Genomic DNA, 144,179 nt, shown 5'->3' with positions numbered 1-144,179 from the left:
CTAGCCCTGTACAAAATTGAGGCCTAAAAGTGGTAAACGTTGTAAGTGTCAAAAGCGAAACTGTTGGGAAATCGCAACGTTCCGCACATCAGCCCGTAAGAACGTGCACACTAGTAACCTCTTTACACGCCCTTTCAACTACTTAGAGGGCTACCAGCCACATTTCACGTTTAGCACATTATCAAGCATGGCACATTTCACAGTTTAACGTGGAAAACGGTGTTTGAATTATGTGGCACTTACAGCGTTTACCAATTTTAGTCTTCATATTTGCCATTTTTTGGCTGAAAAGAAACATACAATACTGCTGTAAACATTCTATTAAGATTACTTTGTGACGGGCCTCCACGATGGCCCGATCAAGATTACTGTGTGTAATGATGCTAATAAATGCACCTACTTGAACTCTTTGATTTCTTAATAGATGGATTAGTCTTTATCATCAGAACGTGGTTAGGTTCCAAGGGCAGCATCCATTGCGGATGGTATGTTTCCTGTGGCTTCCTTCCGAAAAAGAACTCTTCTAGCTTTCTCCTTGTCTGTGCCTCGCTGTGCAAGAAAAGAAAGATTTGGATCTTCAGTTTTGAGATTTTATGATTACTTTTTGACTTTGACTAAAATAATTTGTACAAGGGCTACGAATTTAGTAGTGCTCAGCTGAGGAAGCTTTATCTGTCATGGAATTTGCAAGAACAGAGTTCGTAAAGAAAGGTTGCAGTCTCATTGTTGCATTGACCGGGACAGTCTCGTTTCAGAGGCGTGTCCCGGTCGCGTATTTCACATGTGCACATTGAAATAGAGATTGTGGGCGTGGTTTGTGTATGAATGCTCCCTATTGGCTAGCAGACTGCTTCGTCCCTTGATGAATTAAATACACATTTCTCTCTCTCTAATTCAATGAATAACGATGCTAAAAATGTTACTATTAGAGCTATAGCAAACCATAAAACAGAAACGATAGAGTTCAATTTTAACCCAGTCTATGAGTTCCAAGTTGCAACTGCTATCGGTCGGATCAAATCTGGTTCTGAAGGAGCCGACAACCTCCCATTGCGACTAATAAAGATGATTTTACCTCATGTATTGCCATACATCACTGACATTTTTAATCTTTCTCTGCGCTCTGGTATTTTTCCAGATAAGTGGAAAATAGCACACGTTCTTCCTCTCGCCAAGACTGACCCCGCCACTTCCGTTGACAATTTCCGACCTATCAGTATTCTTCCCGCTCTATCGAAAGCATTAGAATACATTGCTCACGACCAAATCAGCCGACATGCAAATGAAGTTCTGGCTCCGTTTCAGTCGGGATTTAGACCTAATCACAGCACTAGCACCGCCATGACTCACATAACCGACGACGTCAGACAAGCTATGGACTGCAGACAGGCGACAGTTTTAGTTTTATTGGACTACACAAAAGCTTTCCAGTTACTCGACCATGATATTCTCGTTTCCAAGCTAAAATCATTTTTTAATTTCACCACCTCTGCAACCGACTGGGTCAAATCCTACTTAACTGGACGTAAACAAAGGGTGGTTTATGATGGCAAGTGCTCGGCACTATCTGATATCACTTGTGGCGTTCCGCAAGGAAGTGTACTCGGCCCTTTATTATTTTCTTTATACATTAATGACCTGCCAAATATCGTGAAACACTGCCGTTATCACCTGTATGCCGATGACCTCCAGTTGTACTATTCTGCACCCCCAGTAATGTTAAGAGATTGTATTTCCAAGGTTAATGAAGATATAGAGAGGATTGTTAACTGGTCGCTAGACAATGGCATGTATATTAACCCTAATAAAACACAAGCAATTTTGATTGCTTCCGATAAACTGAAACGTTACGTAGATCTTAACATTCTGCCTTCCATTCTTGTAGATTCGACTCACATTCTATTTAACCAAACTGTTAAAGATCTGGGAATTGTATTAGACGGAAATTTATCATGGTCACATCACACAAGTTCGGCGTGTAGAAAAGCCTTTGCATCTCTGTATTCTATAAGACGCATGGGCAAGTTCCTCCCCACCTCTATCAAGGCCAAACTATGTCAGTCCCTAGTTTTATGCCATTTAGATTATTGTGACGTAGCGTATTCCGGCTTAACAGGTGAGTCAGCTAGACGTCTGCAGAGTGTTCAAAATGCCTGCGTACGATACATTTTTAATTTAAAATATTGGGACCACCTATCACCTTATTTTCTCAAATTGGGGTGGCTGCGTATGCAAGAAAGACGAACGCTGCACACTCTGATTTTACTTTACAAAGTTCTGAACCTCAAGTCACCTTCCTATCTCCTCTCTCGCTTCCAATTTCTTCACGAATTTCACGATCGCGACACCAGATCACGCAGCTCCTCAGTTCTCTCTATCCCCGTCCACAGATCAAACTTCTTCTCCAACTCTTTCTCCGTATCGGCTGTAAGACTATGGAATCAGTTGCCAGAAAGCACTAGAACAGTAAGCTCCGTCGGTTCCTTTAGCAGACGTGTTCGCCACTCTCTTCAGAGTAGTCGTTAGATCTTCCCCTGTCAAGCAGACTAAAAAGCATGTGCAAGTGAACGAATTCTTAAAATACCTTGCAGTTACTTAAATACAATTTTAAATTTTGCATTCTTTCATTCCATATTTAGTTTTTTGTGTATTATATATTTTGTATTTTGTGTGTTATATTCAGGGCTTTAAGACTTGTGTGTATGAGTATAATGTGTGTGTGTGGACCTATGTGAAAAGACTTAGTGTACTTTGTGCATAATATAATAATGTATAATTTTAAATGTATGGTTGAGTGGAAGAAAAGGCTTTGTACGGCCTTAACTCCGCCATTTAAAACAAGGCATTAATAATAATAATAATAATAATAATAATAATAATGATAGAGGATAGAACACTGGCATTTATTTCATTGACTTGTGTGAACACTTTCTGTAAACCACAGACTACAAGCAGAACCATCTAGTGGGAAAAATACAACGCAATCGGATAGTAATAATACTCGAAAAGCGAATAGACTTTCTTATTGGAAATAAAAGACGCAATAATTTTTAAAATGTTGCGTTCGATGAAAATTCTTATACAATTATTTAATATATTGGGTCATTTTCCGCTTTTCGTCAGATGCAAACAAGGAGCATTTTTAATTCCTACTTTAAAAAACTGTCAAAACCTTGAGTAGCGCCAAAACCTTAATTTCGACTATATAAGCGCGCTGCTATTTGTTTTGTAAAAAGTTGTTACAAACCAGATATTACATACTGGAAACAACACAAGATGAAAAGAGAGGAGTTTCAAAAACGAAAAGTAGATGGCAGCACAAGGTGAAAGAATATAAATAAATCGCTGGGGAGGATAAGTATGGATTTAGTGAAAGTGAACTACAATAGAAGATGTAGAAAGGATCAAAGCAATGTATAAAAAGTAGAAAATAGATGGAAAAGGAAAATATAAGTGGTTTACATCATTGAACAAGTTCAAGCCTGTAGTTAATTGTTAGGCACGCCATAGAAGTGCTCAATAAAGAAAAAATAGACCAACCAACCAGAAACTTCTCCATTACAAGCCACGCCTCCAATCTCTATTTCAATGTGCATATGTGAAATACGCGTCCCGGTCGTCCCGTCGAAATTATTAAAAAAAAACACTATTTGTCCCGTTTTATAAACTGTAGGAGTTATCTTGAAAACCAAGTCTAAATTTGAGAGACATTTCATGCTAAAAAGGTATATTGTTTTGTGCGTCTTCCGTTATTTGTAGAGCATACAGTTTCATTACGGAATTGCAAAATAAATAAATAAATGAATAAATTTCCTGCGTCTTGACACAAACTCAGAAACAAGAATCTAAGTTGAGTGTCTGATATGTGGGATAAGGTTTTCGGGGAGATTTATAAACGATTAATGAAGAATATAGCTGCTCTCAAAAAGATAGTTCTTCTACTAAATACTCCTGGCATTTTTCAACTTCCCCATAATGGTTGATCAGAATGAACGAGAGACGATATGTAGGTCATACCGAGATTATAATAATTAACACCTTTTGACATGGGAGATGATATTTCATTTATTGTTTATGATGCATCATGTATGTGATCAATCCTTTTAAATAATAAGAATAGGTTAATAATGACAATAATTTTATAATTAGGCGTAACCGATTTTTCAGGAAAGGGAGGGGGCAAACTTTTCCTTGGGATGCTCCGTTTTAGGGTCAAAATATTATGGTCACTCTAATTATACTTATATATTGAACCGAGGCAGGAAATAAATCATCCTCGCTGTGAATTACTCTCTGCAAGAAGTTTCAGTGTCGTCCGTTGATAGGCGCCACCTGCACTTTTGCTTTCACTTCTTGACGAACATTCAACAAGAGATGGCGCTGCTAAATTTCAACCCTGTGGAGGAAATGAACTGGCTAAGCGTGACATCACCAGAGTCAGTTTCCCGGATGTATGTATCCAAACAAACTTTCACGCGTGAAGCTTCTGGACTTTGGCAATGGCAAGTGATCGCGAAGTTAGAAAACAATGTAAAGGGTGGATTGTTGGAGAATATCTGTTTATTTTACTCATTCGTCACAGATAAGAGGTAAATGAAGAAATAACTGAAATAATAATATGTTTTTCTGTGTCATCGACTGAAGATTCAACGAGACCTGAATTAGTAAAGGGAAGAACAGTGGAAGGCCATCAACGTTAGAAGAATGTTAGGAACGGATTCGAAAATCATTGCCCCAAGAAATCAACATAATGAAGCAGAGCCCAACTTGAAATTCCACAACCCAAGGTATTTGAGGATATTGACGAGACGTCTACATGTAACATTTAAAGATCTCAGCTATTGCGGAATCTGTTCTTGCACCTTCCATGACACAGAGAGCTTTCTCAATCTGAGATGCAGCCGTTTGCGACCACTGGCCTGCTGATGTTACGACAGTGAACAAGCTGAAAAGAAAAATAAATAATAATAATAAAAAGCTTTAAGAGTTGCTCTATCAGTATACCTGCAACTAACGCTCACGGTCTCTCGGTGGCTGAGTGGTATATCATCGTCTCCTTCTAATGAAGGGCTTCGATACTCGATAGAAAAAACTGGATTTTGATGAGAAACTTCTCATCGTATGCCTTTGTCGCCTTGGATCCATTCAAAATCTGTATGAGGATCTCGACGTAGAAACCTCATTCGATTGATTGATTTGCTATGTTTTACTTCGCTTCTTGTGCCACATTTGGCTAATTTGCGAAGATGGGGATGAGTGATGATATGATGAAATTGATGAATGGACACTCTCAAACATCCATGCCCAGGCCGGGATTCAAACCCAGGACCCCTGACGTCGTAGCGCGATGTGCTAACCATTCCATCACGGGGGCCGGCAATAAAACTTATTCGAATGCATGCAACGGCAGAGGATCAAGTTTTGGAGTTTCCAATCACACATCCCAACCCAACAGTCAACCTCATCGGACAAGAAGAGCCACACAGACGAATTTTATAAACTACTTAGGCTACAATAAAGGAAAGAACAAATTATATAAAATTACCACTCCGCAAAGTCTAGATCAACAGAAACAAAATATTTCCCTCAGAAATGAGACACAACTCTTAATCTTGTGACAGTGACAAGAAGATGGAACAACACGCCAGATAAAAATGACATGACTAAGGCTCAAACCAAAAAAAAATATTCTGAGGCAAAGTCAAAAGACTGAAACTGAACATCGACTAAACTGGCAGGGTTTGCCTATGTGTCCACACACCAAAGCCTCGTTAGAAGGCAAGAGTTCAGTTTCCAGGGTGGAGTACGAAGAAGGGAGGTTCAAATTTCAGCGCTTAATGACCGCATTAGACGAAAGCATTTTCCTTAGCATTTTTCTTAACATTTACGCCATGACCAAAATGCTACGGTGTAAAGTCAGAAATCTTATGGCATTTCAGATAACCAATCAGAAGCGACCTCTAGGTCACGAGTGAAGTTGTAATGGCGGCCGCGTGAGATGTAAACAATGCATCACTTCCCATTTTTAAAAGCCGATAATTATTCAATGAAGAGGAATAACGTTTCGTATAAGACGTTATTAGGTACAAAGCAATGGCGCTGTTTAAATACTTACTTTACAAAGTTTACTGTACACATATGGAAGAATATTTTAGTTGTTTCAAATGTAAACACAGTGCACTCAGCATAGATGGTGTAACTCAACGTGCCTTTCATGCTGTATATGTTATACATTGTAATCGCAAAAGCTAGCCGAATAGTTACACGAAATGCTTGCGTGCAAAGTACAATGTGCTATAAGATTTTTGGAATCATTTACATAGCATTTATGCTAGCAAAAATGTTGGTTTCGTCTAAAGCCAGCCTTACACTCCAAGGAAATATATACCAACAATAAAATGAGTATATCGTTCTCTTAATAGTGAATATAACTACATAAAATTGTACATTCCGTAATCGAGATTTACGAAATTATCACTATTTCCATTTCTTGCTAAGAGATTTTCTTAATCTTTGATGTACCTCATATTTCTCGTTTAGTAGTCTTTGTCCCGACGGAAAGTAAAGATGAGCAGTTGGAACTATTGTAGTTTCTATAGTTACGTTAGAGCACATTCATAGCTTCACTACAACAGCTAACAATCAATTGGTACGTTAACTTACAAGTATATATCGGGTCCAGACGATATGTGTGCATGAAAGCTTGTTGCATGTGTATATAGTATCATAGTTTGGGTTGTCCAGTGTGAATATAAATTCTTAATAAATAATTTGATTTGTTAACGGCCAAAACTTATTTCTGTAGGAAAATTTTATCTGATTTTTGCATGGCATGCGTTATCTGGTGAAGAAATGTAACTAAAATTCAATAGATTGGCTCGCATAGCGTATTTATGCACTAAATGTCATTGTTTTGGAAAGTAAATATGGGGCAACTAAATTCTGTATCCCCGGCATCCCCGCATCCCTGTATGTTGGTATGTGTGTTACCTAATTCCCTCATTATAATAATAATAGTAATAATATTAATAAGGTTTCCCCGATGACGTAGTGGTCGTCGCCTTATAATCAAGGGGTCTCGGGTTCCATACCCAGTGGAGGCAAATAGTGGTTCGGATCTCACTTTAAACTGTAGGCCCAGTCCCGATTAGCTTATCTGTGCATAAAGTGGAATTAAAACAAAACTAAAATAATAATTGATTGATTGAGTTGGTGTTTTAAATTTACTTTATGAACAGTAAGGCTAATCTGGACAGGACCTACAGTTTAAAGTGGGATCCGAACCACCAGGTATCCAGTGTTTCTTTCAGCACCCCCGGAGGAAATCTACGCCCCCCGGACAAAATTGTACATCAAAACCAAAGTATAAAATTTTCTGCTTCCGTTGTTTCCCTCGCATCGGGCCGCATTACTTTGTGTGGCGAATATTATTGGCTTTATATTTCCCTCCGAAAATAACAATGCCCACACTTGTCCAATCTTACAGAAGAAGCAGAATAAACTGGCAACCTTACTAGGTTCGACAGGACTTGTAAGTCAGCTACGGCTAGTGGAAGGCGTGGTCTCTTGTACGCTGCCACTATGATGAGTGATTTCCCTGGTGGCAAGATTTTGAGAGCTATGGCTTCTATTGATTGGAGTGGTGGCATCTGTACTTGCTGTGTAGGAGAATCTTTCTTCAGTACGATGCTGACTCCTCCTTTTCATTCGTGCACTCTGTCTAGACGGTGAACAGAATAATTAGGAATATTCCAATTGTTGAATGGTTTGAGATGGGTTTCACATTGGAGGGCTACATCTATCTGATTCTGTTGTATTAAATGTTTAAATAGTGGCCGTTGATCCTTGATGCCGTCGGCATTCCTGGATAACATCTTCAGTTGCCTCTTGATTGCAGTCTTAGAAACATCCATCTTCGTACATGGCGAAGATTGTCTCAATGCAAATCGTAAACTTGCTTGTCATGTTTGTGGCAGTTGTCAACTTTTGTAAACCTGCTTTGAGGTGTTGAAGGAGCTTGGTAATGTTCAGGCCTTGGAGAAGCTGCATTATATTTTCTCATTAGCTTCCTGGAGATGAGGCCTTGCTCGAGAAAAGATTTATTATCCAGCATTTTGCCTTTCTTTGGTCTAGGATATCTACATCTAATCAATGATCGGTTAGTTCGTATGCTGCGGCTTTTCCTTTATAACAGTGTTTTTCACAAAATTAACATCATCTCACGTAACTCAAGTTACTTTTTCCTTTTCACACACTGTTGTCCCGGCAACGGAATCAATAAAAGATTAGACAGTTCTACAAATGTTTATAAACCGGAAATGATTTCCGCTTCCGATATTGCGTGTAACAAATATACAGCAAAAATTATAAATTTAAATCAACACAAACAACAGTATTGAAACTAACAAATAAATCAAACAGATTTCTGTGAAATTAACAGAAAACAAATAAAATATTACATACGGCCAAAATAAACAAGGCGTATCAGAGTTGAGTCGGATAGATACGGCCATTGTATATTTTATGTTTGAATATTTGAATATTTTCTACATTGAACGAAGTCGGCGGCTAACTGCTGTCTAGATCTCACGGGACTGGACGCTGTAAGACCCCGCTTTTAATCCAATATTTCTAAATTACATAACAAAAATGAACTTTTCATCGAGTTTCAAGTGTTAAGCGAGGGACATATAATTGTAAAGTGAACATTGTCTTGAACTACCAAATTAAAACATTGAGGGAATGAACTTTCCAGTGACGTTTTGATAAATTGTCAAGAACATTGAAATTGAAATAAATATTAATGCTGAACTGTCATTTTACATATATATTATCTTCAACATGTTAATTTTATGTACTTCAAATTAAACCTTTTATTTATTATTAAATCCTTGTTCAAAACTTAACCAACGCATCGTCAATTACAAGATAAATTAAGCATTTCCTTTCTTTCATACAATTTGTTCTACCGACAACTGAGCCCCGCGGTCGAACCCACGCTATGCATGCCCGCACCAAAATAAGTGCTGAATCCAGGAAGGAGGCACTACAAATATTAAAATTTGTTTAAAACAGCTCTTCTATTAAGGAAATCAATGTAAAATAAATTAAATATGTTCACAACAACAAAAATGTTGGTCTGGCTGATGAAAAGTGAAGTATCTGATTAATATTTTTTAATGCATGTTATTGTCAGTCGGAAAAAGCATTCACGGGCCTCCACGATGGCGTAGTGGTAACGTCGTCACGTTATAATCAAGGTGACTCGGGTTCGATACCTGGATGAGACACGTAGTGGTTCGGATACCACTTTAAACTGCAGGCCCAGTCCCGATTAGCCTTACTGTGCATAAAGTGGACTTAAAACAACAAATCAACCAACCAACCAACCAGACCTTTCAAAACTTGTTGAGATGACATCCAGCCAAAAGGTCGTAAAATCAACACGAGGCCGAGACTTAATGTTTTACCACGTTCAGCGCATTTCCACGTCCAGGAAAACGAAAATGCCTTATTTCCTATTATTGCATTTTGCTGGCTAATGAGGCTCTGGCGCCTGTACAATCCTTTGTGAAACTTTTTTTGTGACCTGTTCATATGTGTTTGTGATTGTTCTTTCATCAGTTACATCTCATCAACTGATTCGTGATTAGCCAAAATGGAAGAAAAACGAAGTAAATCAAATAAGAAATTAAAATATTTCTGTATTTTCGCGTCGTAAAGCTATGGATTGATTGATTTGGTGTTTTAAGTCCACTTTATGCACAGTAAGGATAATCGGGACTGGACCTACAGTTTAAAGTGGAATCCGAACCACTATGTGCCACCACCGGGTATCGAACCCGGGACCCCTTGATTACAAGGCGACGACGCTACCATTTTTTTTAATGAAATACCCCCTACACGGAGGTTTCCCCCACCATTCACTCTTTTTATCACTTTTACACTTTTCAATTCTTACATTTTTCTTTGTTTCTTATCAACTGGACGAACACAAATACCCATGCCTTACCCGGGACTCGAACCCAGAACCTCTGGCGTTGTAGCGCGCTCTGCTAACCACTTCGCAACGGAGGTCGACACCATTGGGCCATCGATGAGGCCGTAAAGCTATCGAACACTCGCAAAACTTCCCATGTTAGTAATTGCAAGACACACAGGATAGAGTATTGGGCAGTAAACAGCACAGCTTTAAAAATAAAACCAGACTGTTTCAATTCAAACGGCTACTTTTTCGTCTGAACCACAACTTACTACGGAGCACAACATTTGTAATTTTGCAGTTACAAGTTAGCGTAAAATTTACAGTATTTTACCCGTGCCTACAACAGCTGCTCTGTTTGTGCGCCTATTAAGCACTTTGTATTATAACTTACCAGGTCCGCAAAGCATTAGAACACACAAGTGTAAATTTTCCGTTAATCTTGACATGTATAATGCAGACATGAAGGTGAAACATAATTTTTTAAGATGGTTCTAACTCGGTAAATAAATCTGAAAAGTTTATCAAGTAAATGATGAATATAGATAAATTTATAATAAATGAGAGTTCATGTACATATTAATAGGACATAGACGGTCACATAAGCATTCTTTCGTACCCTCCTCTGTTTCAACTGAAGGAAGAGCATTGTATGAAAAAGATGCACACCTAATTTTACAACCACACACTAACAAATATTTATTCTTTCCTTTGGGCGGCGCTTACCATATTTGTAAACATTGCTCTGTAAATACAATTACTTACCACGTTGTAAACTAACAGCATATTCTTATCTGCGAAGAGGTAGCTAAAATAAATACAGTATATGGCTATGTGGTTTACTATCAAGGAAAATTCCACTGCTGCAGTCGTATTGCTTCTCTCTGAGATAGGTGGCACCAAAGGGCAATAAATTCTCTGACGGAAGAGGCGTTGCCAAGGACAAATTTAGGTGGGGTGAAGAGTGACGAAATATTTACAGGTGGGTTTTGTTTCGGTGGGCTTGGATTCTATAATTATATTTTTTTCCTCTAATCCCTCTTTTGCTCTCTTTCTCTTTCTTTCCACCTTTCTAATTTTCTAATTCTTTCCAACTTTCTAATTTTTACTCTTATACTTTCCACGTTTCCATCTTTCTCTCCAAGTTTATTTCATTCTTACTGCCTCCTTTCATGTTTCTATTGTTCTTGTTCTCTCTTTTTCTACGTTTCTGTCTTTCTTACTCTTCCTCTCCTCTTCTCTCTTTCTTTCTATTTTTCCATCGTTTTTCGTCTCTAAGTTTCTATCTTTTTTACCCTCCCTTTGTTTCCACGTTTCTGTCTTTCTTACTATTCCTTTCCTGTTCTCTCTTTCTTTCTATTTTTCCATCGTTTTTCGTCTCTAAGTTTCTATCTTTTTTACCCTCCCTTTGTTTCCACGTTTCTGTCTTTCTTACTATTCCTTACCTGTTCTCTCTTTCTTTCTATTTTTCCATCGTTTTTCGTCTCTAAGTTTCTATCTTTTTTACCCTCCCTTCGTTTCCACGTTTCTGTCTTTCTTACTCTCGTTCCTCTTTTTTACTCTATCTCTTCCTGTTTATATTTTCTCCCTTTGTTCCTCTCTCATTCTATTTTAACCCTATTTTACGCCCTTTTTGCCTTTGCTTCTTTGCTTCTTTCCTTCTCGGTTTTTTGGTCATTCCTTTTCTTCCTTACTCACTTTTTCGTTCATAAGCTACTTCTTCAATTTTCCATTTCTCTATTGCTTATTTCATACTTTCCTTTTTTCTGCTTCCATCTTAATATATACTCCTCCTTTTCTTCGCTTTTAATTTTAGTTTTGTCATAGGGGTTTATATTTGAATGAGACGTTGTCAATATTTTTTTTTAAATTTAAAGGCTTGTGATTTAACAGAATATAATTAATTTGTAAATGCGGGCTAAGAAACAGTGAATCGAACTAAGATAAGCTACGAAATGTGATCTTAAAAACTTTTAATTTATTAATTAATACAATATTGGATTGAAAGGTATTAAGTCTTGGGCCGAGGGGGCCTTTCTAAAGAAACCTCAACTGCTTACACCTATGTAATACTTTCTAATATAGAAATGGCCGAATCTACCATATCGCTGAAGATTTTAAAATTCGACTAGCAATAGTGTAAACAATTAAATACGAGGTGAGGCTGATAAGTATTGAGCCTTAAAAATTAGCTAGGAAGCTGTAACTGCCACACTATTCTACATAGTCCCCCAGGAAGTCAATGCACTTGCGACATCTGTCCTGCAGCCTCTTAAGTCCCTGCAAATAATCTTCCGACTACTGGTGTAACCACTAATTTGCAGCATTAGTTGCTTTCTGAACACTCCCAAATCGTTATATTTTAGGTGTTTATTCAGATGGGGAACTGATGATAGTCAGATTGAGCTAGGTCAGGCGAATAGGGTTGATGGGGCAACACTTGAAAGCCTAAGGAGGTCAGTGTCACCATTGTTTCACCTGCAGTGTGTGTCGAGGCATTGTCATGCAACAGTCATGCAACTTTTCTGGAGGTGCTGCCATTTTCACTTTGAACCTGAAAATCAAAGGGAAGTTAAAATCATATAAAGTCGATTTTTGAACCATTACATATAGAAGAATTGACCAGTACACCCTGCAAATTTCAGCCTCCTAGCTGAATTTTGTTTTGGGTAAAGCTCAGTACTTATCAGCCTGTCCTCGTATAATGGCATGTTTATTTGTGATAATGTCAAACACACAAACATTAAAAAAGTACATGCTGTACTCGTTATTTTAAAAAAATGTAATGGAAATTTCCGTAATCAAACTCGAAATATGAAAAAAAAAAAGAAAAGAAAATGGAACTGGATTTACAAAAATGTAATCGCCAGTTGAAAATTTTCAGGCGCTCTGTATTTTTCTACCCCTGATACAGAAGATGTATTGTATAGATATAATACAACTAATTTCTAGACAAAAAAAAGAGCAGCACGAGTGTTATAGTAAGTTTGAAAATATTCTAGTACCACTGGTGTAGCGAATGGTACGTTCATACTTGCAGCATTACACTTATCTTTAGTGACGTTGAACTGTGTTTTAACAGCCGGTGATTCTCCTCCAGCCTGACAATCATTTCTCTGTTCATTTGTTTTTCCACCTGCTTTTGACGGACATGTCCTTGCCGACCTTCCCTTCCCAGTGTGTTCTCAATTCAGTGCAAGGAAAGAAAAATTAGCACATTTTTCCATGAGCGAAAGAAAACAGGCTCCAGGAACGTGCATGACATGATGAATGATGGTAAATACTGAAATGCAGTCCTGGTCTACACTAATGACAATAATTTAATAATTTTGCAGCGATAAAAGCAATTCTGCAGCAAAATAGCACAAATCTTACACAATAAGAACAATCATGTTCAAGTAGAAGGGGCGTACAAATTTGAATTATATTTTCAGCAGTATTAAAATGGGTAAATAATATGTTAATATTGGATCCATGCATACCGAAGAGAGCATGAATGCGACATTCACAAACAAATGTAAGATAAATATAATTATATTTATTTCAAAATTCCACTGGTGTATGTAACTGAACTCGCTGGTGCAACAGCCCTTTCCGAGTGTCAATGTCTTGCTCTCTTTTTCTGTCCAAGTCTTTCATTTTTACTTTCTATTTTTCATTCAATGTTTCTGTCTTTCTTACTATATCTTTCTTTCCACGTTTCTTTATTACTCTCTCTTTCTTTCCACGATTCTTTCTTATTCTCTACTTCTTTCCACTACTACCTTTCTCTTTCTTTTTTATTCTGTACTTCATTCCATTTCTAACTTTCTTGTTCATTCTCTACTTCTTTCCATTACTACCTTTCTTATTTTCTCTTTTCTTTCCATGTTTCTGTCTTTCTTAGATTCTTTTTTTATTATCTACTTCTTTCCGTTTCTACCTTTCTTATTTTATCGTTCTTTCCATGTTTGTCTTTCGTATCCTCTCTTTTTTATTCCCTAGTTCTTTCCATTTCTACCTCTCTTATTTTTTATTTTTTCCATGTTTCTGTCTTCTTATTCTCTTTATTTTTTATTCTGTACCTTTTTCTAATTCTACCCTTCTTAATTTCTCTCCCTTTCCATGTTTCTTCTGTCTTCTTATTCTTTCTTTTGTATTCTCTACTTCTTTCCATTTCTACATTACTTATTTTCACTCTCTTTCCATGTTTCTGCCTTTCTTATTCTCTTTCTTTCCACATTTATATCTTTCTTACTATTTCCTTCTCTTCACGTTATTATCCCTTTCTTTCCAAGTTTATCTCTTTCTTAGTCTCATTCCATGTTTAAATCTTCCTTATTCTTTCTTTCATTCCGAGTTTTTAGTTTTCTTACTCTTCCTTTGTCCAAGTTTATATTTTTCTTACTGTCTCTTTCTTTCCATTTTTCTATATTTCGTACTCTCTCTTTGTTTCCAAGTTTCATCCTCTGTTACTCTCTCCCTGTCTTCCGCTGTTTCTTTTGTCTCTCTTTGTTCCTCTCTCATTTCGTTTTATCCGCATTTAGCCCCCCTTTTAACCCTTTCCCTCACTGCATCGTGCTTTCGCTGTTTCTTGGTCTTTCATTTTCTCTTCCTTACTCTCTTGTTCGAAGCAATAGCCTTTGGGTGTCAATATCTTCCAAGCAGTTTTCATTGGGTGACGCCTGGTCAGAGCATTGACACGGATCGACACAGATCTCTGACTTCGTTTCAAATAATTCTACAATCGTCCACATGATGATGGTTTAACATCGAGATTTTTGGGTTCACCTGTGAGATCGAATCTGGATAGCTCTAAAATTACTCTACTGGGCAATAATAATAATAATAATAATAATAATAATAATAATAATAATAATAATAATAATGTCCAGAGAGATTACCAAGTAGCAAAAATTATACACCAGGAATTTGCTATATCGTAGAGTTATAGACGAGCACGTAGCTCGCCGTCATAAGGGGAGGGGGGAGGTGTGTAATGGTAAATGTAGCACCAAAATTGCCATAATTCCTTCTTTACTTGGTGTCTCAAAATTTTGAGGGGATGTTAGGGGATTGTCGAGCACGTGTAGATAAATCATAGTGGAAAAAACTTATATACGAGTACAAGTAGAGGAGAAGGTCTAAATATGGGCGAAGGTTTAAATATAGGTTTTGGAGTTACCAGTGCTCACGAGTGCTGCAGCGTGGCAGAGGCTATTGGAACTGGTTATCTGTCAAGGGCAAAGGTTGCGGCGCCAATTCGCAAGAGAAATGGTGGTTAGTTTCGGCCTTGGACGCTGTTATAGAATTACGACCTCTGAAAACGTTTTGCAGGTATGTTTTATCTCAGCGCTTTCTGAATTCTCATCTGCTTTGTATAGGTTATGACATTAGCGGAACATAAAACAAATGTGGGCTTTTTTAATGCCATGATTTGTTTGTGAAATATGTACCACAGAGAGCGAAAATAAATTGAAGAAGAAAAATAGCGTGATGGTCTAAATATGGGCTATGACATGAGGTCTAATGCTGAGATCACATTTTCAAGAAATATTTTGATGTTTTTCTTAATTTCGATTTTTCCCATTCCGCGTGATTTTCAAAACAACAGATTATTCATAAATATGAATTTTATAATGTTCTAGCGATAAATGACTTTTTTTAAAATTTTAATTGCTTTTTGTGATATTGCCACTGGTAGCTCATATTTAGACCACAATTTTGAAATACATAATTTTACCATTTTTTGGAAATTGCTCTTTTTTAAAAATAAAATGGAGACCTTCTATACTTTAGTATGCTATTAGATTTAAGTATATATTTCATATATATGCATTTTAAAGACAGGTGCTTGATATATTAATTTTTTTCATCCGAAAATGACATAGAAAGGGGGGGGGCCATATTTAGACCTTTTCTTCTAACAATTTTAGTTCTCCATACTTCATGAGCCTGTTTTATCAAGTTTAGTCATCTTGTTAAACCACATATCTTTATAAACCTGGAGCACATTAAGAAACACCATAGTGAAATGTCGATATTTTCAGCAATCGTAGTTCATTGCATGACTTGAAATATTCTTCGAGGCAGTCATATTTGCTAATGTATGAATGAAGAAACAAATCGATGACGTTAGAAAAATTAAGAATCATGTTTGCCCCTGCGCAACAAGAGATTATGAATATTCGTAGTAAACACTGAATCTCTGTCTTACATTTCGTCACTGAAACTGATTCATTAAATAATCGCTATATGCAGCAGCACGTCTTATTTCTTGAGAAGCATGCACTACATTTCCATTCCATATTTTATCTCCAGTTTCATTCATTTGCGACACCTGGTTGTGAAATAAGACGGCCATAGTGTGAGATCTTGCTTTAATGCTGGTATACAGGTGGGAAATACAATTACATAATGTTGTAAATCTTTAATTAATTACAATACTTTATACAACGTTAGAAATAAATAAGTGTAGCGAGGAAAACATGTTTACAGCCAGCGGCATCTCGTGTTAACACGTGCCAGATGTTTGTTTATTGGTAAAAACTCTTGGGTTTGTGGAAATGTAAATAAACTGAAATTCTTGAAAGTAAATTTAACAAGAATGAATGGGTATGGCATATTTACTGATAACGCTTAGATTATTGATGTAGAAATGTATACAATTTCAAAATGTAATATCGCATTAGTGAAAAAGATGAATGATATATTCATTAATGTTTTTTTTTATGCCAAAGGCTAAAAGAAATTATGTTTAAAATTCGTAAGAGTCTGATTATGTCCTTAAAGTTTGTGATGAGTGTGAACTAGGCTGCCAGCGAACCTTTTAAGGGAGAACTCACACCGAAGCTACAAGCGACACGAAACACATGCCGCTCAGGAACGAACCAATCCGCAGTAACGTTTCACACCGTAGCAGCATGACAGGCCGCACAAGGCTACGTTGGATTGGTGAAATTTTGAAAATGTCGCCTGTGGCTTCGGTGTGGATTCTCCCTAACACTCAAAGATTTGGAAAGAAGGAGAAATGAGCTGGGCTGAAGTGACGTAAGCAAGGCATTGGGAAACACGCTTAGAGGAGAAAGGCTCGCTTTCAAGCTATTAACGAACAATATCCAAAGACTTTACAGGAGTAGTCATACTCTACTTACTGGTGTGTGTGTGTGATAGAGACAGAGAGAGGGGGGGAGGGGGCCGGAGAGTTGTCTCAGCCACACAACTAAAGCTTCATAAATCGAGAATGAGCCTAAGGAGGAACTTCAGGACATGATAAATTAAAATGAATCAGAAATATATTTTATGTTATACCCTTGTTTACGCTATCTTGCCGAAGAAACTCGTTTTAGGCTGAATAGTTAAATATTCACCGAATATGTGCGTGTCTACTTAACTGCTACAACACAGATAATTACTAGGTATTACTAAGTGAATTGAAAGAAAATGGTTTTTTTTCTTCTGCAAAGGGTAATATAAAATATGTTTCGTAAACGTTTGCTTGTATTTATTACTATTCTATAATGAATTTCTTTCACACCAATACCGAATAGCTTATTTTGGCGACATAATAGTTAAAATTCTGCATCGTGTCATTTGTCTCGTCACAGGGAAGACTGAAATTTTATCTCCCTTGGAAGAACCTTAGTGGCATTTTAATTTCAGAAAAATTATGTATGTTTAGAATTATTTCTGCAGCATCCACATTTTAGCAACCGGAAGTTCTATGTTTAAACAATTGATTTCGTTTATTTTACTTCGCTTTTATTCCACTTTTGAGGAATTCCGAATGTAAGGATGAGAGATATTATAATGACATTGATGAAGGGAGACTCACAAAGAACACCCATGCCCAGATCGGGGATTCGAACCCGGGATGCAGATGTGAGTCACGACTTGGGCATCGCTATTCTCTCGTGAATCTTTCTTCACCAATGCCATCTACTGTCTGGTAATGTCGTCGGCTTTTAATCAAGTGGTCCCGAGTGCAATACCCGGTAGTGGCACATTGTATAGTGGTTCGGATGTCACTTAAAACTGTAGGTCCAGTCCCGATTAACCTAACTGTACATAAAGTGGACTTGAAAACAAAATTTTACATTCAAATTAGTATAATTCTCATTCGTCCCCATCGTTATGATTAGAATGAAAGACAGAAGAGTGACGAAAATTAAAGAAAATAACATTATTTTCGGAACATCTCCACGTGGCTGCTTCAGGCTAGTTAGCGAGCCTACCAACAGCCTAGACCGTGAGCAAGAGGGTTAGCGATAGGTGCTGGGTTGAGATGACGTCAGCGGCTCGCATGCTGATTGGATGATACGAGAGTTGTAACTCGCTTCCAAGCTAAAATGCATAAAAGCCAGACATGTTAGGGAAAGAAATCTCAGTATATTACCTGCGTAGACCTAAAAGACATGTATACTATGTCCCGGGTATCTTTGGAGCGAGCAAGAGAAAACAAGTCTCTGCGCAAATAGTGACCCGAGAAGGCTCGGCCAAGGAACACGTGAGAGGGAACGGGATTGCGTCGAGGGGAGAAATCGACTTCAGCTGCCAGCTATTTGCAGCATCGTGTACTGTTTCGCTCCACCCACTCGATTTCTCCCCTTCTCAACCTTTCTGTACGGTCTTGCTCCATAGATTCCCGGGATAGTTAAACTGTGGTTTCAATCTAGTCTCCGTCCAATTCCAAGGGATCTTGATAGATTACTTTACATTGCTCATAATCTAACGCGTGTTTTTGTCCCACTTATCACGAGATGGCGCGCATGTGTTGTCAATTCCGAATCAGTCATTCAGAAGAGATTTAACATTTGGGTCGCAGGATGAAGTAAACTTTAATATTGAAACAGAATTGTCCTCATTTTGTGATGAAATCCAAGGTATATAACTACATTAGTCTGATTATGTGTGGAACTTTACCAAAAAGCACATGCCAGAAGTGGAATGCATCGTGCACATGCGGGTGGCTGTAATAACAGCATAGAATGCGAGGTAGCATGTGCTGCTGACCTTCCACTGTCGAGGAATTCGATTTTAAAAGTCTTCTGTGCTGCTGGTACCGTTATAAAGGAGGCATTGTTATCAGGAACCTTGCAAGGAAACCATGAACCTGTATGTTATCACAAACCGCCAATCTCTCAATAGCACTACAAACAGAAAGACTCTGAACACTCTTTATTAGTTTGTATGCACCTGAATGTAAACAGAGGTGGATTATTTTCATATCCCTGCGCATATACGAAGCGAATCTACGTATATTGTGACGTTTTACGGAACGCTCCGTGCATTGTAAAGAGCATGCGCAGGAGACTTCCGAACGTCCTCAGTATGTAGGTCTGCTGACTAGCTTCACAATTACATTCACTGATGTTTGATACAGTCAACGGCAAATATAATAGTAAGCCAATTGTCTATCAGTATTTTCATTCTCTTATTGTAAATCCTATGTTGTTTTAAGGTATAGAATTCTGTTGATGCGAAGCAGATATTGGTACTACTTTACTATACCGGAGACACCTATCAATGATTTATTTCGCAATTTTTTACATTGATAACGTACTATTCTGCGTTGCAGAACATTTCTTTAGGTGAAATAATGGATTTCTAACGAAAATAATGTATATTTCTTACATACGATAGCCCCACGAACCATCACGGGGACGAGGTATGCCTACTAGGTTAGGTTAGGCCTGTTAGGTTAGGTTCCATTAGCACTCCTTTCGTTCAATTTAGCATATACGGACAACATCGGAATTACAAATTCCACGGCATCTTCCACACCCGGCAACAACTTCACGACGCATCCTCGACACATCATGTTGTAGCAGCAGCAATAGCGCGTATTGTGCTCTCGTGCAGAAAGCAAATGGCGGCAGCAGCAATAGCGCGTCGGAAATAGATTTTCGTAGAAAACCACATGCATTCGCATTAAAATGGATCAAAACTACATTCCCGAACATCAACAACGCTACAGAAAATGATTTACGTAAGTACTTTCTAATGTAAATTTGAAGAAATCCGTCTCCGGTATTGTAAAGTGTTACCCAGATATTATCCCATGCTTATCGATTTCAATTCATGAATACTACATTAAAGAAAAATGACTGAATGAAAATGGTGATGGGAAATTCGCCTACTATTTCTTTTGCCGTTGGTGTACTTGAGCAAGCATACCCACAGTGTTTCATCCACGGTTAAAAACTGAAGGACATTTGATGGCAGAATTTGATATTCACACAAATATCTTGTTAATTACGGTGAATTTTAATTTTGTATGGGTAGATTCATATACATGGCCAGTTTCTTCCTTGGTGGAGGGGCTTCACGTGGAAATATATTTGGAGCACTATCTTTTGTAAGTTTTCTTTGGCTTTGAAATTAAACATTTAATTGACATCTAACATTCCCTTAAACTAAAACATCATTCATATTATGGATGAAAGGAAGATTCTCAGAAGCCACGTGTATTTCTATTTACTTCGGTCTTACAGCTGACAGAGAATCGTTGCAGTTGCGTTACAACTACAAATCGTTGTTTCCAAATATTGTTTTGTATGATGTAAAATCTTTATTTTTATACAACTACCGCACGTACGTACATACACATACACATGTAAAAAAAAAAAATATTGTTTACGGGAACTATTTAAAATATAGTAAACACTCCTCTTCTGGACTCAGATTCTTTTGGGGGGGGGGATGTCTGACATAAAAGTATTGGTACTTTAGTATTATACGGACTACCTCATTTGTCTACGTTAAATTACTTTCCCCTCGCAAACATGCATCACTTACCGTACCGCGCAAAAACCCCTTGCTCAAGCAGTTAGGTTAGGTTAGAAATTGTATGTTATATTGTAAACTTTCAAAAACAGTGTTCCTATTATGTCCATAAGTGTTTATTTTGCTTTCCCAGAAAACAGACGGTCGGAAATCAGGTAGTGCGTATAATACTAAACTACCAAAGTATTCGCATCTTGTCTGTGCCCAGGGATTAATTAGTTTATTCTGTACACTGGAGCTTGTGTCACAGTCGACGGATAGGGAAAGATACACGAATTAATGAAAATCAAATAATAATATGTTTTGTTTACTCTGTACAGGCCATTGTTGTTATTTTACGTGACTTGTGTCCAATATTATAAGAAATTGCAAGAAATAAGTAACTAAAACCGCTACATTTCTCGTAATATTTTATTTGTGACAAATCGCGTAATTTCGTAATTTTTTATTATGTATAATAATCAAATGCTTTTTTAAACGTGAAGTTCTTGCTTGAAAAAAACAATTATTTTACCACAAGCAAGAAAAACATTATTTTACCATAAACATGAAAAAATAACAATCATTTTACCACTTTTAACTCTAAAAGTGCTCACATAGTGGTTCGGATCCCACTTTAAACTGTAGGTCCAGTCCCGATTAGCCTTCCTGTGCATAAAGTGGACTTAAAACACCAAATCAATCAATCAATCAAACTAAACGTGCTGAAATCCCACGTTAAGGTTAGTCAACAAACAATAGTTTTATATTTTGTAACCCAATACGAGTACATGTCGTTCTGATAGACTTCAATTCTGCGAAGTGGGAGACAACAGGAATTAACCAAGTACGTCACTACTTATATGATCAGGTCTCAAGATGTGAAGCATGACCTTAGCAGCGAGAGTATGTTTAACATCTGCGATACACTTGCGCAAATAACCAACTCGCGCTCGCTGTTTCGAAGTGCGATCTTGCTGAGCATACAATGGAAATCATTATTGCGGTAATTCAACAATATGTAAATGTAAAACAAAAGATGCTGTGAGGTAGAGAAGATTGTTGCGCTTGATCCTCCGACAAATAAAGCTATTTTCAAAACGACGAGTCGTGAAGTCATTATCTCAGGTGTTGCTCCACCTCTCGTCACCTCCCCCTGCTTGCCTTTGGCAATACTGATATGCCACACGACATGTGTTTACGTCACACCTTAGTGAGGAGAACGCGCCAACTAATAAATGTGCAGGTCGTACGATTGGCGATTGCTAATTTAGACACGGTACCGCAACGCAGTCTTTCCAGGCCAACGTTCATCACGCTGAATCGGCCATGGAAGATATGGCAAAGTCCCTCATCTGCCTAATTCACCTTTTGGTCGCCTGCCTGTGCGCTATCTCGGGACCTTCTGACGATAATGTTTTCGGTAAGGAACCGTCGCAGACCCAGAGGAAGAAACCTACCAGAGTGACTCCTGGATGTGACTTCTACCAGAATGCGGAACTCAACGTGCTCTACCACATCTATTCGCCGAACTACCCGAACACGTACCAAGGAGGTGTGGAGTGTAGATGGTTCGCGGACTCACCCCCGGGCACCCATCTGGAGTTCGAATGCACAGAGTTCCTCACAGACGCCACCAATAACTGCGCGTCCGATAGGTTGATGGTGTCTCCCAGCGGTGACCTGGAGCTTGGAGATGCCCATGTCTTCTGCGGCGTGGCGACGGAACCCTTCTCCGTCAACTCGACCACCAACAAGATGAACATTGTGTTCCGATCTGGCTACTATCCGAGGTATGGCAACCGGTTCGAGTGCACCATTAAAGCAGTGGTCACCCCGCGCCCACCTTGCGATTGCGGCAGAAAGAAAGAGGTAAGCAATTTGGATGTTTATTGTTGACTTTCATGTGTTTTTCAGTGCAGAGGGCGATTTTTGTAATGTCACTGAAACTACAGTCAATATTTCTCGTAAAGCACACTGCGAAATGCATTTATGCAAGGTAAGGAGGCTATGGCAAGTTCTGTAACAGTCTTATTTGTGGTAAGTGTTCGTCTATTGCCCCGATTTCTTATCATACCACGCTGCTTATCGTTTTCTGCTATACCAGTGTTTGTTTTTTAATATTTTGATTTGATTTATTTTATTTCGCTTTTCCTGCCACTTTTGGGTAATTTGCGAAGATGAGTAATGATATGAAGAAATTAATGAATGGACACTCACAAACATCCATGCCCAGGCCAGGATTCGAACCGGGACCCCTGGCGTCGTAGCGCGATGTGCTAACCACTCCGCCACGGGGCCGGCACCAGTGTTTCTCAACCGCCGACTTCCGTGGCGGAGTGGCTATCACAGCACGCTACGACCTCAAGGGTCCCGGTTCGAATCAGGGTTGTTAGAGGTCCAGGAATTTTAAATAAATTCAATTCCGGTCCACGAGAGAAAATCAGCAAATGTAAATGGGTTCTGGACCGTAAAGAACCTTTTTATCCCTCAAGTATTTCAATTCGGTCCTGTAACCTTTTTTCCGGCTCAATTTAAATACGGTCCAGGGACCTTTTTTCCGGCTCACTTTGAATACCGTCCAGGAACCTTTTTCCGGCTCAATTTGAATTCGGTCCAGGAACCTTTCTTCCGCTTCAATTCAAATACGGTCCAGGAACCTTTTTTCAATGATACAATACGCAACTTGGACCGAATTTAAATTGTGCGAGAAAGAAAGGTTCCGGTCCTGCAGCGGAACCCAATAGAACCCATTAGAATTTAATCGTTCCTGGATATTTAACAACCCTGGTTCGAATCCCCGCCATGGGTGTTCGTTGTGAATGTCCCTTCATCAATTTCATCATATCATCACTCATCCTCATCGTCGTGATTAGCCACAAGTGGCAGAAAAGCGGCGCTAAATAACAAAAATCAATGAAAAAATCAAATCGATCAGCCACTGTACCTCAACAGTTAACGCTACCTGGCACGACTTATACCGGGACGCAGCAGGTTTATTAGATACAGTAGTTGCCTACTAATTTATACCTAATTTTATATTTGTCAACAAGCCTATACATAATCGACTATTGTCCTGTATGGTTATGCAGTAGTTTATTTAGTAAAATGTAATTTCAAAATTACACTGAATTGACTTTATAGCTGGGCGAGGTTCAGCTGTTGCTTGTCTACCACCTAACCCCCAGAAGTACAGATTAAAATAAAGATTTTAAGAGAATTCAAGATTACACAGAAATTGAACAAGAAAGTATAATATAATACAAAATGAATAAAATCCCATACAATAGAACAGATTAAAATGAAAATAAAATAAAATTCAAGATTACAAAGAAATTAAGAGAGTACAATAAAATACAATAGCAATAAAATCATATACACTGGAACAATTTTAGCAGTGAATTAGATAATAAAGTAATTGAAGTCGAGGAGGTTGAAAGTAAGATAAACATTTCTGGCAACTCACAGTATTTTTCATTCTTCATATGTTGATTTGCCTTGCTTCTAATGATTGATCAGTGATTCACATAGTAATTAATGTACAGAGTCTCCGAAAAGTCACGCAACCCGGTGTTTACGACAGTATAACGGAATAGCAAATCGGAATGAGAAGAAACGCTTTCTGCCAAGAGAATGCCCTGTATATTGGGAAAATTTAGAGAGACAAACATATGTAAGAACATGCATGTTTTAATAACAAATAAGCAAAGTGTTGCCAAAGGCGGAATTTTTTTTTTTGCAAATCGTGTGTATTGATGCACAGAACTCACTGAGGTAAATTTTTGCATCATTTCACAATACTAACGAACAATTTGGATGGCCATCTATTGAATTTGACAGAAAAAGAACTTTGACGAAGTTTCAAAAAACATTGCACAAGGGAAAAAATGGGCTGTTCCAAAAATCGATGTTTTCACAATATCACGAGGGACACTGGCAACACTGTTGCTGTCACGTGTCACTAACAGACGTGTTTCACCTCAGGCTATCACACTAAGGCACTTAGTAAAAAAATTAGAAAGGTATTTGCGAGGTTATTCTGTAGCAAAGTAAAATAAATAATTCATATTTTGGGAAATCAATCAACTACTTTCATTCCACTATTATTCAAAAAGTTTATCTCTTAACAACAAAAGTGAGAACAGAAGATCACTACTACTGCTAAGCATCTCCCGCAAGTGAATGAGATTAGAATGTAAGTGGTTTATCTCATACTCTGATGGCGTTTGATGCTGTTAGAAGAAATTGTCGCAAGGTTTCAGCTGAGTTTGAATTCTCGTGGCTGCTTCTAAATTCTGTGCATGGACCAAAAATACTTTCAATACATCAATATTTGTTGCATACGATAGCAGAGATGAAACAATTACATCCGAAATAGACCATATCCAAAATATCTCTATTTGTTAACAATTTGGAGATAGAACATTTACACTATCACTGCAAAGGTTAGTTGAATGCAGCAGCGGAAATTGACGGTGTCTACCTGATGGCGCAGTGGTAACACCGTAGCCTTGTAATCAAGGGGTTCCGAGTTCGATACCACGAGGATCGCATTTTAAACTCTACTTCCGATAAGTCTACCTATGCATATAGTGGACTCAAACAGGGAAATTGACGGTCTTAGAACATATTTTATCAAGTCAATGTTTTACAGGCTATGGAACATGCATGAGCGCTGGTGGACAAGTAAATTATCACTGGAGGACATGGTTTGAGTGAAAGTAAGATAACTGAAACCTTCAGCAATTACAGCAGGCCGCGTTCTGAAATTTATCGCTAAGTTATGCCAGCGTAACGTGTTACGAATCCTCGGTTGAGCATTGATGTTTCCTTGAGTTCTTTGATCCATTTGGTCTATGTTAACCTATGGAGTAAGAAAACCAGGGTATAAGGAATGACCTCCTGGGAAGACAGGCACAATACAGCAGTTGTTCTCAACCTTTTTTAGTCCGGGATCCACCTTCAAGTATATTACACTTCATGGGACCCATAAGCCAGCAGAATTACTTGCAGGGGTGTGCACCCAGTTCAGAATCATATCTTTTCCTAACATCGTGTACTTTAACAAGCCCTCTTTTAGGCTTGCTTAAATATATTACACATACTTCATTCTAGAAAAGTAAATATGTAATTTAACAGACTAATTTATTTTGGTCTAACATCTAACTAAACACACATGTTGAAATTTAAATCATTTAATTCTTTTTTACTCGCCGAACTAATGTGAAGGTACGGGCTGCATTTTCCGCATAATCTGCTGTATGTTGGGTTCAATGGTGGTTAACTTAAGTCGTAAATTTGAGTGAGCGTCAAGTCTATTTCTGTACTTGCTTTTTACTTGAATCAGAGATGAAAATCCCTTTTCACACAAATATGATATGGAGAACGGCATGAGCAACTTTAATGCCTCATCCGAAAGTTCAGGGTACTCACCTCTTAAAAAAATTGTTAAGTCTTAATCTAAATATCCGAATCTTAGTAATTTAAATGTAATAGGTTTTTAAGACACAGTAAATACATTTTCGAACCCGACTTCGCGACCCACCAAACGCCCTCTCGGGACCCAGCAGTGGGTCCCGGCCCGCAGGTTGCGAAACAATGCAATACAACCTCTTTTCCACGTAGTACGTAGGGTAACGTCGCCGCTGGTGAAGTGGAGTTCGATTCCTGGATGTGACACGAAGCGCAATAGTTCAGATCACACTTTAAACTGTAGGTCCAGCCTACCTGAGTATAAGTACTGTAAACTTAAGACAAGCTTTTGACGCAATAAGGTAAGGTAATCCCGTGCTCATTTATTGATTGACTGATTTTTTAATTCCTTTTCTTCCACTTTTGGCTAGTTGCAAAGATGAGGACGAATGATTATATGATTGGTTTATGGTTTCTTTAAATTTTGGTTTTTCCTTCTCTCGGTTAATCGAAATGATGAGAATGAATGTTCAGCAGATGAAATGGATTATGGGACAATGATGATACATCTATGCCTTGACCAAGGTTGAAACCTAAGTCCCGCTTAGACGAAAGCATTTCCTTTACCAATTTTGCTAGCATCAATGCTACGCAAATGCTTCCAAAATCTTATAGCATTTACACGAAAGCATTTCATGGAACATTTCGGTTAGCTTTTGCGATTACAATGTATAATACATACAGCAACAAAGGCGCATGGAGTTCCACTATCTACGGTGAGTGCACGGTGTTTACAATTGAAATAACTAAAATATTCTTCCATACGTGTACATTAAACGTTGTAAAGTATGTATTTAAGCAGTGCCATTGATTTGTGCCTAACACCTTTTTATAGGAAACGCTATTCCTATCGGTTGAATAGTTATCGTCGTTTAAAAATGTGAAGTGATGCATTGTTTACATCTCACGCGGCCGCCATTACAGCTGAACTCGTGACCTAGAGGTCGCTTCTGATTGGTTACGCTACGAAAAATGATTCGGACCGAGCCTATCCTTGAGAAATGCCATGAAATATGCCATGGCATCTAAAATGCCATAACATTTCTCACTTTACACGGCTGCTTTTTGATCATGGCATAAATGTTAAGAAAAATGCTAAGGAAAATGCTTTCGTCCAAAGCGGGCCTATGACGTTTGACTCACCGCCAAGGAAGCCGGTTGAATGCTTGTTCTGCCTGAAAACTAAATGCCAGTGGTAACCATTAATATGTACGGTCACCGGCAATACAAACAAGACACCTAGATTCTGAAATGCTCGCTTCCCTGCAAGACATCATGTGTGTTACCTAATTATACTGCGATAAGTGGATTTTAGTAACAAATTTTCAATGGCAACTTTCACCACCGCCGTAGAGTTATGCAACACACATAACGCTTTGCACGCAAGCGAGTATTTCATGATCTAGGTGTCCCATTTTTATTGCCGCTGACTGTACAGTTTCTTTCAGGATTTTAAAAAGTTTATCGTGAGCTTCAAACATTGTTGGAAAAAAGTTGTTGGTTTTGATGTCCTCCATGCGTGGTAAAAGTTTGTCGGAGCTGTACGGAGACATAAATGTAGGATCTTCTAGAAGCTGCTATTGCACATTTTGTAGACAAAGATATGCATCAGGAGCGTATATTCTAGGCTAACTATTCTATCTGAGAAGCCTGAAGCGTAGAGAGTAAAATACGGAAGAAAGATCGATTAGAAACTTTGAACAAATTTACCCATTTCAGTAAGAAAATAATGGCGATGCTGAAGTTGGAAACAGGAATTCTTAGAAGTTGGCAACCTGAATTCTTAGAAGTTGGCAACTTGAATTCTTAGAAGTTGGCAACTTGAATTCTTAGAAGTTGGCAACCTTAATTCTTAGAAGTTGGCAACCTGAATCATTGGAGGTTGCCAACCTGAATTATTAGAAGTTGGCAACCTGAATTATTAGAAGTTGGCAACCCGAATTCTTAGAAGTTGGCAACCCGAATTATTAGAAGTTGGCAACCTGAATTCTTAGAAGTTCGCAACCTGAATGATTGCAAGTTGGCAATCTGAATTCTTAGAAGTTGGCAACCTGAATTATTGGAAGTTGGCAACCTGAATTATTAGAAGTTTACAACCTGACTGCCGTTGGGATGGCAACGTGGATTCATTGAAAAAAGTAAACAGCGAGCAAAATTGGCGAGTCTAACCACGTTTAACAACTTCGGGAGTTCATGCGAGCCTAGTCTTCTCTCTTCCTCCATAGCTTACGACCACGCACCATAGTGATATAGTCCAGGTTTTGGACTACGCATACGCCACTGATGTGCATAGTGCAAGTGTGTGCAGGGAGTACTATGATAACTAGTCAGAAGAGAAAATAAACATTATTAATTTCTAAGAACATGCTCATGCAATCAACACCTACTAAGCTGTTCTAAGGTGGATGACTTCTTATCATTAATGGGTTTTACCAGGTGACACAATAATAATCAATATGGTTATCACTTTCGTAAGTTAATCCGAAATCTGAACTTGCTAAAAGTGCTCATTACTGTCCATTAGTCTTATCTTAGGACTTTCATCACTTTCGCCGACAATGTTGTCACAAAGCTTGACATGTTCAATGACTAACATTATTTTTTTCTAATACAGGGTGCGGCATATCAGTTAGAGCTGTATTATTATTATCACATTTGTTGCAGATATGAAGTCGTAGGTTGTAATCCTGTAACGTGTCATCTCGACTCTGTTTTTCCTCTGTTCTTCTAGACGAATGCTGGGATAGCACCTTCAGTGAAAGCCGCGGACAACTTCATCTACGTCCTTGTCACTTTCCTTCCAACTTCCTTGTAGGTGTCGAGAAATTACTAATAAACTCACAGACAGTCGATCAACCGATATAATTTTGACTCCCATAAGATAGTAGGTGGATATTAGATCGACCAGATTTCATCTTTCTAGTGTTAATAATGTTTTTAGATATAGGTAGCTTACATTGGATGACAAAGAAAACCACCCAATTAGTCAAAATTTACCCAATATAATGAAGAACGACGTAAAGTTACCGGAACAGAAAGGAGGGAGGGGGGACCATCCCACAACAGTTTTCCTTTCAATGTCAAGAGAAGTTCAATAATATTACACAATATAGATTCCTTCCCTCTATCGCTATGGAGTATCGTAAACATCAAATATTTTCTTACACAGAAACTTGGAGTTTTCAACATCGAAGTTTCATGCAAGGATAGTTTATCTCTACCTTATGCTCATGTAGGCTAATTGGGACTGGACCTACAGTTTGAATTAGGATCCGATGCAGTCATGCACCTCCACGTGGGATCGAACCCTGGAAGGCATCAGAGTACAGCAAATTTCATATAAACACACCAAAATAGGTAAAGAGACAGAACTAGAAGGAGATGAATGATAGAGAGGAACAAAGGACGGCAGGAAGAGAGAGAGAGAGAGAGAGAGAGAGAGAGAGAGAGAGAGAGAGAGAGAGAGAGAGAGAGAGAGAGAGAGAGAGAGAGAGAGAGAGAGAGAGAGAACAGGAGAAATCAGAGAAAGATAACGGGGGAAGAAGCAGAGAAAGTAAGATATACGGACACAGCGGGATATAAATATTGAAAAAGATATGAAGAGAGGGAGAGAAAAGGGAACATAAGAAGAGAAAGATAGAGTTGTGGAAGCCGAGTAAGATAAAGATTGAAAAAAGAGGTAGAAAGAGTGGATTAAAGAAAAATATAAGGTAAAAAATAAACAAAGAAGGGGATGGAAAATAGATCAAAAGAGAAGGGAAAACATAGAAACAAGGAGATAGAGAAAGAGTTGGGAAAACAGATAAGAGACTGCGAGTGGAAAAGAAAGATAGAAATAAAAAAATATGGAAGAAACCCAAACAAAGAAAGAGAGAAACAGGGGAAGAAGCGTACAAAGAGAGAGAAGTAGGACAGCGCCGCTACTAGTCGGGTTGGAATCGGCCTGGCAACTGGCCTGTCAACGTACCCACTTGCTTTTACGCGCGGCCTTGCCAACTGGCATAGTGGGGACACGCCTTAAGGTTGAAATTGGAAAAGAGATAAACAAGAAGAGGTGAAAGAAGGAATGCAATCGTTAAAAGAGAAGTCCAAAAGATCTAAAGTAAATTTCCGAACATAATAATTGACAGGCAAGCCAAAATGTGTGATATGCAGGCTTGATTACGAAGACATTACCTCATGGTTAGGGCGAAACAATTAAACATGCCCTTGACAGACATGAAGCAATGGTATCATGCAACGGAATGGAATTCTCAGATAAAACCCACAGCATTAGCGCAATCTTTACAAAGCGACGAATTTAATTTAACCTTGTTGGGTTACCCAGGTTTTACATAATTGGAGTTGTTCTTGTGCCAGTCCTATGCAGATCATAATCTTTCACGTATATTGGTAAATAGTTAATTTGTTCCAGCACCATTTGTTAATTTTAGTGATGATCAAGTAAAGGCAAGAGCATGGGCGTTCGGAAGGGGGGCCACGACCCCCGGAAAAGTAACGTCCACCTAAAAAGTATATATTTCACACATAATTTCATTTCAGTAGCATAATTTATGTTAATCATTACAAGTGCGTTGACGGAACATGATAATTTCAGACTGAAACAGTGTTTTTTGAGAGGGCATCACTATTGTGGGTAAAAAATATGCCTCTTTCGCCCCCCCCCCCTGGAAAATTAGCTAAAAGTGGCAAGAAGGCGACGTATTGTAAACCAAATCAATTAATCGATTGATATACAGGGTGTCTCATAAGTAATAGCGCAAAATGATAGAGGTGAAAGTACACGATAATAGAAGCAAAAAAGTCTCAGTAAACATGGGTCTGCAAACGAGGCGTTTTCGAGATAATCGTGAACGTGTGATTACAAGCCGCCACTGACTTCATTGTTTGTAAACGAAGTCCTAGTTGGTAAAATGATAATGTGTGCGAATGTGTGGTTACAAGCCGTCATTGATTGCATTTTGTAAACTCCGAGTGCTTTACTCCTTGCGAGGTTCCAGGTTTGCTCTTTGTTTACAAAACAGAATATTTCCAAGAGGTGGCGTTGGAATCAAACAGCATATAAGTAGAATGTACAGTCACGGACACTGCCGGCTTGTAATGAAAACATTGACTTTCAATGGAATCGTTACAAGCCGGCAGTGTCCGTGACTGTACAATAAAAGCAATGAGATCTCCAATGACTTTTCTTACTGTATTATTAGCATTTTACCAACTAGAACGACGTTTACAAACAATGAAGTCAGTGACGGCTTGTAACCACACATTCGCAATTATCTCGAAAACGGCTCGTTTGCAGACCCATGTTTACTGAGACTTTTTTGCTTCTATTATCGTGTACTTTCACCTGTGTCAGTTTCCGCTATTACTTTTGAGACACCCTGTATTTACCTCTTTCTGTTAATGATTGAGAAGGCCAAAGGGCGTTGAACTTATAGAACGTGCGTAGCTTTTCATTCAACGCAGAATGCTTCTCCAATTTGCGTGAGACGAATACGCAACTACAAGGGTTGATCAAATGAAAAGGTACGAAACGTCGTAACAACGGAATCGTTTATATAATACCGATGCCGCGATGGGAGAACGTAGCGTGATATGCAGGGGTTCGATTGGAGTCGCCACGCGGCATCGGAGCATGCAGGGGAACGCGCATGCGCAGGAGAGAGTAGAGGCTCCGATACAGAGCGCCGTCCAAGTGACGCGGCAGTGCGTGTTCGGACAGGATGGCGTTAACATTGGCAAATTCGACTGTTGAGGAGCTGCGAGGCGTTATCGATGTGCAAGGTCCGCTACTTGTGGAATTCCTTGAACACAGACGAACCATTAACTCTGATGTGTACTGTGAGACACTCCGCAGCCTACGCAGGTCCATCAAGAACAAACGACCGGGGCTGTTCACGGAGGGTGTGGTTCTGCTCCATGATAACGCACGCCCACACGTCTCCAGGGTCACACACGCGGAACTGGCCAGGTTCAAGTGGGAGCAGCTAGACCATCCGCCCTACAGTCCGGACTTATCCACCTGTGACTTCCTTGTGTTTGGTCCCCTGAAAAATATCTCAAAGGAAAGCGCTTCTCCTCGGACGATGAACTCAAGGACGCTGTGAAGGACTGGGTCGCGTCACGGCCAAAGGAATTCTGGGAAAAAGGAATCATTCGGCTCGTTCATCAATGGGATCAATGTGCTCAGGCCTATGGAGGATACTTTGAATAAAGTATTCATTTACACCGACAGTGTCGTTTTGTACTTTTTCATTTGATCAACCCTTGTGGATAATGTAGACCACCACAAGGCCAATGCGTTGACATGTTCACGGATAATATTGTGTGCGTAGAAACGAGTAGCGTCACACCTACACATTGGTATGAATGGTGAGATGCAGCTATAGTCTGTCCCTCCATTTCTTCTCTTTAGGAAGTGTGAGGTTCTTATCTCCTGTATTCGTTATTAAGCAATACTGCCGACTTCCGTGGCGGAGTGTTTATAACATCGTGCTACGGCGCCAGGGGTCCCGGGTTCGAATCCCGGCCTGAGCATGTGTGTTCCTTGTGAATGTCAGTTCATCAATTTCTTCATATCATCACTCATCCCCGTCATCGCGATTAGCCAAAGTGGCAAAAAAGCGAAATAAAATAAAGCAAATGAACCGAACAATCAACTATGGCTCTTTTCAGTTCTTACGGCGTGCGCTCTAGAAGCTGGCAGGGGAAGTGGGGAGCGGGGAAGAGACCAATCCAGCACGATAAGAAACGTAGCGGCCAGTAGAACGAGTTTCACGTAGTACTTTTCCGGCCGCGTCGTGTCTCTCGGCGCCACTGCTGTTGTCTGGTTGGTCTGTTGCGTAATCCCCGCTTTCCAGTTCCCCTGCCAGCTTCTAGAGCGCCCGCCGTAAGAACTGAAAAGAGCTATATTACTATGGTACATGCCCAATCGTACCATCCATTTGACCGTTGGGAACTCAGAAGCAGCCCTTCTTTGTCGGTATGTCCGGGGCATGCCAATATTTATTCCTGTGGTTTCTGTGGCACAGGAATATAAAGGGCGTCAAAAAGGGTTGTTAAAGGTCCAGGAATTTTAAATAAATTCAATTCCGGTCCAGGAGAGAAAATCAACAAGCATAAATGGGTTCTGGACCGTAAATAACCTTTATATCTGCAAAGTAATTCAATTCGGTCCAGGAACCTTTTTGCCAGATCAATTTACATTCGGTCCAGGAACCTTTTTTCCAGGATGAATTTAAATACGGTCCAGGAACCTTTTCCCCTGATCAATTTAAATTCTGTCCAGAAACCTCTTTGCAACGAAACAATACGCAACTTGGACCGAATTTAAATTGTCAGAAAAAAGATTCCGGTCCTGCAGCGGAACCCATTAGAACCCATTAGAATTAATGGGTTCCTGGACCTTTAACAACCCTGGCGTCAATGATTGTTCCAGAGATTTTCTTTATTGTGTCCTGAGTAAAGTTTCCAATACAGGGCCCACACAAATTAGCTTCGTGATTATAAGATTATATAACTTGTTAATGCATTTGTTCACGGAAATATAGCTTGCAATAGCTGTTTCATTAAAAGAAAAACAGGGGCAACACGACACCCCCCCCCCCACACCTGTAATACATTTCAGCCCAGGTCTTAACTAACATGTTCCTGTTGACCTGCATCTGCAATCCTGGTTTTCAGTTCCTCTATGCTCTGTGAAAGGAAAGGAACGTAGATGGTATATTAAACAAATTCTTAAGTGAAGAAAGTCACATGGTGTAAGGTCCGGAGACCTTGCTGGCCATGCAATCGGTCCGCCACGGCCAATCCATCGCTGCAGTATTCTGCCACCGACGCTGCTGTCACCTGGCGGTAAACCAATGATTCACAAAATTTGATTATGGCGTGATGTTTTAGTGGAGATTCTGTAATTAAGTCCAGACTATGACCCTAGATTTTTCGGTGTTGATTTTTTTTAAACAGAAGTAATGTTATTTTTTGTACTCTTCGGTGTTATTTTCCGCAAAATTCATGATTTTATTTTAGCACAATTTTGTACCGAATAGACCTTAACAAATGTCTCCATTGTGCTTTTAAACTACTAAGTAAATATTTCAAATTGTAAGTAACATGTTGCTAAAAGTTTCATACGTTTTTTCAGGAAGTTATTTTGCACGGTTTCTCGCGCGACAAATACTGATGTTGTGGCTTCAGTGTGACAGTAGATGAACACTCGATCTATGCCAAAATCACGCCACTTTGCTCGGTAACGGAAAACGTTCTCATATGAGGTGAAAAATTTTGGGAAACATCCATTTACACGTCGTTTGATTTTTCTGACGGAATTATATTTAATGATTAATACACACCATGCTTTTCTGGTGGATAAAAATATGGAAAACATTACATGATTTATATGTGCCTAAATATGGTACATTTTATTGTTTAAACCTAAACATGACACGTCATTTATCCTTGTACAAATATTTATTGTTAGTTTTTAATTTCTTAAACTTGATGTATGTGCTTATTGAATATTTAGACCTATCACTGATGATGTCACAAGATAGTGGCTGGCCTGTATGTACATATCTTGTAAGAGCTGTTGCCCTGGGAATTACGACTGTGGTTTGCCTCTAGTTTTTAGTTTGGGCTTTGGAGTTTTAAAAAGATGTGGTTATGCTGAATTGTAAAATGATGTTATTTCTTTGATTCCACTGGATTTATGCACACAAGTATTTATTTTGCTAAGAGGTAAAATATACTTCTTATTCGTAGTGAAAACTTGACTTTGATTTTATTTAAACAATAAGAAATATTTACCCATACCCTGATAGGCATTAAGTGAATGCTGTAAGTTCTCATGTGAACTTATTCATTTAAATATTTTTTTTTGCTAAAAGAACATGTCAAATTTAAGAATAATGAATTTTCGCTGTATTTTTTGCTTTTTAGGCACAAAATGTGTTTAGTTTCACGAAAATGGCCACATTTCGCATTTTATGCCAAATTCGAGTTTTGCAGAAGTTAAAAATTTTGGGTGTTATCACATTTACGAAAAATCAAGGTCTCTAAAAGCCTTTTCTACTGTTACGGCGGCAGATCCTAATGCTGGCAAGGGGAGTGGGGAGCGGGGAAGCGACCAATCCAGCACGATAAGAAACGCAGCAGCCAGTAGAACGAGGTTCACGTAGTACTTCTTTCTGCCGCGTCGTAATTCTCGGCGCCACTGCTGTTGTCTGGTTCGTCTGCGGCGTAATCCCCGCTCCCCACTTTCCTTGCCATAACTAGGACTGGCCGCCGTAAGATTAGAAAAGACATATAGTCATAAGAACCTCCTTAGTTATCCTAATTCAAAATCAGGGAGCTAATTTATAACAATCCTGTATCTTCCAGATGCGCATAGTTGGGGGAACGGAGACTGGCGTGAACGAGTGGCCCTTCATGAGCGCCCTGGTGGACCCCACCGGGCTCTTCTGTGGCGCATCCATCATCAGCCAGAACTATGTGATGACGGCGGCCCACTGCCTGCTGAGGCGGCTCCCGAACGAAACGGCGGTCCTCGTCGGCGACCACGACATCAGCACCGGCTCGGACACCAACACTGCCAAGGTGTACAGGGCCGCAAGGTTCATCGCCAATCCGGAGTACGATACCGTCTTCAACTTCAACGACATTGCATTGGTTCGTCTGTTGCAGCCGATTCAGTTCAATGACAATGTGAAGCCAGTCTGTTTGCCCTTCCTGTTTCAAGGGGACTCATTCACCGGAGCCATGACGACGATATTGGGTAAGGTTTTCTGATGTTATTTGTCTGCATTCAATTATAAAGGCCGAATCGCACGGTACTGGATTTCCAGTAAGAATGCCCTAGTTGGCGCTGGACTGGGTCTGGAAATCATGGCTGCCAGGCTGGCTGCTGGACTGGTTTTGACGAGTAGACCGTGTTCTAACTGGCATTCTCTGCTACATAGCCGCGGTAGCTCAGTCGTTTGTCGGCCACCATGGCGGAGTGGTTAGCACAGCGCGCTGCAATGTCAGGGGTCCCGGGTACGAATCCCGATTCGGACATGGATGTTTGTGTTTGTCCAAATGCGAATACTGAGAATGTAGAGAAAATGGACACGTGAAAATTTGAGAAAACCGATGATGCTACCGATTGTGGGTATTCATTTTTACAAAAAAGAAGGTGTTAGGGCATCTTGACTACCACGCGAGAGACCCTGGTTCGATCCCCGACGGGATTGTTTCCACCTGTACAGTCACGGACACTTCTGGGTTGTAACGACCTTATTGAAGAAACACTGAAGCAAGCCATACATGTCTGACCACCAAGCGCCTTGTGACTAGACAACCCAACCAGCATTGCTATTCTGCGGCTTGTATACCAGTCACGCGTATACATCTCTGTAAATTGAGTAGTGATGCCAAAGAGAAATACGAGATGAAGATTGTCGGTCGTAATGTCTCGTATTCTCGACATTAAATAATACTCGGTCCACGTTACGTTCCATTATTTAATGTTGTTTAGGAACGAACCTGACGGACTGGGTTTATATTTTCACTCCTTGCATTACAGTAAATTCCATATTTTACAATTATATTAATGCTTTGAACGAAAATAATGCCCAGAAAAAACAACGAACACACGTTCACACCACTCTTCTCACACACATGCACGTGAAAACAAACACACAAAGCTAAGTTTTAACTTCCAAGTGAATGTCCAAATAACAGTAAATGGAGAAACACGATATGCGAAACATGGGATTTTTCACAGAAAGAATGCGTCTATTTGTGACATACGTGGTTTCTATTAATAGACAATGAAACAATTATGAGACAAATTAACATGCATTTTCGTCTTCAGGTGTTGAGGAAGGAAACAGACTGACTCGAAAAATTAAACATGGTGTTATTGATAGAGTGTTGGTTAGCGTACAGAGCCTTCATCAGTGAGGTCTAGGTTCGATCCCCACCAAGGACAATTTTTTTCTTTTTTTTATTAGTGAAGAAGTATATAATATTGTTTCCTAGGTTTTTGGACGAAGGGATACACATCAAATTTGTTCGTTTAATCTGTATTTTCATTATTCTAATAAGTTCTCTATCACAAGGGGATATAGAGATTCTCTAACTAGGCGATGGATATCTTCTCAATGGTTCCGTAGCTACGATTCTCCAGTCCCTTCCACCCACTTGTCTTATTTATTTACTTCATTCATATCAACTCACGAAATACCATGAATCTAACGAAAACAGTTAGAACAAGAAACACACCTCGCGTCGAAGGTTCCAGACTCGAGTTCTGGCTTTTTTTTTTGCGAGGGTGATTATTCTTGTGTGTCTGTTTATCATCTTTGTCAAAAAAAAATCCTGATTATTGCCGTGATTAACCTAGGGAGAGACCAAAGCGACTGAAATAACAAAAGTACAGAAAATGCAAGAAACATCTGCCTAGGCATGTTATACCTTGGGAATTAGCAATCTGAAAATTAACTTGCGTTTCAGTCGACTACTTGCGAAAGAGTTTCGTGTTGTCACGTTTAGAGTGTTGGTTATCGTGTCGGACTAGCATGCGGGCAACCCGAGTTCGAGCCCAGCGGAAGGAAAGTTGTTTTTTTTTTGTCTAATTTCATCCAACCTTATTTATAAAACTGAGGTTTCTGCAAAACCTTTTGGAATTGCATGCCACTTCGTATGTTGGTAATCTGAAAGCAGCAAAGATGAAAATTTGATGTTCCGAAGCGACGATGTATTTGTGTATGTGTTGAAAAAACGCAGTTAATTATTAGCGAAAAACATGCAGCCACGTGATCATTGAGAACGCTTTCTAGTTGTCAGTGCTAATATGGCAGTAGCTACAGTCTGTCAACACACACCAACTTTCACGTTTCCCGTAAAATGATTACCTTTCCACGTTTCAAAATCATGAGTGCTGTCTAAAGCAATACATTGATACTTGCGTTTGCATGTTCGAATCTAAAGTAATACGAAACTTTGTTCCCCAGCAAATGACATTGAAACCATTAATAACTGTTTGCAATGTGATATTAATATCATATATGGAAAGAATGAAAATGGAGAATTTCGCTTAAAACAACTTATAAATAGGGAGCGGAAGTTGATGAAATATCATCTTTTTTCTGACATCTCGGACACGATGCCCATTAAATATACACAATATTACACTTCATCTAGAACCCAAAAAAGGTAATTTTGAAGTGCATGTTTTTGCATTTGTCAGGTTTTAGGTAATTTTCCCCGATTTTCGGCATTTTATCGTCATTTTTCGCAATAATCGGTATATTGTTTCATCATATTTTGTCACTTCTTTAATTTTGGTAATATTCTTGAATCATTTCACCAAGGTGAATATATGCCTATATATATCTGGCAGGATTGCAATTTACGAGCAAAAGAAAACTGAACTGGTGACAGTCTTTTTTGTGCAGGGAGAAACCACTAGGTGTCCGTCTGGGGTAAACTCAGATTTAAGATGAGATAAGGAGAGGCTGGAAATACCATATCTAGACCCTGTTTCCATTGGAAATCCTCATTGCATATTTTAATTGAATGTGCTTGTGCTATCATTTGGTGCCCTTTTTTTAAGCAAGATTGCATTTTGTTTAATTTCATTTTCATTTCAATTTTTAACCTGAAACTAACAAATTTAATGGTCATTTTTTCAATTTTTTAGTATATTCTATATGTCATATACCTATATTTTTTAGGTCATCAACTTCCGTTCCCTACTTATAAATATATTAAATTATGTGAATACCTGATGTGATACGTACGATGCACGATCAGAGAGCCTGAATGTTGCATTGAAAACTGCAGAGAACAATGACTGACTTATGAACAGTGAAAGGTTTTTCCATGCTCCAATGGGATTTTATTTATAACTATAAATAAACAAGGGAGAAGGACACAGGTTGGTATGATGAACTAAATTGTAATCTAAAAGTTGTAATTGAAGAAACAAAACACGTTCACGGTCAAAAATAGGGCATTCAATTTCAGGCACATTACACTAACTGAAAGAGTATTTTCAAAATTAATAGTATCCCCGTTCTTCACATTTTTGTCAGTTGTCACACATGTCAATTTCCTCTATCTGTATTCTCATTGGGACAAACACCCACATCCATGCCCGAACCGAGTATTGGTAATATCGCACGTTAGCCAACAATTCCCGAGGAAAAGTTTGATACGCGGTTTAGGCACAAGTGGTTGGAATCCCACTTTAAACTATAGATCCAGTTTTCTTACTGTGCATAAAGTGGACTTAAAAATAAGAAAAATCGAGGAAAAGCGCTTGAAGGTTTCGATAAGTTCCAAGTGCCTTGATGAGGCGAAGTTATTACATGATTTTCAAGTGGTCAAGTGGCCCCGTGGTAGCGGATAAGTTTCACGTAAAGAAGGCTTTGAGTTCGATTCCCATTCTATTGCCCTATTTTTTTTAAATAACTCGAGCAACTAATTATTGCATTTTATTTAATAATTTATTGGAGTAAAAGTTAAATACATTTTTACTTTATTTTGGGGTGGAAATCTTTACTTTACCATTTTAAATTTTATTTGTGAAAATTATTTTTCACGATAGTTTTTTTTCACATTTCTCATCATTTTACAAACATACTCAATAAAATGTTATGCCTGGCGAAAAGTATACATTTCTTTCGAGAAAATGATCCAGAAATACATATAATACTATTCACAAGAAATAATCGTAATCGTTTGGAAAACAAAATTCAATTCAAAATTCAACAATTCGCACAGCAAATAAAATAAGGATGTTCGCAATAAATAAATTAAAATATATAGTCGCTCGAGTAAAGAAAAAAATTGGAGGCAATAAAACGGGAATCGAACCCAGTATCTCCTGCGTGTCAAACTAACACGCTACCACCCCAACACCTGGTCTTCTGTTAGTCGGACAATCTAATCGTCTTATGACTGAGTAACGCTTGCTAAGTTTCTAATCTTTGAAGCGCTTGTAATAGTTGTTGTGTGTCACGGAGTTATGTTTACTGCAACATTTGAGCACACAATCCAAACGTACGTAAATTTGATACACAGAAAACATGGGTTTTCTGCACATAATTACGGAGCATGCGCTCTGTCAAGGACTAGAAAGAACCTCGCAAAAGTTACTGAAGCTTCTCTGCGGTGCTGACAGTTGGCCCCGGAGTCACGTGGTAATTTGCTTATCAGTCGACATGACCTTGTGACTGCAGAACCAGCACACTGAAGTGAAGGAAGGTATTTTACGTGATTTGTAAGCTGGAAGAAAACATGCCACGCGTTACAACAGACAGAGGTTTGTCTTCAGCTTTGGGACAGACAAACCACACTAGGTATACAGACAGAGTATAACGTAAGATAAAAGGAAATTATTTCTCCGTCTCATCACGCTGACAATTTTATTGCCATTCTTTGGAGTTATTTGACCACAGAAACGGAATTATATTATTGAAGTCGTATCTCGTGTGCTGGCTTGGTTCAGTATGCTGATCAGGTTTTCTGACAAAAGCAGGACGAGCTACCCAAGAACAGTAATTGTCTATCTTTTATATCTGCTTCCTTCATCATCCGGTATAAGGCAGACAAGAACATACCACAAATGTGTAAGAGAACTATTGCTAATTTGGTAACTTGTCTTGCAATTGAATTTCTGTCATGAACAGCTGCAAAGAAACAAAGGATTTCCTGTTTAAAGATTACACTGAATAATTGTTATTTGAATAGGAAACTAAAATGACTTCAGTATTCCCATGCAGTACACAAGAGATTCTAAACACACTCTAAAACATACTACTGCTCGTTTCAACGTATTATTTCAACAATCAAGGCACAAAATAAAGGGCATGCTCAAGAAAAATTATGTTTCTTTGATTATCAAGTGCATTACGTGGTTAACATCAAGTTTGGATTTGCCGGTTATCCAAATATTATTAATTTTGAAAATAGTCTTTCAGTTAGTGTAATGTGCCTGAAATTGAATGTCCTATTTTTAACCGTGAACGTGTTTTGTTTCTTCAATTACAACTTTTAGTTTACAATTTAGTTCATCATACCAACCTGTGTCCTTCTCCCTTGTGTATTTATAGTTATAAATAAAATCCCATTGGAGCATGGAAAAACCTTTCACTGTTCATAAGTCAGTCATTGTTCTCTGCAGTTTTCAATGCAACATTCAGGCTCTCTGATCGTGCATCAAGTATCCACATAATTTAATATATTTATAAGTTGTTTTAAGCGAAATTCTCCATTTTTATTCTTTCCACATATGATTTCAATATCACATTGCAAACAGTTATTAATGGTTTCAATGTCATTTGCTGGGGAAAAAAGTTTCGTATTACTTTAGATTCGAACATGCAAACGCAAATATCAAAGTATTGCTTTAGACAGCACTCATGATTTTGAAACGTGGAAAGGTAATCATTTTACGGGAAACGTGAAAGTTGGTGTGTGTTGACAGAATGTAGCTACTGCCATATTAGCACTGACAACTAGGAAGCGTTCTTAATGATCACGTGGCTGCATGTTTTTCGCTAATAAATAACTGATTCTTTTCAACACATACACAAATACATCGTCGCTTCGGAACATCAAATTTTCATCTTTGCTGCTTTCAGATTACCAACATACGAAGTGGCATGCAATTCAAAAGGTTTTGCAGAAACCTCAGTTTTATAAATAAGGTTGGATGAAATTAGACAAAAAAAAAAAAAAAACAACTTTCCTTCCGCTGGGCTCGAACTCGGGTTGTCCGCATGCTAGTCCGACACGATAACCAACACTCCAAACGTGACAACACGAAACTCTTTCGCAAGTAGTCGACTGAAACGCAAGTTAATTTTCAGATTGCTAATTCCCAAGGTATAACATGCCTAGGCAGATGTGTCTTGCATTTTCTGTACTTTTGTTATTTCAGTCGCTTTGGTCTCTCCCTAGGTTAATCACGGCAATAATGAGGAATTTTTTTTTGACAAAGATGATAAACAGACACACAAGAATAATTACGCTCGCAAAAAAAAAAAAAGCCAGAACTCGAGTCTGGAACCTTCGACGCGAGGTGTGTTTCTTGTTCTAACTGTTTTCGTTAGATTCATGGTATTTCGTGAGTTGATATGAATGAAGTAAATAAATAAGACAAGTGGGTGGAAGGGACTGGAGAATCGTAGCTACGGAACCATTGAGAAGATATCCATCGCCTAGATAGAGAATCTCTATATCCCCTTGTGATAGAGAACTTATTAGAATAATGAAAATACAGATTAAACGAACAAATTTAATGTGTATCCTTACGTCAAAAAACCTAGGAAACAATATTATATACTTCTTCACTAATAAAAAAAAAGAAAAAAATTGTCCTTGGTGGGGATCGAACCTAGACCTTACTGATGAAGGCTCTGTACGCTAACCAACACTCTATCAATAACACCATGTTTTCATTTTTCGAGTCAGTCTGTTTCCTTCCTCAACACCTGAAGACGAAAATGCTTGTTAATTTGTCTCATAATTGTTTCATTGTCTATTAATAGAAACCACGTATGTCACAAATAGACGCATTCTTTCTGTGAAAAATCCCATGTTTCGCACATCGTGTTTCTCCATTTACTGTTATTTGGACATTCACTTGGAAGTTAAAACTTAGCTTTGTGTGTTTGTTTTCACGTGCATGTGTGTGAGAAGAATGGTGTGAACGTGTGTTCGATGTTTTTTCTGGGCATTATTTTCGTTCAAAGCATTAATAACCATAACCCCACAGCGCTACAGCCCTTGACGGGCCTTGGCTTACCTACCGAGTGCTGGTCTCCCTCCCACACTGTTCCGCCGTCACCTGTTATAGCGTGGAGGTCTCAGACCAGTGTTGGGGTGACGGTGATCAGCCCGACGTTATTGTAGGTCTTCTTGACCAGGTTACGCTCACTCACTCGGAGCTTCCCAATTTCCTCACGATGCATGGTGGGTCGCCACCGGCCCTATACGTAGGCCGCAGCGAACGATCTCAAGACGAGTGAACGCCTTAACCCGCTCGACTACGGAGGAGGACTCAAAGCATTAATATAATTGTAAAATATGGAATTTACTGTAATGCAAGGAGTGAAAATATAAACCCAGTCCGTCAGGTTCGTTCCCAAACAACATTAAATAATGGAACGTAACGTGGACCGAGTATTATTTAATGTCGAGAATACGAGACATTACGATCGACAATCTTCATCTCGTATTTCTCTTTGGCATCACTACTCAATTTACAGAGATGTATACCCGTGACTGGTATACAAGCCGCAGAATAGCAATGCTGGTTGGGTTGTCTAGTCACAAGGCGCTTGGTGGTCAGACATGGATGGCTTGCTTCAGAGCTTCTTCAATAAGGTCGTTACAACCCAGAAGTGTCCGTGACTGTACAAGTGGCTCCGGCGCCCACCCTGCGTCATATAAAGTGGGTGCCTGGAGGAAATTCTGGGGCGTAAAGGCGGCGAGAGCAGTGGTGCTGATCACATCATCTCTACCTTTGGCCGTGATCAAGAAAGCGTGGGTCCCTAACTCCATACCCCAGACACGCCTTCATGGCGTGGTGCAAAGCACAGGGGAGCACTTTACCTGACTTTTTCTCTGCTAGATTCTTTGGAACAGTCAATCAGAGCCAAAGTTTAGGCATGTGAAGATAATCTGTGAGTTGGCAAGGGAAAGTTCTTTGTCTGCGGTTTCTGAGCTTGGTTGTTTTTGTTCGCAGCTCGATAAAATAGAAAGTATCAGATCTTGTTCATTAATATTTAAGATTTTTTTCAAAGTGATGTGATTTGTAGACGGCAAATGTTATTCTCCGATTACTAAAATCTAGTGTAATAAATCTTTGGCATATTTGGTTGAAGAATTTTAATAATGAATAATTACTGCGAATCTCATGTATTTCATATACATACCCGAGTTCATTAAAAAGTTTTTTCAGTACACATTGATTACCGTATTTTCTTTCGAGCCAATTTCTAGCACATACTTTTCTTATCTGAAAATCGCTCGTCCATCCTTGTCTGCTCTGCGCAACGCCTTGTGGGAACAAAAGTATACCGGCAAGTACAGTAACAAGTATCGTGTGAGGTCATAGCTAGCAGATGAGCCAGTGCCACACAACTAGTCCAAGTCCAACTGGATAATACAGCAGGAGATCTAGCTTCGTGTGATTCAGGGGGTGGGGGGTTCTAGGCTATTGCCTAGGGGCCGCAAGTCCAGGAAGGGGCGCACACAAATGCAGGCGTGTTAAGGTCCAGGAGCCTATAAATTGTAATGGGTTCTATTGGGTTCCGCTGCAGGACCGAAACATTTTTTTTTTGCAGAATTTAAATTCGGTACAAGTTGCGTATTGTTTCATTGAGAAAAAATTTTAATTGATCCGGAACAATGATTCCTGGACCGAATTGAAGTACTTTACAAATGAAAAGGTTCTTTACGGTCCAGAACCCATTTACGCTTGCTGATTTTCTCTCGTGGACCGGAATTGAATTTATTTAAAATTCCTGGACCCTGAACAAATGAAACGCTGAAAGAGCAGAAGCAACAAATACTACCATCGGCCATCAAAATTCATTAATATTGTGAAAAATAAGAAAAACTTGTCAAGCCCTTTTAATTATTTATTTCATGAAAGAAATTTAGAAAAGAAAAGCATTTAGCGTTTAAATAACTTCTTACATAAAACATTTAACAATGCTTTCCCAAATCTTGACATACCTCTGAGAAATTTTGTGAGTATTGTACTATTAAATGCCAGTGGAGAGCGGTTGTTCGATGTTCTAGAAAGAATTATAAGTGCCCTCAATTTCAGCGTCGGATACCACACTTTCTAGTTCAGCATCCTTCACAGCAAATATTGATGTCCTAAGAAAAATGCTTTGCGTCTCTCATTCAACAGTTTGCTGCCATGAAAGTCGGAAGGAAAGAGTTTTAGCTGAGCGTTCTCTTGTTATATCTGTTTTATCGAAGTTGAATCAATAATTTATAATCAGATGTGTAAGTTTTTAAGTGTTATTATTATAGGGAACGGAACTTTAGATAAATAAATGTTCTTTTTCTGCGATAAGATAGAGACCCTCGTTTTTGCCAAAATTCTGATCATAGCCTTATATGTCAACACAGCAAATTTTATTTGACATAAAAACACATATTTTCCAGTTTTCCGTATGTAAATACATATTTTGCGAATTTTCATTTTAAATAAATAAAATCGCTCATTTACTTCAGCTACCTCGAAACCCTCGAAGGAAAAATGTTTATTCTCCGCAACCTCTTTCATTCGAGAGTGTTAGGTTTGTTTTGTCTGGCAGACTTCTGGCACCTCGCCTACGATCCTATTGGTGGAAAAAATTACCCCCACTGGATCTAACGCACAAGTGCTAATATCTAAATGTACAGAAAGTTTTGGGAAAAATCAAGGTATTCAAACTTTGTACCAAATTGCACGTGTTTTGGAAGGTCAAGTAGAGGAAGAGGAAGCTTTGGAAAACTTCAGCGTTAGTGGCATTTCGTGCTTCAAATATGCAAGAATTGTTTCTTGTGACGTGGAGCGTTTTTCTCACAATATAAGATGCTTTTTAGAGATAATCGTCACAGATTTACAATGGAGAATTTGGAAAAACTATGGTGATTCACTGCAACTCTTCCAAAAAATAGCTCGCTAAGAGGTAAGCATTTAGAAACTGATTTCAGGTGTTTAAAATGCATCTAATATTTTGTTTTTGTTACCAAATGTTTTTTATTTTTGTCACATATTTTTCTGTTTTTATCACATATTTTCGACATTTATGACACATAAAAAAAAAATATTTCTGAGTTTTTTAGCACATAAAGTTCCGTTCCCTATATTAATACACAGCATGCAATTAATGGATGTGAACTACCATGATGATAAAACTATTATTATTAATAATATAATAATAATATAATGTCGGTAGGGCACAAGACAGAGGATAGCCTAAGGGCCGAAATTTTATAAATTTGCACCTGGCATAGGCGTGCATGGCGGGGGACCTGATTAGGCTAAAACCCCTCCCGAAATTTTGAGACACTCAAAATGTTTAAATGAAACCAGTAAAGAACTCGGGAAAAGCCAAAGTGGCAAATTTAAAAAAGTTTAAATAACTTTTAAAACGAATGTTAAGAATCGTTATTACCCGTACTTTATATTTTTTATTGTGTACTCTGCCCGTCCTGGAACGCCGCTATGTAATAGCAACCTTTTCAATTCCAGCCCCCTCGGGAACACACACACACACACACACCCACACACGCACACACACACAAACACACACACACACACACACACACGTGTGCGGTTTTATGGAGTGGGACATGGAACAAATCACTGAATTCTTCAAGTGGAATTTGAAATTACGAATTGCAATAAGACGTGATGTTCTAAATTTAGCAACAAAGTAAAGTTTCCTTGTCTTAGGCGATTCCACGAAAATTCTTTCATCTTAGCATCCAGAGCAGATACATAGCTAGAAACAGGGTTGCCAAATTTAGCTCTTCCTCCCCATATTACAAATTTTCCAGGTAATAATTTAGGTGTCGTAAAGTAACTGTTGATAACGTTGCTACTAATGCAGAAAAGTAACCAGTTACTTACTTAGCTAGTTACAATTAGAATTCCCCAGAAGAAGTAACTGTTACTTTCAAACACTACCCTATACATACATTTTTCTTTTCGAAGGGCAGTTTGCAAATGGTGTTTCTTTTCGCAGGATGGGGCACGACCTCCTTTGGTGGACCGACCTCGGATAAGTTGCTGGAAGTGAACATTCCGGTGATAAGCAATAATAAGTGCAATCAAACGTACGGTTCACGGGTGAACGAGAAACAAATATGTGCTTACGCTGACGATAAGGATGCATGCCAGGTAAGAATTTACGAATAGGTTTGTGCCTACTATCGGATTAAAAATTAAAGGTACACTTTTCTTTTCCTCTCTATAGTTACCCTCTGTATCAGAAAAACTATCCATATAAAATTTTCGCATCAGAACACAGTGAAAGTGCATTTTTTATTTACTGACGTGTTGTCTGTGCTTGGTGGTGGGTAGTTATTAATTTTTCGTAGAATATGTGTTCGTTGCAAACGGTGGCACACGCTGTATCAAGAGGAAGAACGTCACAGACGTAATCAGATGCTATGTTGGGTTGCTAGCATATAGGCGGCAAATCGTTTTCATAGCGTCAAAACGACACATCAAAATGTTACTGAGGCAAGTTGCTTGTTTTGATGCATCTATACGTTTCTGTGGTTCGCCGTTACCATCTTATTGACACGCTGTATGTCCACTCTGGCAGCTTTGTGATTAGGGAGAGTTGAAATACATAAAATCTGATATTAAAAATTACCTTTACCACACTTGTACATTACTTTTGTTCTTATTAGTTTTGGGGAAGAATTAAATTTTAATTTTAAGATTAAATTTTAAATTTATGTAATTTTAAGCAGTTTCATCGAATTCAGCGCCCTCGAAAATGATGGAAATGACACGCTATATAACCATAACGACCGTTATGAAATTTATTAAAAGATAACATCTTTTATTTTGAAATATATTCGCCAACTTTAATCTCAAAAGCTATTTTATGGGGTCTTGCTCTGAAAAGTCTTATATTATTGCGGTATTTTCAAAGAAAATGCATATCTGATTTTCACATTGTATTTTCGTTAGAGAATACTCGTAAATTTCAACTCTAACACGAAGTAAGAAAAGCAAAGAACTTGCAATACAACATTCTATACTAATCGACTTAAAAGATTAACAAATTTTTCGTTTTCAACAAATATTACTTACATTAAAACACCCCTTTATTGTAATTGTTCCTTCTTGTAAGTTGTACTGAAACTTAAAAAAGTTTAATATACTGGCTTTTAAATAAGGGTACCATCTAGTGGGAGAATTTGGAAATTAAGGTGCGGCTAGGGACAGCCTTAGCAACTTTGAAATACATGCTAACAGAACCAAACCTAACCTGCCTAGCCTATCCATGCAGGCATATAATAGCTGAAATAGACAAAATTTAAACTGCCTAACACATTTATATGCTTATTTCAGCTATTATATGCCTGCGTGGATAGGTTAGGTTTGGTGATATTAGCATGTATTTCCCAAGGAGCTATTGGCAACTAGTAGCACTAATAAAAGGCGTATAAAATAATAGAATAACAATCTTCTTTCCGTTCTTAATTCTTGCAGACCGACTCAGGAGGTCCAATGGTTTGGATGGACCAGAGCACAAATAGAGTTCAACAGATAGGCATTGTCAGCTACGGAATCGGATGTGCGGAAGAAAATACTCCTGCAGTATATACGAGAGTGACAGAGTACTTAGACTGGATAGTCCAAACGACTGGTACGTACGAAGAAAGAGCGTGTGGTCTAATACTAATACAGTAAAACCTCGTTAATCCGGACTGAGGGGGGGATAAGTTGACCGGTTTAACGAAAGTCCGGATTAACTGAAATAGCCTAAAAGAACAGTAGAAAGTGCATTAAAACTCCGTTTATAGCAACAAAAGCACGTTTATTATGGTGTATTAAAAGGGAATAGGCCTAAATACACTATACAGTACAGTACAAAGTCTGCGAGAAACAGAATTTGATCAGTGGTTGACTGCCTTTTCTTTGGGAAGTTCTATTGTTGACTTCTAGCCACATTTAGAACCTTGCATTCTGCTTTTTTCCCCTTTTGCCTGTCCGGATTAAGCGAAGTCCGGCTTATCGGAGTCCGGATTAACCAGGTTTTACTGTACAAGTCAACTTGCAGTTCTTCTAGATTTATACTACGTTCTAGGTGTCTGTTACGCAGTACCGCGCATAACGGTAGAGAAGGGGAGAAAGTGAGTGGGTGAAGCATAGCGGTGCGCGCTGCTGCAAACGACTGGAAGTAGAAGTCGCGTTGCCCCCTCCATGCAATCCATTTTCCTCCTACTCGTTGATCTGTCCAGCCCTCTAAAGTCACTACTTACGCAAAGGAATTGTTTTAGTTTGTTTGTTTCACAGACTTCCGGGGACAGGGTATAGATACAGCTTAGGCCAGGGCTTCCCAAACCTTTTCGTTTCACGGCGCCCTTAGTCTTCAGGATTTACCCGCGGCGCCCAAGTCAGAATCTAGGCCTATGTAACACTTACAACGCTAAGTTAGTGTGGTTACGTTGATTGCCTTAAGTTAAAAAGTAAACACTGTTACAAACAGTATTTGTTTTTTGTTTCTTTTTTTGTGCTTTGTGTATAACTCTGCATGCTTGGGGTTCTTTCATGGTTCAATGTAGTTTAATTGACTCCCAAGGCCATTTTCACATGTAACCTCCTTGTTACCGAACCGATTTTGAGCAAAATGCAGAGTTTCAATTAAATGAGTGTAGATCGGAGGCTAATTGCCCTAGAGAGATGAGTGATATACCGTTGTACGCGGAATGAACCAGAGATTCAGACTATATGAAATTTATGCAAATTCGGCGTATATGTGGCAGGGGGGGGGGGGGAGCTAACTCTCAAAATTCCAAAATTTCGGAAAAAAAAGATGTGGTCCCCCCTCCCCTCCAAAGAAAAAAGTACATGACAGTGTCGACATTCACATGAAATGATCGCTGACATGTAAGGAACACAAAAATATTTGCATTATTATCATATGACCAATGTAGCGTGAGTTGTACCCCCAAAAGGAATGGTCGGCACTCCACTGATTCAAGCTTCAAAATGCAGCTGTACTTTGAAATGACTTTACCTCAGAGACTTTTTGCCCTGGAGATATGAACGATATACCGTTGTACGCAGAATGAATCACAGATTGAGACGATATATAATTTATGCACATTCGGCGTACATGTGGAGGGAGAAAGGGGGGAAATCCCCTGAAAAATATTTTTTTTTAAAAAATGGGGTTTCTCCCCCCCCCCCGAAAAAAGGATATGAAAAGTTCAAAATGCACATATAAATTATCGCTGGCATGTAAGAAACAGAAAATTATTTACACCATTGTCATATGACCAATGAAACGCGAGTTGTACCACTGAAACGAAAGGCTTGTACGCCACGGTCTCAAGCTTCAGAATTGAGGGAAATGCAGAGTTACATTGAAATGACTATAGCTCAGAAACTAAATGCCCTAGAGATATGAAAGATATACCATTGTACGCAGAATGAATCACAGATTCAGACGATATATAATTTATGCACATTCGGCGTACATATGGAGGGGGAAAGGTGGAAATCCCCTGAAAAATACTTTTTTTAAAAATGGGGTTTCTCCCCCACCTCCGTCCCCGAAAAAAATGATATGAAAAGTTAAAAAAATGCACATAGAAATTATCACTTTTCACACCACAAGAAAAACACGTAGATGACAAAAAAGTCCTTGGAAGTCTGTCACTTAACTCAAAAAGTGTCCTCGCACTTGGGCACAAAACAACACACAGCTACGCACAACTTTCACAAACGAAAAGCTAGAACGCAGTGAAAAATGAGCGCCCATTCTTGCAGCTGCTTAAAATTCTATTTTTAGACAATGCAGGGTAACCTGCGTTGCAACTTCTGGAACACTTGTGCTCAAAAACAAAGGTTTCCTTCAGCGCGCCTTGAAATTCCATTCTGACAACGCAGATTCAACAACCAGTCTTCCCCCTCCCCCCACCCCCACCTTCTGCTTGCGCCCGCACGGACAACTTTCATTTTGACATCCGATACTGATAAACAAGCTTCCTTCGAATGCAGTTACTAGGCGGGAGTGAAAAGCATTGCTTTAGAACAAAAAAGCCAGTCTTCCTTTGTCGGCAAAAATTTTCCCTTGAAAAGAGATGCAAAAGAGAAGTCCCTTTTCCCGCCTTTTCCCCTCCATTTTCATGAAGAAAAAATCGAAATTCTAGCCAAAAATAGAAAAGTTATAACGTAAAACGTATAACGTAAAAACTATGACGCTTGGGACCGCGAGGGTTACATTTGGGTATCTCGATCGAGACGCTTGGGACCCAAAAGGTTAAAAGAGCTAATAAGATTTGAACTTTCAGCCGTCCCCGTTGCGACGAGGGAGGAAGTATGAATATGGCCTCTGACAGAGGACAGGAAGAGAGTGTGCGTGAAACGGATAGCAGAAGTGAGAGTGATCTTCGGTCTCCAGTGGCCTCCAATGAGAAAGAGCATCCCGAGACGGTTCCGCCGATTCTAGCTTCCACTTGGCAGTTCTGCCGTGGGGCTCAAGTTAGAGGAATGTAAATAAATGTATAAAGCTCATTTCTGCGAGTTTTCAGCCATCACCCTGGAACATTAAGTCAGTAAGTTCTTGCCTGTGATTGATTCTTTGGTTTCGAGCGCTCTGGTGATGAACGGAATGGGAACCCAGGACTAACGAGCCTATTTAGTTGTTTATTTGTTTTTTTTTCTGCCAGAAGCGGCCCGGTAAGGCGGAACAACACATATTTCAAATTCAGAAACATTTTATGTGTAAAAGGTACTAAATAAGCACATATTTAGAATATGTGTAATTTCAGTGAAAATATTGGAACACCTGTCAGGGCCCCAGGGTACACTTTGGGAACCTCTGGCTTAGGCGAAAGGTTACTGTGCTAAGGTAAAGCAAATATATTTGCTGTGCATTTCACTACGCCCTGAAGACACGCGATATGGGTGCCCACGTATTCTCTACCTAGGCCATAATGGAGGTGGTGTGATCAGCACCATGCCTTCTAACCTTTACCCCCAGAGAGATCGCCATAAATTTGAATCAACTCGTTGATATGAAGTTCAGTTGTAGATAATCAATAATAATAATCAAATAACAACTACATTATGTCCTCTCACACAAAAATTTCCTTTTTGAAATTTTTAAAACTCGTGGAACCATTTATTGTTTGGATTAAGTGGGTACAATACGGAAACATTGATTGATTATAAAATGTTAGTCCTTCGGCACGTATCGCCATTTTCCACCCTTATAATGAAGAACTGGCTGCATTTGACACCCAATATTTCATGTTAACCCGTTCATTGTTTCTGTAATTCTGCTAGAATATTTAGTACTAATGAACTGGGGTTAATTTATATTATCGACCACGGGCGTCGTTAGCGGGGGAACAGTGGGGTGGCTCCCACCAGCAATTTGAATAAATGTATTATGTAAGATATTGGCGTATTACATGCCATGCTTCACCCTCCCAATATTTCAAAGGTAACTATGATCTTGTTATGGACTATCAAAGTTGTTATTTTTTAAAAAATAATTTTTAATGGACGATGCCAGTTTCCAGAAGGTGTCGATTGACCGATTCGAGTTTATTTATTTATTTATTTATTACATCTTGTTTATCGTAGCCTTTTCTACCACTTAACCATGTTTACCTCGAAATTTTAGCATATGAAAATTAGAAAACAACCATTACATAAAAAGGTAAATATTGAACAGAAAGGAAGAAAAATTACAAAAAAAAAAAGAAAGGGAAAAAAAAACATACTGGAATGAAAGTCTAACCTATACTCACGAGCATACAACAAAACACACACATTCGCATATTCACGACAGTAGTCAGGGATTTGTAATATTACGTTGAATAAGGGTTTTCAGTGTTTTTCTGCGCTTAACTGTATTGTGAAACTGGAAGATTGAGGAAGGGTTGGCACGCCACTGGGCAAGTGGGATTAGGGACGATTTGTACAGAATGGGTCTGGGGAAACTGTGGGAAGAAGTGAGTAGCAGGAGATGCGAAACTAGGATTTTGCAAATTATAAGGGATAGATTGTGGACAGTAGCCGGCAAGACATCATGGCAGAATGTAGGAAGAAGGTAACGCTCGCCGCCGCACAACCGCCAGGGGAATGGGGGAGAAAACGATACATTAATACGTATACGTACCAGCAAGGAAGTGGATTCGCCTGGTTCCTGCTAGGGGGTGGAGGCAACACAAACTCAAGGGGCCGACGGTCGTGCTATCTACACGTGATGCGGCAGGGAGGAGACGAGGACCCACATCCTACCTGAGTGTGTTTGGTCGGCGCCCCTCAGACAACGCAAATGGGGGGACAGTGCAAGGGACAGCATCGAGCAGACTATCCAGGCTGTATCTAGGGAGGAGAGGGGTAATATAACGAATGCAAACATCAAAGCCCTAGGCTCCTATTTACATGCAGTTTGGAGGGAGCGCAGAAGAATGCTGCAAGGGGTGAAGAGCACGGAACAGCAGTGGCTCAGGCATAGGTGGAGCGTGTAGTGCAGTGTTGTGAAGTTAGTGATAATGAACAATCTCAAATGTTAGAAGGGGGCCATATTGCCATTTATACATGTGCATATGTAATTCTTTTCCAAATGTTTCTGTTTCCAAATGTATGATCAATGGGGTGTATGTTTAAGGCGGGGTGTTTATATAACAATAGTGTAGGATACGCACAGCCCAAGGGTTCGTATCAGTATCAATAAATATCTTATCATATCAATTGTTTTAATTGTGTCTTAAAGACATATGCTGAAGATGAGTTCCGGATTTCGAGGGGCAGTGAGTTCCAAAGACGAGAAGCGGAAACGGTGAAAGATTTTAAATAAAAATTTGAGTTATGAAGGGGGATGAGTAGTTGAGTTCTCCCGCGCGATCTGGTGTCAAGGCTGTGCGATTCAGAGAGCACCGAGAATCTACTCGAGAAATAAGCCGGTTCTTTTGAACTGATTGCCCTATAGAGAAGGATGAATTTATGCAGGAACACTTCTCATGTCGTCTCTTTGCTGACAGTATTTATCCCGCGGCTTAATTTTCGAGAGACAAATTTGGTTGTATATATTGAGTTGAGTTAAAGAGAAAGGGAGATATACTGTATATTTCTCACTCATTTTTAGTTTCAGGTTGTGTGTGAGTGTGAGAGAGAGAGAGAGAGAGAGAGTAGAGTTATCAAATGAAACGAAAACGAGAGATAAACGCTTGACTGAGAGATTGATAATATTGTTTAGGATTATATTGTCACGATCGTATGTACAGGGTGTCTCAAAAGTAATAGCTCAAACTGACACAGATGAAAGAACACGGTAATAGAAGAAAAAAAGTCTCAGTAAACATAGGTCTGCAAACGAGTCGTTTTCGAGATAATCGCGAATGTGTGATTACAAGCCAAGTCATTGGAGATCTCATTGCTAGAGTTTGTACTGATTGCATAAATCCTGTTAGATTCCAACGCCATCTCTCGGAAATGTTATGTTTTGTAAACAAAGAGCAAACCTCGGAACCCGCAAGGAGTTTTACACTCGGTGTTTACAAAATGCAATCAGTGACGGCTTGTAACCACACATTCGCACACATTATTATCATTTTACCAACTAGGACGACGTTTACAAACAATGAAGTCAGTGGCGGCTTGCAACCACACATTCGCGATTATCTCGAAAACAGCTCGTTTGCAGACCCATGTTTACTGAGACTTTTTTGCTTATATTATCGTGTACTTTCACCTGTGTCAGTTTCCGCTATTACTTTTGAGACATTCTGCATAGTAGTTTCATTACAAGATGTATTTTTTAATTCCTTCCGATACATTGTTACAGATTAAGTGCATATGTAATTTACAGTTCTCTCTTTCCAGGTGAAGACTATTGCGTGGTGTGAATACGCTCAGGGAGCAACGAAGATGTTGCTGCGTAGACAAGCGTATCTTTTGTTTCACTATGCTTCTGCATTATCTTTTTAATGTAAGAATTATTTTCACAAATAAAGTTTTTACGAAAACAAGGAAATGTGACCATCTTACAACTCCACCTCAGTTAAGAAGCTCCTAGTGTTCATTGTGCCCCTAAATGTTTGGGAAGAGACACAGTCATCCCATTTAATACCTTGAACCCACATTGCACCCCTTCTAATGATTTCACAGAAACAAGGGTCCGCCGTTGAAATAATAATACACTCTAAGAAAAAATAATATGAGCATGAAGATTATTTTTAGAAATTTCTTTAGCAAGAAATCTCCATGTAACAACAAAATATTTACCTATCTGCACATAATGTAATTTTTATTCAAGTACAAGAATATTTTTTTGTGATCTGTATAATAACATCATATTACTCCACATTATATTTTCTTACAAAAGAATTTTGATCAAAATACAGAAAAATAAACTTTAATTTCTCAGGTAAAAATATAGAAAGAACGCATGGTATCACTTGGTAGTACGTACTTATAATTGAAGCATTCCACCGACTAACTGTATGGCACATTTCAGTGAATGCGAGAACAAGGGATAAAACCTGTTGTATGTTACTGGACTACAGTAGAAACAACATAAAACCTTATGCAAACACGGTATCAATCTTTGAGCAACATCCGACCTTATGACTCGCCAGCTGTAGCCTGTAGAAGCAGGGCCGCAGGGTGATTTCAATGGTAATTCAGCACATTCCAAAAAGTGCCATACAGCGTTATTCGGTGGAATGCTTCAATTATTGACAAAAAATAATGTTATAACTACATCTCCATCACTAAAGTCAAAGGGCCTCCCCGATGGCGCAGTGGTAGCGTCGTCGCCTTGTAATCAAGGGGTTCCGGGTTCGATACCAAGTCGAGGCACATGGCACAGTGGTTCGGATCCCAGTCCCGATTAGCCTTACTGTGCATAAAGTGGACTTAAAACACCAACTCAAACCAAACCAAACTAAAGTCGGTGCTCAAAGTGGAAATTCTTAGCTGGGGGTATGGCATGGTCGAATTTCGGTTCATGTGGAGGATTCTTGTAAGGATTAACATGGAGACAATACAGTATGTGCGGGAATGCTTATGAAAATTATTCTACCTGAAGCCTGCCTCCGTGGCAGAGTGGTTAGCACAGCGTACTACGGTTCTAGGGGTGCCGGGTTCGAATCCTGGCATGGATGTACAATGTGAGTGTCCCTTCAACAATTTCATCATATCATCACTAATCCTCACTTCCGCGATTAGCCAAAGTGGCAGGAAAGTGAAGTCAAATAAACCAAAGCAATCAATCAATCCTATCTGGGGGAATTCATTATGATTCTTTTGATGATGGTATCCGCCAAGTTCCCCCAGCCCCCCCCCCCCAATTTCGAGCACTGATTCTAGTGGTTCAAAGACAATACATGCAATCATCTGAGAATTAATGTTTTCTAGCTATTCTGCATGAATTCGATGTAAACACACACACACACACACATACACATACACACACACACACACACACACACACACACACACACACACACACACACACACACTGAGTGATGTTAGTATATGACGTTATCTATTACACTTAGTATTCCGACTTCTGACAGGTACATACTGAAATAAGTTCATCTACTTACAAGGGAGGTTATCTAAGTGTCCCCCTCCGATTTCCATGAAACTTGGAAGGTGTATAGAGGGCCCAAAGGAAGAAATACGTGTTTTTTTGTTTCGGCTAAAAAAACTGGCAGATATACAAGTGGAGCATTGGAGATATGGAGTGCATATCACTGGCAAACACAGCTATCACCGAGGAGACGAAGAGAGGCAAATATGCCACGCGAGAGCATACAATGTGACAAAATGCGTTACATAACACACGATACATGCTTGACACAAATCATGTGCAACGCACCTACTACGACGTAACACCGATGGGCAGTCTGTCAGGAGATACCTCACAAGCAGAAGAGATAAGATTAAGGAAACGTGAAATGGTGCCAGGAGGCCAGTTAAACAAAATGATCAGGTGTGCTGTAGTAGGATGGTATGTACGATAAGACATCATGAATCCAAATTCCGTACGTGTGACCCCGTATATAAAAACTCACAGAAGAAAATAAGGACAACCGTTCTGCATGGAGGTACCGTGTTGAATGTAGTGAATGTGGTCAAACTTTTAATACAGGCATTTAATGCCAGTAGCCCATCTCCTATAACAGCAGAGGGGGCATATGTCGCAGACATTGTGAAGGACGTCATTGAAAGATGTACCGAAGATCCTGCGTACATCGTTGAATTTGCTACTTCCTTGGACTTCGACCAGGAAGACGATAAGTATGCATACACTTTGAAAGTTACAGATGACGACACGGAAGAAGACTATACCGACCATTGTTCACCACATACTGTATCCATTGGATATAAACGAAGAGCAGTTGACTTTTGGAGGAGTGGACAGAAGCGACGTTTGTCTCTGACCACCGTGCTAAATCAGTATAAGAAGGTTTCCTCAACACGGCAACTACGAAGATGGGAAGAGCAGATACGTGAAGGAGGAACACGGAAAGAAGAGCTGTGTCAGGTTTCCAAATACGTTTTAGACAACTTTAGTGATGCCGTGCAAGCACAGGTTCCAATTCATGATACTGATATTAGGAGATGGGTTCTGCAAGCTAAAGCTGAATTGGACTGGACGTTCCTCGGTTTACAGCGCCACGGTTTTTGCTTTGGAAATTCAAGAAAACACATCACATCGTGTCCCGGAAGGTCACCAAATTCGTTACACGCAACGCTGCTGGCAAGAGGGAACATGATCTGAACGAACGTGACGGCTTTGTGGATACCGTTAAATTATGTATTGCACAGTACTCTGTGGCAAATGTATTTAAAGTGGTTTTAATTTAGAAATACACAGTGGTCGCACCCTAGCTCTTAAGGGAACGAAGAAAGTTGTAACTATTGTGCAATCGGTTGCATCCACAACACACAGCTACACCATTCAACCAATTATTTCGGCCGCGGGAGAGGTGTTGTCTCCTCTCTTTCTTGTTCTGAAGGTCAACCGAACACTGTTGCGTCCAGCAAATGTGTTCATTGAAGCCTCTACATCGGGAAACTGACAACAAATCACCTGGCTCAAGGAGGTGTACTTCCCAAACACAGGTTGTTTCGGTGCTCCGCTATTGGATTCGTGGAGTGGACATAGTGATATTGTTATGCGAGAGGTGACACTACGGGATAAAAACATTACTCTGTTCACAATACCTAAAGGATTGACTGGCACTCTCCAACCATTAGTTGCGTATGGATTTAGGATTTGGAAAAATTTCGTGCGACGGTTTTCCGATCATGTCCTGTTACTACACAGTCACATTAATCTCCACCTACGCAATAACATTATCAAAATACAATCACTCACACACAACCAGTTGTCCTCACCCAGGTTTCGACACGTCTTCCAATACGCATGGTTTAAGAGTGGGTATCTTCCCGAAAGGCCACCTCCATTTGAGAATCCGGTGGCATTCTGTTTTGGTGGTGACAGTAATCCCATATGTGATGTTTGTGGTGCAGTGGTAGTAATCAGATGTGCATGGTGTAACCGAACATTATGTTTAACTCATTTTCTTGAGGAGTACCATTACTGTGACGAGTATGTACATTGACACCGTGGAAGTAACAATAGGGGCGGTTTTCAATGTGATGCATGGGTGCTTGTCTTTACTTTGTGTTGGCAGATCGGTTACCATAACGTTGTTTCGTGTTACTTTCTGGAGGTAATAAATGTTTTATACATGCTGTGCATTCATCTATGGAACTATCCTCTTGTGTCCTTGGCTACGGATATGACCTATATGGTATCTAGTTCATGCTTGATAAAGTTATGGTTCCCGTGTGCGGCTATTTTGATGCTCCGTTACCCCGCTTTGGTCCGTCTATTGTTATGCCCATGCCTATCCGGGAACGACGGTGTCTATGAATCCGGCATCTCTCTACAATTACACTGCGTTTGGTACCGACAATCCTACAGTTCTGTGCTGTGTGTGTTCCAATTATACAGTAATTATATGAGCCTGTTCTTCCTATGCCAGATTTACGTGGTTTCGGAGTCAGATCCCCACTTCAATCTGTCCTCATCTTGACATTTGAGGGGGGTTTTGCCCCCCTAAAACAGTTTTTTAGCCGAAACAAAAAACACGTATTTCTTCCTTTGAGCCCTCTATACACCTGCCAAGTTTCATTGAAATCGGAGGGGGACACAGGGGTCAGAGCCCCACTTCAATTTGTCCTCATCTTGACATTTGAGGGGGTTTTGCCCCCTAAAACAGTTTTTTTTAGCCGAAACAAAAAACCCATATTTCTTCCTTTGAACCCCTCTATACACCTGCCAAGTTTCATTGAAATCGGAGGGGGACACAGGGGTCAGATCCCCACTTCAATTTGTCCTCATCTTGACATTTGAGGCGGGTTTTGCCCCCTAAAACAGTTTTTTAGCCGAAACAAAAAACACATATTTCTTCCTTTGGGCCCCTCTATACACCTGCCAAGTTTCATGGAAATCGGAGGGGGACACTTAGATAACCTCCCTTATTAGTCCAAATTATATGTACGTATGTAACATATAATATCGCGCAGCCTGTAAGGCATTTTAAATAGTTGCCAAAAGTGCTTACCACCGCAGTGGTCGAGGGACAAACCTTGGAAGGCACTATTCATCTGTGTGAAGAACATTGAAGACATGTGTTTAATAAAGACTTACAGGGTAAGAATTTAATTTCAACACTCTTTGATATAACTCTGAATATCGCGAAGACAAGTTTTGGTGCCAATCTTAACAATGTATACTGGGAGACATATGTATTTCTGGTACACTGTTCTTGCTTGTATAAGTAAAGCGTACTACATACACTATTTCGACATTTTTTTAAACTACGTCCAAGCTTCTAAGATTATGTTTGTTTTTAAAGGTATCATGGCATCTCCAGGAAGTCAGAGAGATAATTAATATTAATAATTAATTAATATTCTGGGGGGCAAAGGAGAACGGAATGTCAAAGTAATATGATTCTTCCATTGGAAACGAAGGAATCCACTTTAAAGCTGATATAGAAGCCTGTAATCAATTAGCAAAAAATGAGCAAGTACAAATCTTATACTGTTGTTCGCTTTATATCCGACCATTTTCGTTTCGGTGCTGCCACCTGGCGTATCATGCTGGAGCTATGGGTCTGCTGGCGGGAGCAGTGTTGTGTCTGACCTTGTAGGTGCGTGAGTGTTGGTAGTGAATGTTATCAAATGGCGCCGGAAATCAACCGGTATTGAGAGGGTTACGTAATGGCCCTTTTCCATGCTAAGTTTTCATACGTACGCATTGTGGAACAGTGTCGGGAGAATGGGTTAACACTCGGGGTGACTAGCTATTAACACATGTATTGCATCGGTACTTTTTAGGTCGTCACATTTCTCTGTGAAACCTAAAGTTTCATGTAAAATTGAAGTTAATATGCCTGGTCATGCGTTTTGTTAAATAAAGAAAGGCAAAAGGCCAAAATTATGGATAAGTTGAATTTGTAAAAGAAAACAACCTCATGTATTGCTCTCTTTTAGAAGTGAGAGAGGAGCTGTTTTCACTTAACTTTTCTTCAATTTGGTAACTTTGCTTCGACTATTGATATTTATTTCTTTATTAATTTTCCTTATTCAGATCACAGTTCTGAGTCTTATGAATCTTTGAACTACACTAGGAGGAATGTGAGGAAGTTCCGTGTGTATTATGTCACAAACACTTTGAACAACTTTCGACTGAACGAAAACTTAGGACATAGAACTGAATAATAATAATAATAAATTCTTTATTTCCGTAGACCCATATCCAAGGGTGTGGAAAACGTTATACAACTTTTACAACATCATACAATACTAAATATTACAATGAAAAGAACATATGCAAACACAAAAATATAAATAAATCATATGGGTTAAACAGTTATAAGTGTCACATACTAAACTTGTAAAGGAGAAAATCCAACTATAAGAGACATACAATATCATGTGACACGACTCTTTTCAATGCAAAATTAAACAACAAAACAACACAGAATCGCTTACCGTGACACAGCTGTCACTCTAATTAAACCATTACCTGAATTATAAAACGGTAAGGATAAGTGTTACCACCATGAACGCATGAAAAGCAACACCAGAGGATAATTCGGACAGCCACAAGGCAAGTACACGGAACAGACATCAAATCCAGGATTCAAAGACAGTTAGTAAGGAATACACCAATGAACGTCATTGAGACAACAACAAGAGACAGCCATAGACAACAAAAGACAAACTGGGATCAAAACGAGACCAGAACAAATTTGGGGACCAAAGGGCAAAGACAGACACACTTCTCCAAAGTACTGGGATCGTCCTCCGCTGTTGAATAGCAGAGAAAAGTACCTCCACCATGTTTGTAACGATTTTTTGGGGCGTGAGGGTTGTTATATGGTGTATGTAGCTGCAATATTTGAGGATTTTAAAATATAAAACACTCTATTATATATTATATGGTTTATTAGACAGAGTTTTTACATTGGTAGAGTATTACTATGTTTCTATTCTAAACTAGCTAAGTCTCTAATATCTCTGCTGGAGGCTATCCAAGATTTAGGCTAAGTCAAAATAAAGTGAAGTCCATTTATTTTACTCAGAGGTATTTTCTGGTGCAGTCTGGCGTCGAGCAGCAACTTCTCTGGACTGGGCTCCTGTTCCTTATTTGGGGGGGGGGGGTTATAGCGAGTGTTTTTCTGTCTGTTGACTTACCAGTGACCTTTTCAAAGTTATTTCGATTTCAGTGGCCTTTTGTATATAAGTCCATTTCCTCAATAGCTCATGATGGGTAATCACCAGATTCCCATATTTAGTTCTAGAGCAATTATCCATATTTGGAAATTATGAGATCACGGTTTTTTTTGTTTCAGAAAACCTTGAAGTTGTTTACTAATAGTTAATTTTTTTATGGGTTAGCCACTCCCCTTTATTCCAACCATGGCCTTTGGCCAATGAATTGGATTTATCCTCTTCCCATGATGTTGATTCGCCAAAAGACAGAGACTGTATGCTTTGGTGGTGGCACGCTGATTTGCGCATAATAAACTAGACTTCCAGTATTGTTAAAACTAGCACCAAATCAAATACCATAAGTTCAGATATTTTATAAAATATAAAATGTATTTTATATCAATCTGGTTTGTTGTAAGGAATGGTTGAAAATCCATCCGTTACAATATTAAAACACAAATAAATAAATAGTACGTCATGCCCTCATTCACTCTCTCGTTCATTCATACACACATTCCATGGCATATTGGGACAATATTACAATTACAAATGTTAAATTAATGAATACTTTGACGATACTCATATGATTTCTTGGCTACATTGCCTTTTGCAATTTACTGTTTAGGGTTTTAAGTGTAATGGGATTAATTGTTCTTTGTGCGAACTCTTTTATCGTTTCTGGAGGTACAAATATATTTCAATTAACTATTGTTTGGCTGTTAACATATACTTTGTTCTATAACGTTGATTTTGTCCGCCGGAATAAGGTTGTCTAGTTATGCTATAGCACTGAGTTAAGTTATGCAATGATTTACGCAGATTCGCGGTAGATTGGTGTCATCTCTCACACACACACATAGTTGTTCTTACCTTCGCTTCATTCCCTCTGACCTGGTTATGGTGAAAGTGGTCCTACAGTTTTAGAAGGTGTCCACACTCCGGTGTTGTACTTCGCGGTTATCCTGGTCGGCGAAAGTGGATCACTCGGCAGTTCCATATGGCATCATCGGATCCCAGCTTCACACGTCCACTTCGTTGGCACGTCCATGACGGTACTCGTACACTGTCGAGTCCATACGAAAACTAGCGCAGTTGTAGGTCAGTCCTTCGCTGTCACTCGTACGTAGAGATACATGGCTTTGGCGTTGAGACGAACATACGTAATGAGCCATTCGCGGTTTCACATGGACACACATGTATATTAAATGTTATTAACTTTGGTATTGACTGTTATGCACTTCGGTATTAACTTTGCTATCAATTGTTATTAACTTCTACTAACTTAGGGCGTTGTTCCGGACGATTGACACAGGTGGACGTGTCTGGTGTTATTCTCACATAACCACACATATGTACACGGATGCGTTGACGGCGAGGGGAAACGACCCCCTGGGTCTACTTTGCTCTACTCCATGGCTTTAAACAATCACCCGTGTTAAAAAGACAAGTTCAGACCACGGGTCTGATCGCGATTCGGAGCTAGGTCGCGCGTAGCTCACACTCCGGTGTCGATTCTTGGCAAAACTGTGTTTTGCCTATCCCCAAACATCTCTTTTATCCTGGATTTGAAGGTGGTGACGCTCTAGCCTCTGTGTTTAGGTGCCTATTTATTGTTTTTGGTGCTTTGACCGTTGTTCTCCTATCCTGGTCTGTGCGAATGTCGTTCCTTGACCTCTGCTAGCAGCCCCTCCTGCAGAGATTAGGCTCACTCCTCCGCTATTGTGTCTCGCACGTCCAGCGAGGCCTCTCTCAACGGGGATTTTACATTGCATTGTATCCAGCATTGGATCTTTAATAATTTATTACTCCCGTAGTTCGGTTCTGATTATGCTGGAATTCTGGAATCTGTACTTTCATGATGTGGTCCTCCGCTGGTTAAGATCTCATCCAATGCGGTCCGGTAGTTTAGAAGTTCCTCTTTTCCTGCTATTCTCCATATGAATGCATGTAAAATCAAGATTCGGGCGAAAAACGGTGGTTGAGCAAGCTCGCTTTGGCTAAAGCATTTGCTAGACATCTTTATTCGCGACGGATTTTAATATTACCAATTGTAATTAATTCTTACTAACGGGCAATTAGATCAATTACCTTTTACTCAATATTTGACCTTTATAATCAAAGTAATTTAGATGCTGCAATTTCTAATCCAGATTAACTATTTAAATTCATTGAGATTATATAGAGATATATCTCTTAGATACTGTTTAATTGCTTTCAGTTTCTTGTAAATTTCTGTAATTTGTTTGATGTGTGTGGGAAGTTTGTTATGGTAATTTATTCCTGCAACATAGGTGATTCGTGTGAATGAGCAAGAGTGTGTGCTTGCATGTGGAAGTTCTCTTTTTGACGTGTGTTGTGGTGATGGACGGTCGAATTTTTATCTAATTTACGGTGTTTTAGTAATTATTCAATTACTTTATAAATGTATATGGTCATAATTTTATTTTCTCTAAATGATTCTCTTCATGAGTTTCTAATTGGTATTTTGAACATATACCGTATTGCTATTTTCTGTCGAGGCTCACTTTATATATATGTAATCAGTGGGATGTAGAACAGGGGTGCTCACAGGCGGGTTTGTGGAAGCTAGTTGAATCCACTTAACTTTGGAAGTGGGGCGATTGTGCTGAAAATTTGACTGAATAAATAACAGAGGAATGGAGGACGAAAGTTGAGCTAGGTTGTCATTTAAGCATCACTCCTATATAAATAGCAAGTTGTGTATTTCCAAGGTAATTATTACAGTTGCTATGTATTATTAGTGTTATTAACGGGACTAGACACGAGAAGAGATGGAATTTTCGCGCGACGAGACAGACCAGTGTTGTCTCTCGGCAACACTGTATCTACTATTTGAGGTGCACAATATCCAGCTATTACATATAAAACCTTAAATTGCCACGTGAATTCTGGTGTGGAATTACCATTGGTAGGGGAAGTTTCCAACTCTATAGGTGGGGAATTGAGCACTAGGCTCGGAGATAGCAAGTCTTGAATATTGCTGTTGCGCTTAGACTGTTGTGGAAAAGTTGGTGTGGCGATTGAGAATTAAATTATTTGGAGGAGGTCCAGATTCAACTCTTCAATACCAACAGTGAACAAAAAAATGACATAGGAATTTTGGTGTGGGACTGGATAATAAATGGGGGGGGGGTATGCTTGCAGTTCTTATACTCGTGAGAGTCTTTATTATAAATTACATTATTTTTTTTATTCTAATAATTGTAACCCAATTGAAGTGTATGGTAGCCGGTTGTTGTGTAATGAGACTACTGGTATAGCAATCTACTAACAAGTCTCGTTGGATGCGACGTGTTCAGTTATATATTATCACCCGCTGTTTTTATTTTACGAAATGTATTTTCATGTGCATAAAATTTGAAATCGAGGGGGTAATTGCTCCTCTGTGCGTCCCCTTCAGGTGCCTTTAGCTGTCAATGTTTGCCCCCTCCAGTTGCCCTCAATAGAGCGTAAATAATGTCACAGGGCGGCATATCATTCTCTCTTTTATAACCTTTTTTCATTTAGATCATTCGGCGCCCATGGCCGACTCCCGCTGTCCCCTAGCTAGGGTCTGAACGTGACGAGACTGAAAGAACCGGCTTTGCGAGCGAAGAGAACAAGAAAATTTTACGGAATGTATTTTTATTTGCATAAAATTCGAAATCGAGGGGTGGGGGTAATTTCTCCTCTTTTCCCCCGTAGGTGTCATCGTTTGCCCCCCCTTGCCCCCATAGAATTGACTTCCGTCGACAAAGATAATGGTAGGCAAATTATCCACCGCTATTTTAATTACTTTTTTATTCTACATTCTGTGTTGTTTTTTTATGTTGGTTCGAAGCAGCCATTGTTCTCTGTTTATTGACGTCATTATTTCAATTCATTGTCATCCCAATGTGTAATACAGACCGAATTAAAATGGTGGTGGATAATTCGGCTACTGTTTCTTTCGCCGTTGGGTGTACTTTTGTCATCTTGTGGAAATAAATACTGTAAGTGCGCAATATTTGGTACCTTTACCTTGCAGCTTCTGCAGGTTTTACACCTTTCCAGTTGAAATTATGGGCCTAATCTCTGAAACGAGCCCCCACCGGGCACGAAACTCGAGACCCTTTCTTAAGTAAAGGCAGTAGCGTGCAAGAGGATTTTGTAGTGGAAAGACTATGACCGTAAACGGCTAATCAGTACAAAATTTTACTGTCTTTTCACGTATCTGACTTTATAATATATATTGAGAGAAAATTTTAAGCCAGTGGTGGCTGGTGGGATAGAAGAGAACCCCATTAAACTCTCTGCGTCTGACACTGTATACTTGTGCATGTGTGAATTTTACAAACAGACTGACTAGGTTTTGGAACATGCCAACCAGAGTAACAATGAAACATAAGATGAAGGATGTCCACGTTTTTATGCCAATATCAGGTACGTATCCAGGAATTCCTTTCGGGGGGGGGGGGGAGCTGAACACCATTTTTTAAAGGGGTATCACAATTGTATGTTTAAGGCCAGTGGTGGCAATTGGGTTCCAAAATGTGGGGGGGGGGGGGGCAAGGAAAGTTTACTTCTTGGTAGACAAGACTTAGCATTAAGAGGCCATAGTGTGATAGTGTGGAGACATCTCCTAAATCGTCGCCACTGTTTAAGGCTGTCATTTTAATCTGAACGTGAAATCGAACATTTTCTACCACTCAACTCCTCGGTTTCCATGCATTAACATTGTGTGCCAGAACAATCTCAGTATGTATGTTTGTCCATTTCTTCTCATCAGGCATCAAAACATTTATGTACCAGAAGTGTTTTACGAAGCTGTTACACATGCACGGAATGCACAATCCACTCGACAACTCGAGATTCAAACTGTGTGCTGGGAACTGGACGGAGACAGTTCTCGAATATTTCTCTCTCATTCGAGCCTGAACACCACTAATGTGTCTTGTCCTCCCATCTTTGCAGCTCTTATAAAAGCCGAAACCCACTAAATTGTTCATATTCAGGCCTAAGCACTCGCAAGTGTTCAAAATTGTCTGTTGAGTGTGTGTCGAACCCAGTAGCCTTAAACAAAAGTATTTTTTATGCCATGAAATTCTCGTACAGCATACACAAAATTTGGTCCTGGCACAACAAAATCATCACTCAAAACTTTGATTTTCAGTTGATATGTGCAGCTTATTTCTTTTTTAATAAATAGCTCCAATGCCCAGCCCGATACTGCCGAAATATTCACTTTAGAGAGAGAGAGAGAACTTCGATCTCTTCCCGAACTACTCGTAGCACTACTCGACGTTCCGCTGTTGTCAATGTCTTTAGCTTTGGACCCGAACTGGAACTAGCAGTAGACTTCGTTACTTTACGGTATTTAGTCCATTTCATTTTCGATTCTCGAAAACTTATAAAGCAACTAATGGACACTGACTGATCACTAATCGACAGTATGAATTGTCACACTTACCTCTGAAGTCTCCACCTATTCTGTTGTACAGATCAACCGGGAAATTGAAGCCGCGTATTAATATCCTCATTATATTCTACAGGGAGATTATTTCAGTCGTTAACCGCGAGTGTGTCGGTCGCTCAGCGGCCCCTTCATGCAACAGGTCCCGGCAAATTGCGTTACAGGAAGTCCGTAACAGAAACAGCTTGTGTTGTAATGATTCTACTTTTCACAATTACAGTTACAATTACAATAGAAATAAGCACGTACCTTGTCGCAAGGATGCTGGAAAAGGTGTCCTCCCAAATACAAATATTTCTGGCACCTTATTTCTGACATTTAATCTTAGATTAGACATCGCTACGTTATCCTCAGTTAACAGAAAGGGAAGACAGCATACCGGCGCATATAGCAAACCAAAGCCGTAAAACGATATTTAAAAGTAATAATAATGATGATCACTAACCTCCTGTGTTATAAGAGGTGTTGAAAATAACCTCCTTCAACAGCAATACAACACGTCTCTTAGGTTCAAGAGATCCTGTCTCTCGTAATTGCCTGACCACTTTTCTGCAATAGTTCGTTTTCACGTAATTATCGTACATAAAAACTCTTTGTTCAAGACTATATTTGTATATCGGCATAACTAATGAATGAATAACAAGTAACACACAATAAAGCACTAGCACTGAATAGCACAGCAACTCAATAACACAGTATAAACAACACGCGTACTGATAAATGAAAACAGAAGTAAACATGAGCGTAGACGCACTACGTCTGGTAGGAATAATCACACTACGTCTACGAAGTGTCAATATCATGCTGCTGCCTTTGCTAACCATTTTCCGGCAATGTATCTACAGACGTAGTCAAAATCTCCCTACAATTGACCAAATGTTCCTACGCCAAGTAAAGCGACTAAAAAAAACACCTCAGCATGCAAAACAGAAGATAAAATATACACATTTACTTACCAAATCTTTCTGCTCGGTGCTTCCACAATTAATGAAGGAGCGAATTTACAATACAGGATCCTTCCCCCATTTTTGTAATATTTCGCATACTCACTAATTGAGACCTCCTAATCACGAATTTGAAGTTAAAATTTGGGGGTCACCTGTATAAATTGCAAAATAAGTGAAATTGAGTGGTCCGCGATCGGCACGATTGCTCATTATTTACCGGAAGATCTTGTGTTTCCAATACTTAATAAACGAAATATACATTTATTGATATTACTACGACCCCAAATTTTAACTATGTTTGCCTATCCTAACCTAACCTAACCTTACCGTGAATGGTTCGTGGGCTATCCGTCAATGATTTGTGGGGCTACCCGTGCATGGTTTTTCGACCCCAAATTTTAACTATGTTTGCCTTGCCTAACCTAACTTAACCTAACCTTACCGAGAATGGTCAGTGGGGCTATCCGTGAATGGTTTTGCGCTAATTGTGATTACGAACCAATAATAAAAAACTTATTTTCGTAGCACTTTAACGGCAAACGTTCATCATCGAAGACGCCATTTTCGTATCCTGCAATTTTACGATCGATGCACTGTTGTCAAACTTACCTGTAATCAAATCAGTCCACAATGTACATGTTCTTCTACATCGTGATTGTCACTGTCACACGTAAGCACCTTCTTTGGGCAATATACCGAAATCTATAATTTTATTAATTAGCCCACTGCAATCCTCCTGCACACTCCACCTAAAAATCTGTACAACATTAACAACATTTTTACTGTTCTCTTCCGCCATTCTTACACGATCCATGCTCTCCAAGTATGAAATCAACAGTGTGGCAACACTGTAGACAGCGTAACTAATTGCGAACGTCAATTCGCGATTAAAATTACCACCTGAGCGCTAGTGTCGCTTCCAATATGGCCGCTCTACGTAGGATAGATCTTTGTTTACATTCAGCAGTAGTACGTAATAGCAGCGTGTTGACATTGCTGGTATGGAAGAAACGTTTAAATTACGCGTTATATTTAAATATTGCGAATGCGATGTGAATTCCAGGAACTATAACGAAGGTGAATCTGTGCTGAGAACGAAGCATTTAATTATGATAATAAAAATAACACGGAAAACACACACGAAACTAATGTATACGCACTAGTTTTTCAAAGCGGTGCTGTTTCATCTGCACTGCACCTCGGTTGTAACTGCCTAACTGGGACTCTCAGAAATGATTTGAAAATACAGTAATTCACCTATTGCAAAGCTTGGGAGGAAATAAATGAAAACATGCTGTTGCAGTTTTTTTTTCCCCAAAGAGGCAGGCTGGTTTAATAACAACACCGGATAATGATTGATTGATTGATTTGTTGCTTTAAGTCCACTTTATGCACATTAAGGCTAATTGGGACTGGACCTATAGTTTAAAGTGGGATCCGAACCACTTGTGCCTCCACCGGGTATCGAACTCGGGACCTCTTGATTACAAGGCGACGACGCTACCACTGTGCCATCGGGGAGGCCCTACACCGGATAATGATAATAATAATAATAACAACATTAACTTCATTGAGGCTATTTCAATCTTCACTGAAAATTAACATACTGAATGGAACAGCAACATTAGCTTGTCAATTATATGTTTCTGACTTACCTTTATGATTACGGATATTAATTAATTCTCAAACTATTTTCATCTTTGCACTTAATCGACTTGCACCTGTTCCAAATTACATACATAATACATTGTTTTCGTCAAAATGTTATATTCATAAAGAACAATTTAAAACTTACTTTAATGGCAATAAAATCATCTTTCCGAAAGATTATTACGGAAAATAGAGTGATCAAACTCGTACATTCTTCGTAATTTCCTTGCCGCATTTCAGTTATGCCAATCTTGTCAATCAGTTGTTTTCTCTGATTTATTTAAACATTTCATTTTCTTGATTCCACATGGTGGAAAACACATGTAAGCTTTTCACTTGGCCTGAATCACAAAACGATTTAGAGCAAGAAACTGAACAGTAGACGCTACTTTTTCGCATGTTCCCCATGCTTTGAACGGCTTCAACACGGCGAAGTGCATCGAGGAGTGGTTCCTGAAAATCTCACCAGATGGCATATCCGGTAATTGTTCATATCAACAAATATGGCTACCATACTTGTATACGGAGAATCATTGCGAGAATTGAAAAGCTTATTTTACAACTTGTACACGTTAATGAACAATTTTTCCACCTCACCCCAACATGTTAACTTGAGATAAATCATCACGACTAATTATTTCGTGAGTATAATACGTAGCATAGAAATTACAGAATGGTCCGGTATTGTAAATTCTTGCCTTAATGAATAATAGGGGTGTGCGGGACAGATTTTTTTTTTGTCGGGACGGGAATTTTTTTAAATCCCGACATTCGGGACGGGAAAAATTTGCAATTTCCCGACCAAGTGGGGAAATTTTCGGGACGGAAAATGTTCGAAATTTCCCGAAGCTCTGGAAATCTCGAATTCTACACGTCATTTCCACTTTAAGTGATTGTTTTTGCATTTCTAGAATAAAAACTTACAATTTCCGATAAGTTCCAGAAACTTACCGAGAATTAACGACATTTATTAAGTCACCATTCGGTATTTCCCGACTTTTCGGGATCCCGCACACCCCTAATGAATAACGTTGAGTCATTTACTGTTGATTATGTTATTTGAAGTCATACATGCTGCCGCTGTGAAGAGATAGACGTTGGTTGGTGATGCTGTATTTCCTGCAGTCTTTAACAATTCTGGTCCCATTTTATTTCTCTTTTTTGTTTTTGTATCACTTAACATTGAAAATATTCTTTCCGTTTCCGCGTTAGAATGTGGCAATGTTAGCACCCAGTGACGTGCACTGAGGAGTAGCTAGTCTAGCAGAGATAGATCAATCAATCTCACATCTCGAATTATATTCAAATCCCAATATTTATTGTCTTGTTAAAGCCACCACAGCTCATACGCAACACTTTCTTTTCCACGCGTTTCGCGTCCATCGGTGTTCTCCGCGGGCAAAGCTGGCTGGATACCCTAGCTCGCTCTTCTTCCGCCTGACCAGTTTCCAGGTAGAAACGGCCGGCCCAAGGAAAAGGAAGATTTCTACCTATCCCTCTCTTGTTCCCTCGCCCCCCGCTGCAATGGTTGAAAGCCCAGGCTTTCAGGTCCCCCAGTCTATCTCCTATAGAACAGATAGGGGATTGGTTTCTCATATTTTTTTTGTAAATCCTCTAGAGAACACAGGGTAAAATTTTCTGCAGTACTTATGTTCTCTGTATTTACACAACCTTTTACACGTTGTACAATATATGCGTATGTATAATATGGGATGTAGTTTTATTATTTATGAAATGGGAACGTGTTATGTGCAGACAATAATGTTATGCTTTCTTTCTTTTTTTATTTTTCAAATATGGAATATATAATGATTAAATTACAAATATGTGCTCAGGCTCTCTCTGACTCTCGTTTTAGTAGTTTTATTTAAATATACTACTCTTGGCCTCTAACAGTCATAAATACGGATGTATTTATTTGGGCAGGTCGAGAAGACCTACAACAACGGCTGGGGGTTCGTCCGGCTGATCACCCGTCACCCCAGTACTGGTCTAAGACCTCCACGCTATAACAGGTGACGGAGGAACAGTGTGGGAGGGAGACCAGCAGTCGGTAGGTAAGCCAAGGCCCGCCAAGGTGCTGTAGAGCTGTGGGGTTATGTTATTTATTTGGGCAAGAGAACGCGTGTTCATGTTGTTGTTGGTTTGGTTTATTTTACTTCGCTTTTCTGCCACATTTGGTTATCGCGAAAATGAGGATTGAGTGATAATATGATGAAATTGGTTAAGGAACCTCATATGAACAATCCAGGCCAGGATTCGAACCCGTGATGAGTGCGCATTCTTGTCCTATGTGTTGCAGTGAATAATGAAATAATTTGGAATAAAAAATGTATCTCAGAACTCAAAAAGTCAAATGAATATCATTGAAGAAACTACAAAAAAGTGTGTTGTGTTTTGTTACCTGTCACCAAATCAACCAAGCGTGGGGGAGTGGTTATCACAGCGCGATACAACACCAGGATTTCCGGGTTCGAACCCCGACCCAGGCATTGCGTTCCCTGTGCTCGTCCCTTCATCAATTTCATCATATCTTCGCAATTAACCAAATGTGACAAAAAAGCGACGCTAAGTAACAAAAATTAAATTAAATCATTGATTGATTGCTCAATTTGGTGTATTTTACTTCGCTTTTCCGCCATCTTTGGTACGACAAAATTGATGAAGGGACACACACAAAGAACACAAATGGCCAATCCGAGATTCGAACCCAGGATCTCTGCCTTAGAGTCAAATCAAATATTTTTTTTTAATTTTCGAATGTGGGTCGGGGTTGCGTGTACTTTTTTCTAGTACTCATTCATAATTTTGCAATCTTTTCCTGTTATTGACATTCTTCTTTTTTGTAGGAATACTGTCCCTAAAGGGAGGAGGGGTGTGACCCACACCAACCCCCCCCCCCTTGAGCACGCCACTGACTGCTACCCCAAGTGTCGACGTCACCGCACGTCACTGTTAGCACTATTTTCGCCAGAGTGGAAATGTTTTAAAAAAAGAACTTGCCTTGAAAGTTCTTGGTAACCGATAACATGTTTCAAAATTCTGATGGAAATTTGTTAGTTAGTTCTTTTTTCTCCTAAAGTATCGAGATAAACTAATCCATTCATTCCAAACCGAGTACGAAGAAACTGTCTGGCGAGTAAGCTTTGCACCTTTGCACAATAAAATGTTATTTTCCAAAATTGAAAAAAGTCCCTACGTTTTCCCTCATTTGGCAAAATTTGTCCCTACGCGGGCGAAATTTAGTGAAAAGTCCCTATGCGTCCCTACGGTTGGCATCACTGCCGACAGGTGTCGCATTCGTGCAGTATGAAGCGCCCTCTCGCGGCTGACAACTCCCCCGTTAAGCTGCCGGCGCTCTCGCGACAACTGAGAATAAAGTAGCGATGTCTAATCTAAGATTAGATGTCAGAAATAAGGTGCCAGAAATATTTGTATTTGGGAGGACACCTTTTCCAGCATCCTTGCAACAAGGTACGTGCTTATTTCAATTGTAATTGTAAATGTAATTGTGAAAAGTGGAAACATTACAAAACAAGCTCGAGTCATCTGATCCCTACATTGGATACGCGCTATTAACAATAACAGGCTTATAGAACATTCTCCGTCTTGCCTAGATAATTATCTCTCTCAAATTATCATCATATTATCCAAGAAGCCAAAAACCTAATTTTATCTAGCGTAAACTGAAAATTTTCTGAAGGGGGCTTTTTGATTCCCACCTTGGATACGAGCTGTTACCAGTAACAGGGTTATAGAATATTCTCCGTCTTGCCTCGATAATTAGTCCTCTCCTTAAATTAATGTCACATTATTTTATTTGACACCACAAGAAACAAAAAAAATCTCATTTTATCTAGTGCAAACAGAAAAATTTCAGGGGGTCTCGAGCCCTCTAACCCCCCCCCCCCCTTGGATACGTGCCTGGCCAATATATTATTGGAAATACGTAAAAACACCATTAAGCAAAGTATACACATCCACTCGTTCTCCACTGCAACTTTCTCCTACCGAATATTCCCACAGAAATTAACATAAGCTCTTATTTTGCAGTCCTTGTGACCCAAGTCGGTTAATTTCCAATGGCCGTGTATTAAGCGTGACTACCACACCAAGAAAGTTTCATGATCATTTTTCTTATTTGTTTTGCAGTTTCTCTTTCCTTAATTATTTTGCGCACATGTCGCATTCGTTTTTGGGGGCTAATTTCTGGCCCGGGTATTTAGCCCTCCTAACCCCTACCAAACCAAACACCGTGGTTATGTCACGACACGGTGGGTGGTGCGAGACACATCCAGCTGCTAACGGTCACATAAGAGCTACTTTTGGAAAAATCTATCCGAGCGATAACCGTCCCCCTTATAGGACTTTGAAAATGTACATTAGTATATTTTTAATGACTCTTTTAAAATATAAATTAGCATATTTATGGTAGTAAATTCTGTTAAAATGTTAAAAACTACTTTATCAGTGTATATAAGTACGGAAAATCCATATTCCTGAGTTCGAAGACGATTAGAGTCAGACACAGTTCGTTTGTTTGTAAACAAATGTCGACTACAGATTCAACCCTTCATATTTTCAGCTGTTGATTGTAATAATACTGTTTCCTTCTTTCAACTGAAAATAATTACTTAAGACTATACTTGGTGTATTCACAGTTGAACTTGTATTTGAAGGTATTTTGTATGTCCAGTGTGTATTTTACCGTTTTTTTTTAAAAAAAAAAATTATGTCAAACGTTTCATTTGGCAACTGTTCTTACGCTTGAGTGCGGCAATGTTTTTTTAAACGTAGGTTTTTTGTCGTAAATTTGCAACAGTGATAACTTTTCATGTCAGTCAATAGAAAGAAAAACTGGAAAAAATAAGTTTGATTTCTGACGTTACATTTTTCGGCTTCTAAAATGTACGCTTCGGCATAGGTTTTTCTGGAAGGGTGTGGGGGCGTTAAGGAAAACAACAGAAACTGAAACTTTGAAAAATCATTAAGCATTTGGAAGCGTTACCTACGTTTAAAAATGTTCCATTCTCTCTTCTGTAAATGCAGGAGAATGGAAGATGAACTTCTTGACGATTTCAACTTCTAGGAATATTGTGTCCAAGCTTTCCATACAATTCCTAATGCACATACTAGGAGGTCCAGATGATTAAACAGAGGAGAAATGATAATAGGAAAATACTTAAGGAGATGTTCCCAAGGGATATTGGCCACCCAAGGTAAACTATAACCTTTCTTTGTTGATACATTTACTACTGGCGTGTATTCTTTGCTTGATACATATAACACTGGTACCAGTTAGATATAGTGAAAACACATTTAACTCGTTTATTTCCGAATTATTTACATTTGTACTTATGAATAGCGGAGCATTTTTCAACTTGGGATTATGTTTTTTCACTGAAAAAAGCGTAATTTTTCACATTACAAGTATGGAGCACAAGTATTTATTGGTCGTTGCTGATTCGCTTTCGTTACATACAATATGGCGGGCAAATCTTGACTCACGTTGTCAGCTGATATGCAGTGTCGTCAGCTGATCTGCAGTGTTTCCAAAGTTATGAACCAAAAAATGCCACACAAACTATTCACAAAAGGTTTTTAAGAGAAAATTGATCCACAAACCATTCATGGAAGGATAGGTTAGGTTCAGTTAGGTTAGACAAACATAGAAAATTAAATTGGGGGAAAAAAAACACTCACACGTCATCTTGTAAAACTACCACGTGGTTGCTACACTAACACTTATTAACCGAAAAATGATGGTTTTTAGGCTAACATTGATTCACAAACCATTCACAGAAGGTTAGGTTAGGCAAACAGAAAATTATATTGAAAAAAAAAAAAAAAAACGCTCGCACGTCATCTTGGTAAAACTACCGCGTGGTTGCTAACAGGGGGTTACATATTCGAACGCACGGAACATTTGATTCACGTAGTTGACGGTAATGGTGGCACGAGCTATCGTGCAACAGAGATACATTAATGTCGAAAATGACATTATTTATCGGCCGAATAAGTTGCACGAATGGAAAAAACACTATTCCCAGCTTCCAAAAGTCCACAGGTACTCAATTCCGTTACTTATGAATATGTAGCACCACTTTTGTTGCTATTCCATAATACATATTAATTATTTTTTAAAATATAAACTATAGGATTATTTTCAGCTAAACTTAGCATGATTGTTGATACACAGTTGTGTTAAATTTTGAAATTTTTACATTCACTTCAGATTAATGTGTGAGCTGCCTCCCTGAAAACGGGTTTATATAGTAAATTACCCTTTCTTTATTCTTCTATTTGCACCTGTGTTGAGATGGAAGGTCAACATTGTCTTTTGAAATCCAGGCTGCTGGGATTACTATTGTCCTAGTCTTCCACTAAAAATTGATTCACACAGCTAAATTACAATTCTAAATAGCATTTTTGGGAGTTACTTTACACTAGAATGCTGCAGAGAGAGGATTTTGATCGATTGCTAAATAGTCACACGGATGACGCTAGATAGGGTATGGAATTGAGAGCTTCTTTGCTTGAGTGAAGGCAAAACTAGCGGTATACGCTCAAAGCTCAGTAGCACACGAATAACTGTAGTTTGTCTGTGGTAGTCGGCCCTCAAATATGGATCGTGAAGTGAAAGATGCGGTGAAATTGAAACTTAAGTTAATAGTCATTACTTCCATGTTAAAATAGGGCCTCCCCAATGGCGCTGTGGTAGCGTCGTCACCTTGTAATCAAGGGGTCATGGGTTCGATACCCGGAGGAGACACATAGTGGTTCGGATCCCACTTTAAACTGTAGGTCCAGTCCCAATTAGCCTTACTGTGCATAAAGTAGACTTAAAACATCAACTCAATCAATCAATCCATGTTAAAATGTAGTTCAGTGTATCACACCAATACAATTTGAAAATTGAACAGATGATTGTGGGCAGAAACCTCCAGGATGGATATTTATATATGTGTGTCTATGCTTATTGTCACATTAAAATGATATATTCCATTATAAACACTAGCGTGGGAGACTCAAACAAGTAGTTCTATGCAGTACTCTGCTTTACACATTGCAGTACCTATTAAATTTTGTATTTTTAATTTCAGTTCTCAGGATTTGCAGGAATATGCATTGCAAGTACAACCATTATCCATCCCACTTGTTCATGGAATTCCAGAGCAGCCTGAAAGACCCGAGAGAAAGGTACCTTCTGATTGCAAATGCTGTGATTGAGGGTGTACATGTAATTATTTAATGTATCTGTGTTCAGCTATTACTGGCATTAAATTTTAATTGGCATTGTTTTTAAAAAAAGTGCATCACATTGTAATGAATTAGCAATAATTACATACAGTGTTATTCATAATTAGTTACCTAAAACTAAAATTAAATACAGTAAAACCGTGTTAATCTGGACTAATGGGGGGGATAAATTGAACGGTTTAACGAAAGTCTGGATTAACTGAAATAACCTAAAAGAACAGTAGAAGATGCATTAAATCTCCATTTATAACAACAAAACAAGTTTATTATGGTGTATTTAAAGAGCATAGGCCTAATTACACTATACAGTACAGTAAAAAGTAAAGCAGTACTGTTCGGGGTTCAGATTAATGAGGTTTTACTGTAATTCCATTTGTATATTATACGTACATAATTTATTTACTGCATTAAAATTGACATAACTTCAATTTTCTTGTAAATGTTCGATATGGCTTCTCTCGATGTAGACTTTCTCGGACTTCACACATAAGTCTCCCTCACAGCCTCCACAACATGATCTGCTACCCTAGGGCACCCCTTGTTCTCTGTCTGCAACACAGCCTGTGTTAATAAAACAATTGTATCAGGATTTGACATCCTCCTCCATAGCCGTACGGTCTAAGGTGCTGTGCTTAGGGCTCTGACTGCGGGACGGCATGGGTTCAACCCTGATTATCAGGGTTTCATAGACAAAGCTTACATAGGAGTAAACCACAACTCAACAAGTTTGCATAGTGTACTTTATAAATGTTCAATGCCGGCCCACATGGCGGAGTGGTTAGCACATCGTGCGACGACGCCAGGGGTCCCGGGTTTGAATCCTGGCCTGGGCGTGGATGTTTGTGAGTGTCCATTCATCAATTTCATCATGTCATCACTCATCTCCATCTTCGCAAATTAGCCAAAAGTGGCACAGAAAGCGAAGTAAAATAAAGCAAATCAAATCGATTTTGAATGTGAGCACCTTTCGTGACATGGCACACATCCATCCGGTAGACCAATGCCTCTCGACGCTTTCGTTCGACACACTTGGACATCCACAACTCTTCCCTTTGCAGACACATTCAGTTGTTTGAAACTTATAAACCATTGACGAATATTGCTATCAGACGGAGGATCACTTCCAAATCCCCATCGAAAACTCCCTGAACGGAAACAGCAGAACCACACCTTGCAAATTCAATGACACAAAATGAATTCTTGTCCATCTTATAACACACCTACGCCGTTATGACTGATGGGGAACAAATGATAGGCTAGCAAACGATATAAACATCCACATAATCTGTTGCAATATACCAATTACTTGAAACCCTCATAATCATTTTGAGACATGATGCATGTAATAACATTCAGAGCTAAGTATTTACCAGTTTTGTTGCAAGTTGATGCAGTAGTGCTATCAACATCAATAAAGTTTATATATTGGTAGAAGTTTCTTATCTGTATTATGCATTTTTACTCAGAATGCACTTTTTCTATATGTGACAGAAGAAGCACCTCAAGAATAAGGAAACAAAAAGCAAAGGGAAGAAAAGCACAAGTCAGTCCAAGAAACCTGATGAAGCAGATCAAACGGAACTTACGTCTCCTCTCACATCACCAATAAGAGAATCGGATAATATTCAGGATGATTTGACAGATGTTAGCGAGCTTTCGTCATCGCCGTCACGGGCACAAGCTCTCAAACTTTTGGCAGAAACAAAAGCGAAGAAAACTAGGAACATCCGCAACGAGGATGGAAAGAGGTTACAGCAATCTCAGTCAAGTCTTGACTCAGGGTACCAACAAAGTAAGTGTATTTAATGATTATTCAAGTTCAAAAGTTCATGAATGCAAATCCAAATTGCAGAAGTTGATGACTTAAAAGTGTTGAAATGTGACCTACGGAATGATCTTAAAATTATTTAAAAATGACTTAAAAATAATTTTTGCTCTGAAAAATGAAAGCTTTATTTTTTCATAAATTCATAGTTGAATAATTTGTTAAAATTCATTATATGGCAGTTTAAAGTACTGAAGCAAAGGGAAGATGGCAATTATGTGCTAATGTGGTTTTGCTTATTTTTACTTCATGGTTACATAATATACACTGCAAGGTTTTTCTGTGTAATCTCCTTTTAGAGTATGCCTTCCACGATACAGAAGTTACCCAGCACCTGGAAATACAGTTGTGTTTTGCGTAGATCAGATTATATGCATAATTTTTATTATTGTGGCTAACTTTACCTTCACTAGGCTTCACCCAAAGTTAAGTCTGCTGGAGGAAAATTAAATTTACCACAATTAATTATTTAATCGATTGCCAAAAAGTCGGGACTGGAATCGGAAACAAAATTTCCCATGAAAAAAAAAATGAAATGAAAAAATGTATTCCCGAGCAGTCGGGAAATACTGAATGGTCATTTTAAAAAGTCGTTAATTCTCGATGTTTTCTGCATTGTACATGTCTGGAACTTATCGGAAATTGTTAGTTTTTGTACCAGAAATGCAAAAACAATCACAAAGTGAAAATGATGTGTAGAATTCGAGATTTCCAGAGCTTCGGGAAATTTTGAAGTATTCCCAACTCGAAAATTTCCTGACTTTGTCAGGAAATTGCAAATTTTTCCTGGCCCAGATGTCGGGATTTAAAAAATTTTCCATCCTGACCCAAAAAATTCTGACCCGCACACCTCTAGTTAAGAGTAATATTGAGCTTTTCCATTGACCGTATTTTCGATTAATGGCAAAATCGCTGAAAGGACCATCTCCAGAAATTTAAATATGTAAGTTATGCTAGCAAATGCATTTAAAATTCAAGCAACGACCTGGAAGGAGAAGAATAATGCAAGAAATACTGAGAAATGAGCTGAAAGGCCAAAAAATGCAAAATATAAACAATGTTTTCTGGTTCTAACTGAAGTGAAAGGAACTGATATCAGGTTTAGCATTGTTTTCAAGGCTCAGAAAAAAAGGGCTCAACTTCCGAATCCTACACGTCATCATTTTTATTCATATATGTTGAGTGATTTTGTTCTGTCATTGTTAGAGAGGATATTTTCCACCTTGTGTCAATTTTTAAATTATATATTGTACAAACAAACTGAATTAATATTGTCGTGGGCAGTGTGTCCCAGGAACATATGCATTTCTGGGCTATCTCCAAAGCCCAGAGAATTGGCAGAACATGGTGGCATATACACAATCCAAAAGAATAATTGCAAACAAAAGGAACAACAATTTATCATCTATTTTAGTACCTTTTTTGCAACACTGGCAAACAAATAGATTTAAAATGTGATCGATAAATTATGTTGTGTGTAATAATGTTATTTTGTTGAGAAACGATTTTATTGCCCAACTTTGTGTTTGTTTTTTGAGAAACTCTTTCACCCTGTCTTTGCACTCACATTTTGATAAAAAATAACATGACTGTTGTCCCCCCCCCCCCCCCCCTACTTGGGGCCCCTGTGACTTTCTCTCTGTTCCCCAGGCTGAAGATCAAGTTGAAAGGTTGCCAATTTGAAACGATTGATCCAAGCAGAAATTCAGTCAATACTGGACAGCCTTACAGAACAACTTGAAAAATGCCAGAAAATGCTGGGACTGATGTGTACATGCAGAAGGTGACTATTTTGAGAGTGATGACATGGTGGCCAATAGGCCCAAGGCAAGTTTTTGAACAGATGGTAGCACCAATGACAAAAATTATAATGCAAATAACAGAATTTTGCCCCGAATTGCAGGTTAGAGGTATGAAATCAGCAACATTATCAGCAATTTTAATGAGATGATGAACCAATTCATGTTACGGGAATTTAGACTCGGTAAGATATTAAGATACACACACGAAAGGTGCTTACATATCTACGTACCTGCTCCAATGCGGATGGTGACACCAAAATTAATCCAATTAAATAAACAGGAAATCAGATACATAAACACATTTCGTGTGTATGTTAATGATAAGCCAACATGCCTACATCACAAAACCTTGTACAGCAGAAAAGAAGATAGTCAATGACATTATTTTGCAATTAAATATAGAGTTTCATGTTTTAAGATTTTAATTCCCATTTGCTTTCAACTTCGCTTCATCTAACAGAATTTTAATGAAAAATATATTCCCTTTCTTTCTAGAAATTCATAATCTGAACATTAATAATACAAGGTTCATTCAATAAATAACTGGAAATATTTTTTTGTACAGAATCTATTATTAGAATGGAATACAACACATGATTATTATTCAAGGTAGTCCCCTTCAAGTTCAATGCACCTGCGCCAGCGCTCGACAAGCCTCCCATTTCCATGTGAAAATAATTATTTTGGTCGTGTGCGTAACCAGTCATGCACTGCTGCCTGGGCGTCTTCATCATCCTTGAACCTTGAGTCACTAAGAGCGTCTTTAAGTGGGCCAAAAATGTGATAATCTGAAGGTGCCAGATCCGGGGAATACGGGGTGGGGTAAGCAGACGGTAGCTATGTGACTCTAGCAGTGTGTGGTCTCACATTGTCATGCAGTAACAGGATGCCACTGGACACCACACCACGTAGCTTCTTCATAATTGCTGGTTTTAAATTTTCACACATATGGTTTGCGTATGTCACACTGTTTACATTTTGACCTCTTGGCATGTAATGTTCAAGAATTGTTCCCTTATGATCCCAAAACAAAGTCAACATGACCTTACCACCACTTCTTTCAGCTCGCACCTTCTTGGGTCTTGGAGATGAAGAATGTCGCCACTCCATTGTAGCCCACTTTCGTTCAGGTCCATAGAAATGTACCCAACTTTCATCTCCCGTGACAATACGGTGAAGAAATGCCTCCCTTTCAGCCTCGTACTGTCACAAAATCTCCCAGCACACATCCATGCACCTTTCTTTCATTTCTGTTGTCAAATGTTTTGGGACCCACCTCGCACACACTTTCTTGAACATCAGTATGTCATGAACAGTGGGCTGATCCAACACTAACGTTCATCTCTGATGCAATTACACTCACCGTAATACGCCTGGTTTCCCGTATCAACTCGTCAACTCTCGAATGTTGTTCTCCGTGACTGCAGAGACAGAGCATCCTGGACGTGGCGAATCTTGAACACTTGTTACACCCTGTCTGAACTTCTCTGCCCACTCGTACACTTGTGTTCGACTCAAACAGCTTTCACCATATTGGATTTGAACAGCTTTCACCATATTGCATTTGAACAGCTTTCACCATATTGCACTGCCATCCAATGGTGAATTTCGATTGGTTTCAACCCTTCAGGTAACAGAAATCTAATGACACTTCGCTGCTCCAAGTTGGTGCAAACCTGCAAGGGTGCCACCATCTTGTTTCACTGATTCCCAGCACCCCGTTCGCGAGTCAGGCGTGCCAGGCCCATCTGTTAATAGTTCTAGGACGACACCACAAAATAACAAAGAAACACCAAACATGGTCGTATTTTCGATTTTTTATACAACTTTTCCGGTTATTTATTGAATGGACCTTGTATATAATAATAACCTGTGGCCTACCCATAATGTGATCATTACAATTCCTGATCTTTTGCATTTTGGTCAGAACACATTGATTAAATTTCAACTAATGCCACTGTTATTGGCTGATACAGATACACTGTTATCACAGTATGAGCCTAGCCCTATGTATGTGATTAAAAATGCATTAATTTTTCAGCAACAAATGAAGAAAGTAGACGGAAGGATGAGGAAATAGAGCACCTTCATTCTGAAGTTTCTTTTCTGAAGAAGGACAATGAATATTTGAAATCCATAATCAACAAGATGAAGGCTCACAAGGAAACCGTAAGCAGAAACACATCGAAAGAACAAATTGAAGTTCTTGAAGTGAAAAACAGAGATTTGGTGGAGGACGTGGCGATGTTGAAAAAGTTGGTGTTCCGGTTGAATGTGGAACTTGGAAGATACCAAGATAAGTTCATCAGAGCAAATATATCGCCACCGCAGCCAGATAAATCATACTCTGCCATCCCAGACTGGACCCTGAGGGCAAGCAAATTGGCGCCCCTGTTAGATGCTTATGAAGAAACTTTGAAAGATAAGGATGAATTGATTCGTAGTTACGAGCATGACATGAAGAAATTTACGGTCAAATGTAAAGAAATCGTGGAAGAGAATGAAAAACTGTATGATGAACTTGAGGAAGCAAACAAAAAGGTGAGTGAGACTTTTAACTGAGATTACAGTATTTGAATTGATTAACTCCCTGTTTATGTTACTGTGTAGTGCCTAACACTGTGGTTTATCAAACAAAGGATCCCAAGTTTGTTCTCAAGTGGAGGACAATTTCACAGTGGGTTGGATGCCAATTTAACCCTTTCCTTACCAGTGATGTAAATATGTATCAAGCTGGAATTTCTCATATTTATAATGACCTTTTTAATTATTTAGAAACATCCTGAAAGCATTGTAATTAGAAGGTATGTACTGAAAGTAATTAGCCAAGTGATATTACTCAAAGTCAGAGACAACTATTTTTATTCTACCTATTGTAAAACATAATTTCAACCTTGTTACTTTTCCACATAACATCCAGATCAGTCAACACATTTGCACCACCGTAACGGCAGCTGCAAAATGCCACTCTTGCAGAAGTCTGTTTAGGCACGACGTAACCACCTGCAAACCTCATCCTTCACCATGTCATCGTTGGTACCCCGAATGCTGTTCTTCAACGGAGCAAACAAGTTAAAGTCGAATGGTGCTAGGTCTGGGATGTAGGGAGGGTGGGGCATTAGCTCCCAGCCCATCTTTTCAATTTCCTGTACTGTGCACCCACCTGTATGTGGACAGGTGTAATCATGTTGCTAAATGGCATTGTGCTTGTGATAAACAAGTATAGCACTCTGTCCAATGTTCAGATAATGTGCAATTTCTCGTACAGTTATCCTTCTATCACTTTGGATGAGATCGTCAATTCGGTATGTAATGTTGCACGTGGAAGCTGTTTTGGTCTGCTACTACGAGTCGTGTCAACAATGTCTGTGTTTCCATCTCTAAAATGTTTAACCCACCTTTTCACTGTACTATAACCCATGCAGGCATCTCCATAAAAGTTCTGTAAACGCTGATGAATTTCTGCAGCTCCGTTTTCAGGACCTCCCCGATGGCGCAGTAGTAGCGTCGTCGCCTTGTAATCAAGGCACATAGTGGTTCGGATCCCACTTTAAACTGTAGGTTCATTCCCGATTAGCCTTACTGTGCACAAAATGAACTTAAACCACCAAATCAATCAATCCAACATTTTCACTAACAAGATATTCCATGGCAGCACGTTGACGAAACGAACTGTCTGTGGAAGCCATTTTTCTCCTACTGACAGCACTTAGTGATAATAGGGATGCGCCAGCATGTGGTTCATGCAGTGGACAATGTGTGGTTTCAACCGAAATGGTCAAGGCCTGAGAGTAATTGAACAAGGCTGAAGACTTTCAGTATGTACCTTGTACATTAGCAAAACAAAATACCAGCGGCATGCATTTGGGGTACGCAAGGTACGCAATGCATACCCACAACACAGTAAGAAAAAAATAAACATTTTTTCGTCTTCCCTGAACATGAAAATTCAACAATTATCGCTCCGAAAGCAGTTCCACTGCAAGAAATTCCAATTTCCGCACGAACACGCTGCTGCCTGTCTAGTGTAGCCAGCCTGGCCTTCCTGAAGGCAGTCCTGAATGATGCCGATTGAAGACTATGGCAGCCACCCGATCTGCGTTCCTGCCAATTTTCGCAGAGAGATGCTGTTTCTTCTGCTTGGTACCCTAGAAATTCGGAAGGTAACCCCATTGGCTCAGATCAGCCTCGAGCACGGGTTTGGGTCTGCCCACACTCACCCTCTCTCTCACTTCTTTCCCTGTTCTAAGCATCGAGGGTACCAAAAATTTTGACAGCATATGCAGTGTTGACAGTAGTCAACATATATTTTTTTCTGGAATGCTTAGCTTACTAGCATTTAGCAGTCACGCGTAGATAGATCACTGTGTTCTGGATAAAGTGCCTTCCATGGTAATTTTAGTTGTCAAGGGGATGGCGGCGCTGCTATTACCGGTAACTTGAAAAGAGATGACTAGAGCCCGGAAGTTTGGCAAAATGCCTCTTTTTATCTACTGCATATATTGATAACATTTTTCCGGATATACTTTTTTTATGTTGTTTCGAATGTTTTAGAAGCCTTTTCATTTTTCCTATTTTTCCTATTTGGGACCCCACTGCCTATTTATAATTATAATGCCTTTTTTTTGAATTTTTCAATGAAATTTGACCATTTTTTTTAAAAAAATGTGTATATATATTATTATTTCTCCCCCAAAAGACGTTGGCATTTATTTTTCTTCCGTTTATTATGTGAATTATTTTTGCCTTATTTAAGTAATATTGAACTCACGCATGTTTCAACATTGCTGAAGGAGAAAAGTGTGAGAAATAAGTATTTCATGCTGAGTTAGGATATTGCCTTTCGGTTAACATTTCCATGTGCATGATTGACTGCTGAAAACCTATTGCAGAACACTTGCACAATTACGTCATCATGTCCAGCATCCGTGTCAGGAGGTTATTGACAAGAAACAGCATTAATGCCCAAGGGCCTTTGCATGGATTCCAAAATCAAGTTCTCTATCTTTAGTTTAGTTCTGCACTTTGGAGGGAATGGATCATGTAGTTGTCATCATGCCGAAATTTAGTGTGCCATTAAGTGGTAAGTTACATGGTTACTTGCGTGAATTTGGTGAAAGCACATTTTCGACAGACGGTACTATTCTTCTCTGCAAGATGTGTGAAAAAACAATCAACCATGAGAAAAAATACTTTATATCTCAGCATGTGTCAACAGCAAAACATAAATCTGCAACTGCTAAAATGATCGGACAGGAGAAGATATCCCTGCTGATGATTTTCGTTAATATGCGCACATATTGTATATACTTATACCTGAAGCATAAAACAGTAATAATTCACAGGCATCCTGAAGCAAGGCAATGGGGACCAGGCCCCTCTCTTCCTTGGAATGTCAATCAATTAGTTTACACATATAAGTAGTGTAAGTCATTACACACTAATTTATGTCAGTTATTATAAGGGTGTTGCAGGAACATGATAGCTTCAAACAGAAGAACTGTTCTTTTTAGGGGGAACACTGTTATTAACGCGTTTGACTACCATGCTCAAGGTCCCGGGTTCGATCCCCGGCCGGTTCAAATCCGGGAACTTTTCTAAAGATGGAAGCGGCCCCGGCGCCCACCCAGCGTCGAATAACATGGGTACCTGGGGGACACCCTGGGGGGTAAAGGCGGTCAGGGGCGTGATGCTGATCACATCACCCCCACTCACGACCGGATCAAGAAAGTGTGGGGTGTTACCCCCACACCCCCTATTCGCCTTCATGGCGTGGTGCTATGCACAGGGGAACACTTTACTTTTTTTACTTTACTTTTAAAAAAAATTAAGGTCGGAAATTAGGCAAAGAGAAATAGATAAGATAGACAAACCAAAGAAGAGAGAACAGAGATGCGTTTTTTAAATATATTTTAATTTAATTAAGTTGAAAACTTCAGTTTTATTTTAAATCACTTGACACTAACCTTGCAAAGCCGAATGCTACGCCCTTGGTCCTGAAATCCTGCACCTGCAAAGAGTTCTAGAATTTGCACTGGTACAGGTAGATGTTGGTGGAAAGCCCCACAACGACGTCAACGTCTCTACCGCTGTGAGGGCCTCTTGTTTTCAGTTGGAAGAGGGACGCAAAGCCGCTTGTACCGTACGGCCTTGCGCCGGAGAACCAACTGCCAGGACACGCCGCAGCTGCTAATTGGCGCCACTGTCGGTCAGTCCTGGCAACTGCAATCGACTAGTGTGCATCCGTCTCAATGTAACGGATCATGGTGGATTCTTAATTTTGAGCCTGCGAATACTAAAATCTACAAATCCAAGCAGCAAATCGTATGAAAGTAACTAGTTTATATACTAAATTATTTTCGGAATCCTTTAGTCTAATAATAATAATTTTGTACTTTACGCTTCACACAGAATTCACTTATTAGTCAAGAGATGTCTATCACTTACATCTTACAGTCACTGAAAGAAATACATTATTGCACCTACAATAGATGGAGACACAATCATAAATTTAGATTTTAAATTTTAAAGCAGTTATACATACATGAGGAAAGACAAAAGTATAAACTTTAATAAGAAGGAAGTATGTACAGTAAATAAAACAACATTAAACATATTTATCACATGTTTGTGGAACAATTTGTTATAAAATCTAAATTCTAGTAAATATTACGTTTCACTACTGAAATAAATGTCTTAATAAATAAATATTTGTTTCTGCTTCGTTCATATTTTTATCTTTTTTGAGGGGTATCGTGGTTGGAAGCCGGTACCTTATAATAATAATAATTTAACATAAATTAGGAAGCAAACATATATATGCAATAAGTTACCTTTGCTCTTTGTGAACACTCCTGCTGTTACCTTTAAATGAAGTGAAACTGAACAGATTTTATAATGATATTTTTCAAATTCCTCAGAATACCACTTTGAAAAATCTCTCAGATGAAGTAATTAGAACGCTAAACAAAACAAAATCTTATCAATATAAAATTTTATCACAGAAGTGTGCACACATATAGGCCAAGAAAGTGCATAACATTTTTAACATTAGGATTGTTTCACCATGTGTATATGTTGAATTAATAATTCCACAAATACTAAAATTAATAGATTCGTTTTTCGTATTTTAACATCAGTCTATTTCAGGAGTTTCCAGAAAATTATGGTATTAATTCATGTGTGATAACGGATTACAAAAATCAATATTACTAGGTCACATAACTATTATCAATAATTAAGCTTAATACCCATCTACTTGACACTTAGATTTGCAATATTAGAAATTGTGATTGTAGTTACAGTCTTTTTTTTCAACAATACCTAATTATTGTTGAATTATAGTTCAATAGCATATGCATTTTTTGAACTCATATTTGAAATTAATTCATTGTTGCAAAATGATCAAACTTAGTTTGTTTTGAAAATTACACAATAGCAGGGCAGTAGTGTGTTTGAGGGGTAAGGGATGTATATATATATATACAGTGTGTCCCAAAATATTGTTTACACTCTTTGAATGTACACCCTTTGTCAGAAAAGTTCCAGGACTGAGCTCGTAAAAAATAATTTATTCAACTTACGGACTAATGGTCCTAGGTCATGTCAAAATTGTCCCCTCGGTTACCTATGCACAGCTGCCACCGTTCCTGTAGGTCATGGAAGCAAGCAGAGAGAGAGCTTCATCCGGGATGCTTCTCAGCACATCAGTCGCAAAACTGTTTGGATTGCTACAATATCTTCATGACACTTCCCTTTCAGCGGCTTTTTCACATAGGGAAAACGAAAAAATCACATGGCGACAGTTCGGGTGAATATGGGGGATGTGGAAGAGCAGGGATACGATGCTTGGCCAGATTTTCCTGGACTGAAAAAGCAATATGGGGCCTTGCATTGTCGTGCAATAAGAACCGCTGTCAAAATGCCAACAAATCAGGATGGCACTACCAAATTGCTTGACAAAAACGTTTCAGCTCGTCAATATAAAAGTTTTGATCTATCAGTTATCCTTCAGGCAGATATTCATAGTGCATCAATCTCTGCCCTCCCAAAACCTTTTGTGCCAATCAAAGACACGGCTTCTCGTTAATGCCTTGTCACATATACTTGCTGTATCATATTCCATGTTTCACTAGAGGTTTTCCTAGCTTAACCTTTAGTTTCCCAATGGTCTATGAGTGTTCTATCCACAATGTAGCCCGAGTTGCTCAATGGCACTCATGGGCCATCGTGCTAATTAAACAATTCATGTGCTTTTAGGGCCTTCATACTTGTATGTGAGGTTGTAAACGCTGACAGATGTTGAGATAACACTTTGAAATGTCATGTGGAAGAAAACCCACCCACCCAGGACCCCCTCCCCCCGACTCCAAAGTTACGTATGGAAGCTGGCGCTAATTTTAAATTTGTACATTTATTTGACATAAAATGTTATAACTCATACACTATTTGCCCAATCTACTTCGGGTTACTTTTGTTTTTCCGCTAAAACATCAGGGCATGCAGCCGTGCAGGAATTAAAATGCCAAAACCAATAAGAGGGGTTGGGTGGGCCGCAGCCCCCAACTTTCAATGAAAAAATCATAAAAATGGGGAGTTTGCCCCTCTTTCCCCGCTATGTTTGGAAGGGGAGGCAAACTTTAGCCTTATTTTCAAAGAATAGTACTTTCTCAATGGAATGAAAGTCATTTCATGTTTCTGGATGCATTACATTATAGAATATGTGAAAAACTCCCCATTTTTATGATTTTTTTCATTGAAAGTTGGGGGCCGCGGCCCACCCAACCCCTCTTATTGGCTTTGCCATTTTGATTTCTGCAAAGTTGCATGCCCTGATTTTCTAGCTGCAAAGCAAAAGTTACCCGAAATAGATTGCTCAAATAGTGTCCGATATATAACGTTTTTCTGAAATAAGTGTAAAATTTAAAAATCACGTGCAAAGGTGGCGGGCAGAGAGAGGTTACTTTCGAAAACCCGCTCGGCAGTCTAAAGGTTAACAGAGAACTTAATGTTAACTCTCTGCTCAGAATCCACGCCCATCACGTCACTCTAGTAACTTCCAACTTAATGTGCCAACAAGCCGAACAGTGGGTTGCAAAACACAGCCCTGACATCTAGTGAGTTCACATGGAAACACTTCCAAGGCCATGTTTATTCAGAACACATATCAGGTAACTGAATAACACCCATTTCTTGTGTTTCAATATCATAGGTAAAGAATAAAAAAAATCAGTCCTGGAACTTTTCTGATAAAGGTTATATATAACAGAGAAACTATTAAAGTTAACATGACTGGACTTTTTGTATTTGAAGCTGCAATGTCTACTTTGAGAGTGTGTGTTTGTGAGCGCGTGAAGGCATTCTGTGGTTTTAATTCAGTTACAGGCCACCAGGTATTAGGCATTAGTGTACACAGAATGACAGAGGTGAGCAATTTTTCTTTGGAGCAACGTAAGTGACGAATATCCACCCAGATCTTTCAATTTAACCCCGTTAGATTTGTACATCTGGGGAACTGTGAAGAACGATGTGTGCGCCACAAAGCCACGGACACTGGATGACATGTCATTCGAGTGAGGTTACCTCTGCTTCTCTTCTCATGAAAACCATATCTGGTCGATCTGTCCATCTGTCTATAACGTTGCAGACGATGTAATTCTGCCAATGATCAGGTATGTGGCATCAAAAAACTCATACTTGCTGATATTAGTGTTCCTGACGTTCAAAGAGTATATGAATTTCTCTCCATGTTGCAAGTAGAAACTGTTTTTCAAGTTGATTAGTAAGCTAGACACAATGTTTGAAAAATATGATCAATAAGTATTTACAGAATCCTATGTATTCCTCATGGGAAATCAACTTCAAGTTACGGCTAATCAAATGGAAGTTACGACTTTTCCTACTACTATGACATGGTTCAACGTGTCCTTTTTCCATCCATGTACGTTTCTACATCATTGTATGTTTGATATTCCCAAGAGAATGAATAAAATATGCTCCCATAAGCGTAATGCATTTGTCCTTGCCTCCTACGGCCATCCTGACAGTGTTGCCAAACCCGATGTGCATAAAAGAGCTAAATTTCACCTTAAATAGAGCTAAAGTTGACTTTCAAGTTGCGAGATTAACGAAGACTGCATAAAGTGCCTCCTAGAGTAATTTTAGGTGTCAAGATGGGTGGTTAGCTTTAAAGTGATGGCAATTTATTCTTAATTTTCACCGTCTAGATTTGGCGGCATCACCCATCTCAATAATCCACTGATGCTCATATGAAATCGAAAGTAAATGATTCCCGGATAACAATATTGTCATTTTCACCTTAGCACGGCGCTATATAAAAGTAGCTGGGGAGGTAAGAGGGGGTGTGTGATGCAGCCAATATAACAATATCACGACACGTGCAAAATGTACACGTCAAAAGTTGGTCTTTGTGGGCCATCTTTTGCAGGTGAGAAACGAAAAGGGGGGGAAGATGCCCGCATCCGTTCGAGGGTATGCTCTTATGTTCTGGTACCTAAAAAGACCAGAACGTCTTTTCCACGGAATATCGGTTCCCCCGTTTAAATTTCCTCATGACTTTATTTGGTTCAAGGAAAATATATAAATATATTCCTGCAAGTTACAATGTAATCCGCAGGAACTAATATCGGGCTTGTTCGGTAGTCCAGAACAGTTATGAAGGTGACACGTAACAAGAACGTAGCTTTGTTTGTAGGTGTTTGGTAAATAATAACCAGTGGCGCAACGGCCCGTGTAGGCCAGGGTCTTCCTACCTATTTGTTGAGTAAAGAAAAGTTCGCTATGTAACCTGCAGTTTTGCTATTTGAAATAGAAAATAACACACACATACACACAGATTATGAAATCCTGTAGTCACTTCTATCCAATCATCATCATATTTCTTTGGATGTTTAATATGGTTTTCTATTGAAAATACAGGGTTTCCATAAAGTCCCGGTACCATTCCATAAAAAACATAGCTCGGAAACTACATGCAATAGAACAATGCTGTTGATTGCAAAATGATTTACAACTCTCCACGTTTATATGCCATACACCTCAATGTACGCCCCTCTAGTTGCTCTCAGAACATCTAGGCGGTATTCCACTTCTGCCCATACACGACCCAGCATATCACCCGTAACAGTTTGGATACTCTCAGTAATCCCTCTTAGAAGAGTAGCAACATATGGAACAGGAGTGCGGTAAACACAATCTTTGACATACCCCCTGAACAAGAAATCCAAAGGTGTGATATCAGGAGAGCACGGTGGCCAGGGAATAGGTCCATCATGGCCTATCCACGTGCCAGGAAAATGCCTAACCAAAAGATCTCGAAAATCCTTGGACCAATGAGGAGGGGGTGTCCCAAGTTGTTGAAACATTATGGTTGCTGGAAGTACACATGTATATCCATGCTTGGATTGTTCTATTGCATGTAGTTTCCGAGCTATGTTTTTGTAATGGTACCGGGACTTTATGAACACCCTGCACATTTTTTAAAGGGGGTGTGGAATATTATTAGGTCTCCTGGAAGAAAGAGGAAATAGATAAAAGAAAAGAACAGCTGAACAGAGGAGAAAAGTGATAGTGGGAGAGAAAAGCCGGAGAGCAAGAACATAGAAAGAAACAGAAGGGGGAGGGAGGGATGGAGAGAGAGAGAGAGAGAGAGAGAGAGAGAGATAGGTAAAAGGAAGAGCGAATGATGAAGCAAGGATGAAAGAAACATACTGAAACGAGAAAGCGTAACAAAGGTACAGAAAGGTAAAACGAAGAGGGAGAGGGGGAGAGAGAAGAGAGAGAGAGAGAGAGAGAGAGAGAGAGAGAGAGAGAGAGAGAGAGAGAGCGAGAGCGCCCCAATAAGGCAGGGTCTACATGAAAATATTTCCTCCACCCTTGAGCCACAACGAACAGCGCCGCTATAACCATTTGGACACTTCGCCACGAATTGCACCACAGATCCTTAGTGAATATATGCTTTTACTCATGGCCACGAAATTAGGCAGGTGGCAGAAGTTCAGGCTGTTGCCACGTCGGAGCACAACCCCGTGTGTTCGGAGGTTTAAGAGAATGAAATGACAAACTGACAGTATTTGCTCGAAAGGTCAGGGGTGACAACTGTATACCCCAGAGAGAAGTCGGTCTGACAACACAGCCCGGTTGACGTTTCCACACAGTGCGCAGGAACCAGCGACTTTTGTCCAGCTCTCGCTTTGCTTTTTCCCATATGTGGCACCAGCGCCATTCTGCCCAGCCACCTATTTTCTTGGCCGTACGTTACTCCTTTTTTCGGGTGAGTACCTGAAAATACCACTAGGTGGCTCTTCAATCACATACAGTCTGCTGTGTTGTTTTTATGGTCACTTTTAGTACAAGAACAAAAATGAAGTTAGCATTAATTTATTTTATTTTCCTCGATTTCCCTTGTTTTCGTGCCTGATCATTGTTGCTTAGATTCAGTCGTTGTTTATTGCCGGTTGTGGAGCAATCGTTGCGTAAGATCTGAGCTGTGGAATGATATATAGCGATCGCTGAAGCTTCATGTTTTCGTAATCTGAATAGTTCATACACATCAGGTCAACGTAACGATCTGTTCCTACTCGTTAACTGGTCAAAAGCATAATGATAGGTACATTGAAGCTGGAGTTAATGCCAATGCATCTTCTGGTTTTGGCCGACTAGTAATCAATCAAATTTGTGTTATTTTTTGTTTAGCATTTTTAAGTACGTACCAAGGAGTATTGTAACGAGGTGTTGAAATTAAGATAAGCCTGTCTCATTCTTTCTTCCTCTTTGCATCTCTCTGCATCCTTCTTCCTGTAAGTTTTCTTCTCGATCTCTCTCGGCACGATGGTGGGTGGCCGCCGGTCCCATACACTGGCCAAAATCCCAGCAGAAAAGTTGTTACGCTTCCCCCAGGAGATTCGAACCACAACATGTCCCGTAGCCCAAGCCCAAATCCTGACCCCAAAGACTGCATGGTCACGGTGCGGGACATATTATGGAACAGTGGTTCTCAACCTTTGTGAGACTGGGGCCTGGTAAACTCTTTTTCTATAAAACGATGGCCCAACGAATTTATTCGTAACTATGTTACCATTTTTTAAAGTTCATATTAACATATGTGTTAATAATTAATTATGACTTGATCATAAAATCTGACAAATAAAATTAAATGGACTAAAGCAATAATGTATAGTGGAACCACGATCAAAACAACCTGCGCAGACCCGCGAGTCCTGTGCACTGTACCCCCGCGAGTAGGGGAGGGGGAGAGTTGACCATGCTTCCTTATGGCCCAAGGTGGAGGGAGGAAGGGAAAGCTGCGTGGGTGTAAAGAGAAAGGACACGTGGCTCTACACGATTGGGAATTTTTACTATCACATTTCCCTCTGAGCGAAACAGTACTTCCGTGCTGGCGCGGGTTATCTTTTGGTCCAATAAAGCAGGTTCTTCAGTACTGGGCGAAAGGGGAATGGGCAAAACGAGCATGGATCGAATTAAAAGTTTTTTTTTTTTTTTCCAGTCGTTTGTCCGATTATAATTCAATAAGTTGAAGGGTTTCTTGAAGGGACAGGGCTGTCTATTTGTGTTCAACAATAGGAGTTCTCATCCACAATGCCACATAGTCTTGCAAGCAATTTTTATTGGTTACCGATATTCGATACACAGACATTATTTAGTCTTCTGAGTCATCAGAATATTTCCAGTGTAAAATATTTATTCATGAAAAATGCTTAGAAAACAAAAAATAATAAATTCCGGTATAATTGATGCCAGGGTCTGAAACGCTTTTACAGAATGATCTGTAATTTTTATTTAAAATACCAGGAAATTTTGGCAAGGTGTTTTAAAAGGAAATTTGAGTGGGGGACTTTGCGAAAAATAAGGTCTTCCTTTATCCACTTAGAAGAATTCCACAGCCAGTTCTCAGAGTATAAAACTTATATAATTCCGTTACACATGTACCGTTGGCATACATCTGCGGTACGGTTGGATGCAAATCATGCTGACGCCAAGAGTGGGTCTGTTCAGTGCTTGAGAATGGCCAAGTCACTGCGCTCTCCTGTTTCCCACAATTGCTGAAAGAACAATGTCACACTAGAGATTCGTCTTGGCACTCTGGTCTTGAAACATCTACATGTGACGAATAGCTATTTTATGACATCATCTTCCCACATCTTCATCTTTGTTCTTTATTGTCTGTCTTTCTTTTCCAACTTATCTCCATCTTTCTCTTTTCATTCTGCTCGGTATCTGTCTTCTGACTGACCCTCTCAAGTTACGCACTTTATGAGTAAGGTTGGAATTTTTGATGCATTTGCGTCTTTTTTTATGAAAAAGACTACGTATTGTTATAATTTAAGACTGTTGTTTTTTATATATGCAGTTGATAAATCTTCTAAGATTTATAGAGCTGTCCTGTCATGGCTCTATGAGCTTCCCACAATTGGCAGAAGTGGGGTATGGTTGGTGGACTACTATGTGGTCCTCCCAGCTAGATCCGAGGGATCCGCTGACCAACGAAAGGTGCAGTCCTCCATTCATATTGGGGGTTAGGCATAGAGCTGACAACTCTGCACTGTAGAAAGACATGTCAAGAATCAGCAATATGAGGCCATGGATGTTCCCAAGGTAAAATATTCCGGAGGTAAAATAGTCCCCCATTCAGATCTCCAGGCGGGGACTACTTTGGGAGGTCCCTGGACTAAGGATAAGATCTACGTTAGGAATAAGGATATTAAATTAGGCACTTGGAATGTTCTGAGTCTTTACCAGCCTGGGGCATTTCAGTGTACAGTTAATGAGATAGTTAAGTATAAATTAGATGTAGTAGCTGTCCAGGAAGTTAGGTGGCCAGGAGAAGGGAATTATAAAACTAAAAATTATACTTTTTTCTATGGTGGTACTGAAAATCATAATTTTGGAACAGGCTTCTTCATAAATAATAGAATTATGTCGGCCCTTAAAACAGTGGACTTTATTAATGATAGGATATCATGCAGTTTTACAAGGTAGGTGGTGCAAAATTATTTTAATATACATCCATGCACCAACGGAAGATAAAGATGATAATACTAAAGATGATTTTTATGCAGAGTTAGAACAGGTCTTTGATAAATTTTCTCAGTATGATATGAAAATTCTGTTAGGTGACTGTAATGCACACATTGGCAAAGAAGAGATTTTTAAACCTACTATTGGTAAAGAAAGTCTTCATGATAATGATATAAGATTAATTACTTTTGTAACCTCAAAGAATTTAATTGTGAAAAGTACCACTTTTAAACAAAAAGATATCCATAAATATACCTGGTCTTCTCCAGATGGTAAAACTCATAATCAGATAGATCATATTCTCATTGATAAGAGAAGGCATACTAGTATAATTTACGTTCGTTCACATAGAGGTGCTGACTGTGCCAGTGACCATTATTTAGTAATTGTTAAATTAAGTGAAAGACTCTGATAAACCATAAGCAACACAATCTAAAAGTTCTAAAATTTGATACAGGAAAGTTGACTGATGAAAGAATTAAGAAAGAATACCAAATTAAACTGTCAAATAGATTTGATGTTTTGTAGGATTTAAATGATGATGAAAATATAAATGGAACAGACTTAAATAAGAATTGGGAGCACATACGTAATGCAATAGAATCAGCTGCTAAAGAATGTATAGGATACCATGAACCAAGAAAAAGTAAGCCATAGTTGAATGTCATAATCTAATAGAAATAAGAAATCAGGCTAGACTTAGGTGGTTAAATAACTCTGATGATACAAATCTAAGCAATTATAATACGAGGATCTATCAAAAAGTTTCGAGACTAGTTCTGTAACACGCCAACAGTTGGCAGTGCAAGGCTGCACGCACAATCACAGGGAGCACCAACCTTCATAAGTCAGTGTGCCAAGAGACATCGTCCTGTGTACATCGTGAGCTGTGCAGCTGGTGCTCTTCTGACCACGTGCGTTACCACGTCTGCGATTTCATCATGGACAGCAAGTTAGAACAACGAGCGAACGTGAAATTCTGTGTTAAACTGGGCAAATCTGCCAGAGAGACTCTTGACATGATTTGACAAGTGTACGGCGATGCTGCAATGAGTTGTGCGAGGTGTTTTTGAGTGGCACGCACCCTTCAAGAGTGGAAGAACATCACTGGAAGACGACGAGTGATCAGGACGACTTTCAACGAGCACAACACCCGAAAATGTCATTAAACTTTAATGACCTTTTAAATGTTCATGTAGGAGATAAATCAGAAGTAAATGAAGTACACACAGCAGAACCTTTAGTTCCAGAACCAAACTTGACTGAAGTTAAAGATGCTATTAAAAGGCTAAAGAATAACAAAGCACCTGGCATTGATTTAATACCAGTCGAGTTAATTATTTGGTCTAGGAATTAATTTGTGCGCCTGGACAAGAGATGGCGTAACAAGCGTATCGTCCCACAGTTCCATGTATCCACACATGCATTGAAAACTCCTGTCAGCGCGCATCGTTCGTAGTATAGGGCAGTTGATTGACGCGTCAACAACAGCATTTTGTAGTCAACTGAACATGGCGCAGTTCGTGCCAGATAAAGTGTTTTTGCGAGGTGTTTTGCTTCATTACTTTAACATGCAGAAAAGTGCTACCGAAAGTCATCGTATTTTGGTGGAAGTGTATGGTGACCATGCGCTAGCTGAGCGAACGTGTCAGAAATGGTTTGCACGGTTTAGAAGCGGTGATTTCGGCCTGGAAGACCAAGAGCGACCTGGACAGCCAAAAAAATTTGATGACGAAGAATTGAGAGCATTGCTTGATCAGGATTCGTGTCAAACGCAGGAAGAACTTGCAGAAGCATTAGGCGTTGATCAAACAACAGTTTCCAAACGCCTCAAAGCCATGGGAATGATTCAAAAGATGTCACATGAATTGAAAGACAGAGACGTTGAAAGACGAAAAACCATTTGCGAATTGCTGCTTCAAAGACAGAAAAGAAAGGGGTTTTTGCATTGCATTGTTACTGGCGATGAGAAGTGGATCCATTACGAGAACCCGAAACGAAAGAAGGCCTGGGTGAAGCCAGGTGAACCAGGTCCATCACAACTGAAACGAGATATTCACTGTGCAAAGGTTATGCTGTGCATATGGTGGGATATGAAAGGTGTGGTGTACTATGAGCTGCTGCAACCGGGTGAAACTATTAATGGAGAACGTTATCGACGACAATTAATGCGTTTGAAGCAAGCTCTGGCTAGGAAACTACCAGAATGGGAGAACAGACATGATAAACTTATTTTTCAACATGATAACGCTCGCCCACATGTCGCAAAACCGGTCGAAACCTATTTAGAAAATGTCGGATAGGAAGTTTTACCCCACCCACCATATTCACCAGACGTTGCTCCTTCGGACTACTACTTGTTCGATTGCATGAATAACGATTTGATTGGACAGCGGTTCACTTCTTCAGAAGATATTGAAAAATGGGTCTCTGACTGGATCGCTTCAAAGGATGAGGACTTCTTTCGCCACGGAATCCGTAACTTGCCTGACAGATGGGCGAAAGTGGTGGCTCGCGATGGACAATATTTTTCTTAAGGTATTTATGTATTTTGTGTTTGAACTACAGCTTCAATGTGTGCGTAACAACCACACGAATTAATTCCTAGACCAAATAAATATGGTGGGAATTTGTTAATATGTCAAATTCATAAATTAATTTGTTTAATATGGAATAAAGAAGAAATCCCTCAACAGTGGAAAGAATCCATAATTGTTCCTGTGTTTAAAAATGGTGATAAAATGAACTGCAATAATTACCGTGGAATTTCTCTACTCTCAATAACATATAAAATATTATCTAACATTCTTTTAACAAGACTAACCTCATATGCTAATGAAATTATAGGTGATTATCAATGTGGATTTAAATGTAACAGTCAACAACAGATCAAATTTTTCACATCTGACAGACACTTGAGAAAAAGTGGGAATATAATCAAAATGTCCATCAGCTATTCATTGATTTCAAAAAAGCATATGATTCAGTCAAAAGAGATAAATTATATAATATATTAGTAGAGTTTGGAATACCTAGGAATCTTGTTAGCATGATAAAAGTATGCACCAGTGAAACAGAAAGTAAAATTCGTGTGGGTATTAATGTGTCTGATAAATTTCCAATTCATGATGGGTTAAAACAAGGAGATGCATTATTTCCATTGCTCTTTAATTTTGCCTTAGAATATGCTGTTAGGAAGGTAAAAGAAACTAACAAAGGACTAAAATTAAATGGTGTGATTCAGTTGTTAGCATATGCAGATGATGTAGACTTACTGGGGGATGATGTAAATACAATTAAGAATAATGGTAAAATAATTTTCAAAACTGCTAAAGAGATAGGTTTGGAAGTTAACAAAGAGAAAACTAAATATATGCTTACAGGCCGAAACCAAGTGTTAGGTAATAATCAAAATCTAATTATTGATAACAACTCGTTTGAACCAGTTTCCAAATTCAAATACTTAGGAGTAATATTAACATGTGAAAATTATATTAAAGAGGAAATAAAAAGTAGGCTTAATTCAGGAAATGCATGTTACTTCTCTCTTCATAAACTTTTGTCGTCTCGTTTAATATCTAAGAAACTAAAAGTTAAAATATACAAGACACTAATTTTGCCTATAGTATTATATGGATGTGAAACTTGGTCCCTTACATTGAAAGAGGAACATAAATTGAGAGTATTGGAAAATAAGATCCTTAGGAAAATACTTGGTTACATAATTTAGAAGTACATGATTTGTATTCATGTCCAGATATTATTAGAATGATTAAATCAAGATGTCTTAGGTGGGCAGGCAATATGGCACGAATGGGAGAGGAAAGAGGAGTTTACAGGATTCTTGTTGGGAAACCTGATGGTAAGAGACCAGTAGATAGACCAAGACGAAGACGGAGGGATAATGTTGAGATGGACCTAAAGGAAATAGGTAGGGATGGATAAGAGTACATAGGTCTTGTTCAGGATAGGGACAGATGGAAGGCCTGTGTTGCTACAGCCAAGAACCTTCGGGTTTATGAAGGCTAAAGAGTTAGTTAGTTAGTAGATACAGGAATCAGAGAGGAGGGCAAGAATATGTAGTGGTGGAAGATCATATTTAATATACGCGTAAACTATCACATATAAAATATTTATATATTTATATGAGGTCAGAGTTACACTAGCAAGTTTTTTTTCGTATAGGGAGGTGACGACCAGAATGGACTGGCCAACCGAGGATTGGGTCTTATGTGAACCCCCTTTTGATGTCGTCACTGTGTCAAGGGGAAAATATGTGAACAATTTGCAAGTTTTGCAGAATTCTCAGAGTACGAGAGTATCTGTTTATCTCCTGTCGGGATCAACATTTTATTTGAGTTCCATAGCATGGGTGTTGATTGTTGACCCGAGGATATGAATGAATGATAAAAGATGAACATAATAAAAGACAATCCTTACAATGGGATTCGAATGAGCCCCCCCTCCCTTCCCTCCTGCCAGACATTGCAAAGTGATGTAATTGGATGTTATATTGTGCCTATCATAATTTATTTTAGCTTTTGAAGTGTTCTGGGATGTATACTGACGTATTTTCTACTTGTCCTTAATTATCTCCCTTCTACAAAATACGTTGTTGACTGGCAACTCCGATTCATTCGTCCACAAGAACGTGTGGTTTTCGGGCATAGCGGACCGGACACACCGTACCGTGGGAGGTTGACTTTTGCTTTTTTCTGTCATGTGAAATTTGCCGCGAGTGTTTCGTTCATATTATTTACATTATAGGATCTCTATTGTTTGTCGGTGCAGCGAAGTGATAAAATAGGGGGACTGGAGTTATTGATGACATTCTGGAGAAGGGATTTTCAGCATTTACGACAAAAGTGTAAACAATCCGAAATGGAAGGTCTGTTCCTGATGTGGAAGATTTTTTTCAGGCAGGAGTTGTGAAGGATGGTAAGAAGTATATTAGGCATTTTGAGAAAAAAAATATCGCTACAGAGTGATTGACTGAGTAAAAAAACAGTGAAACTTTATTGTTGGCCTTATTCGTTGGTTTCCTCTGCGAAAGGTGTTGCGAAATAGTAGAGGATACTGAGATTTAACAAATTTATTACATGAAATTTGAAAGGATGGAAAATGATTGTGCCATTTCCTTCCCATTCAATGTTCATTGCACTGCATGATGGAAATAATCGAAGTTGAATTGTTGGACTCTACGTAGCTACTATCAGAATATATTTGCGAATATAAAATATCATACATATATTTTACCTCGTTACATTTGGATATTGATACAAGGATGAGAAATTTCTCATTATAAAATTGTAGAAAGAAGTTATTTTCTATATAACATGATGGCCCGGGAGGGGGGGGGGGTTCTGGCCCCCATAATCCATTTCTGTTGGCCCATGTTGCGTACCGTAGTCTAAATGTCACCGCACGCCACTGCAAATTACACTTTATGATTTGGCACACACAAGAGATATATACTATGTAGAATTTTCAGTGAAAAATGTAAGCTCGACCAGGACTGGTATGCCAGAGACCCAAGTTTCAGTCCTGGTTGAGTCTGCATTTTTCACTGAAATATCTGCCAAATATATATTGTTTGTTCATTGAACAGAAGATATTCATTCCAAGCTGAAATGATGCCTTCATGTTTTATATATTATGAATTTGAAGTTTTGATTAAATATCTAATTTTTCTGTTTAATTGATCCTGTGCTGGAACTATGTTGGGACAAAAATTAAGTGGTAAAAATATTATCTGATCTTGTGATGATGATCACCAAAGTTTAATGAAGCAAACTTTCATAATAATAATTAACAGCAATAATTGTCCCACTACATTTTTGTGAGCTAATGGATGATATAGACCTGCATTCGTTATTCTTTGGGTCTATTAAGGAAACTTGTGCTGTTATATTAACTTTGGGGTACAAATCCATGCAGTTCAATGGCCAAACTTATACCATCCTGAAATGACACACTAGCAAATCATTGGCAAGGAAGAAAAATCTGCAAAATTGATCCTGTAGGTCAAAAATTAAACTGTTAAGTTTCGTCCCGATTAACCTGTAGGAAATGAGAAATAATGGAAAGTAGCTTCCTCCAAAATATTTTACAACATATGAAACTGTCAGTAACAGGTTTGATTGATTTGTTGTTTTAAGTCCACTTTATGCACTGGAAGGCTAATTGGGACTGGACCTACAGTTTAAAGTGGGATCTGAACCACTGTGCCATATGCCTCCTTCAGGTATCGAACCCAAGACCCCTTGATTACGTTACTACTACGCCATCGGGGAGGTTAAATGTCAATAACAGGTATACGCCATGTGATCTACAAATTAAAATACGTGTTTAAAAACTCAAGGAAGATGTAATTTTAGATATATTTGGAAGAAAAGCATGCTAAAATAAAAATGAAAATTGTGGGTAAAATAATATCGAAAATTAGAAGTAAAAGAGTAACATAAATAAAAAAAAAATAAAAATTTGATGTTCCTATGCATAGTGCATAGTACTTTTGTATTATTTTTGAATTTCCAGTAGAGATTTCTTATCTAGTGCACCTATGCTTCATTCTTCATTTCAGGGTGAGGTGACATTTGCTGAATGGAGAATCTTGCGTCAAGATGCTGCAGATGCCCAAGAACAAAATGAACTCCTTGAAAAGAAAGTTAAACTTCAAAAAGAGAAGCTGGGAGAAGTGTATGCAGCATATGAACAAAAAGGTATATTATGGTTAGGGTGCAGATTTTTGCCTATTTGTCTTTTTTTATTCCTTTGTAGTAAAACATAGGCTTTAATGTTTTAAGTTCATTTCATGGTGTTTCTAGTCCAAAAACAAATTTTTATAGTATCTATAAATGCCTATTATGCATTTTTTGCTTGCTTCAGCTTTTTTCATGTGCCTTTGGCTTTTCCTATGTTGAAGGTTGTAAGCCTATGTTTATGTTGAACTTATTGAAATCTGACCGCCAAATTTGAGGGTTTCAAGGGATATCAGACCTTCAGAAATTCCAAATGTTGCTTAATCAGAGTAAACAATCTGGACAACTGGGTGGTGACTCATACTTGGACAAAACGATGCCAACCCACCCCTTCTTTTTTTTTTCCACCTGAAAGCTTGTAGAAGTCAATCAGTACTCATTTGCTTTGTTGTGCATGTGAAAGAAAGTAGGTAGTTACCTGGGGAGATTGGGTTCAGGTCTTTACAAATACCAAAGCAAAAGGCATCCAGAATTGTATTAATTGACAAATGGATTGCTGCAGAATTATTTTATCACTGACGGGAAATTTGATTTTTGTTATTTCGTGCCACTTTTGTTCCACTTTTGTCGAATTGCAACGATGTGGATTAGTGATGGTTGAGGGTATGTTGAAATTGATGAAGGGACACTCGCAAAGAACACACATGCCCTGTGCTAACCACTCTGTCATGGGGATGGAAGCTTATGTGAAGTAGATAGGTTTAACTGTTAAATTACTTTAGATATGAATATTTCTTTCCCAAGTGGGAAATGTATGTACATATACCGGGTGTTCCGTTCAAATCTCCCTAACTTCAATTAATCGTAGAAAAGAAAGTATGAATAATAGAGCAATGAAATTTCAGAGAATTGAAGAAAAACTCATAATTTTTTTTTCCACACACTAATACACCTCCACATGTGCCCTATTGGTAGCACAAACAACATCCAGTCTGTATTCAACTTCTTGCCATGTTCTCTCCAACATGTCACCTGTTAGCGTTGCAATCGTATCACGTATGCAGGTTCGTAACTCTGGGATGTTATTCACTTGAGTAGCAAACACACGATCCTTGACATAACCCCAGAGGAAGAAATCCAGCGGAGTGAGGTCAGGTGAACGTGGCAGCCACCGTATCGGTTCATCGTGACCAATCCAGCAATTAGGAAATGTCAAATTGAGGGACCTCCGGACATCCAGACTGCAGCGTGGGGGAGCCCCATCTTGTTGGAAGATGACGTCCGGTTGTAGAGCAACTACCTGGGGGTACACAAACTGCTCCAACATGTCCAAGTACACAGGGCCTGTTAGAGTATCTTCATTGAAAACAAATGGACCGATGATCCTTCCCTTCATTAGACCACACCAAACATTCAATTTTGGGATATCGCGTACATTTTCTCTGTACAGATGTGGGTTTTCAGATCCCCAGATCTGTACGTTATGCTGGTTGACAATCCCCGAAACTAAATAGGTGTTTCATCCGCATTGCCGATCTGAGACAAGCTATAATCATTGGACTTTCGCATTCGAATCACGTATTTGTGAAATTTAACAATTTTCTGATCAAAGTCTGCAGGGAAACATTGCGCAATTGTTGTCCTACGGCGAAGCGATAAACTTTTCCTATGCATAAAATGTGAACACCATCCCGCACTAGCTCGGAAAGCTTGTCTAACTTTGAAGCTGCTTCACAAGCTTGAAAATGTATCATGTCTATGGTTACAGCATAGCCAGCACTACTTCTCTCATTTACAAAGGCCAGAACTTCTTCTTCTACCTGTGGAAATTGGGCTCCTTTTCCACGAAATGTCTTTCTCTTGCCACTAGTTGCAGCAAGTTGTTCCTTCTGATTTCTCCATCGACGAATGTTAGACTCGTCCACATCGTAATATCGCGCTGCAGATCTGTTGCCGTTTCCTTCAGCATATTGTATCGCTTGAAGTTTGAAATGAGCATCGTAGCTGATTCTTCTGCCAGACATCCTCCCTTTAATAGTACCAACCTTGACCTCAGGCCCACAACCTTCTTTAACAACTTCACTTTACTCAATGGTTTCCAGATCAATATGACAGTAAGGATGATTCGTGTTCAAAGATAAGATATTATCATATTGTTGCAAAATAAGTTTAATGGTAAGATATCATATTGTTGCAAAGCCTGCTACAGATGCATTGTTGTTGGATTTGCTGTTAATGAATCCGTTATGTGATAAAGATAACAAATCAACGTACGTATTTTAGTATCCTAGCAGTAGCTGCACTTTCTTTCATTCGCGTGTATAAGCTGCAAATGTTTTCTCAGTCGTGTGTATAAGCCGCACATGCTTTTCTTATCATTCGCGTGTATAAGCCGCAAATGTTTTCTCATTCTTGTGTATAAGCCACACATGCTTTCCTTATCATTCGCGTGTATAAGCCGCACCCAATTTTTTGGTCCACTTTTCGGGTGATAAAAGTGCGGCTTATAGATGCTAGAATACGGTAAATTTACTCTGAAATAACATGCACTGCAGACAACAGATGTGATATTTGTGTAAACAGTTAAATATGCTTAATATATGCTAAAGTAATGGTATTGTGTTACTTTTAGAAGCAGAGTAATGGCAACTGCAACTCATTATTTTTTGAGTAACTTATATAATTCTGAAAATAACAAATCGGGAAAGGGAAAGGTGTTACAACACTCCCCTAAACTCACCACCAATCCAAATTGTAACCCTTGTAGATTCATTGACACTTCAGGGCTGTAACAAAGACAGGCTTTCAGTTGGGCTGTTGCAACACTGGTGACATTGACTACAAATACACTCTTTCCCCATAAATTTCAATAGAATGTAAGAAAAATGAAAAATCTCCAGTTGGAAGATTTTATTCTAGCAGGGCAAAATGTTTATTCCTGCTAAATATCTTGTAGAGCATGTAATGGAAACCATAGAAAGTGAATGAGTTCATTCTGAGCTCATTTGAAAGGTAAGAGAAATTATTTTAAAACGTGTCACTGTGTTTGGCATTTAGAATCTGTAAATTGTATGAACCGATAAAATACTTGAGGCTCAATCGTGTAGAGTACTGCATAGGACCACATTTGCTCACTCATACTCGATCAAGTCTCCCATGCTCAAGTCCGTTACGCTTGAATACATAGAATCAAATAATGGGGCCTCCCCGATGGCGCAGTGGTAGTGTCGCCGCTTTGTAATCAAGGGGTCCCGGGTTCGATACCCGGTGGAGGCACAAGTGGTTCGGATCCCACTTTAAACTGTTAGTCCAGTCCCGATTATCCTTACTGTGCATAAAGCGGACTTAAAACACCAACTCAACATAGAATCAAATATCATTTCAATGTAACAATAATCATAGAAATACGAGGGTGGATCATTAAGTATCGCACAACAATTTTTTCCCGCGATGTTATTGTGGCTGGGACGTTGAAATTTTACAGATGTATAGTTTGAAGTTCGCACTAGAGACGGCATTTGTTCGATCAGGTATAACTCTTGCAGCAGAAGCGTGAACTACTTAACAAAGATAGCGCGCATGTTATTGTCGTCAACGTGTGAAAAAGCAAAGAGCTGTAGTTTGTTTTTTGTGGGCGAAAGGACAAAACCGTAGTGAAATTCTCAGGGAAATGTTTGGCGTGTATCGGGAAGATTGTTTGGACCGTAGCAACATCTCCAGGTGGTGCACATTCTTTCAAGGAGGCCGTGTGAACCTTGTTGACTTGTCACGTTCTGGGCGAGCAGTAACAGCTGTAACGGAACGGAATGTTACAGCCATTGAGCAGGCAATTCTCAACGCCCGGCGGATCCATCTCAGAACCTTGTCAGGGCGGTTCAACATTTCAGACTTCCATCTGTTTGGCCCAATGAAGAAATTCCTAGGTGGCCAACGCTTCAATTCCGATGAAGAAGTGCAATCCGTTGTGCGCAGATGGCTGTATTCCCAATTGACGGGGTTCTATGAACAGGGTATATTGAAACTAGTGCCACGATGGGAAAAATGTGTTGAAAGACGTGGCTTCTATGTAGAAATGTAGCTAAAAGATGTGTTTTCAATGTGTATAATTTATGTTGTCTTACCTATTAAACTTCTTTTTTTAAAAATTGTTGTGCGATACTTAATGATCCACCCTCGTATATACATATAAAAATCCACCCTGGTAGTTTCTGCTCATAATCATCTATTTCATTTTCATATATCGCTATGTAATGCTATCGCTATGGAAAGACAAAAATATATTTTAGCATGGAGATGATGACTATGTACTCTTAAGTTTCAATTTCATTATGTATTTCACTTCACAATCCATATTTCAGGGCCAACTAGCACAGAAAGAAATTACAGTTACATGTACTACTGCGCTTCGAGCATATATCGCTTGTTTTGACAGTTTGAGCGTTATTCGCTCGAGCGAAGAAGCTGTCAATTCCGCACGCTATCTAGTGTCGTCCATGCAAACTATTTGCTGCTTGAGCGAAAATCGTTTATTGCAGCACACTATTGTCCACACTTGCAGCATTTTGAATCAGGCATGTTCCTGCAACAGAGAATCTATTATAATTTGTGAAAATTGTGGCTCCACGAGGGATAAAACCTGGGCTCATTAGTATTGTATGACAACGCTACACCACTAAGCTACTAAGTATGAATTTCTGGCCTCCTCACAATTTACACAACTTATAGCTCTGTGTATGTTTATAATGACTATTCCAGGTATATTACTACAACTTTTGGAAATTTGTAAATACTTTATGAAGTCATACAACAAACACATTCAGTGGTCGACTTTTGATCTCATCACTGAAGTTCGCAGGTTTGAGTCCCTTCATCTAATCATCCTCATTGTTGTGATTAGTGAACAATTTACAGAAAAGACAACACTAAATAACAAATAACAAAACAAACAAAAAAATGCAAATTGAAGTAAATACATTGTTTGTTTTTCTAAGATAAAATATTATAGTTCCCTAGTTACATTTAATAATTCAGAAGGTGAATTAACCATTCATGGCCTTCAAGAATTATTTGCAATTTTATATCGGAACAGTAATTGGTTTCATATTTATCAGTTTAAATTTCATACCTAGGTATATTAATTCATCCCTTGTATTTACTCATTCTGATATACTGGGACCACAAGTAAAAGAATCTGCGATCAGTTGCATGTCCTGTGCATCATACTCTTGCATGGAGGGGGAGGGAATGTGGAACAAACTTGCAATGTAAGCAATGTATGACTTCAGGTTATTCACACAATGAGTTGCATGTGTGTGCCATAGGTGCTGTTCAGTCATAAGCGCTGTTGAAGTTAACAACTTGCAAATAAGGCAATGAATTGACGGTAGGGTGCGTTAGACAAGTGATTGGCAAGTACTATGCCAGTCAGTTGGAGGAGTAGTGAGTGGCCCAAACTGAAGGGAGAGGAGAAGATATGTGAAAACTTCTTGCCAAAGGTTCTTTTGTTTGTGATCACTTTATAGGTCCCATTGTTTAATTGTAGGTTGTTATATTAATGTACAAAGCTGCTATGATCCAGTTGGTAGGCTGTCTGACTGCCATGCGGGAGATCCTGGTTCGATTCTCAGGGTGGGTGATCTATGTTGGAATTTTTCCAACCTAATCCCCCTCCCATAAAGCAGCTTTGGGGTTCATCCATCCTCAAATAAATGGGTACTTGGAGCCAACCTTGGGGACTGGAGGTTGCCAGAATATGGTGCTGAACACATCACCTCCAAAAATTGCCGAGATCTAGAATGCGTGGGACCTTACCCCCCTTCTGCTCCATATATATGCCTTCATGGCATGGTGCACAGTGCACAGGGAACTTTACCTTTTTTACTTTTTATATTAATACAGTGGTCTCTCTTTAAGTCGAACTTGGATAATTTCAGTTACTAGATAATTTGAACTGAAGTTTATTCCACTTGAAATCATTCAGACTTTTTTGTGTCCCCTTGAAGTTTGAATTGAAAAGAGTCCATTGTATACAGAAAAAATTAAAAGTAACATAACAAAATTAATATGTAAGACATGTAAAACCAATTTTTTTCTCCTTTAGTGTCTGATTTACTACGAGAACTGGAAAATCTGCATGCACAATATAAAGCTGTAGTGAGTGAACTGCATTCTGTGAAAGAGCAGTACAATTCCCTAAAGCTGCAGAATGGGAAGCTTAGATCTGATGCCGAGAAGAAGATTCCATTGGAGGAACACAATGAATCCATCATAGAATGTAAAAGGTGGGTGACAATTGCCAATAATAAAATACGAGGTGTGGCAATAATGTTTCCAGACTCATGCTGTAACTATTTTATTGAAAAAAATGAGACAATCGAAATATTGTACACTTCCCGATCACTACCCCGCTCCACAAGGATCTCCCACCGTTAGCAGCAGTGTTTGCAGGTCATTTTCTGATATACTGTTCAAAATTTGCGTCGCTTTGGCTTTAACCGCGTCCACAGACTCGAACCAGGTTCACGCCAGGGGTCCCAGGTTCAAATCCCACTCGGGCATGGTTGTTTGTGAATGTCCATTCATCAATTTCATCGCTCATCCCCATGTTCGCAAATTAGCCAAGAGGCAAAAAACGCGAAGTACAATCAATCAATCAAACCAGGTTCCTTTTAGTGCAGATGGCATTTGGGAAGAGAAAAAGTCGCACGGGGCTAGATCCAGCGAGTACGGTGGATGTTCCAACACTGGAATGTTGTGTTTTACCAAAAACTTCTTCACAGAAAGCACCTTGTGAATTGGCATGTTGTACTGATGAAGAATCCATGAGCCATTCTTCCGCATGTCTGGTCTCCTTCTTCTCACCCATTCACGAAGGATCCTCAAAACATTCTTATGATACAACTGATTGACAGTCTGACCTTCAGGCACCCAATTAACAACCAATATTAGCGACCTTCTCGATACTGACTTGAGTTTTCGAAGAGCAAGGGTGGCCTGATCGTGGATCATTCCCGACACCTTCTCTACCCTCTTTAAACTTCTAAAACTACTCGAAAACTCGTGTGCGAAATAAACACTGATCACAAATTTCTTTGAAGTAATTGTAAGTTTTTGTGGCGGATTTCCCAAGTTTTATGACATTAACACGTTGTTTCACTTTCAAACTTAACACAATTCCGATGGGAGCTCAGATGCATGGTCCGCTTCTAACAAATGCTACAGCCAGACTGTTCCACACATGTGCGTAAAAGTTTGTGCGCAGGCAGAGGATAGTCCACAGGTCAGTATCCTACCAACGTGACCTGAAATGAATAAGAAAATCAATCCGGAAACTTGATTGCCTTACACCTCGTACACATGTATGAAATATAGCCATTCCAGCATTATGTGTGTGACATTCACACATAAAATGTAAGGTTCTAAACATGCGATTGAAGTAAATATTCACAATGAACCGATTTCACAGGGTTATGAAGTACTTTGTGGTGTCTGCTAACAAATGAAATGAACTTGAGTGTGATGACAGCCTGAATGCTTTAAAAGCATTAACGAAAGTGCGTTACGTGTGTGACGCTTTACAAATGTAGCGAAGTTCGACTTCATTTGTCCGTAAAGCATACAGGCTGCAGATGCCAATAATTTTTGTTGGTGAAAATTGCAAATTGTATGCTTTCACAAACATTTAAACCTTAACTCTTCGTGGGTCGCACGAGAAATGTTACGTCGATGGTTGTGCACGGTCTCGGAGACCAGGTTTTTAAAATATGCCAAATTAATGGTATAAAATGCCAAATCCTCAATTATTATTCTTTCAACAATTGTGATTCCATTAAACTATATCATTTGAAATCTTATAAAATTATAAAAAGGTACTGTTCGTTAATCGAGCATGGAACGGCATATCGGATTTTCAGTAAAAGCTAGGTACGCCTATAGCCATGCATGGATCCAGACAGCAAGAGGCTTCAACGAACCCTCCCCAGTGGCTTGAATATCTTACTAACACTGAAAACAAAATCGTGGAATAAAACGAAGGTTAGAAACCCAGCTAGACAGAGGGAGGCTGTTGACATAACAATCATTGATAAATAACAATGTTAAAATCACACAGCCAGAACGAGAGACCATGCACAACCAACGCAGGATTAATGCAATTAGAAAAATAATTTCCAGATTCATTCATTTTGTCATTTGCATGGAGTAGGACCACTTTCCGTGGAATGCCCCTATAACGGCAAAGCTTTTTCTCGGCTCTCCTGTCTGGAGATATGCTAGTGTGGAGAGGAGACTTAATCAGACAAACTGCAAAACCATCACTTACCTTACACTTACCAAGAGGTCTTGAAATAAAGTTTTCTTCTGTAAAGTTTTAAGGAAATGTGCAGAATGAAAATAATCTATAAAGATAGTGTTAACCTGAACAGAAGAGGTGGTTCATGACTTTGCCAGATGTGGCACCTCTAACTAACCAGAAGTTAAACATGGTTGTTTTCCTGAGTGCAATCATTTTTCCCTGCTCTCCCCTCTGTACAAACATTCAATGATGTATGGATCAATTGTGTTACCATAGCAAACTAACTTACGGTGAGTACTGGAACCTTTCTTCCCAGAAGAAAGCATTGGTTATTGGTTTAATTTAAAATTTCATATCTGTCAATCACATAATGTTCAGATTATATATATATATATATATAAATCAAAGAAGATAAAAGGAAACACTCACCAGACAGTAGAAAATTTCAAAATTTTCGCTAACTTCGTAGCATCATCGGTGTGAGGAGAAAAAGACGGAACCAGAAGTTGGGGCCCTGCAGAGTTGCCAGGTCCCCATCGAAGAAGAAGTGGTGCGTAGAACGAAAAAAACACTGTTTTGTCACCAGGTGAGTGGACGGGATGGAAACTGTGAGTGGACGGGATGGGTTGGGAGGGAGGGAGGGATGAGGTGTGTTGGGAGTGTGAGATGAGGTGGGTTTTGAGGGAGGGTGGGTTAAGGTGGGGACGTTACTGGTTGGCCTTGTTCAGGCCAGGTGGAGTGGTTGCACTCATGGCTGATATATAGGCCCTCTCCCATCTTTTGCTAACAGAGGTGTTGGCTGGTTGGGGTAGGAGATGGATGATTGCTACCCGGAAGCAGTCATTGAAAGGGATGTTGTGGTGGTTGGTGTGGACGGCGACAGTGAAGTCCAGGTTGTGGGTGGAGGAGCGGCGGTTATTGATGTGGAGGTTGAGGGCAGTAGATGTTTCCCCCAGGTAAAAATCATCACAGATGTTGCAGATGTTGCTCCTCACACTGATAATGCTACGAAGTTAGCGAAAATTTTGAATTTTTCTACTGTCCGGTGAGTGTTTCCTTTTACCTTCTTTGATTTTTACTTAGCCCTTTGTGCCCTCCTTGCTTTTATCCATTATATATATATCAGTGGCGATTTCTCTGGGTGTGTTAGTCGTGTGTCAACGGCCAAAGGAAAATGAAATAAAGAAGAAAGTATCTGTACTTTTATAAATTATGATTTTGAGCGTTTTTCTTCAATTGTCAGTCTCGAGCGCCCGGTAGTTTTCGAACGCGGCGCAGCGTGCAGTGGTTGTCAGGCAGGCAGATCGGTCCCGCACTGCCAGGGCGTTGGAGAGGAAATACAACGTCTTACCACTGCCAAAACATAGGATGACCGCACATGCGCACCCTGCCACCCACCAGCATGGTTACCTTCTCAAGGCGTTGTATTTGTTTCCAATGCTTTGGCTTTCATTCATCCCACGTTCCGCGTTGTTTTGCTCGTGATTGTTGTGCATTATTTTTTAAACGTGTGGTGTGAAGTGATGTGATTATTTTAAGATGGAGAATAGTGAAAGTGTTGTGCAAAAATATTTAAATAATTCATTTTCTTTGCTTTCGTATTGAGAGAAGAAACAAGTGATTGACAATAGTCGACCATGTCCGAATCTCACGATGTCAACGTGTGTTAAAGGAAAAAGTGGTGCTGGAAAAGGTTTTGAGAGACATTTTCGAAAAGAACTGTATGAAATTTGAGACTGGCTTTGCGGGTGTGATGTGTTGAATAAATTTTACTGTTGGACATGTTGATTATTCTAGACTAAAAAAAGGTGTTGGGAATTATCAAGGGTATGCGGATTTGAATCATCTCAATACTGCAGTGAGAAAACACAGCGAGTCTGAATTGCATATTTCTAGTTTCTTTAAATTTAGTAGTTTTGTTGCTACCCCTACTAGAATTGACGTTCTTTTGGATACTCAACCAAAAGCTGAAATAGAGCTACACAATGAAAAAGTAAAAGAGAACAGGGAAATATTAAAGAGGTTGATTAATGCCGTCTGCTATTTAGCAAAGCAAGAACTGCCATTCCGAGGCCATGAGGAAAATGCAGCCTCTCTAAATAAGGGCAATTACATGAAATTCCTTATTGCAAGTGCGAGTTCGATCCCTCATTAAAAGAACATTTATTAAATTCTACAGTTTTTCGCGGCACTTCGGCAGGCATTCAAAATGATTTAATAAATTCAGTTTCGGATGTTCTGAGAGATGAAATCTACAATGAAATTCAAAACACAGACTTTGTGGCTATCATGGTCGATGAAACATCAGACATTAGCAAAAAATCTCAGGTGTCAACAGTGTTACGTTTTTTTTCGGCCTCACAGAAAAAAGTCATTGAAAGATTTCTTGGATTTCATGACATGAGCACCGATGAAACTGCAGGAGCTCTTTTTAGTCACGTGACTGAAATAATGCATAAATATAAGTGTGGGGATAAATTAATTGCCCAGACATACGATGGATATTCTGTAATGAGTGGTCATTTGAATGGCCTTCAAAGTAAAGTTTTGGAAAATTATCGGAAAGCTTTTTTTATGCATTGTTATGTTCATGTCATGAACTTGGTGCTGCAACAATCGTTAGAATGTAACAAAGAGCTTAAGGTGTTATTTTGAGGTCTTAAATCACTTAAACCTCATTCTCCAAAGAGGTTACACGAACTTTCTGCTTTCATGTCCAGAAAGCTCCCGTCATTAGCTCCTACCAGATGGAATTTTACCTCTAGGCTAGTGTGGACAGTCAATGACAAACAGAGAAGCACTGCTTATGTTTTTTGAGCATGTTAATGAAAGTGGAGACTTCGATCATTTGACTGCAATGACTCCAAGAGGATTTTCTAGCTTCCTGAAGGATTTCGAAAATATATTTTTAAAAAAGGCTTTATCCAACTTGCTTGCCTTTTCAGATGTATTATTCAGTATGATATTTTGTACTGCAGTAATAAAATAACTGAATTTCAACAACAGATGAAAAAGGAAAGTGAGAATTTCGAAACACTATGGAATTCTATAACTGGTGCAGTAGAAGAGGAAAGGTTGTTGAAATGAAAAGGAGGCGACTGAACAACGAATCACAGAAAGACCACTGCCGGATGCTTTACTTTGAAATCATTGATAATATCAGCAACCAGATAACAATTAGATTCGCATCATTTGAAAAATTGCAATATTTTGATTTACTAAATCCCACAAAACGGGGCTACTTGAATAAAACACTCGTACATAAATTGCAGGAAATTTATGGCAATGTGTTTAATTTAACCAAACTGCAGAAGAATGAACTTTATGTTTGGTATGCTTCCACTGAAGGATCAGAGAAAACACCAATTGAGATTGTAAATTATCTACTGGACACGAATCTAGTGGGTGAGTTTACAGAAATGTATAAATTAGCAATGTTGATCGCAACAATTCCTTCCACGACGTCATCTGTCGAGAGATCGTTCACATCACTGAAGAGGATCCACACATTCTTCTGATCTACTCAAACTCAGAACCGGATGACGAATTTAAGTCTTATCTCCATCCAGAAAGAATTACTTTCTAAACTGCGAGAAGGGGATAAATCGAAATTTTATGAGGCGGTGATCAGCGCATTTCTCTCTAAAGAAAGAAGAATAGACTGGAATTCAAGTAACTATAAGTAATGAGCAGTTGATTTTTCAAAATTTACTTTTTGGAAGGATAAATGAAGGGTAAGGGGAAAAACCGGAAATGTGCATTTTAGCGATTTTTCAATGAACGGATCATTCTTATGTCCACGGTGTTTTTTTAGGGGTGATAGGTAGGAGTTCCACCAACCCCTCTGGTTGCAAACTCGTGCTTTAAAAATTGATTGTATGGCGAAGTAATGAACATAGTATATTAATTTTCTCCTTACCTTTCAAATATATTAATACTTTAAATGAAGTATTTACTTCATTTAAAATAATTTATGTAATTTAATGTTTTTCTAAATATTTATAAAATTACACCAAAAAGGTACGGAGAAAATTTGTAATATTGGTTCACAGAAATGAGAGGGGGAGGGGTTAACATCCCTTCTTTGCCAACGCCTGAAGTTCAGGGTCAGGAGATGCCACTGATATATATATATATATGTATGTATGCTTTATTATTATAGATTATTTGAACAGCTGAAAGCCTCATACAGTGAAGACAGAAGCAACTTCATGAGTCAAATTCAGGCAGTAGAAATGGAGAAAGCTAAGTTGGAATTACAAGTTGTTGACATCCGTGGTGAGAGGAGCCAACTGCAGACTCAGGTTAAAACTTTTGAAAAGTTGCTCAAGTAAGTGTGAAATGTGTAGTTGAAATTGCTTTTCTAGTTTAGACATCCTGTCAGTACAACAGCTGAGCAGATACCGGTAGAGGCACATATTTTATGTAAATATAAAAGCAAAATTTCGGTACAAAAACAGTCAATTTCGGGTTCAAAAGTGGTAAATATAATAAAATTTCGGTGTTATAGAGATAAAAAATCGGATGATAAGTGGTTCATAAAAGTACATTTTGGTTTGAAAATGGTGAATATGATCCTAAATTTGATTAAAAAACCACTTATTACACAAAATAAACATATCCCTTCTAATAGCACATTTTTGTAGTTACCAGAGTATTAAATTTATTCCTGTATAAAGGAGTCCATTTTTGCTTCTCAAATATTTACAGCAGAAATAATAATTTTTCTGTGAATTGCATAACTCACAGGATATTTGAACTTCAGAAAGTGTTGCTTTGGTAATTAAACTATAAATTTTGTATTTAAAAGTCTATTTCGCATTTTGCCGTTCATTTCTCATCATTTCGTGACAAAACAGGGTAGCAAAATGCACCTCCCATTTCAGAAACATGAAAAATTAACATTACAATGTGTTATTTCATATTTAGTTTTTTTTCATCAAAAGCAAAATTTGCATGCCTCTTAAGTATACCAACCTTTTCTGTGAATTCTTGGTATTTTACAGGATCTGCAAAAATGCCGCACAATTTCATGGAGTTCTATTATCCTGGAAACTATGCAAAATTTGAAATTTTCGTTTTTGCACCAGTATTGTTTTTTTGAGAATGGATTGTGTGATTTAATAATTTTATAGTTTAATATTTCAGTATATTTCTTCAATATTTTAAAAGCAAAATTCTGGCAAAGTATGCATGTTATTGCAGTGGAATATTAATATCAATCACTTTTTTGAAAAAGTCTTAATTGTTACTATTGTCGAGTATTAATATTGGCGGGAATCAGTAAGCATATTGGCATAGGTATCAGTTCCAAGTGGTATTGACTCAGCCCTATTACTTCAAATCTGGATTTTTTTTAAAATCTGGAATCCAGACAGTAAAACTGGAGATTCCAGATTTTGGAGGAAATCTAGATTTCAGACAGGAATCTAGATTTTGGAGGGAATTCAGATTTCAGAGGCAATCTGGTTTTCAGAGGGAGTGATTCGGGATTCTGGATTTTTTTGGTCATTCATAACACAAACATGCAGTTAACCCTTTCGAGGCGGGTGACGAAATATTCGTCATACATGGAAATTCCCCAAGGATGGGGCTCATTTTAAGCAAAATGTAACATGTTGGAAAATGTTTTTTTAAAAAAGTTGTAATAACATGATAAATGCCAATGAGGGCTCGTTATATTCAGAATTTCCAAGGCTTCCATTCGGTAAGCTAAACATGTCGATGTGTACCCATTTTTGGAAGCAACATACAGAGGAATTTCATTTTTTTTAAAAAAAAGTTTGGCTAGCTCCCATCCGGTAGCACTTTTGAGACAGCCATTGCATTTTGTCTTAGGTGTTCAGGCTGGAATGACAAGCTACAAGCAACATGTGGAAAGGAGTCTTCAGAAATAATCTTTCGTAGTGGAGTGTCATGACATGCTGCACTTGTTGCTTGTCACTTGTTTGTCGCTCTGACTGTTTCATTTTCTTATGTCATCTTGGTCTGTTGTCCTACATACACAGTGAATATTTTTTTTTACTGACGGGGGGGGGGGGGGGGGTAAAATAACATTCCATTTATTTATTTATTGAAATTTTCCAGTACAGCAGAAGCCATTTTAAACCAGAAAGAAACAACAGTAAAACAATAGACTAAGATTAAAAAACACAAAAGAAAGGATAACATAAAATAAACAAAAATAAAACAAGCCAAAACAGTACCAAGGTAAATGGATCAGTTTCACAAAAGCATTATTTTTTTGTAGTTTACAGTTATTACAAGCATAAGAAAACAGTTTTTCTTTGTGACGTTTCAGGAGAACACATGCTCCTTTCATCAGACATTTATTTTCATTTTGACTAAAGATACAGTTATAACAATGGTTAGTAATTTTTTAAACAAAAAGAATCTGTTATATAATGGATGTTGTCAATGTTACATTGTCGTAATATAGCAACTTAACTGTGAAAAAAGCAGTCTGTTTTATTTTTATTTGAGATTTTTTAAAATTATGAATCCCAAATATCATCAGGTAATTCAAATTCATCATTGTTTTCACTAAGTCTCTTGATGTTTTCTTTTACATTAAATTTTAAAGATGGTGGCTTACTCCATTTGTGAAAAAGAAAACTCCATGCTGGATCTATGTTACCATTTTCATTATTTAATTTATTCCAGTGTTCTTCTGCAATGAACGAAGGTTCCCAGACATTCAACTCTGTGTTTCCCATTAATCTTTTTAAAACCCTTCTCTTTGTAATCAAATGTTTCTCTTCGATGATATGAGTTGACAAACCTGTTCTTGGGTTTAGATTTATAATGTCCAAATCGTGTTCGTGCCATCTTATTGCCATTTTCCTTGCTGTTTGTCCCACATAATCCTTTGAACATGAACAACTTATATTATATATTCCTGTGGTTTCCACATCTGGTAGAGAGTTTCTCATTTTGAATTCATTAAATGTACATTCCAAACTTCTTGGTGATTTAAAAACAATTTTGAAATCAAAACTTCTAAAAATTTTTGCAATTTTATGTGAGAATCCCTTGTGGAATGGAATGCACTCAAATTTCTTTTCAACAGATTTTTCATCTTTGTCTGTATTTCTCTTTTTCTTTAGTTTTCTTGCGACTTGTTTTTTGATTTGGTTTATTCTGTTAGTGTGAAAGCCATTTTCTTTTGCTATATTAAAAAGCCTTTCTTCTTCATTTTTGATATCCTCATTATTATAACATAGTCTTTGTGCTCTCAGAAAAAAATTAAAAATATGTTATCCATTGTTATACGCGAATGTTCTGAATTGGCATGGATGTATTTTTCACCTGCTATTTTTTTTCTATGGACTGATGTTTGAATTGTTGAGTCAGTTGTCTTAATTTGCAGATCAAGGAAAGAAATTACATTGTTATTCATGGGTTCGCAAGTGAATTTTATGCGACGATGTGATTCATTTAACAATTTAAATACGTCCATGATGGTGTTATCATTTTTAGCAATAATTAGCACATCATCTACATATCTGATGTAGAGTTTGATATCCGCACCTATTGCATTAACAATTGGAGATTCTATGTAATGAAGGAAAATGCTGGAGATGATTCCGGATACTGGGTTTCCCATTGATAGACCATTACTTTGCTGATAGATTTCGCCATCAAATATAAAGTAATTGTAATTTGCACATACAGTAAACCATCGAAGCATTTCCCATGATTCTACTGGGTTAACCTTCATCTCAATAAGCCATCTGTGTAATGCATCTGTGGCACCTTCTTTTGGGACACTAGGATATAAATTTTCAACATAAAACTTGCAATACGATACTCATTATTCCAAACAATATTTTTTAGTTTCTGTTTCACTTCATATGCATTTTTAACACTGAATGGTGTTTGTTGTTTAATTATAGCAAGTCTTTCAACTAAATATTTGGATAGTTTGTATGCAGGATGTGTGAAAGTTGCAATGATGGGTCATATTGGAGTTCCCGGTTTGTGAGTTTTTGGTAGTCCAAAGGCAATCGGCAGGGTTGAATTTTTGACAATGTGTTTTTTCTTCATTTCTCTTGGTATCGTGATACTGCTTTCAATTACTTTCTTTACCTCATTTATTATTTTATTTATAGGGTTTAGAGAGGTTTCTGTGATATTGTTTACTTTGAAACATTCTTCCATTTTTAATTTATAGTCCTTAATTCGGATAAGGACAGGTTTATTTTCCTTGTCCGATTTTATTAAGAAAATGTTGTTTTCTTTCAACCAGATCTTGAAACTATGAACTTTTTTCCCCAACCTTATATGCTCTTTCTCCCATTCTGTGTATTTTGGACCTCTGTTATTTCTTCTGTTGTATTCAAAACTTAACCGTTCATCAAGAGCATCATGTGTGAGACTTCGTAATTTTCTCTTTTCCTCCTCATCATCTAAGAAATTCAGTGCTTTTTCTATTGAAATCACAAAATCTTCCTTGTGTATATAAGCACTACCAACTAAAAATTTCATTCCGAATTGAAAAATTTGTAAATACTCATCAGGTACCTCAATATCCGTAAGATTTATAAATAATCTGTTGTCAATGTTCTTAGTTTCTATTTTACCAGTGACTTTAACTGCTTCTCTTCTTTCATTGTTGTTGTATATAACTTGTTCTTCTTGAATTAGCTGGTAGAATTTCCTATCAAGTCTCCTTTCTGAAAAACAGACTGCTTTTTCCACAGTTAAGTTGCTATATTACAACAATGTAACATTGACAACATCCATTATATAACGGATTCTTTTTGTTTAAAAAATTACTAACCATTGTTATAACTGTATCTTTAGTCAAAATGAAAATAAATGTCTGATGAAAGGAGCGTGTGTTCTCCTGAAACGTCACAAAGAAAAACTGTTTTCTTATGGTTGTAATAACCGTAAACTACAAGAAAATAATTCTATAATGCAAGCAATGCGTACATACAAGAAAAACTATCACAAAAGCATTACTTATGTACAATTTTTTCTATGTTGCTGATAAAAAATGAATATGAGGTGAATATATCTATTTGGTTTGAGATTATATTGAACTGATTCAGTAGCCTATGGAATAGTTTGTCCAGTTTGTAATCAGGTCGCTTGTCACTGCATTGTGAACCCCCCCTTCCCTCATGTTGCATGGCACTTGTTGCTTGTCAGCAGTTACTTGTAAAACTCCCTTTTGCACATACCCAGTTTCCTGAATTTGGACATAATCACCTCAGATTGCAATTTCCCTAGGGCGAATCCCTCTCATATTGCTGTTGGACAATGTAGCATACTAATTTCAATGATCCTGGGTGCTGCAACTGAACCTGATGGTTCTCAATCACAAATATAAACTAAACTATTTCATGCAACAAAAGCAATTAAATATGTGTTGTACATCTCAAAGCATTTTAGGAAAATCACATGACATTTTTCATAATGAATGTGTGGTGGCAACGCAGCGTGCCTTCTGTCGGCACTTAACCATTCACTGTAATCTGGATATTCCCAGTAGGATTACCATGACAAGAACACCTGGTGGGCATTTAAGGTTCACACTCCTGAGAACGAGTATCGGGGATCTATTTTGAGGAGTCCTCTTCAATCAGCACAGAAACATGCCGTTAGTCTGGAGTTGTCAGACCGTAGTGTTCACAATGAATAAAATGTTCACCAAGTTATGCAGAGCTTCAGACTACATCTACACTAATGTGCTCGAAATAATGCCCCCCCCCCCCCAAGTATGCTAATAAAAAAATGAACTGTCCTAACTGCTTCAAACTCATGGTATTTTCCGATAATGCTTTGAGATGTAGAACTACATGTATTAAATTGACTTCGTTGCATGAATGACTTTCGTTTTTATTTGTAATTACCGCAAAAACCATCAGATTCAGTTGCCGCACCCTATACATCAAGACACTCCACATTGTCAGCCACCATATTGCAAGAGCTATTACCTGATGGACATTACTCTGCCACCAGCTCCCGTGGCAGAGCGGTTAGCACATCGTGCTACGATGCCAGGGGTTCCAGGTTCGATTTGATTTGATTTGATTTATTTTACTTCACCTTTTGTGCCACTTTTGGCTAATTTGTGAAGATGGGGATGAGTGATGATATGACGAAATTGTTGAATGGACACGCGCAAACATCCATGCCCAGGCCAGGATTCGAACCCGGAAGCCATGGCATCGTAACGCGATGTTCTAATCACTCCGCCACGAAATCCAGCAGGTTCCAGGTTCGAATCCCGGCCTGGACATGAATGTTTCTGAGTCTCCATTCATCATATCATCTCTCATCCCCATCTTTGCAAATTAGCCAAAAGTGGCACAAAACAATCAAACCCATTACTCTGCCACTCAGTGTAAGAATGCCCCCTCTCACCCTAGAAAGAACACACCACCACCTCAACATATGTGTGTGTTAAGAAAGAGAATTGAAAAATGTTGAAAGGTTCCTTTCAGTAATTCGAATTGCAACTAGTTAATTCATTTTATAAACACTTCTGAAATGAATATACGTGTAAATATTTAATATGGTGATGTTTCCTCTTATAATAGAAAATGCCAGCACAAATGTGACGATTTACAAAACAAGGTGATCATGGCACAGCAAGAAAGAGAACATGCCAAGCGCCAGTTACAAAAGGCCATGACGTTTGCCGAGGAATTAGTTGTAGAGCAAGAAAGATTACTGAAAAAATTGCATTCAAAGCAAGAAGAAAATGACACCATGACTAAGTTAGGCAATAAAATTGCGAATCGCATGGGTTCACTCAAGAATGAACTAAAGGTAAGTTTTAATATGCATTTGTTTTCTCTTTTTCTTTTGTACGAGATAGCCAAGAAAAGGCACAAGAGAAAATACTGAAATTCTTGGAGATACTCAAATTAATAGAACATATTTTCACAGGGTGGCTACTCACTGGGAATTCCTTGAATTCCAGGAATTATGCGTGAATTATATTCTCCGGAAATTATGTGTGAATTCTGTGCGAATTTTTCTCCGTAGACGTGAAAAATCCAAATGAATTCATACATTTACAAATGTCCCGAGGCAAGTTTTTAACAGTTTAGCTTTTATACTCATATTTATCGAGGAAGAGAAAAGGAAGCCTTACCTTACCTTACTTACCTTACCTTACCACATGGCACTACAGCTCCTCATGGGCTTTGGCCTCCTCAACTATGTGCCTCCATCTATTCCTGTCCTCTGCAATCTCCCATCATCTTTTCACCTTCATGTGACGCAAATCTTCCAGGACACCATCTAGCCATCTTGTCATTGGTCTTCCTCTTCTTCTTGTTGAATAGATTTTTTCTTGCATCACTTTCCTTTGCATTCTATCGTTTCCCATTCTCTGTACGTGACCCAGCCACCGCATTCTTTGTGATTTAATAAATCTCACAATATCCTCTTTCCCTAGTATATGGTTAATTTCTTCATTAGTTCTTATTCTCCAGAAATTATTTTCATTAACCGGTCCATATATTTTGCGTATGACCCTCCTCTCAAATCTGCGCAATGCTTCCTCTTCTGTCTTATTCATTACCCATGTCTCTGAACCATATGTTATTATAGGTCTTATTAACGTTTTATATATGGTAATTTGGAGATTTCTGTTTATTAGTTTGCTCTTTAATAATTGCATGTGTGCATAATATGCTCTATTCCCCGTGTATATCCTTTCCTTTATCATGCTATCTTTTTTATTTTGTTCATTTATGATCAGCCCTAAGTATTGGAATGACCTGACTCTTTCAAATTCCTTCCCATTTATTTCTATTCTTTCCTCTCTATATTTGTCAGGTTTTTGGGTAAAAATCATGTACTTTGTTTTATTGACATTTGTTTCTAGTCCTAACCTATTTGCAGTTTCTTCTAATCTCTGGTATGTTTTCTTAAATCGTTTCCTGTTCGTGCTATTATTGCAATGTCATCTGCATATGCGCATATTTGAGTGCTCTTTGTAAAATTTGATCCTCTCTTATCTACCTTTTGAATGGCCACGTGTAATGCTAGTATGAAGAGTGTGGTTGACAGTCCATCTCCTTGTTTGACTCCTCTGTAATATGGAAATTCTCTACTTGTTTCATTCCCTATTTTCACTTTTGCTCTGGTCTGTTTCATTGTCATTTCTATTAAATTTATTAACTTGATGGGGATTTTTAATTCTTGCATAGCTCTACTCAGTTCGGGTCTCCTTATACTATCAAATGCTCTTTTGTAGTCAATGAATAGAATTAGGAGGTCTATTGCATATTCATAGTGTTTTTCAATTATCTGTTGTATAACGAATAATTGATCTGTTGTACCTCTGCCTGGTCTAAATCCACATTGATATTCTCCTACTATAGCTTCAGTATATTTCTTCAGTCTTTCATTAATAATACTGGTAAGGACTTTGTACACCACATTTAGCAGCATTATTGGTCTATAGTTACTACATTCCGTTCGATCCCCTTTTTTGTGTATTGGGCATATTATTCCAACTTTCCATCCTTCAGGCATTTGTTCTTCTTTCCAGATCCGTTCCAGGAGTTTATGGATTTCAATTTTCATTGTCAGTCCTGCCATCTTTAACATTTCTATTATTATACCGTCTTCTCCTGGTGCTTTGTTATTTCTCGCTTTTCTAATTGCTATTTCTATCTCCTCCATTGTTGGTGGGTCTTCAATGCTTCCCTCATTGTATCCATCTATTCCTGTTCTTCCCACTAGTTCCTCTTCTTAATTAATTGAATATTTTAAATAATATGTATACAGGGTGCTCGGAAATTCCCCTTAGAAACTCCTGGGGCTGGTAGAGGGGACCGAGTAGACAATATTTGGAATAGGAACCCATGTCCGGAAACGTACCCTTTCCGTGCTACAACCATGACAATGTGTCGGATGTGCCTGTGTTGGTATGCAACCTGGTAGGCAGTACATGACGTCAGAAGATCACCTGATGGCACGTGACGTCTACAAATTGTTGCGTTCCACTGTCGACACAGGTGTTAATCAGTGAATAGTACATTTCTTTTTTGTTCCCTTGTCATTGTTACCAAATAAATTTGTTTGTATTATGGGCTGAGTCACACGTCATTCACTTCTGTACCTTACGTAACACCTCATTTGACATGGCTGTAATAAATTATTACACTTTAGGTCATCAGGTGATCTTCTGACGTCATGTACTGCCTACCCTGTTGCATACCAACACAGGCACATCCGACACATTGTCATGGTTGTAGCATGGAAACGGTACGTTTCCGGACATGGGTTCCTATTCCAAGTATTGTCTACTCAGTCCCCTCTACTTGCCCTAGGAGTTTGTAAGGGGAATTTCCGAGCACCCTGTATATATAATTTTAATTGAATTAGAGTTTTTGGATACATTGGAATCACACAAACTTTATATTGTTATATATTTATGGGGTGGGGGGAGGGTGAGAGGCCTGATGGCACGTGGGGTGGGGGGAGGGTGAGAGGCAGTAATACGTAAGGTTGAAATAGAGAAAGCATCTGCCTGTACCTTTGATTTTTGGAAAGTTCGCCTTGAAAACCGGGAATTATACTTGAAATTTATAATGGCCTTAGATTAGCCACCCTGTTTCAAAAGAGTCACCACATTTACGAACTACTATATAGAGGTGTGACTTAAATTTAGTTACAACAGCCGACCTCCATGGCAGAGTAGTTAGCACAGCATGCTACAACACCAGGGGTCCTGGGTTCGAACCCCACCCTGGGCATGGGCATTCTTTGTGAGTATTCCTCATTAATTTCATCATATAGTCACTCATCCTCATTGTCGCAATTAGCCAAAAGTGGCAGAAAAGTAACGTAAAATAATCTAATTCAATCAATCAATCAAAATTAAGTTGTAACACTCTCCAGCATGTCTGTTTTGATGGCCTGGTTTTTGTCTATGAAAGGCTTTTGTGAGCTCTTCAGTGGTCTTGGGAGACGTGTTGAAGACATGTTGCTTTTTAAATAACCTCACAGAGGGAATCACATCTGCTTAGGTTCATGCTGTAAGGTGTCAGTGCTCTTTACCTTGAATATCTCTCCATCAAAATATAACATGGTCCCGAAACATGTCCTGCAGCCAGAAAAAACACACGAGTAACTCGGCGTAAACGTGCATCGTCCTGCATGAACCAGTTTTTATTTTCATGAAATGGAGGTCATTTTCAAATTCCAGTCTTTTTAACTCCTGTGAAGAAACAATTGTGCAGTTTTTTGTTGCCACCCTGTATGCAAAAACTAGGGGAGATTGTGCATGTATAAATTTATGAGGGACATTGAGTACACCATTTGTAGATTATTCAGTTGAATGTATGTGGTGATTTCACTGATTACTAATGTAATTGCCAGTCATTTCCCTGTTTTATGGAATTGTAAAGAATTTTGTGTGATTATTTTTTACAAGAAATATTTTTTCACTAGTAATTAGTAGTTCCTTGGTCACTTCTTTGTTTAGTCTTGTTGAGATTAATTTTCTATGGTGTTTTGCATCAACCAAAGGACTATCTTGACATAAAATATATGCGACCTTGAATGGTTCAGCCATAATTTTACTACGGAAGGTTCTAGGTTTGCGTTCCTAGATAATATGAGCCTTCCTTTGGGAATTTTCATTCATCAATTTAATCAAATCATCAGTCATCCTCATTGCCACAAAGTGGCAGAAAACATATGATATGTTGATGCAAAATAATGTCTTGTTCATTTATAAGAGTTTAGACTGCTGAAAACAACTTTCAAACCCTACTAACAGCATTTTGTACAGGATAATAAAATGAACATATAGGATATATAAATCATTAAAGAAGAATATATGCAAGCTAAGATTATGAGACATTAAATTTTAAACCTTGATGATAGTGAGGAGCTTGAATATTACACTATTATATTATTCTGGTTTACAGTAAGTAATATAAAACATAGTAAGCAACTTTAAAAAGGTGTTGTTTTTTTTCATTTAAATTCTGGAGGAAAAGAACCGTTGCTTTAACTTGTTTATTTATTTATTTGTAAGAATTAAAGCTTATTCTGCAACAAAACACATAGGTGATTTTCACGAATATCATAATCATATCTTGTGAGATGCATGGACTTATAATAAACTACAACAGAATACATATTGCAATGATTTCATGATGGATGAGGTAAACGTGGTTTAAAATGACTTACGTGAAAATTTGAAATTTCGTATTTCCACGTTGCACAATTTAATGGTTATATCCTATTAATTTTGAAGACTCTCTGTTTTCATTCACTAAGGGTACGGCATCTGGAGTGGAGATGGTACCGCATCACTGCTTTGTTTGTTCCCTAGCAGTAGCAGTGGTAGTTGCACATTCTCCTACTTGATGGCGCTGGCATGTGTATCCTGGTTTGCGTCGTCTGCTGTGCTTTCTGCTTCCTGTTGTCAGATGGCGCTGCCGGGTTGGTGGTTGGGGGCTGAGCCATCTGCTGAGTCGTGCTGCTCGGTGTGGTGCAGTTCCTGTTTCCCGTGTGGCTGAAGGGGGGTCGAGTATGCGCACCGCATCTTTTCTTTTTCTGGTCTGGGATCTTTTGGAAAACAGGGTGCCAAGTCAGGTGTTCCTATCCATTGGCCAGGTTCAGCGCTGGTTTCCGTTGGATGATAGCATGGGTTTCTTTGACAGTGTTTTGACAGAGCTGGTTGGGTGAAGTATGGATGTGGAAGAGATGGTGTGGTTTGTGGAGTGGAGGTGTTTGAGAAAGGCCTGTTTTTGGTTTTTGGCATCTCTTACATGTTCTCCCAAGCTCAGGCATTGTTGGTTCTGCCTCTGTTACATAGGAAGGTAACAACATGTAAAACAAATTAGAGATAAATTGTCTATTTTTTTAAAAAAATGTGTATCTTTTATCCAATTCTCGGATATATAGCTTACAATGTAGATGCAAATTTAAATTTATTGGATAAACCAAGCATCCTGTAAAAAAAAACAACAGGTATTGGAACATTTTTGATAGGTTAGAGTACCATTAGGTCTGTAGATAGGGAACATCACATCTGTGATTTGTTTTGTATTGTGCTATTTATGCTCGACTATCAGTAACAAAGTATACTTAGTATCACTTCTTTGTGACTGATTGATGTACCTTAGCCTTAGCATTGCATTCTATAGTTTTGTTTGCTGCATTGAGACCTTACTGAGATACATCCTAGGAACTGTAACGACTGATTTTCTCTCTGCAGTGTAGAGTTTATTTAGCAAGGAATTTTTGCAGTATTGCAGGTGGAAAGCTCTTCCGCCCACCTTTCATTGAACTGGCACCTCAGATCCATAACTCAGTCCCATTCTCCCACACTCTGGCAGAGCATGCTTAGATGCTAGAGATCCCAGGTTCGAATCCTAGCCTGGGCATGGGTGTTCTTTTTATGTGTCCCTTCGTCCATTTAATTATAAACCCACCGGACAAAAAATTAGTCACCCCTGTGCAAAAGCAAGGTGGTTTCCTGATGCCCCTACAGATGGCATTGCAGAGGACTGGCAAGGTGCATTGTGTCTGGATCAGTGCTGTGTGACTGGCAGGAACATTGAGTGCGGAAGATGTTGGAATAGTGTGTCAAGATGGGCAAAGCCAGGGATGTGTCGGAGTGGCAAAAAGGGTCTATCGTGTTTGGGCGTGCCCATGGTCACACAGTCAGTGAAGTTGCCGGATTTGTTGGGGTATCGATGCGAACTGTCCAACGTGTCTACAAGGAATGGTGTACAACTGGTGGCAATGAAATATGGCGTGAAACTGTCGTCAGAAAAAAATCCTAACCAAGAGGGACCGAGGACGATTGTCATGTCTTGCGAATGACAATCAGTTTCAAAGTAGACAGGAATTGTTGCAGTCAGTGAATGAAGGTCCATCCCAACCAATTTCCGAGAAAACATTGCGACGATAATTTCATGCCATGGACATATGGAGTCTGGTACCTTAAAAGATACTTTTGCTCACAGCGACACATAAAGTTGCACATCTGACATGGGCTAGAAAACACCGAACATGGACAGTGGCAGACTGGAAGCACATAATGTGGTCTGGTGAATCGCGATTTTGCCTCTTTTCAAATGATGCAAGGCGTTGGGTGCGCAAACGGTCAAATGAGGCATTTCATTCACAGTGTGTGGAGGGTGTAGTTCAGGCAGAGGGTGGTTCTGTGATGTTTTGGGGGTGTTTTTCTTACTATGAACTGGGCCCACTCATTCAGGTGACCATGAACATGAACCAGTATGTTTATTTTAACATTCTTGGTGATCAGATGCTTTCCTTCAGTCAACATCTTCATGATGTTGCAGACAGTTTCCATTTCAACAAATGCTTGGCACATGCCGCGTTGCATGCTGTGCGTCATGGTGCACAGCAAATTTGTGGTAATGGAAACTGGGCTTTAAACGTGCTGCATCATATGTTTCATACATGCTGCAAGTCAAATTTTCTTCCTTCGGATACACCTTTTGTGCAGCATTAATTCAACTTTCATCACTAGATGGAGGCATGTCAAATTTATACAATAAGCTTAACACAAACTATTTATGTGTACGTAACTTCAGTCTGTTAATGTTTAATACTTATAATTATTATTGCAGATCTGTATTTTTGTTGGGATATTGACAAAATATTTCTTCGAAGTACATTTATACTTACGTCTCATGTTTAGTTTCTCTACAAATCTCTTGAAAGAAGACTCAAGAGAGAGAGAGAAACGGATATCACTGAAGTGTTGCATTTATCTTTTTGTAGAGGTGAAAACGGCACGCCGACATTCACCTTATCACAAAGACAGAAAAGTGCAGCTAACATGCATGCTCTTCTATCTGAACTTGAAAATCGTGCAAGATGCGTAGAACGGAGCGTAAATAAAGTCATGTATACTCTCTGATTGAATCAGAAACAAGTCGTCTGGGGTAAAGAGGAACAAAGCCAAATTGTTATAAAACGTTCAAATGAATGCACGGAATGAAACTGGTTTTCCTACTTGCAATGCAGCAGCACTTTCTTCCTTTGCAATAAGGTGTTCAGAATTCTAAATACAAAGCTTCCACCAGTTTTTTCTAAACAATGCATATATTCCAAAAGCAGAATTGACCTCTTACATTATTTATTTTGAAAAAAATAAAGCCAGAACGGAATATTTCTTTTGAAGCAATATTAAAGCTCATACTTTTATATCCTGTACAATGTTCTAGGTTTGATTTCAGGGATGTTTGCTATGTGAAGAATTAATTAGCAGAAAAGTAATGGTTTTTTGTTGTTGTTGTTACTTCATGTCCTCTACCATCCTACCAAATTTTATGAAAATCTGAGATGGCTGGGTTGAAAACCTCATTTTTTATGATGATTTGGCATGGAATGACCCTTAGTTAAAATTAGAACATAATTGGAAATTCTTCGATTAGTTCATCAAAATATAGGCTTTAAGCTTCAGTTTAATGCTGTTCAAATAGTATTTGGACTATCTTTACTTTTTGATGTGGTAGGATCACTTTGTCATGTATTGGCTGAAATATTAAATTATATTAACAACGAGAATTTTAGCACTATGAAGGCAAAAATTTCGGTATTATTTATTCTGCATAAAGGAGGCCGTGACTTTCAACAAGTGACAAAGAACTATGTACCAAGCACATGGACTTCTGAAAGTAAGGAGGAGGCAAGGGTGTCACGCCCTTCCCCTGGAAAATGAAAGCCAATCACACATAATTTCATTTCAGCCACAATAATATATGTTAATTAATGCATGAACATGATAACTTCAAATTGAAGCAATGTTTTTTTTTATGGGACAACACAGTTAAGGGGGAAATGTGCCTTGTTGCCCCCCCCCCCCCCCCGGGAAAATACTTTAATTTTTACTTTGCAACTTGTTACCATAGATCGCGAACTACTTTCTGTATTCAAAGAAGTTTTCTAAAAACTGGAGGGAGGGAGGCCATCGCCCACCCTGCCGCACCTATACTTTTGCAATTGCGCCACGAATATTTGTTTAGCTCAAGAATGTCATTTCTGAAACTTTGAAAAAGTTCTTGAACCAGTACCTCCCTTAAAAAAATTCAGCAGTTCAGTACACACATTGAGGTAATTTTGGAGGTAAAACTTCAATTTCAAACACATGTTTGGAACACTGGATTGAAGGCCAATTATGCATTTAGAATTTTCGTTTGAGATGAAAGGACATTTATTTATTTCTCTTTCTGGCAATTGTTATTCCAAAACTGACCTACGCAGTAGTTACGTGGGCGGGGGAATCTGCAGCTGATATCAGTAGACTGTAGACAGTGCAGAAGTTAAATTTAAGGCATGTTCGTAAGAAACTTGGACTAGAATACTTTTATGTCAAGTCAAGAAAAAGTAAAGAAATCAACAGGTAGGTCAAAAAGTCAAGAAAATTATGATTGTGGTCAATAACGTTTGCATTTTTTGACAGTATAGTGAATTTACATTGTTATTACCTGTACTGGGATTTGATAAAATTGAATATATGGAAATCTAAAATTGTATCAAGTTGTGGTTAAGATTTGTTCATTTAGTTTCTTAAGAATTGAAAATAATGTGACCACTCCCCATCCAGAATAAAGTATGAAGCATTCATTTTTACATGCATTAACAATTAAAGCAAGTCTAAATCTCTTGATAAAGTACAGCTTCAATTTTCATCTTAACCGGCCTTGTGGTAGGGTTTTTTCATTGAATTAAAAAATAAATAATTTCCAACTACACCTAAGTAGGGTCGATTACATAAATGTTAAGAACAAGGGCCGGCCCTTGTGGTGGAGTGGTTAGCATATTGTGCTACGACACCAGCGAACCCAGGTTCGAATCCCGGCCTGGGCATGGATGTTTGCGAGTGTCCATTCATCAATTTCATCATATCATCACTCATCCCCATCTTCGGAAATTAGCCAAAAGTGGCACAAATAGCGAAGTAAAATAAAGCAAATAAATCAATCTTAAGAAAAGGGGGGGGGAGGTCAAGAAAAAGGATAGAATGGTCAGGAGAAAGTCATGAAAAAGTCAAGAATTTTGGAAATCTCTGAATTGTTTAAAAAATTGTGCATAATTGTTTATAACTGAGCATTACCAAAAATGGTTTGAGGAGAATATCAATTGACTTGCTTAATAATTTACTCTGATAAGCTTACTTTTCAATTTTCCGTGCAAATTTTCTTCGCGATCAATTTCGCCACCTGTCTGGTGGCTTTGTCAGGCGTAAATGAAAAGTAAGCTTCTCAGAGTAAATTACCTATCTCCACGTAACTGCCAAACAGATATCTTTAGATACAATTGCTTACTAATTATTAATTTGAGTAATAATTATCGATTTCCTTGTTTGTTTAGACTGTGCAAAAAGGAGCAAAGCAGGAACTTGATGAGATAGAGAAGCACATACGGAAACAAGAATCAGGTGTTGAGAAAATGAAAGGTGAATATGAGAAGGAAGTATTACGGTTACGTCATATGATCAAGCAGAAAGAAGCTATTATTGCTAAGTTGCAGAAGGAGAGGAGGTGAGTTGAAGTTAACACTTTTCCACTTACATAAATAAATATTACTACTTTTCAGGTGACTCTGTGCCATCATTCACAAATGGCTCTTTTGGGACTGGTCTCAGAATGGTGCCATTTGAGTCACCAATATCAGTGCTATGAATTCAACATTTCTTGTTGCGTTGAGGATATTTTAGAGTTAGTGGTTTATAATAATGATTCTTTAGTGTCATTAGGATAGCTGAATGAGTGCTCATCTTACAAATTCACTTAGACTAATGACCCAGGTCATTAATATTTGAGGGCCTCCCCGATGGCGCAGTGGTAGCATCGTCGCCTTGCAATCAAGGGGTCCTGGGTTTGATACTTGGTGGAGGCACAAGTGGTTTGGATCCCACTTTAAACTGTAGGTCCAGTCCCGATTAGCCTTTCTGTGCATAAAGTGGACTTAAAACACCAAATCAATCAATCAATCATTAATATTTGATTGTGTTTGTTCTTTCATCCATGTCATTTAATCATCATCATTAATGTAAAGAAAATGCTCTGTGTAAGTAACCAAGAAACAGTGCATCAGAATGTGTACAATGGAACCCTGATTTGATGTTCCTGGGTTTTATATTTTTCCACCGTAGCAAAATGTTATAAAATATTCCTCGATTTTTGCATTTTCCTGCATTAAGTTTATTCAGCTTGGTCCCCTGAAAAAGGTAAAATCAAATTGCACTGTTTTGGGTTGGCAAGTCCCTTTAGAATGAAGGATGAAAGTGGTCTGAAATATTGGAAAGAAAAGCTGAAAATCAACCACTTGTAAGTACTCTATTGCCACGTTTTCACTTTATTTACATTAACTTAACTGGTCATGCATACATGGGCGTAACTTGGGACCTAATTTTGAGGGGGCAGAATCAAAGTAGGCCTAATTTTAAGTGGGCAGAATGCAACTGGGCCTAATTTTGAGGGGATGAATTAAACTGGGCCTAATTTTGAGGGGGGAGAATCTGACTTGGGGCCTAATTTTGAGGCACCAGAATCAAACCTGCACCTTATCTTTGGGGGAAGAAACTCTAAAAGTTTTCCATCCCATAAAATTATTGTCCAGGATTATTTGCTAAGTAACTGTGACATTTGCGAAATTACAAATATTACTCTTTATTACTTTGCTCCTCAGGTCTCCTAACTTGTAAATTTTAATAAACCCGAAAATTTGGGGGGGGCAACTGACCCCCCCTTGCCCCCACTAAGTTACGCCTATGCATGCAAACATTTAAGTCTGGTAGTAGCTTTCCTGTTTATTTAAAAGAGAATTCAGTATCATGACTACCCCCAATCTTGTCCTCTTCTCCTAACACTCTCCACTATCTTCTCTTTCCACCGACATCTTGGTCTCTCCCTTGGCCTTATTCCCACTCCTTGTGCATTGTAAGCTCTTACTGGTAGTCTTTCTGCATCCATCCTCTTCAAGTGTCTAACCCATCACATCTGTGCCTGATCTATCTGTCCTGAAGATTCACCACCGCCACTGTCTGCCTGATCTCCTCATTCCTTATTCTATCCTTTATAGTCTTCCTCAATATACTCCTTAAAAATTTCATCTCCACTGCCTGCATCTTTCTTTTGTCTCTCTGTCATTGTCAAAGTCTCTGCTCCATATGTAATTATCAGCACATAGTATGTGTTATATATTACCTTCTTGCATTTCATAGCTACATCCCTGTTCCCTATTAATCTTCGAACGCTTTGATATAGTCCACCACCCATTTGTCCTCTTCTGTTTACCTCCTCATTTATTCTTCCACTTCTCTCAATTATGCTTCCTATTATATATTTGAAGCTCTCCATTACCCTGAATTCTTCCATGTCCATCTTTATTCTTGGTATAGTGTTTGGACTAATTTTACTTTTTGAAGTGATAGGATCACTTTGTCATGGATTGGCCCAGCTATCTTTGAAATGGTATCAAAACAGAAAAGTTCAAACATCACAAGACAACCGCGAGTATGCGTACACATTTTACTGCAGACTCAATGGCAGAACACATTGAGTGGTTGACTTTCGATTTCACTACCAAAATTCCCAGGTTTGAGACCTGGCCAGGACGTGGATGTTTTTTGTACTTGATACAGAGTCTGAAGAAGACCTTGCTATAAGGTTGAAATGTTACGTTTAGTTTATGTTTTTAATAAAATAAATTACTGCCTTGGTCAGCATATTTATTTTTTCATAATCATGGAAACAAGCCTTAATGGTGTTATGTTTTTCGTGACTGTCCCTTCATCAACCCATCTATAATCGCTCATCGTCATCATCACAATTAGCCACAAAGTGGCAGAAAGTAGACATAAAATAACATAAAAAAATAAAACTACAAACAAAAGTTTTACCCATATTAATAGGGTAAACATTTTTTCTTCATGAATAGCTAATCTTTATCATAACTGTTTTAGCAAAGCCCAGCAGGAGTTGGAAGTAATTTGGAGGTCTGCAACTATTGAAAGTCACAACATAGAAGAATCCCTCCGACAATCTGGTATAGTTCCTGAACGAGATAATCATCCATAGTGTGTATTATGTAAATATATAACTGTTTTGCATTTTAAAGCATTTTTTTTTTCAAAATGCTTCTGATAGAATTGTTCTGATTCTAATTTATTTGCTTTGTAAGTAAATATTAACAAGTTACTTAAAGAAATGTTTTGACATTAAAAGTAGTTTCTAAGTTTAATAATAAAAGATAAAGTTTGTCAAATAATAATGAGGCGTATTATGAATTATGAGATTTTCCCATCAAGGCCAAGGCTAAGGCTCTGAATAGAAAACTGCAACTGCTTGTCTCTGTTTTTTAAGTTAATACATTATTTATATAAATGTGACAGATATTAACTGCATTCTGTCAGATTGGTGCTACAATATATACGGTTAGTATATCTGCCTTGAATAAAATGTATCATATGAAATAAAAAGCATAATGATTTGCACATTTTTAGTAGCAATAAACATGTCTGTTTATTCTGGCAGCATAGAATTCTGCAGTTCTTCGATGGCATTTTGAGCTTAGCATGCAATCTTAATTGGACATTATCCATTGACTAGTGCTTTGAACTATACGAGGGCGTACCCAAAAGAAACTGGAATTTGCCAAAAAAAAATTGCCGGGATATTCCAAAAAAGATAAGTTTTATTAACTTTGAGTTACAAATACCTTAGTCTCCTTCAAAGTATTGTCCATTTGACGCAATGCACTTATCTAAACGTTCCCATTGCTTGAAACATTTTTGGAAATCCTCAACTGGGATATTGTTCAAGGCCTGGAGCTAATGTTCGTGAACTTCAGCCACATCGGCAAAGTGTTTGCCTTTGAGCTCGTTCTTCATGCGGGGGAATAAAAAAAAGGGTCCAGTGAATGTGGAGGGTGAGGAACAACGGGCATTTGGTTTTTTTGCCAAAAACTGTTGGACACACACAGCAGTGTGGGCTGCAGCATTGTCGTGGTGGAGCAACCAGTCACGACGCTTCCACATTTCTGGATGTTTTCGCCACACATTTGTACGCAATCGCCTCAACACACCCATGTAGAAAACCTGATTAACAGTTTGACCTTGAGGAACAAATTCCTTTTGAACAATCCCTTGCACATCAAAAAAACAAATGAGTGTTGTTTTCACGTGTGATCACACCTGACGTGCTTTTTTCTGTCTTTGCGAATTCCCTTTTTTTGAAACGTGCAATCCACTCATACACTTGCGTTTTACCTAGGGTGTCTTCTTTAAATACTTCTTTAAGCATCACTACAGTCTCAGCTGCAGTTTTCCCTAATAGGAAACAAAATTTCATGCACACTCTCTGTTCCTTGTGATCCGCCTTAGCAAAAATCACAGCAAACGTTTGTCAACACAAAGAACATGCGGCACAGCACAGCTCCATGTCTACACAGGGCAACGGCACTCAGCACACGGGCACGTCATAGTGTCTCCTCACTACATCTAGCAGCGGAAGTCGGAAGTATGTCGGGCTTTCCCACCAGATATGCTTTCCGGTTTCTTTTGGGTACCCCGTCGTACTTTTTTTTTTTAACACTATGTGTCAAGAGAGCACCTCTTCTCTCGTCTTCAGGTGAAATTTCTTTTGCCAGTGGTGGGAATTGAACCTATGACAGACCTGTGATTTTACTACAAATCTGTTGCTTTAACCAATTACTCCACGGTGCCTCACAGGTTTTATTCCCACCACCAACAAAAGAAATTTCACCTGAAGACGAGAGAAGAGGTGTTCTTTCGATGCATAGTGTTAAAATAAGTATAGTTTAAACCACTAAACAATGGATAATATCCAATTAACATTGCCTGCTAATATAGAACCATTGTCACTAACATTCAGAGAGCATTTTGAGCTTCTTGCCTTGTTGTTGAAAACCTTCCCTTGCTGGAAGTTGTCAAAATGCTTCAAAAAATGTACTTGCTCAGAGAGAGTACCAATAATTAAGATGGATACAATAAAGTTTTGCACGAAATTTGTTCAGTTTTTGCAGTCACAGTCATTTTCAAGGCATGTACTTAACTATTGTCATGGAGAAGAATTGCACATTTTCAACCAACCAATGTTGGATGTAAAACCTGCATTTATTGATGCATTTTATCAGTTTTCTATCAATTCTTCTCTGCTGTGATGGTTTTGTAAGGATTCAAGTAATTGTAGAGGATGAGGCCATTCACTGACCACCAAACAGTGGCTGTAACCTTCTTTTGATGGAATTTTTTTGGGAAATGTTTTGGATTTTCACATTGGTCCAGTTATTGGACAGAATGCATACGAGTATGTTGTCATGTAGAAGCCATTTTTCGTCACATGTCACAATGTGATCAATAATGGATTGTTTTTGTTGCACAAAATAAGCGCAGTAACAACTCTTAATTGGTTGTAGTCAATCGTAGTAGGATGTGCACAGTCATCTTTGTCTTTAAGCATATGTTAGTTATTAAATTTTTGGAATGAATATTGACCTGTACGTGTACTGAAAAATGCTTCATTGATATGCACTATTTTGAACTTTTGCTTTTTCTTTCTTTACATCTTTCTTAAAATATCGAAGAAGAAACAGTGAAACTTAAACTGTTAGTGCAGATTAGTAGAGCAGTTTTTGGGTTTTAAAATTATATTACATGAGCATTCTTAAGAACTTTAGTTATTTTGTACCAAACCGATTTACTTTATTTGTATTTTAAAAATATCTAGGGAAAAATAATATACCAATTGACAATATTTTGCAGCACAAAACCTTGCCATTCAGTTGTTACACTGTCAGGTCTGTTCATGTATGACTTGTATTGATTGTCTGTGTACGTACGTAATAACCAAATCTAGTCAGTCCTTAAAGATTCAATGGAGAAACGGGACCTGATCAATAGCTTTTTGGAAATTATTTTCTAGACTAAGCTAAATGTTCGTCTACTTGCTTCAAGTGGTAAAAACAATAAGAAGTGTGATGTAAGGAAGTAAATGTTGAGATTATATTATCAGTTAGTTGGAAACTTAAGCAAAAAATGCTGGTTCAACGAGGACTCTTAACTCCAACTCACTTCCATTTCTACATAGTATATCTCCTGTGTGGGACAGCGTAGGTTCGAATCCGGCTCTGGTCGGAATTTATTCGGCCTAAGTATAGGGCCGGTGGCACCCCATCATCGTGAGGAAATTGGGGAGTTTTGAATGAGTAAGTGTAATCCAGTCCCGAAAACCTACTATAACAGCTGGGGATACGTCAGGCTGACCTCCCGGCTATTCCAATACTGGTTGCAATCTCCACGCTTAGAGGTGATGATGGAAAGCGTGGGAGGGAGACCAGCAGTCGGTAGGTAAGCCAAGGATCTTCAGGCTGTTGCACAAAGGATTATTATTATTATTATTATATATTTCCTGTGTGCACCCAATCAAAAGTTACATTACCAGTTATTTTATTATTTGATAACTTACAAATAAATGACACATGCTTTTCCCTACAACATGTTAATTTAATTCATTTATAAATGTGCGAATATACCACATACCAAAAAATATATACATACTTATATCAAAGTCAGAATAAAAACGCCAAATGAATTCTGAGGCTTCTGGTTTGTCTATATTCATTTTAATACAAGTAAAAATACGATGTTGAAAAGAGGATTACATTTTAAGAATCTAGAAGAGGAAATTCAAGCCAAAAAGTTCAATGTTTTGTTACTGTCATAACACTACAATAATGAGGCACGAACAATGTATATGAAATCAGAACAAAAATTTCTTGTTTGTGATATTTGTTACCTCAGTCAGTGCATACATGTATTTATTATATAATTTCAACAATGCACTTTTTCTTCTTTAACAAATCTTCATATTTAATCAAAATTCAGTTATTTGATGTAATTGATGCGATATTTGGACTCCAGAATAGCATAAGTCCAAATAACCTATTAATTATATTGGTTTTGGTTGTTGAAACCAATTTAATAACATGTTTACCACTTGGCTAATTATTGTGAGTATTGATTCGTACAAAATTACATATTTACACATTAATATGAAGCTATGGAAAGTGAGAAATTCAGTTCTAAATGTCAAACCTATACCCCACCGAGTTAGATTTCCTACTAGATCATCACCACTGGACTAGGTACCAGATTAGAAATTCTTGCCTTCTGACTTGCTGGGAAGCTGGGTTATGCAACTAGAATGTATTCTATTTTGCTACTGATTGCCTGGGAGCAGGCAATCAGAGCCAACTTCATGCTGTATGTATATACAGTGAAACTGGTGACTGTATAAATAGAATGTATCACTTAAGAACTTTAGCTGTTAACAACTTTTGAAGAAAATAAGTTTGAAATAAGTAAGGAAAAGAAGAATACCAGCATTTTTTAAAATAACGTAGCAATGCATGTATGTACAAAACAAATTTGATCTCAAATAGATTAATTATTATTCCACAGACAGAGAAGTATTATGGATATTACGACAATCAAAGACTTCTTGATGGATACTGTAAACATGGTTTTAGTATTTCATACATGAAGTTTGGTGTTTCCGCATTACAACACATCCTCAATGAATGTAGGCAGTGGACCTTCGAAATTAATTGGAAAACATCCAAATTTGCAACGTGGAAACTCCAAACTTCACATATGAAATCGAAGACTTGGTTTTGTAATAAAGACGTAACAGTAATATTACCTTTCCACTTACTATGTTAAGAAAATAATTACGTAAAAATTATTCCATAATACAAATTTGTTGAATAAACGTAATAGAAACAAAAACAGCAAATATCCATGTGGGAGACATCTTTACTTCACATTGACTCTCAATGATGATAAAATATGTATTCTGCAATTTACTTTAAAGCTGTGGATATAGTTCATATAAAATACATACGTCAATATTGTGATCAGAAATATAATGAATTGAATCTTTAGGAAATGTGGTGTATAAAGAAATGAATTAGCTCACAAACCAATGCTGTGACAAGTTTTGCTTGAAACCAATACTAGTAGCTGGGTAACAGTTTGGTGCCTAGTCCAGCGGCCAGTGGACCTTTCTAGTAGGAATTCTAGTTCTGTGGGAGACAGTCTTTAGTGTTAAAGTACAGTATTGAATTTATCATTAATGCTGAACATATCATCTGTCATACTTTGTAATCAGTACAAGGTAATGATTATGATGTTATATTAAAGGGTAAGCTTGTCAATGCTTAAGACACATTAGCCACTTGTACATCTTTGAAAAGCTATCTGTTCCTAGTTAGCAATTGAAACATGTGACAATAACGAGAAAACTTCTGTAAGAGTTAATAATGAGCCTAACATGCTGTAAGTTCCATGTGTGTGCATACATAAACATACAGCCTTTATGTAGCTCATAATATGCTGTAAGGAAGTCTTATTAGATATCAGTGATGATTCTTGTCAATCTGTGCAACTAATTTGGCACAAAAGCAATAATTTCATGCATAGTCATATTTTTCTATCACTTTAAATATTAATGTGGATAATATCTATTTAGTTAGTCCTAAATAGTCTCAAGAATATGCTCTTTATTAAAATCTCAATTGCATTGCTTGTTGATATAGCATTACTTATAAGAGAGATACACTGGCAACACTGAGCAGAGTGTTGTGATGACAATGTGAAGGTGGGTATGACTTCAAAAGTAATAAATAATAATAAATATGAAGCTGTGTGTATTAAAAATCATTCAGTCTAGTACAGTATCAGAAGTTGCAAATTTATATATCAAATGTTGCAAATATTATAATGAAAACGCTTGTTACATTTGTAAAAATATTGTTATAATATACCTAGGTAGTACAAGCCAAAAGTACAGCATCGAATGTTTGTCAATTGCAGGTAATATATCTAATTTTGGAAGCCAGTGGCATGTACATATATGTATTTATTGTTATTGAGTAAAGTGAAGTACAATGCACTAATGAATAGATGACTGCAGCTTCATGATAGTTGTCACTTTTTAGTAAAACATGTTATATTTCTGTTGTATTTTTACTTATACATTGTGGATGATCTTGCATTTGGCATTCCACATACACTTCTCCATGTGAAATTATCTAAACCAATCTGCAATATTAATCAATGCCATTGTAGTATACAGTTACTGAAAAATAGTTTTATTTGCATTATTGTAACTGAAGTTCATCACAAATTTTGAATTGGTGTCAATTAATTGGAGTCTATTAAAAGTTTTTAATATGTTCTGTGGGTGTCTGTTTTGATATTTTGCTGCTAAGTAATCGGTCTTGTTACCCTTTTAAATGATGGAGAATGTAGGATTTATGAGATAAGTAAGAGTAAGTACCAGATCCATCCAATTCTTCCGTCCTTGCATTTTATAAGAAAATGTAATTGTATTTCTTACTTAAAATATGGATTCAAATATTTATAATATTGTAGCTATTGTTTTAGAAGTATATACATGTATTCTTAATAAAAATAATTTGAATGAATTACTGTTGTAGATGTTTGTGTGTATGAGGGAAGGGTGTCACGTACCTGCATCCGGCTCCTTGGACACCACAGGTATCGTTACCCTTTTTAAATCGGACTGATTTTCTTAAGGCAGAAGGTAACACCTAGTCCGTTGCCAGAAGATACAGGTCGGAATCTATCCGTTCTATCCTCGAACAGATTTGTATTCTATTATCGAATTATTCTTCACGATAATTTTGTATTGTATCGCTGCTTTTCTGATTAATTCAGCATCTTAATGTCACCAGCTCACTTAATACTGCTATTCCAAGAACGTAGCTTGCATAATTTTCCTTTATGCTGGTGATTCCTGTGGAAAGATTAAAGATCTTGTTAGCAGTGAGAATTAGGTACCTGGGTCGCCTTATTACTGACTATGCTGGTGATTATCAAACAAAAGGTCTTGGTTGCGCTTAGGTTAAGACCTCTTTCCCTTCCAAGTTTCCTCAGACAGCAAAGTCTTCGTCCAATGGGTTAAGACCCATTTTCTCTATTCCGGCGCCAAGAGAACCATCAAGATCTCCCTTCTTGCTCAAGAAACAAATGAATGCCATTCTCCGCTATTCTGCCGTATCCTTTACATATGCCCTTTGAAGAATAACCGGTAAACTGGAATTTTCCACCTCTTAACGACTTGGAGGTAAAAGGTTTTAAAATTAACCGCCTTTCGCAAACCTGCTTCCAGTCACAGGCCACCCCTCTAGTAAGTTAATTTGAAAACTTCATAAAGAAAGAAGTTACATTGGTATTTAAAGACAATCATATTGAACATGCATAAAAACTAATAAGATCATGGAGTGATTCCCTCATTACACTAGTGATGTTTTCTTTCCGCCATCACATAACCTTTCCTGAGGCACCCTTTCATTACTATAATAAGCTCATTAACTCTAGTGCCTCCTCTTCAGATTGTTCTACCCATCTTTCAATTTTCTCATTTGTGGAGAAGTTTTGGTAATCTCTTCTTGCTTTATTTTATTTTAATATTGCCCTCTGTATGAAAAGGTCTGGATAATTTGCCACTACCAGGTGTGTCGGTTAATAATTCTTAATTGATCCGAAAGAAAACAAGTGTATCTGGGGAGAAAGGTAACAAATGCTTTATTCAAAGTATGCGCCAACGCTAACTATACATTGTGCCCATCTGTCCATCAAATTGTGGATGCCCTTCCAGAAAAATCGTTCACATTTTGAGGTGATCCAGTCAGCAAGCCATTGTTCAACATCTTTGTAATTGTTGAAGTGTTGCTGGGAAAGTGAGTGAGACATCGATGAAAACAAGTGGTAGTCCGAAGGGGCTAAGTCTGGTGAGTATGGCAGGTGGGGCAAAAATTCCCAGCCAAGTGCAGAAATGGTGTCTCTGAAGCCTTTCGCTATGTGTGATGAGGCGTTGTCGTGCTGCAAAATCACTTTTCCGTGTATTGTCACCCAATCTGGCTGCTTTTCGATCACTGCATGGTTCAAATTGATGAGTTGTTGACGGTAGCGAACGGCATTCACTGTTTCACCTGGTTTCAGAAGCTCATGGTACACCACACCTTTCTGATCCCACCAAATGCACAGCATTGTCTTCCTTCCGAAGTGATTCGGTTTTGCGGTCGATGTTGAAGGTTGTCCTGGGTCAACCCATGACTTTTTGCATTTTGGGTTCTCAAAGTAGATCCATTTTTCGTCCCCAGTCACTATCCTGTGCAAGAAAGACTATACACTATAGTCCTTTCCCCTTTTTTGGCAATAATTTTCCCTTTTTTGTCCTTTTTAGATAATAAAAAAAGGATCGGGGTATAACCAACCTTTTTATTAGACCTAATTCTAAAGGAAACAGTACGTCTTATACGCCGACAAATACGGTAAAGAAAAGTAAATAAAATATCACTCTGCCACAGCAAAAACCATCACAAGTAATTAACGTATGAGCTTCAGATATTTAATATCCAATTTGTAATAAATAGACATGTCCCAATATTTTGAACTAAACATACGTTAGTTTCACAGTTTGCGAACACATTTAGATAACCCATGCTCACGTTGCCAGCGATCCAGATATATTGTCATATCCTAATACAGTGCATACGGAAACGCACGCGAATATCGTCACACGTCAGCAGGCGTGCTATATACTTGCACGAGCAGGCACGCGAGTTAAAGGTAAAGTGCTCCCCTGTGCTTTGCACCACGCCATGAAGGCGTATAGGGATGTGTTTTGACTTTCTTGATCACGGCCGAAGATAGGAGTGATGTGATCAGCACCACGCCTCTGGCTGCCTTTACCCCCCCAGAGTTTCCTCCAGGTACACACTTTAAACGATGCTGGGTGGCTGCCGGGGATCGAACCTGGGTCTCTCGCATGGTAGTCAGATGCTCTAACCTAACGACTGAGATACCGCGGCTTCCTAGTTTACTGTGGGTTCCTCCAGGTACCCACCTGGGCACTGGGCCGCTTGAACAGGTGGAAAAAATCCCGGTTCTCCCCCGGCTGGGATCAAACCTGGGTCTCTCGCATGGTATTCAGATGCCCTAATGACTGAGCTACCGTGGCTTACTAGGTTACTGTGCTTTATTAGCAAGCAGTGACGTGGCTGCAATTCATGTAAGAAAGGGGATTATTATCAATGTAGTAGAAGAAAAACTGACTAAACAGGCGGGGGCTAGGGGGCTGCAGCCCCCTGAAACGGACCTCAGCTGCCCCTGTAGCCCCCCCCCCCAGATTTTTTTGGAAGAACTAGAAGTTTTCTTACATAATATTTTGCATTATAAAACTTCCATTCGGTCAAGGTGCCATTACAATGTTCATGTGCATTTCCTACTTTAGTAAGATCGCAAGATTTGTTTATTGCGGTGTGTTCTAAAATTGTAGGGGTGTGACTGGATCAACAATGGCACCTGATTCATAAGTCGACAAACTTGCTTCTAAATTGACATGATACCCTGCTGACTACATGGTAGGTGCATGTATTCAGCGACTTTGAGATTGCTCTTTGGTTGTTGGAGGTTCAAACGGTTCCCCTATAAATTGAATCACTGCTTTTACGAATAGATCTAACAGGTGTGGAAAATGAATTTTTATAATTAGGAGAACGTTCAACATCTAAAGAAGAGTCAAGTTTCATTTCTGTTTGTTAGTTCCTTATTTGAGTATCGGCAAGGCCATAAGTGTTAGCAATGCTCTCTCATTCGGTTCAACGTCTTCTATATCCTTATCGTTGCAAATATCCGAGAGGGAGAAATGAGATGTTAAGGAAGGACCCATGTTAGAAATCAACATGTATACAACTATCTATTTCTTAAATGCTAAGAATTAGAAAGATTAAAATTGCCTCCTACTCCCACTCTGTAGTCGTATCTGTATCTGCTGCCTCGTTATAAAGTGGTCCTGGGTTCGATCCACGGTGGAAGCACATTTGGGTGGCTCTGGAGTAAAACTTGATACCCCACACTCCATTCAAAATTAAGTTAACATTAGATGCAATTGCTGTACAATAGTGAATAAAGTTCCTTTAATAGCCGGTGATGGTCAGAAACACACTGGAACATCTGGGTAACCCTTAGCCACAATGTAATGGACAAACTTTCGCCTCCGTTTTTCTCGGTTTCATACTTTTGTGGGTTATCAAGTTTAACTGCCGAACCATTCATTTCATCAAGTGACTCGGATTCCAACGTAAGCTGTAGGTCTCGTCCCCATTAGCCCCTGTGTATATAGTGGACATTATTCAAATCCAACCATCACCGCAATACGGTGCACAAACCAACATATTTGCACAATGTTATTGTTACATGTTAATTAAGGTAAACCGGGGTATTAAGGACCACCAAATTGCTATTTCATTGAAGAAATTCATCAGGAGCTGTTCAAGAAAACACAAACAGGATGCATTCTGGAATGTATATTTTTAGTTTCCATTAATGACAACACAAACGAGTAGGAATATAATGCAAAGGCAAAAACAACAATGAATTGAAAGGTAGGTTGTATGGTCCCAATTGCC

The 144,179-nt window shown here is 38.6% G+C and overlaps 3 protein-coding genes across 5 annotated transcripts in view; 2 read left to right on the top strand and 1 right to left on the bottom strand.

Annotated features, from left to right (window-relative positions):
* Nucleotides 1-6,588, bottom strand: part of LOC145980279 (protein EFR3 homolog A-like) — a 71,618-nt gene extending 65,030 nt beyond the window's left edge. The window contains exons 1-2 of the mRNA XM_083113290.1: nucleotides 6,523-6,588; nucleotides 401-549 (exon numbers count right to left, since the gene is read on the bottom strand). Of these exons, the coding sequence (XP_082969416.1) occupies nucleotides 401-549; nucleotides 6,523-6,527 (154 nt within the window). The 5' untranslated portion in view covers nucleotides 6,528-6,588. The remainder of the gene's footprint in view (nucleotides 1-400; nucleotides 550-6,522) is intronic.
* A 15,337-nt stretch (nucleotides 6,589-21,925) lies between these two features.
* Nucleotides 21,926-55,063, top strand: LOC145980280 (venom serine protease 34-like). Its single transcript, XM_083113291.1, has 5 exons — nucleotides 21,926-22,597; nucleotides 35,576-35,969; nucleotides 46,942-47,096; nucleotides 48,426-48,582; nucleotides 54,783-55,063. The coding sequence occupies exons 1-5, from the start codon at nucleotides 22,055-22,057 to the stop codon at nucleotides 54,803-54,805; spliced, it is 1,272 nt and encodes a 423-aa protein (XP_082969417.1). The 5' UTR covers nucleotides 21,926-22,054; the 3' UTR covers nucleotides 54,806-55,063.
* Nucleotides 55,064-74,074: 19,011 nt separating this feature from the next.
* Nucleotides 74,075-140,154, top strand: LOC145980410 (centrosomal protein of 89 kDa-like). Of its 3 annotated transcripts, none has more exons than XM_083113488.1 (11): nucleotides 74,075-74,129; nucleotides 74,802-74,971; nucleotides 76,856-76,952; nucleotides 78,504-78,804; nucleotides 82,681-83,180; nucleotides 102,280-102,418; nucleotides 108,498-108,678; nucleotides 114,853-115,020; nucleotides 121,241-121,472; nucleotides 131,028-131,197; nucleotides 133,624-140,154. In XM_083113488.1, the coding sequence occupies exons 2-11, from the start codon at nucleotides 74,898-74,900 to the stop codon at nucleotides 133,736-133,738; spliced, it is 1,977 nt and encodes a 658-aa protein (XP_082969614.1). In that variant the 5' UTR covers nucleotides 74,075-74,129; nucleotides 74,802-74,897; the 3' UTR covers nucleotides 133,739-140,154. The 3 variants fall into 3 exon arrangements, with proteins under 3 accessions (XP_082969614.1, XP_082969612.1, XP_082969613.1); XM_083113486.1 differs by lacking the exon at nucleotides 74,075-74,129 and adding an exon at nucleotides 74,303-74,431; XM_083113487.1 differs by lacking the exon at nucleotides 74,075-74,129 and adding an exon at nucleotides 74,307-74,346.
* Nucleotides 140,155-144,179: the final 4,025 nt, after the last annotated feature.

Source organism: Lepisma saccharinum, chromosome 27 (assembly GCF_977018435.1).
Source record: "Lepisma saccharinum chromosome 27, izLepSacc3.1, whole genome shotgun sequence".
Lineage (NCBI taxonomy): Eukaryota > Metazoa > Arthropoda > Insecta > Zygentoma > Lepismatidae > Lepisma > Lepisma saccharinum.
This window is presented reverse-complemented; position numbering and strand designations above follow the sequence as displayed.

Coding starts and splice junctions, on each gene's coding strand:
- LOC145980280 (XM_083113291.1), top strand. CDS start 22,055: ATGGAAGATATGGCAAAGTCCCTCATCTGCCTAATTCACCTTTTGGTC. Junction 35,970..46,941: donor AGCCATGACGACGATATTGG/GTAAGGTTTTCT, acceptor TTCTTTTCGCAG/GATGGGGCACGACCTCCTTT. Junction 48,583..54,782: donor CTGGATAGTCCAAACGACTG/GTACGTACGAAG, acceptor CTCTCTTTCCAG/GTGAAGACTATTGCGTGGTG.
- LOC145980410 (XM_083113488.1), top strand. CDS start 74,898: ATGATTAAACAGAGGAGAAATGATAATAGGAAAATACTTAAGGAGATG. Junction 76,953..78,503: donor CTGAAAGACCCGAGAGAAAG/GTACCTTCTGAT, acceptor TATATGTGACAG/AAGAAGCACCTCAAGAATAA. Junction 115,021..121,240: donor ACTTTTGAAAAGTTGCTCAA/GTAAGTGTGAAA, acceptor CTCTTATAATAG/AAAATGCCAGCACAAATGTG.